This window comes from Pollicipes pollicipes, unplaced genomic scaffold, assembly GCF_011947565.3.
Source record: "Pollicipes pollicipes isolate AB1234 unplaced genomic scaffold, Ppol_2.1 Scaffold_3447;HRSCAF=4054_pilon_pilon_pilon, whole genome shotgun sequence".
In the NCBI taxonomy this organism is placed as follows: domain Eukaryota; kingdom Metazoa; phylum Arthropoda; class Thecostraca; order Pollicipedomorpha; family Pollicipedidae; genus Pollicipes; species Pollicipes pollicipes.
In genome coordinates, this window is record NW_023596297.1 from 22745827 (window position 1) to 22853825 (window position 107999).

General features: G+C 52.8%; 7 protein-coding genes and 1 long non-coding RNA gene across 10 annotated transcripts; 5 read left to right on the plus strand and 3 right to left on the minus strand.

The window, feature by feature from the left end:
• Positions 1-7347: 7347 nt before the first annotated feature.
• LOC119092302 (protein YIPF6-like) lies at positions 7348-11030 on the plus strand. The gene is made up of 5 exons (XM_037215270.1): positions 7348-7479; positions 7837-7915; positions 8309-8492; positions 9714-9871; positions 10580-11030. The coding sequence occupies exons 1-5, from the start codon at positions 7348-7350 to the stop codon at positions 10696-10698; spliced, it is 672 nt and encodes a 223-aa protein (XP_037071165.1). The 3' UTR covers positions 10699-11030.
• Positions 11031-11677: 647 nt separating this feature from the next.
• Positions 11678-13765, minus strand: LOC119091875 (uncharacterized). Of its 3 annotated transcripts, none has more exons than XR_005093453.1 (3): positions 13384-13416; positions 12939-13051; positions 11678-12736 (listed from the first exon to the last, which is right to left on the minus strand). It is a non-coding gene; the product is annotated as an uncharacterized LOC119091875 (long non-coding RNA). The 3 variants fall into 3 exon arrangements; XR_005093452.1 differs by lacking the exon at positions 13384-13416 and adding an exon at positions 13712-13765 and having other exon boundaries at positions 11679-12736; XR_005093451.1 differs by lacking the exon at positions 13384-13416 and adding an exon at positions 13612-13763 and having other exon boundaries at positions 11679-12736.
• Positions 13766-14174: 409 nt separating this feature from the next.
• LOC119092303 (fibroblast growth factor receptor substrate 2) lies at positions 14175-20151 on the plus strand. The gene is made up of 6 exons (XM_037215271.1): positions 14175-14255; positions 16580-16797; positions 17327-17481; positions 18041-18152; positions 19595-19923; positions 19993-20151. The coding sequence occupies exons 2-6, from the start codon at positions 16656-16658 to the stop codon at positions 20149-20151; spliced, it is 897 nt and encodes a 298-aa protein (XP_037071166.1). The 5' UTR covers positions 14175-14255; positions 16580-16655.
• Positions 20152-23382: 3231 nt separating this feature from the next.
• Positions 23383-38243, plus strand: LOC119092304 (palmitoyltransferase ZDHHC17-like). Its single transcript, XM_037215272.1, is given in 14 exon segments — positions 23383-23423; positions 26187-26364; positions 26806-27005; positions 27541-27756; positions 28204-28366; positions 30012-30137; positions 30436-30636; positions 32157-32318; positions 32802-32958; positions 33538-33672; positions 34342-34448; positions 36032-36178; positions 36180-36238; positions 38198-38243. Coding segments are annotated over 13 exon segments (1827 nt in total). The 5' UTR covers positions 23383-23423; positions 26187-26256.
• A 2111-nt stretch (positions 38244-40354) lies between these two features.
• LOC119091785 (membrane-associated progesterone receptor component 1) lies at positions 40355-62168 on the minus strand. Its single transcript, XM_037214655.1, has 4 exons — positions 62080-62168; positions 56450-56795; positions 52983-53129; positions 40355-41075 (listed from the first exon to the last, which is right to left on the minus strand). The coding sequence occupies exons 2-4, from the start codon at positions 56745-56747 to the stop codon at positions 40966-40968; spliced, it is 555 nt and encodes a 184-aa protein (XP_037070550.1). The 5' UTR covers positions 56748-56795; positions 62080-62168; the 3' UTR covers positions 40355-40965.
• Positions 62169-62795: 627 nt separating this feature from the next.
• On the plus strand, positions 62796-69665 carry LOC119092305 (alpha-ketoglutarate-dependent dioxygenase alkB homolog 6). The gene is made up of 5 exons (XM_037215273.1): positions 62796-63149; positions 64794-64842; positions 65239-65415; positions 65814-66080; positions 68756-69665. The coding sequence occupies exons 2-5, from the start codon at positions 64810-64812 to the stop codon at positions 69074-69076; spliced, it is 798 nt and encodes a 265-aa protein (XP_037071168.1). The 5' UTR covers positions 62796-63149; positions 64794-64809; the 3' UTR covers positions 69077-69665.
• A 1907-nt stretch (positions 69666-71572) lies between these two features.
• LOC119092306 (glycine-rich cell wall structural protein 1.8-like) lies at positions 71573-78557 on the minus strand. Its single transcript, XM_037215274.1, has 4 exons — positions 78553-78557; positions 72588-72921; positions 71894-72181; positions 71573-71605 (listed from the first exon to the last, which is right to left on the minus strand). The coding sequence occupies exons 1-4, from the start codon at positions 78555-78557 to the stop codon at positions 71573-71575; spliced, it is 660 nt and encodes a 219-aa protein (XP_037071169.1).
• Positions 78558-106602: 28045 nt separating this feature from the next.
• Positions 106603-107427, plus strand: LOC119092307 (nucleolar protein dao-5). Its single transcript, XM_037215275.1, has one exon. The coding sequence runs from the start codon at positions 106603-106605 to the stop codon at positions 107425-107427; it is 825 nt and encodes a 274-aa protein (XP_037071170.1).
• Positions 107428-107999: the final 572 nt, after the last annotated feature.

Below are 107999 nucleotides of genomic sequence, written 5' to 3' on the forward strand. Positions count from 1 at the left end.
GAGGAGAAGCAGCGCCGACTGCGCCAGCAGGAGGCGGCCCCGCCGGCTGGGCGACAGGGCCGCTGACGGCCGCCGGCGCTGGATCGGCGCCATCGCCGGCCCGCCGCCGCGCAGAACGGCCGGCCGCGCGATCTCACCGACTCGCTCATCAGCAGCAACCTGAACATGATGGCGCTGCCTCCGGCGGCCGCTGCACCGCAAGCCCGCCCGCAGGGCTCAGGCGCCGGCTTCCAGGGCTCAGGCGCCGGCTTCCAGGGCTCAGGCGCCGGCTTCCAGGGGCGCGGCTTCCAGGGTCAGGCGCCGGCTTCCAAGGCTCGGGCAGCGGGACTCCAGGGCCCGAGGACCGGATTCCAGGTGTCTGGTCCCGGCTTTCAGGGGTCTAACGGGTTCCAGAGCTCCCGTCCAAGCTTCCAGAGCGCGAACGGCGGTTTTCAGGGTTCGAATGCTGGCTTTCAGGGCCCCAGCGGCGGTTTTCAGGCTTCTGCTGGCGGCTTCCAGTCCTTCCAGGGCCCCGGTCCCGGGTACCGGCCGGGCGGCGGCCCGATGATCGGCGCGCCGGGGTTCGGCCGGCCGGCGTTGCCCGCGCCGCTCTCCCAGCCGGCCGGCTGGGCTCAGGGCGGCCCCCAGCCGGCGCTCGGTCTGGGCATGGGCGCTGTGCGGCCGCCGCTTGGCGCCATGGCGTCCATGCAGTACGGCGGCGCGCCCGCCCAGCAATCAAAACAGCTGTCAGCTAACGAGATCAGCGATCTGCTGAGTTAGTGACCGCTGATGACCGATAGACGCGGGCGGGCGCTGCGAAACCGGAGGTGGCCGGCGGCGGGCTGTCGAGCTGGATGTGACTTCGGGCGGCCGATGCCGACGCAGCTCGGCTCGGCTTAGCTAGCGGACGCCCGCTCAGCCGGAGACGGTCGGTGGGCCGCGTCAGCAGGGGCCAGTCGCAGGTCACCGCCGACCGCTGGATCTGTCGCACATCATGGCAGCTGTGGGGAAGGGCGCGGGGGGGGGGGTGCGGATGCCGCCAGCCGAGCGGACAGTGGCCAGTTGTGTGGTGGACTGCGCGGCTGGTGGCCGTCTGGGAGCTAATGCGCACCGCACGCTCCCCGGCCATCGTGAAGCCGAGCGCAATACCGGCAGTGATGAAGTCTCGTGTTGTGTGCGCTAAATGCGACGTGATCCGGAGGCAGCGAGCTTTAACGGTTACCGAGTCTGTGTTTTATGTGTCGAGATTGTGTGTATTGTGGTGGGGTGATGAGCCGGGCCTACCGACCGCATACATTCCGATGTTACGTGTCAGAGCTACTTTAAAAATGTGTGGGCGCACATCAATATCCATGTATGTTTTGCTGAGGTGCTCGTTGGCGGTGTAACAATTACTATTTATCGCCTGGTGACCTGTTCTTTTCAGTGTTTTTCGTCAACATTCCGTGCTTTGACCTGACGTTATCACTTGGGTTTATTTTATTGGTGTTGAAAAGTTGTTTAAAGCACGGAAGTCGGTGTCTGCGGGGAGTCTCCATCAAGGCATGTCCTCGAATAAACTATGTCTGACGATTTTCGACTCGCTCGCCTGCTCAATTCTTGCAGCCCATAGAACGGACAATGACAAAGGAAATCTCAGGAGGCATGCTCTGAACATCGTACCAAAGAAACGTTGACTCAGGATAGCGCATCGAAAGTGGGTGGTTGTTTTTAGACATAACCACTGGCGACGGGCATGTAGCGAAATGCAGATGCCGCGAATGTGCGTTGGATGTAGGTGGCGCTGATGGCGGCGGAGCGCTGCCCGGCGGCTCAGGCTTGCCCACGGAGAAGGCCACGAGGTCTTGACCGCTGCCGCCATCTTCGATGGCGTCGCGTGAGCAGCTTCACACTTCAGGTACGACAAAATCTGGCGCTCTTACCGTTGCGCGGCCGCTGGATGGACTCTCCGACCAATTGGACCACACTGACGGCATGATGCGTCAGCTCCACCACCATCATCACGTGTTCCACAGAAGAGCGGTGCTGCTGTGGCATCCCAAAAAGCCCAAGCTGTTCAAAAGGTAGCGTCCGAACCTCATCGACTGCAGTAGCAATTACGCTCAGGGTAGGAAGCACATGCTCATTGGTAAACAGTTATAGTTTGTACCGGCATGCAAATCGCCCCGTCTTTGAGTCTCGGTTTGGCGGGGGGGGGGGGGGGGCGGAGGGCAACACTTGATTAGAAGGGTCAACCTAACCTGAAACCCGCAGAGATGATTAACCGAAAATGTCATTGAATGATACAATGCAAAAAATTGCACTTACCGGGCAACATTTAGAATGCAAATGTTATTCTAAGGAAATTTGAAGAACACGCTCCTTCCGCCGTGCTCACATCAATGCGTATGGGTGGGTCTTCCAACCCCAACCCCACCGTCGTGCAGCATGCATCCCACATTCATATCCTTGTGCAGCGAGATCAGAACCCTCGGGCAAAGGGAGGGATTAAACGTCCGACCAGACCTGTTGGCTGCCCCATGCTTCGAGCCAATGACCCCGTTTGACATGCAACCTTCACCATTCGATGCTACTTGGTCGATAACCCACCCTTTACAGAACATGGTGACCCTGATTCAGGTCAAAGGTCACCAGAATCGGTCAGAACCACCAAAATTGGCTGCAGACAACGCAATGCTCCCAGCCTATGGCACCGATTGGCACGAAACCTTCACCGATTGATGCGCCATAGTCGGCATATTAGTTATCTTTACCAGAACATTTGCGTCAGGTCTAAGGCTACCAAAAACGGCTGACACGACCAAAATTGGCTGCATACGACGCCATGCTCCAAGCCTTTGGCACCTTCACCTTCACCAATCGGTGGCTTTAGTCGATGTCTATCCTTCACAGAACATGGTGACCTTTAAGCAGAACAAAGATCCCCCAAAATGGAAGCCGGCGACCATATTTTTCGTTTTTCTGTACTTGTGGCGACCTTTGACCTGACCTAAAGTAACCGTGTACTGGAAAGGATAGGGCATCGGCTGGCGAATCGATTGGTGAGGGTTTTATGCCAACCGGGGCCATATGCTCTGTGCATGCGGCTGTCTGCAGCCAATTTTGGTGCTCTTGGCCGGTTTTGGTGACCTTTGACCTAACTCGATTCTTCCCAGAACCGTGTTCCGAGAAGGAATGAATATCGACTATGGCGCATCCATTGGTGAATATTTCACCGTAATCGGTGACATAGGCTCGGAGCACGGATGTTGTCTGCGGCCAATTTTGGTGGTCCGGGTCGTTCTCGGTGACCTTTGGCCTGACCCAAAGTCGCCGTGTTCTGAACAGGACAGTATATCTACTACGTCGCGTCGAGTGGTGAAGGTTCCTTGCCGGACGGTGCCACATGCTCAGAGCATGGGGTCGTTCGCTTGATCAAGGTCATCATGTTCTGCGAAGAATAGGTTACCGACCAAGCGGTATCGAATAGTGAAGGTTTCACGTCAACAGTACCACAGGTTCGGAACATGGGGCTGTCAGCAGCCTTGGTCGGCCTTTCAGTCCCTCCCTCGGGTACAAATGTAAGGTACTCAAGAAAAGACAAAAATATTACACGGTAGACCATTTGTTCGTAATAACAAAAAAGCCGCCAACGTTTGGCGTGATATACAGTACTGACCAATGAAATGCTCGCTCAGACGACTGCCCAAATTCTGCAGCAGAAAACGGTAGAGTCCTCCCACCAATGAGTCTTTTCTAGCCCATGTTGGACAGACCTAATGATTGAGGCATAACATTGCGCACAAAAGTGTTCCTTTCGGATTTGCGATAAGCTTTCAATACACTGAAACCAATTACCAAGCTGTATCGTAGTTTGTCTGGGGTGGTTTTCGGCGGCCTTTGGAGTGGATTTTTGGTCGGCAAACGGTGGCACACGACAAGGGTGTTGTATTGCCGTGACGGCGAGGCGGTCTGCATCGCCGTGGTGAACAGGGTCGGTTGGCGCAAAGGTGAGAAATGTTGTAGGTACGTGGGTAAGCTTTGGCATAAACATGTCGGCATGAACGGTTTGTGTACCCGCGTGTTAAGTACCTACGTGCCAGTCGGACATATAATGCCTAGCATAAGTGGGATATGCCATGTAAAGCCATGCAGTGTGGCTCATTATTCCACATGTCTGTCATTCAGACTGACAAAAACTAACAATATGCTGTTGGCAGTAGGATTTTCTGCTCTACAAATGTCCCTGCAAATAGCTGACTTCGTTTCGACTTATGGGTGCATGGTGGCCAAAGCTGTCAGTGCACCCCTAAGTGCCAATATCATCATCATCATCAAGCATGGTTGCCACCAAGTTCTATGCACCAATGTTTGTGTGGCAATGATGTGTGCCAGTGTTTCAAGGAATTGTGGTGTTGCGTAACTTGTCTCAAGCAAAATACTTCCTACACTTCTTCAGCCAATGTTTTTTGGAAAATCTATAGCAATTTAGCCTGGTCTGAGTTTAACACAGTGGTGTTCCAGGGTTGGTTCATGCCTTTGACCTTTGATTATAATATTTCATTACAACCATGTAACCATCAATTGATTGACAAACATTGGTTATGACCAAGTGATGGTGGTGGTGGTTGAGGTACTTTTGATAGTGCCAGTTTTGAATGTAAGGGACTGATGATGTTTCTTCTTGCCTTAGGTTGCCATATTGGGCAGGCAAAACCTCCTGTGATGTGATGGGAACTTAAAATACTGCTGGTGTGTTGATCGTGGTCTCTAAGCTCCCATTCAGGTCCAGGTACTCAAACAATCTCATTTAAGAAACAATCTCATTTAAGAGAAGTCACCAATATAGGATCTCATGCATGCAGCCCAGTGTAAATCAAGTGAAGGCTTAAGCTGTTCATTCAGCTGATGTCGATAATACCAGTGCAGATGGGAAAGTGTTCCAGTCATTTACAACATTGGTGCTGAACAGGTACTGATGGACAAGAGTCTAAGCTTGAGGTTTTACAGCTTCCTTTGGCATCCTCTTGTCACTTAAGAGGTGTTTCTTGTCTGGGATTTATCCACCGCAGGGGCATATCACCCCTCTGAAACATTTGGAGCACTGCAACCATGTCTCTTCTGCAATGATAGTGGTACAGCCAGGGTGGTTGGGGGAGTCGAGGCCTTTTGACATATGACCAGCACCTCACTTTGCAGGCAAGATGCATAGGTTATTGATGAACCATCTCCAGCCCTTCTTCATGCAGCTTGTATTATATACCCCAGGTGATGTCATCATGCTAAGCAATTAACATCCCATTGTCATGTAGAGCATTGACAGTGTAAAATCATCAATGTTGGCAAGTGATCACTTCACCACCATCAGTATCTGGTTGGCCTCAGAAATTCTCAATGTAATTATTCTTCTTCTCTCTAAATTCTTCTCTCTCCATCCTTTGGAACATGATAGCACACCTTAATGTCATCCTCAACCAGGTTGACTGCTCTTCATGCTTCTTTATATGTGATGTGGTCTGTAATAGAAAACAGAATGAAAACCTTTTCTGAGGTCTGAGTACTCCACATCCACTGGCTCCTAGTCATACAGGAGCTCCTCAGGAATTCGTCTGGAGGAACACAGGTGGCATGAAGGAGTCCATTCTCCAGGAAGTATTTAGTTTGACTTTGTCTTACAAAATGGCTAGTCCCTTCATCTGTGAAAATGCTGGCAAAGAGTTTGCAGAGAACATTGGGCCTTCCTCATTGCTGGTGATTAACAACCCTGTTGCCTCACATACCCGTGTCAAAGGTTTCTGTCAGGCTTCTTGAAGTCATTGCAACACCACACAAACCAGAATGGCTCAGAACATCTTGTATCTGGGTGTTCTCTAGCCATAGTCCTATTTTTCTCCAGCCTCACAGCTCTCCAGTTTATAAATATTTTTTGGGAGTCTGTCTTGTCTTGATGGGGCAAAGCTCAGCAGCTGTGAGGCTTCCTCAAGATGGGTATTTTTTTTATCTGGGATCATAGTAATCTAAATCCATAAATCTAAGCATGCCTGCCAAACCTTCACAATTTGTGAGTATCAGCTGTCCTAGATGAGGGGTTTGCAGCCCACAATAGCATACCAATATGCACCTGATGATGAAATGTTCACCATTTTTTCTCCCAAAACACTTGAGATATCACCTACCTGAGTAGTGTATTGGCTGCCAAACATTGTTGAAATATAAATCAAAATTGTTTCTTGCTCGTGTTTTGTATCTTCCTTGTAGACACCCATTACCAAGTGCACGCAGTTTATCAGCAGCTCTTATTTGGTAATCTTTTTTTCTTTCACAGCCCATTTGCCAAGCCCAATTACAGAGAAGGGTACAAAGCAAGCTACAATCGTCCTACGATCTGCATTATGGCTGTTGATCCTGGAAAAGAGATGAGCGTGGACCTTCTGGTGAGTAATGTGAATCTGGTGCTGTCACATCCTATCAAAGCTCTCAAGCCTTGCTGTAGTATCATCATACTGACCAAAGATGTAATGAAGTGCTCCTTGCCCAAAACTAGACATTATGTGAGCCACCCATTGATGTGGCAGCATTATTTTGAATCCAATAGCTTTTACTGAGGCCCAGATTAAAAAATGATTGACTTGGCTCAGATTCAGAGTGAGTATCACATATAGCAATTTTCTCAAACAAATGTTTAATTCAAATGTCATTTTAGAAGCAACTTTGAATCAAATTCTGATTTTAATCTCAAATGTCCTCTGGTTGAGTCAATTATATTCATCCAGAGTTTAATCAGGTCCAAGATAGACCGCTCTCCAGTTCTTCGTGTTTCTCAAATATGTAGCATGACTCATAATTTTTTCCAGACGTCATCCATCGTTCTCTGTAGTAGCGAAAAGCCATACGGGACCACTAATTCGTGACGGGCACACATGCTCTGGGATGTTAGTAGTTTCTAGAACTAACGACTGAGCTCCTTATTGTAAGTATGAAAAACGCCCAAATTGGTCTCTGCTGCTCTAATTGACACGAAGATGCGGGTGAAAACAAGTACTGGCAGTTTACATTTCGACGAACAAATATGTACGGACATCAAACCGAGTGTTCATTTGCGCGTAGTGCGGTACCTACTACCAACCGATTTGAACATGGAAGCTGGGGCTGAAAATCGGTTAGCTGCCAATTTTACATTGAGACGGACAAAATATGTGAACATGGAACTGAGTGTTCATTTGCACGCACTTCGTTACCTACTGATTTGCGTGCGATATGACTGATCCTAAACCGATGCACCAGCCCGGTGCGTTCACATGTGGGCAGCAACAGTGACAAAAACATGTCTTTCTGTTTTGATCCGTACTACTCGTGATTTACGAGATGTGTCGCTGTTCTGGCCGGCAGATGTTACGAGCGAGTCCAGCATGGATCCGTCGGACGTCGGCGGCCAAGTTAAGCGTGCCGGGCCAGTCCCGTCACCGGGCCCGACGGCTCGGTGGAGTACAACACTTGGACGAGCCCATCCGACAGACGATCGTGCGTGGCGGGAAAGCCGCCGCAGCCCGCTGCCGCCACTGGCGTGCGCGGCGGTCGAGCGCGCTGCGGTCTGGCCAAACGTGCCTCGCGCAGTTTTAACGTGCTGACGTATTAGATATCGGGCGACGCAACACTGTTTTGTCTAGATGATTGGTTTTTTTTTGCTTGGTTTTCGCCAATGTCCTGCAACGTTTTTTGTGTGTCATGTTTGCATATGACTATTCACTGGTGGTCCTAAAACCCATTTATCCATCGGTCAGTATGCTTCTAATTGATGATCTGTCTTTGGCTACGGAGCATTTTTTTGTGCGTTTGAGTGCTTTTCAACTCTTAAACCACGTCACATTGACATTTCAGATGCGTGATTTGAAGGCGGGTCGGACGAAGTTTTGGCACGTTATTACCCTCGGGAGAAGAAGGAGCACTGCTAAGGAATGTAAGCCATCGTATAAACACTTGACATTATTCGACTGGCATTTCCTTCGAAGGAATTGCGCTGACTCCGTAGAATCAACCTGAAAATAAGTTGAATATTTATGTTGCATAGTAGAATGCCTCGTTTTGAGGGTATTCAGCTCGTCCCCTTTTCAAACTGCAATGTTTGATTGCTTTTCTGGCATTTGTCAGAGATCGTGTTTTCACTGCGTGAAGGTGGGTGCCATTGCGCTTTCTGGTCGTCTTTTTAAGAAATTGTGGCTTGCATCTTATTGAGCTGTGGGTGTTGTATGGGGTTCCGCTGCTTGTCAGCAGTTTTCGTGCCTGCCATGTGTTTGAGTGGGTCCCTGCGGCTTGTCGGCGTGTAACCGGCCGCCGTTCGCCCCGGCGTCAGGGGACCTCTGGGGCCCGCTGATCCTGTGCACGGTGCTGGCCGTGATGCTGCAAGGCGCGCCGGAGCCGGCCGCCGCCGGCGTGGCCGCCAACGACGGCGGCCCAGAGTTCGCCGAGGTGTTCGTTATCATCTGGATCGGCTCGGCCGTGGTCACGCTCAACACCAAGCTGCTGGGCGGATCCATGTGAGTTCCGCTCTGGCCGGCCAACAGGCTTCCATGGACCACGAGGGGAACCTGGTGATGCTGTAGCGACGTGCCTAAACCTCGTGTCATCCTCACGTTATAGCACTGCTTGGATCAGGCGGTGCTGGTTGTTGTGATGCTGTAGCGACGTGCCTAATCCTCTTGTCATCCTCACGTCATAAGCACTGCTTGGATCAGGCGGTGCTGGTTGCCACGTTATGGGTGTCTCAGTGCTTTTTGTTTGTTAAGTAATCGCCTCTTGAATGGCTGTTTTCTTCTTGGATCTGCTCATCACAAGCATACGTTGTGCGCGCCGGACTCCCGGTTGCCCCGGGCCGCGTGCTCCACGCGAGCCCGACGACCCGTGTTAGGTTCGGTTTATAACCCATGACGTCGCGTGGCCCGGCTGCACCGTGGTGACTCTGCTTTGTGGCAAAAAACACTGCGTTTTTCTAGAGCCACGTTAAGGTTTTAATTGGCTCACATTTGTTTTCATATTTGCCGTGGATGTTTCGCATCTAAAGCGCACCTGAGATGAATGCAATACTGTCTCCAACCATGCTCGTTTTGCATGATACACCAACCAACTGTTATCATAATTACTTGGAAAATTATGCGCTATGAAACCATGGTGCAATGTTATTTGGTTTCCTGGATTGGTTTTGCTGGCTGCACATAACCAGTAATTTGAAATCAAAGGGAGAATCGCGCAAGTGATGCATTTCCTATCCAAAGCATGTGATATATTCTATCAAGGTTTAAATCGTGCGACCCTGAAAGGATCAAATCTGGTCACATTTGCTTAGTTTGGCCTATTTGGACCTTAGATAACATGACCATTGGAAACCAGAACGACAGTAATACACTTCAGTGGGTATAAATCGGAAAGGTCTTGAAACCCGGCATATAGGACATTTTCTGTCAGAACACGGGTTGTCTTTTTAGAAATTTGTCACCTATGTCACCCTCGAGAAAGAGATCACAATTATTGATCCGTCGAATTCAGGAATTTCAAATTTCATCTGTGGAAAACATGCGCTAGCTCAGGTACCCAAACTTTTCATCGCTGCCCTCCAAACTGGTCAAAAATTGTTCCGAACACGTCTGGAAAAAAAGACTGGCCCCTTCCTTCTCTTTTGAACTCTTCGGTCTGGCTGCTATTACCTGCTGAACAGCGCCCAGCGTATTAATGCCGGTTGCCTGACTGTTCCTGGGCGGCAGTTCTTTCTTCCAGAGCGTGTGCGTGCTGGGCTACTGCCTGTTCCCCACCATCGTGGCACTGCTGCTGTGCTGGCTGGTGCTGCTGTTCCCGCAGACGACAGCGCTGTTCGTGCTCCGCCTGCTCTTCACGTGCGTCGGCTTTGGCTGGGCCACATATGGTGAGTCCTCACGACCTGTTGCAATCCCAGGCACGTTATGGCAGACGAAAGCAATTCATGCCACTCGAAAACTAAAAGTACCTTGCTATGATTTTGTTTTCATGGTGAATCTGTCGGGCTCAGGCTGCGTTGCCGTCGTCCGCGGCATAAAACGTTGCAAGCGGCACCATTCATGGTCGTCGCCGTGCAAGCCGTCGTGCATCTACCGACATTTCGAGCGTGTTGATCGCTTACTGATCGTAAGCGTTCTGGTCGGTCGTAGCGGCATGCGCGCAGTTCGGGCGAGATTCAGTATCGTTTAAGCATTCGTTTTAGGTGTATATATATGTATATATATATATATATATATATATATATATATATATATATATATATTAGAGGTCACTTAGTGCCGATGTATAGAAGCAGCCTGCGCGAGAGGCATTGTCATCATTGGTTGCAGGCATTGTCTTTCCACTTTGTCGTGAAACTGTTGACGTGTGTCCGTAATGTGAAACATTACGGACCTAAAGGTACGTAACGATAACAGATGCGAGGATAACAATATAACAATAAAGGTAAATGTAACCAAAAATAAAGATAAAGGCGAAGGTAACAAATGGTACCAGGGACTCGTAGACTCGCACTATCGGGGCGTAGAAGATTGATAATGAATGTAAACTCATTCGGTTTGAATGCGTGTCTGAACTTCGCGCGGCGTTGTTTCAGCGTCCGTCAAGTTCTTGGGAGACAGCCAGCCCGCGTCCCGCAAGGCTCTGGGAGTCTATCCCATCTTCCTCTTCTACTTCGTGATATCGTGGCTCGTGATCTCACACTCCGACACGTAGGGGTGCGGGGTGACGTGAGGGTGCAACTGTTTTATTGTTTGTGTTGCACGGTGTAACACTGGTTTTGGCGCCTGTGTGTATGCGTGAAAAGCTGCAAGCTCTTGACGTGCGCAGCCACAAGTTGCCTCTAAGCTGTGTGTTTCGCCGTCTCATGCTGACCAATTTGATTTCGTGCATTAGCTTGGAAATCAACTTACGAGAAACTTGGGCGTTGGCATGTTTGACGAGGAGTGGGGATTCAAATCTTGTGTGCTGTTCATTTTTTTAATGTCAAATTGCAATGCCACCAGTATCTTGAAAATACACATATGAATGCTCGCTTTCGGATTGTAGATCTGACGTGTGTCTACCAACGTGTAACAGTACGCTAGGCCACGCCGCAAGTGGCGGCGTGGGACTAGCGAGGTGACATGTGAAGCAGTATTCACGTGATGACACAAAGACCCCGTGCAAATACAACATTCTTACCGATACATGAGGCATACATTTAACCTTGCAACTAGTTAGCCGTAACTCTTTGCCCATCATACACAAGTTCCTGATGCAAGTACATTGACTCATAGGTAGAGTTCACGTCCAAAGTTAGATATGGGAGACATGGGTTGAAGACCGGTTGACTGGACCGGGCCATCTTAGCTGGCAAAATGGACGAATCGAAACCGTCCTCGTCTTTGGTTACCGGAATGCCGCAAAAAAGTCTTAGCTGGATGTTGGTCTGAGCTGGGCTGGGTGAGCTGGGTGTTACACGCCTGCATGCCGTTCACTGTCAAGACTCACACGGTTTGGGCCCAGCGTACCATATTCTAGGCCGGGGCCCAGGTCAGCGACACCAGGCCCGCCTCGGCGCCCGGCTTCCGGCGTTGGTGTGGGTCAGACTGGACTGACCAAGCGCAACGTTCGCAGACGTTACATTCACAGACACCACCTAGTTCATGGTCTTCCGTGGCTGCCGAGATTTACCATCAATCCTTGGAAACTTCCAGGAGCAGAGGATTCGAGCTCAGTGGCACATCGCCGGTCACACACACTGACCCCTTTTTCCGCACAATTTCCATCTCTCAGGTCAGTCAGGTGTTGGTCATGGGTAGCGATCCCTGTTGTCAAGTTTTCTTCCATTTCCTTCACCTTTCTTGCCATTGGTAAATTTCAGCCTTCAGCATTAGTCAAATGGAGACATGAAACTTCAGTAATGTTGCAATGTCTGCTCAACACATGACACAAGTGACTTGAAAATATCTCAACAAATTTGATAAGCTATCCAAATGCTTAAGTGAAAAGAGCAAGCTGAATTATAATTTCTATGTATTCTACTCCACAATGCCTTGTCACAATTCCATTACAGAATAGTGCTAGTGGAATATTAATTGCTGAGAACTGCACAGCAGCATAAGCCATGACTGCAAAGATCCAGGCCACCTGCAAACATTCTCACTCAATATAGGCAGGACTGGCCCTTATGGTCCGAAATATTTGCTGCTCAATGCTAAAACAGACTCACTGACCCATATTTTGTCCGCCCTTCTCTGCATTGTGTCTGAGATAATGTTCACTTACTGCTGCACCTGTGATCAGACTGATTTCAACAATAATTGATATTTCAACCTTTCATTGGCACAAACACCTACAGTTAATCACAGCAGTAGACACATGCAATATTGTAAAACTGTAGCATAGTCATGGACATGGTCCCAATGCTCCCACACTTTTTTGTGTATGTAATTACCATAACTATACCAGTATGCATTATATGCAGTCAAACCAGAAGCTAACATTAGTTGTATCTTAGCAAACACAGATAGCCAAAGAGTACTACTAACAATATCACACTGTGCACATGAATTGTAGATGCTGATCACAATGCTAAATGTCATCACTGCAGTTCAGAAGCAGCCTTGATTGCAGCATCCATAGCTTCAATCATCTCATCCAGTTGTTTCTTATTCAGCTCCAATGTAATGTCTTCACCCCCTGCTGTCTTGAAATTCACAGAGGTGAGAGGCTCATACATCATACCAGCTGAGCTGGAAGCCAGTATAACCTGGAATTATTTGCATGTATCAGCACCATTTCACAAATGAATGATGAGCCGATGATGCCATTAGAAAACGCACCCAAACTCTGGTTTCCTAAACATGGGAAAATATGAGCATCATACCATTATAACTAATTTTCAGGTTGGGAGGTAGGTAAACAGGTGTCAAGAGCTGATAACCACCACATAAATATGGTTAGCTGCCCACCTTTACTCTCCAGTCAAAGTCAGACACTTCATGAATGACTGCTGACTTGTCATTCTGTGACACACTATTGTTGTCTTCCCCACGCATGTTGACAATGTGCTGGTCACCAAGGTCTGCAAGAGAACACCAAGAACATTTCTTAAGCTTGTCAGTGCTATTGCCTCTCCTGGTAGTCATAAACCCTCAATGGGATGAAAATTTTCTATAAAAAGTAACTTCTACCAATAGTTTGTTTTTAACCTGCTTCCAGTATCAGGAGCAGTTCACATTTTTTGCATTTATTTGCAAGATAAGATTCAAAAGAAAAACATGTTTATACCAAGCAAATCACTGTCAGCAGCTCATCATGAGCAGCTGTGAGCTTGTGCTCACAATGCAGACAGTGAGGGTTCTTTTCATCATAGTGCCCTTGGGCATGACACTGAGTTGTACTTGTTGTACCCACCTGATTGGTCTCAAGGCTCCAGATTGCTCAGAATCCCTAGGAATGGGTGTCACAGATGTCACACCTCATAAAACATAACTGCATAACTCAAAATGATAAATCGTGCTGGAAAAATGTGCGCAAATGGTAATGAAACCTGGCACTTCAAAGGGCAATAAAACCAAGTACGCGTGACAATCTAAAAGCAACCGTTCCCAGACCCTCTCCCTGTTGCCATACGCTTCAAACCTTAGCTATCCTGCTCTCACTACCCCGCTTCGAATCTTCATCTGCCGGTTAACAGGGCACAGGTCCTCAAGATACAGGGCACCGCATCTCCAATTATTACCCCACTCCCAATCGTCGTCCACAGTGCCACCTCCTCATACTACCCGGCAGCCTGATACGGCTTTCAGAGGCCTCAAGTATGTCAGCTAGCAATTGAACCTGCGCCATGAATGTATTCCAAATATTCTGCTACCAAAACAAAAACCAAAATGCATCAAAAAACAAAAGCTCGATATTCTTTCCAATGGCATATTAAAGGGATAGTATTTTACACCGTAACATTGATGCTGGCTTTACATGAAATAGTACTTGTCCCAGTTTACTGCTGTATTTGAGCTAGCTTTGATATGTTGCAGAATGAAGGTCTTGTTAAACCGAAAAATGCGTTTTTGGTATTTGGAATGGCTTTAGGTCGTTGTCATTTTAAGACACACACCACCTTACAATATTTGTGCCACCTCCTTGTTACTACTGCGACTGCTGTCGCTTTCGGCTGCGGTTCGTCGCCGATTTCGTAATGCGCAGGCTGAGATCAAGTGAGATCAGGGTCATCTTTGTTGGGAGTGGGTTATTGTCACTTGTCAGCTGTCAGGTGAATGTAGTAGGTGCGTGTTGCTTCCCCCTCGGGATTTGATTTAAAATAAGCCTCCTTGTGCTGCTACCGTGCGTTAACAATTCTGTTTTGCAAAAACTTGGTCCGGTGGACGAAAACATTATGTGCACTGAAATACATACAACTTTTACGGGCGTCACACCCATTTAGTGATACCTTGCTTTGTCTTGTGTTGCCTTATGACATGTTTTAGTTAGGCATGTGCACTAGAAGCTTCAATCGCTGCCCTTTTTGCATCAATGTAAGATAATTATTGCTGATCAGTCTCAGTAGCCTAAAATGGAAAACATGCATGGTGTGTGAAAACATGCATGCATGCATGATATTTAGCCTAACTGCAACATTACTGGGACAATTTTAGCACATGTTTCCATAGATCTAGGTGCCCAGGGTTTGCCAAATGGTCACCATAAATTTGCAGAATCATTGCAATTTGACCTGGCACTGAGTTGGCTCATTGAAGTCAGGGGTTCAGGGTGCCAATGTCCTGTAGGTACATGGTGCAGCATATCAATTTTGTAAACTAGTGAGCTTTTTATAGGTTTCTGAGGCATGCAAGAGTTGTATGAAGTTTGGGTGTGAACTCTATGATTGGATAGTCTGTGGTAGCATTACCATCATTATGCATTACCATCATTATATACCTCTTTGAAGGCATATCATGTGTGATTTCTAAGTAAAAAATGACAATATTTACTTAAATTACTCAGGTTTTATTTTGGATCTGGAAAGCTGCAGTATGGAGTAAGAAGATTTTGCATTGCTGGCTTACTAATCTTACTGGTATTGGGATTTCTTTCTTATGCTAGGACTGGGTTAAAAGCAGTATAAAACCACTGCTACATAATAATATCCTGTACTTGCAGCATGGTCCCACACCCATGACCACTCCTAGCATGCATATCTACTTGCATACAGTATATATAAAGGTGTGCATTAAACTTTGAACATGAGTCACTGAAACTGATTTTTGTGAAATTGGGTCTCATAATTTCAGGAGTGGCCTTTTTGTGAATCATGTCAAATAGATGCAGGTGCACATGAATGGAATGTGGTGAATGTATTTTTTGAATCAGTTCTTGTGAAGCAGAATGAAACTCTATGCCTTGTGCTGCTACACTTAACTTAAATGTTTGAAAGTAACCTGACAAGATGCATGGAACAGCACTGCATTTATGAATACATCAAGTTACATCATACATGAAATGAGTATGCTACTACCAATGTCAACAGGCTACAGTGGTATGCATTCTAAAATTTGTTATTTTTGGTGGCATGCTGTGTTTTCTCCAAATCATTACCAGTGGCTCCTGGGCAGATGTGGGAGGATGGGCTGTGCAAGGTGCATAACAGGGGCTGGGTATTATATGACTCCCACTCAAAAGCAATGACTCACATGGCAGGTATAAGGATGCCAAAGTTGGCATTATCTACCATAAGGCTTTTTGTACACAAATAGTAGTAAGACCACATGGAAATAAACCATGTGCCATGACAATTAAGGTGAGGTTCACAGAGAGACTGGAACCTCTTCTGTAGTAGAGTGAGCTGTGAAAGGTTTTCCCTAGAAATCAAATGTGAGGACTGTCAGCACATTTATGACATGGGCTTCAGGTTGATAGAGGGACAGATCATTAATGATGGTTTGTAAGAGGAGCAGGCAGAGTGAAGCCATTAAAATGTCATGATTGATAGGTAGTTAACACCTTTCCATAGATGTACCCAATCCCATCCTAGCATTCCCATCCAATGTTACCAAGTCTGTTGGACATAAGCTGAACATGGCCACTATGGTAAAAAGGCAACAAGTTTGGTTAATAGAATGGTTCTGGAGCTGAGGACAACTTTGCATGGCTAATCACATCAAATCATTGGAATATATTAAGGCAGCATAACATAGTGAGCTCCCACCAGGCCATGGCAGGGGGAATGAGGTGAGACAGGGCAAGAATCTCAATGCTGTTGAACATGATGACAAATTTATTTTGATCCCTGGCTGTAGAGTGGAACTCATCCATTATAGGGATTAAGGTTTTTGGGATAGGAGGGCTGGGGAGTCATGCACATGCTGGAAGGCATGCATATGTGTCATCTGCATGCCAAATCAGAACTATGCAACACATGAAAAGTGCAATTATTTAGGGAGCAACATCCAAATATCAGTGACAAAATGAGAGAAAATTCCGTCGATAGCATGTGCGTATTATCCGGTCATTTTTTTAAAATGAAACAAGTAGATATCTGAAATATTTCACAAGTCCATGACGCCCCAGAAACATAGCTCAAGTCGTTAATCCTTGACCCTATGTTTTGCAGGGATGTGCAAGATGTGTGTCCTGAGCAATGGTTACCAATGACCTTGACACGCACCTCTTGACCACTGCTGGGGGACATGGGATGCATGTCCAGCAAGGCGGACATCAATGACCGTCACCCAAACATCTTCCAAGTGGTCAACATCGACGACCTTGGTCAGGAGCTGCGACCGGCCAAACTGGAGATCACAGATCGGGACATTATTCTCCACCAAAGAGGTAGGTGTCCGCTGTCTTTCGGGCGTGTGCCATAGAATGCCTGCCTGCTGGGGAGATGCATGCCCAGGTGTTAAATATGCGATCAGCCGTCCGCCGCTGGTGGGGGCGGAGCCATTTGGCGGTCTGTTTGTAACGCCGGCCGTGACGTGACACGTCATACTGCTGGCGCGTGACGCGGTTCCGTGAGCTGCCCGCACGTGAACGTGTCGTTTTCAGGTTCGTGACTAGTGATCTGAGGTCACGTCTGAGCCACGGTCGTTGCCCAGGCCTGCGTCTGGCACGCCATCTGACCCGAGCTGTCTGAGCCACGGTCGTTGCCCAGGCCTGCGTCTGGCACGCCATCTGACCCGAGCTGTCTGAGCCACGGTCGTTGCCCAGGCCTGCGTCTGGCACGCCATCTGACCCGAGCTGTCTGAGCCATGGCCGCTTCTGACCTATGGTCTTTGTCCGACCCGTGAGTCCTGGCCACTGCGCCGCCTGACCTGCGACCCTGGCTGACTTGCGGCCACCGCCCGGCCTGTGCGCGCAGGCCGCTCGGGCGTCCGATGGCCCATCCGCTGTCTGAAGCGGTACGGCTACTCGGAGGGCGTGTTCAGCTTCGAGCTGGGCCGACGCGCCCCCACCGGCGCCGGCGTGTACGCCTTCAAGTGTGAGCGCGCCGAGGCCCTGTTCCAGCTGCTGCAGGTCAGTGAGGCGCGGGAGTATATAGTCCACTTGGGGGTCAAGTGCTGAAAGGATTTTACACACACCGGCTGAATGATGAATGGATAATTGTGCCGTAGTCCGGTAGGGGACTAGTTCGGAGGATTCGTAACGGTATGCGGCACCATGACGTGTTGTACAGCGTTGAAGTTCCCAACTTCTGGGCTTGGATATACGGCGCGCTTGGTGGGAATTGAGCCATCGTCGATGTATTTCCCGAACCTACTGCGTCCGCTCTTGCCGTTCACGGTGCCCCCTATGCTGATATCCCGCCATTTAAGTTACGTGGAACTGGCGACAGTTATGAAGGAAACATTGAACGTTACAAATTGAAACATGAACTGCACATTTGTTCCGATACGCATGTTAGTGCTGATAAGTAAACGATGAACTTACAACTGAGTCGTGGGTGTAAGGTGTCGCGAGACAGCTGATCGCTGAGCTGTCTGTGTGTGTGTATGTGCGCGCCGGCATGTCCGTGCGCTTCTGTCGCCCTGCCGGGACTGGGGTGCGAGTGTGACACCACCCCCTGGGGCGGCAGACGTGCATCCAGAACCCGGCGGACGAGGGCCGCCAGACGCCCGCGCACGGGGACGTCACGGCGGCGGCCAACGGCGACGTGGCCGCCCTGGAGGCCTGGCACGGACCGGCAGGTGAGACGGGGCTGACCGCCGGCAGCGGTGGTGCGGACCGCCGGCAGCGGTGGGGCGAGCTGCTGACAGGGATGGTGCCGACCGCCGGCAGGGCTGGGACGGGCTGCCGGCAGGAGTGGTGCGGATTGCCGGCAGGGATAAGGCGGACCACTGGCGGGGGTGGTGCGGACCACCGGCAGGGGCGGACAGGCTGCCGACAGGGGTGGTGCGGACCGCCGGCAGGGATAGGGCGGACCACTGGCAGGGGTGGGGCGGACCGCCGGTAGGTCAGAGGGGCTTACTTCCGGCCACTTTGCACCGCCGGTGTGTGGACAAAGGAATGAAAGGGATGTCGACCGCTGACATCGTCTGTGAATCATAAGGCGTGCGCGCGGCGGTGTAGGAAGGAGTGTGTGCGGCGGTGTAGGAAGGAGTGTGTGCGGCGGTGTGGGAAGGAGTGTGTGCGGCGGTGTAGGGATGTTGTGCGCGACTGTGTGGGAAGGAGTGTGTGCGACGGTGTAGGGAGGAGGCTGTGCGGCTGTATAGGGGGTGGTCTGCGCGACTGTGTGGGCAGGAGTGTGTGCGGCGATGTAGGAAGGAGTGTGTGGGCGGTGTAAGAAGGAGTGTGTGCGGCGATGTAGGAAGGAGTGTGTGTGTTGGTGTAGGAGGAATTGTGTGCGGCTGTACAGGGGGTGGTGTGCGCGACTGTGTGGGAAGGAGTGTGCGCGACTGTGTAGGAAGGAGTGTGCGCGACTGTGTGGGAAGGAATGTGCGCGACTGTGTAAGGAGTGTGCGCGAATGTGTGGGAAGGAACGTGCGCGGCTGTGTCGGAAGGAGCGTGCGCGGTTGTCTCGGAAGGCATGTGCGTGCCTGTGTAGGAAGGAGTGTGCGCGACTGTGTCTTTGCGCATCATATGCTGTGCTGTCGAAGCTTTCTTTGTGAAGAACAGGTCTTTGTATTAGCGCAGTTTGGGAGCGCTCATGTGCCGCGGCTGGATTACATATAAACCAACGGATGGCTGACGGGGCCGGGAGGCACCCAACAAGGTCATGCAATACGAATACGCAGGGCTCAGAGCACGGATATGGAAGTAGTAGTATTATTAGCTGTAAAGGGTAGATGAATTCGACTGTGCGTGACAATTTCTGGATTCCGGTGACGAAATGAAGGAGCATGACAAAAACACAACCCGCAGGCTTTCCGCTCGCTTGGGTTTGCTGCGATCACTTAGGCCGGTTTATGGTCATAACTGATTTTTTTGTGGGGATGGGGGTGGCGCTTTTCGTGTTTGGTGCTTTCACGTGCTATTAACAGTGTGCGTTGTATTGATGTATTCCACGTATGTCATGCTAACGAAGATGCAACTCGTAATTTTTTAGCTGTGTACTTGTCATCTGTAAGCCATGCCACGGATCGCAACGCGTCCGGTCCCCGTTCTGACCCGTCTTGGTGTTTCTCGGCAGACGGCTCGGACCAGGCCGTGTACGTCAACGAGGAGGTGTGGTCGGAGGAGGCCGCCGCGCCGCCGCCAGACGCCGAGCCGGCCAAGCAGCCGCCGGTGCCGGCGCAGCGTAAGTCCAAGCCAGCGCACTCGTACCTGAACACGGTGCCGTGCGACATCAACACCAACTACCAGTCGGCGGAGGAGGCCGAGCGGCGCCACCTGTACGTGAACGTGCTGCCCGAGGCGGGCGTCGCCAGTGCCGAGGACGCCGAGCGGTGCTACGTGAACATTGCGGCCGGGAGTGGCGCCGCGCGCCTCGTGAACTACGCCGTGCTCGACCTGCAGGCGGCCGGGCGCGCCGAGCCGGCGACGGCGGCGGCGGCGGCGGCGGCTGCCGTCACCGCGCGGCCCGGCCAGGGGTACGCCACCATCGACTTCGACAAGACGGCCGCGCTCTCGATGGCCGTCAGCCGCGTCGATCCGGAGGAGGAGGCCGAGTGTCGGCGCAAGACGCGCCACAACTCGACCATCGTCGAGCCGGGCCTCTCCCGGCACAACTCGGTCATCAGCACCTAGCCGCGCCGCCGCCGCCGCCGCGGGCGGCCGCGGCTCGGCGCCGGTGCGATGCCGCGCCGGTCGTGCCGCCCGCGGTGGCCCCCACTGTACCTGGACCGTCGCGGCCGCGCCGCCCGGGGTGCCGCTTTGATCTCCTGCATGCGCACGAGCGGGGGCGTATTTATGGACAATTACGTAAGTGCTAGGCAGCGTTGACGGGGCAAAACGCTGGTCCGAAGCGGCTGGCCTCAAGAGGCTGCGCCGTCGCAGCTCGTGGAACCTTTATATCCGGGTGTTGAAGTGCTTTTCAGGTTACTTTGCTACATTTGACATACAGTCGGCTAGGCTGCGTGGAGAATCGAGCGGTAGTGGGACACAGTGTGCGGTCACTGGGTGACTTCAACATCCTAGTCATAGCTCTCATCAGCGCTCCGCGTCCCAAGCCGGGGTCCGGGGCAAGGCGTCCAAGTCCCGCTGGCTGCACCGAAACGGTTGATCAGTATTTTCCTTGCCGATTCGCTGGTCAGTAGGGGATAGTGTAGAGTGGGCGATCACTTATCTGCGATGATAGCGAGTGCTGGGAGTCATTGATAGTGTCAGGTGTTGTGGTCAGTTTTTTTATTAAGTTTCGGTATTAACGGTTTGACTTTTGACTGTACTTATCATGGTACACCTTAAAAGGCATTTGCTTTCCGCACATTGTAAGGAATCCTGTACAGCTCCCGCTGCGATACAAACACTTACCGCGGAAGGGCTGCACGCAAGGGATGTGCTGTCATCAGTGACTGTTGAGTTGGTCAGATGAGGAAGATCCCATGCCATGACTGTCTGGCTGATTTTTCGAAGTGGTTTCACCAAAGCTTCGCTGACAGCGCATATTTCGGTTTTATTTCGTTTGCTCCTTTGTACGGGTGGGCGACCACTTCGCAGGTTCGACCGCACATCAGTGACGTTCTTACTTACGAATAACTTGTCACGACTTTTTCGCTCGTTTTGTACATTAGTGTGCACGCATTTGTTTGATTCATTTTCGTGTTATTCGTTGTATGTTTGAAGATGGAAGACCTCGTCGAGATGGGAATTTCGTGTCCACTCGCATGGTGGCCGTTACCCCGTGCATTGATCACGTTCCCCCTGTACTCAATAATGGCGCGCTTTGGCTCAAGGAGTTTGCTACGATCTGGTGTTGAATGGGCGCTGGTTTTGTCCCAGCTTGCAGCGAGCTTCATTTGGGAAGCCTTATGGAAGGCTTACGCTATGTAGCGTAAAAGCAGGGCTGTGGCCTTGTGGACTTACGACCGAAAATGAACCTTTGTTTCGGACCGGGTCCGGCCCAGTTCTTGCGTAATTCCGTTCGGTCGTTGTGTGTGCTTCACCGCTGTGTCCGTGGGTGCCGTTGGGTGTGCGCCGCGTCTGTGTCGTGGTGTGCGGGGGTCCACGGACCGCGGCGGCGGGACGTCACAGCGCGTCTGCCTGCCGATCGCGACGGCCGGGGACCGCCTGCCCGCCGCCGGGCGTCGGCACCGGCTCTGGCGCCACAGGCCTCAAACTCGCCGTCTTCCGGAACTACTTGCTCGCTTAGCTGGTAGAGGAGCTTGGGTATGCACTGTCACGAGGGCCTGGCGTCCCGCCTCGACCGCAGCACGCACACGGGCCAGTTTTCAAGTGTAGCACGCACTGTTCTTGTGTTGAATCTGGGTGTCGCAGGCAGGCTGACGTGTGTTGCCAGGCGTGTGGCTCCATGTTGCGCCACCGAGTGGTTGCCAGACGTGAGCAATGTCCGAGATCTGTGGCGACGCGACACGAATGCCAAAGAGTCCATTAGGTCGTTTTGCCGGGCTGACGTGCCAGCATCGTTCTGCTCCTGTGCCGAATGCCGATGTTGTTACCGTGTTGTATGTCTTGTTGTTGTTTGGTGCTCTCGTCTTATGACGTTTTATTGCAACATACTGAAATCTGGGAAGGTCGTGATGCGTTTTGACGTTCTCGTGCTATACCTGCTGGCGAGGTAGTGTCTGCATTTTGCTAAACGGTGGAATGAGCACGCCGTGAAGCCATTTTTCGTTTGTGAAATTGCATAACTGCTGATGGCAGAGGTCTGCACAGGCCCTGTCCCGGGTAGAACGAACATACCTTGTCGGGCAGCTCATGTGTACCAGGAGCAGCTATAGTTGCGCCACGAACCCCTCCTCAGGCCTGCCCCAGTGGGGTGGTGCTTCCTGATCCAGCATCTGTAATATAATCGGGTCATTCCCGCACAAGCTCATGATCTGCCCGTTGTAAAGACAGGGGAAGTTCGCCAGAGTGGACGCAGCACGCGTTTATTCCATTGTTGGCCAACTTTTGCTTTAGCGCGTGGTGCTGCACGCTGCAAACAAATTCAGATTTGTCCCCCCATTTCTTGGTGGTTCCTCTGTGTCTGCGCTGCCAACCCGTTGTTCAGTCTAGTTCGTTTGGTTTCGTTTGTTCGCTCGTTCATTTGTGCTTTTGGGCCTCACGTCTTGTCTAAGGCTTCGGCGATAACGCCGCCGAAAGCACAGCATAAAGTACGCATCGCGCACAGTTCCACAGGTATGTAGACGTCCCAGAGGGGGGGGGGGGGGGGGCGTCAATTTTGAAGTCGATTATTCCCATGTACCCCCATGTATCCTCATAGGGGCACTCACGAGGCGGGGCGATGGCTTCCTGGTTGCTCTGCTGTTGGGGCTACGTACGTACGTCTCCGATAGTTGAAACATTCGCGTTATGCAGATGGATCGAGATGGAATAGCAAAATGATGAGGCACGGCATTACCCCAAACACTACATGACGGTATGCATCACACGCATGTGTGGGTACAAGAAGCGGTGGGTTGACGTACCACGGTTGAACAGGGTACCAACTGTAAGTCTTCAGCTGGGGCGGCTCGGGCATCGTCCCCGACTATAAAAAGGTGTGTCATCCGGGGAGAAATCCGTTGTGTATTTTAAAGCACGGTTTACCATGTCCGCTTCCTCTGAAAACATATTTGAAAACCATGGTTTTGAAAAGCTATGCCCCTGTGTCCTGCATTGATAACGCTCTGTAAGCCGCACTCCGGTGGCTGGCGCAAAGTTCGCTGGGTTTGCACCTCTGGAGTATTCACCCCCAGACCGGCATTCATGCCGCACTAATACCGATCTTAGCGCTGTTAGGTTTGTGTTTGTGTGTGTGTGCGTCTGCGCCTATGAGCCGCAGGGCCTGCGTTTGTATGCGTTATTGAGCGATAGGGGCCCGTGTCCGGGCGGCGGTGGGCGGAGTAGTGACCACTGCTGTATGACCGGGTGGGGATCCGATGTGCGTGTTTTTTGCCCAGGCGCAGTTTGGGTGCTCTATCTATCTAAATACGTGTGTTGGCTGGTGCCCCTCCCAGTTCTCTTACTTGTAGTCGAGACCCGCCGTTGGCGTACAATCCTTTTGAATATCTAAAAAAACTATGCGTATCAAGTGATGAAAATCGTAATACACCATGCTTGTGCCCAGGTCTTAAAAGTTGGCCCGTTGGTTCTTAGCATTGTTATTGAAAACAGTTAAGATTATGGATGCTGCCCCAAATGAGGATAAGGCTGCATAGAAGATATTAACTTCCCATTCTGCCAATCACAGCCCCTTAGTTTTGTCATGCTTTGCTGTGCTCATTCAAAGAAGGAAATAAAAGACTTGGCCATCTTCATCAGGGGGTCTGACTGAATCACTCACCCTGTTATTGGAACCTCTGTTTCCTAACTTTTACTTGTTATGGAGACATGCTGGCTCAATTTTTTTAGAACCCAGTTATTTGATAGCTCATCATTCATGTTGGCTGACATTTTCAGTGACTCCATCTGCATGAAATCATGCACAGCATAATTATCCATGTGATCCATGTAAGCATACATATGCTAACTGGAATGTATGGTGACTGCGCACCAACATGAGAAAAATAATCCACCTTACCAAATGCCTACATGATATTGGTACACATAACCTTGGCTTTGTGTGTGCAAAACCCAGATATAGTCAGATTGTGCTGGATTTCCAAGTTATTATTTATGTTGAAATATGTCCCAGGATATTTTAGTTTACCATGATAATTCCATGACAAAATATATCATGCTCACTTTTGATGAGTATATTTGTAATGCTGTGCACTTTGTTAAAAAAATATATTGCAGGCTTGGTTTCACCAAGCAGGATATTGGACATAACAGAATGTGCTGTGAAACAAGTTATTAGTTTTTGTTTTTCTTTTGAGCTCTGAGTTCAAATATACCAGTGCTGGTAGGGAATGGTGTTGGAAATGTACAATATGGTAGTAGTGATGTTGGAAAACCAGACAATCTATAAATTATGATGCAATTTTTGGCCTTTTTCAACATTCCTTCCCCCTTGTTGCACACTCATAATTCTTGGCACCTGCCTTTCCCCTGTGTGGACTGTTTTAGGTGCAACATCCCAAAAAGTGATGTCCATTTGACCTGAAATTGAGCCAGAGGTATGAAGCAAATAGAGGACCAAGGGCCTCTAGATGCTCCATTGAAACCATCTCCCCCTGCATGCATAATGTGCAGATGGGTAGTCTTTGTTGCATTGCAATGCAAATGGTTTATATATTGCATTATGTATGTATATACACCACTTGCAAACTGTGTCACCATCAACATCCACATCATTGACATGTGCTGATGTCAGTGAGGTTAAGCTAAATTTCTAAGCCCATTTTATGTATCCTTTAAGCACATTTTCTGAACTCATCTGTGTAAATTACCAGTAGGTATAAGACATACATAACTCCAGCCATGCACTCAAATGTTATGCTTGCAATGCTATTTGGGTCACTGACATTGAATGGGATAGAAACTTGCATCCCTCATCATCTGTCCCTCCATGGTCTTTTGTGGTCAGTTTGGGATCACAAATGCTATATTTGATCCTGAGAATATTATTTGAACTCCTCAGATAATTGGTAGGACCCAGCTCTGCCATGCAAAGGCAGAAGGCCCAAATGCTATGCTAATACACACCCCAGTGGGTGGTTGGATACCCTTAGGGTCAGATGCCCTTGCATGGGGGTCAGTGTGCCCTCCCCTCCCCTCTGAGATTTCAGAAACTAAGAGCTAGAGACACCAAATTCACAGGGTGTATTGGCCCATACATGAACTCACTAGTGCCAAGGTTTGAGCTTTATAGGCCATGATCTTCAGGTCAAATAGGGCCAAACTCCAGGTTGGTGTCTTTAATGCCCCCAGAACCTAAGTACCTGTTCTAAGCAAATGGTTGCATGCTCATTTAAGGTCAATGACCTTGTCAGATCTTTCAAAGGTCATGGTGACAAATCATACAATACTGCTTTGAGTGTTGTATTTGAATAAGTGACAGATATTATGCTAGGCAGCATATTCCTGAATAAAATGTTGATGTGGGTCATATTAGGTCAGTAACCTTGGCTGACCTCAAACAAGTCCATGGAGGATATATAATGCAATTCCTCTTATCGATGAATTCAAAATGAGCACCACAAACTACCTCAGACAGCAAGCTCTAGAGTAATAAAACAGATAGGCTTTGACCTTGGTCTGACCTGCATGCCTGACCCTAGGGCAATGGAATTTGTTCCTCCAATTGTTGGGTTTCCAAAGAAAGTATCTCAAAGATGTATGGCTCTGTCTAACTCTCTAGTGTTGCATTAGATTGAATGATTCCCTGGAAAATGCCTTCTGAATACATGACCTGACTTCGACCTGCCGTAGATCAGCGGCATTGCAAGGTAGACGTAAATTTTTGATCCCAAGCAACCTGCTATTAAATTGTCTACAGCTGTGCAAAATCTGGGGTAGCTAAGCCCTGCCGTTCCGAAACTGTTCCGGAAAAGCCCTTCGGGGGGGGGGGGGCAAATCAACCCCGCCGCACCCGAACGCATGCTAATTACTGGCTCTTGGGCCTTTTTGCCGTTGGACTTCAGGATTGCTTCCAGTTAATAGCTGAAAGTGAGCAATCTGGGTGATGTCCCATGCTGTAAGGTAGGCCCAGAGTGAAACTGTGTGTTATCTGCCTTCAGGTGATCTGCCTCCAATCTGGTATTTCAATGGTGTTGAGCAAGCTGATCTTTAAAAAGTCACTTTGACATCATGTCTCATGCTGGAGGTGACGTGCCAGATGGGCATGCCTCTGGAGCTACCACTGAGTCTGTGGGTGCCAGCAAGGAATCCCAATATGACATTGTCAAAGCCACTCAGGTATGTACCATTTGTCAGAAGTGCTGCACAGTGGGAGCATGCACTGTGCCTCACAAAACAAGTTGAAAGTTTGTGCAAAAGAGATGACTCATCCCCCCCTCACCCTCTTCATTTAGCACTTTCTGACATTATCCTATTCAGGTTTATCAACCAGGGTGTACTTTGCCTCATACTGCTGGTGTGTATTTCCTATACCCAAATGTAGCAGGGCCTGTTCTCATGCATCATTATATTCACACATTTCTGCTTTCAGCTAAATAGTAGCAGGCTATGTAAGGCTGTGTTTGAATTGCCTTAGATTTCCGGAGCTCCCAAAAACAGCTCTGCAACGAGCTCCCTGAACCACCTGCTGTCCGACTGAAACCAAGTATGTGGAATGCACGCCGATACCGACCACACGCCTGACGTCCGTGCGCGGCCGCTCTCGGCGCCCGTCTGCAGTACGGCGTGCTGGAGCGATGCCGTCAGCTGATCGACGACGGCTATGACGTCAATCGGAGGGACAACATCGACGTCACGCTGCTGCACTGGGCCGCCATCAACAACCGGATGCCGCTGGCGTCGTACTACATCGGCCTGGGCGCGGAGGTGGACGCGCGCGGCGGCGACCTTGCCTCCACGCCGCTCCACTGGGCTGTCAGGTGGGCGCCGGTGCCGTTCGCCGTGCGGGCCGCACGCTCCGCCGTGGCTGGCACCTGCAGGGAACTGCTCCACTGAGTACTGCTCCAAAACCGGATCGCCGGGGGTGGCTTTGTGAACATGCGTTGGGAACGTCTCTGGTAGGCACTAGTGATTGGAAATGGTCACCACATGTCCGGGTCAACAGCAAAATGCCATAGCACTAATGCGATATTATTTGTGTACCAGGTAACAGAGGTTGCGGTAAAAGCTGAGAGGACGCAGCAGGGCTTTCAATGATTTTCCTATCGCTTCTTGTGTTTGAAATGGATGTGCTCCACTGGAAGTTGCTTTTTAATATTTCAATGCAATTGCCAAAAATCTTCTGCATTATGCCTTCCTTGGAGTCCACAACTAGATTGAAAATGTCGGCGTGTTACCCACGGCCTCGTCGCAGTCGAACCAGCCATGTCAGATGGTTGGAAATTTCCGTTTTCCATCCGAGTGAGCCGTGCCAGCGGGGCGCCTCCGGTCACAACGCGCCCGCTGCCGCCGCAGGCAAGGCCACCTGAGCATGGTGGTGCTGCTGATCCGACACCGCGCCGACCCCACCATCCGTGATGTGGAGGGCTTCGCCTGCATCCACGTGGCGGCCCAGTGCGGCTACACCAACATCGTGGCCTACCTGCGGGCGGTGACGGGCGGCGCCGGCGCCACCGCGCCCGACGACAGCGGCATGCCGGCCCTCATGTGGAGCGCCTACAAGACCACCGGGTGGGTGCGCCGGCGGGCCGGCCGCACGGCCGCACGGCCGCGGCGGCGTGCGGGGCGAACTGCAGGCGCCCGGCCAGATCACACGACCACCTCTTGGGTGCGGGAGAGGATAAACCAGCATCTGCTTGGGATGTTCCGTGTTGCCCATGGTTTCCAGGGTCCTGTTTGTTTTGTTCGCGGCCATTGATGTTCATGAATTTATGTTTTGGGGGCCGCGCACTACCACCTTGATATATCATTTGTACGTATTTGTGCGTTTCATATTTTGGATGTATTGGTGCATCCGCCAACATGTGGCTATGCTTGTACCAATCACAATGAACGGCGTTTCCCAAAATTGCCATGAACCCTATTCTCTGGTAGAATGAGCCGTTTTGCCAGTGGCGCGGCCCTTGTGTCTGGTGATTCACCGGCCAGGCGTCTGACCTGACGGGTCTGCCGAGGCAGGATGGACCCGACGCGGCTGCTGCTGACGTTCGGCGCCAGCACCTGCCTGCAGGACCAGACATACGGGAACACGGCGCTCCACTGGGCCGTCACGGCGCGCAACGTCAGCGCGGTGCAGACGCTGCTGCGAGCCGGCGCCGACACCAGCGTCAGGAACAAACAGGTGAGCCGACACAGGCCAGCCGGCGCGGACACCAGCGTCAGGAATAAACAGGTGAGCCGACACAGGCCAGCCGGCGCCGGCACCAGCGTCAGGAACAAACATGTGAGCCGATGCAGGCCAGCCGGCGCCGACACCAGCGTCAGGGACAAACAGGTGAGCCGGCGCCGACACCAGCGTCAGGAACAAACAGGTGAGCCGACACAGGCCAGCCGGCGCCGACACCAGCGTCAGGAATAAACAGGTGAGCCGACACAGGCCAGCCGGCGTCCGGCACCAGCGTCAGGAACAAACATGTGAGCCGATACAGGCCAGCCGGCACCGACACCAGCGTCAGGAACAAACAGGTGAGCCGATACAGGCCAGCCGGCGCCGACACCAGCGTCAGGAACAAACATGTGAGCCGACACAAGGCCAGCCGGCACCCGACACCAGCGTCAGGAACAAACAGGTGAGCCGAAACAGGCCAGCCGGCACCGACACCAGCGTCAGGAACAAACATGTGAGCCGACACAGGCCAGCCGGTGCCGACACCAGGCGTCAGGAATATAACATGTGAGCCGACACAGGCCAGCCGTGCCCGACACCAGGCGTCAGGAACAAACAGGTGAGCCGATACAGGCCAGCCGGCAGCCGACACCAGCGTCAGGAACAAACAGGTGAGCCGACACAGGCCAGCCGCCGACACCAGCGTCAGGAACAAACAGGTGAGCCGGCGCCGACACCAGCGTCAGGAACAAACAGGTGAGCCGACACAGGCCAGCCGGCGCCGACACCAGCGTCAAGAACAAACAGGTCAGCCGGCGCTGACACCAGCGTCAGGAACAAACAGGTGAGCCGACACAGGTCAGCCAGTACCGACACCAGCGTCAGGAACAAACAGGTGAGCCGGCACAGGTCAGCCGGCGCCGACACCAGCGTCAGGAACAAACAGGTGGGCCGGCACAGGCCAGCCGGCACCGACACCAGCGTCAGGAATAAACAGGTGAGCCGACACAGGCCAGCCGGCGCCTGGCATCAGCATCAAGAACAAACAGGTGAGCCATCACAGAGACAGAAACGAGCAGATGGCCGGGAGTGTGGGGCAGTCAGCGTCGTCTAGCTTGTGGCTTGCTGGGAACAAAGAGGGGAGCGGCGAACAGTGGCACCGCTCGATGGCTAACTGCTGCACGAGTCTTTCTGTAGTGAGTGGTGATAGGAATGAATGAAAACTGGTCCTTCACGAACGTCACATGTGCGTGCCATTCGTGACACATTGGGGGCACACTGATACACTTGTGATGGAATGCCCGAAATCGTTTCACGTAAGAGGTTCTTGTCACTTTCACACTTACGTCTGCAAATAATGTTGTTAATTTACGTATGGGTGTAAACGCCGTGGCTGTCCCCAATGTCCAGCGCCACCTATACCCAGTCATGGACACCGTTCTTCACCCGTAAGTAGGACGCACCCGTTTTGGTGTGGTCGGAACGGGTCCCCACGTGTTTTTTTCCTTTTAGCCTAATCACTTACTTAGCTCCGAGCTTGAGATGAAGATTGACATAGGTAATGCATACTGATCCTGTATTGTCAGCGGACAGTGTCTCGTGCACTGCCGCATGGCGCGTTGGCCTCGGTTTGCGGCAGCCAGTGTGTCTATGCCGCCAGGGAGCCACGGCGCACGACATAGCGCAGCGACACCAGGTGCAGTGGATGGGCAGGGAGTGGCTCACCTCGCTCGAGCAGCCCGGCCAGTCGCGTCGCAACGTCTGCAAGCGGTTCACCAGCAATGCGGTGCGTTCTTGGACCCCAGAGTCGGCCGCAGCCACGGCCAACAGCGCTGCCACGGAGCGTTCTGCCTCTGCTAGCGGCAGGATTCAGCTGGAGCGTGCAGTCTAGGCGTCACGGGCAGAATACGGGTCCGGCGCATCGGCAGTGTTCATTGCATTTTGTGACCCTTACTTTGGAGCTTCTGAAGTTCTGAGGCGCTTGCTCTGGTAACCATTTGACATGTGAACTGTCCGCACGCACACCCATGGCACATGCAGGCGGGCCCACACTTGACCTCTGCCGCCATCGGCGCTGATTGCAGAAGGTGCAGTACTGGGCGGAGATGAGCTTACCTCTGCTGGTGTTCTACGCGGTCGGCCAGATCTTCGCCCTGGAGATGGACGTGCTGGTCAAGCTGGGCTGCCTGGTTGGCGTCTATATCGTGTGCCACTTCTACGGACAGGCCCTGTTCAACAAGGACTTCATGGAGACGCTGCCGATGGCCATATACCTGGCCACCAAGGTCAGTAGGCAGGGAGTGATGACCTGGATAACGGTCACTGATCACCGGCGGCGGTCTTCGGTCGGGCCGCGTGCCCTGCACAGGCTCCCGACTCTGGTTGGGAGCTGGCCACGCCCAATGCTAGGCTTTTATCCACATGAGGTACTGCACACAAGCTGGGTGGCGAAGAGACACACTTGAGTGATCGGTGAATACATAAAGTGCATCACCGTGCGTGACAACGAACAAAGTGGGTGAAGTAGCCATCATCTGCATGGTTAATAGAGCAATTCATAACTGTCAAGAATGCTTTAGTCGCTTTGTCTCCCTGGCTAAATGACGTCAACACGCGTGCGCAGCACGAGGGCTGAAGAGTACATTTGCCGGGCAGCTTGGTGATCCGTACCGGACGCGCCGCCTGGTGCGGACCGGCGCCCGGCGCCTTCAGAGCCATCGAGCCTCCCGGCCGGTATTGTTCTTTATGGGAGGAGGCGGACGCCGGATTCCTCTCGTGTTTCGTGGCGGTCCCCCTGCTCCCGTTTCTGCAAGCGGCGGACGTCCGGTGTTTGGTCAGCCACCATCCTCGTGCTTCTGACACTTCGCTGTTGTTTCTAAGATATAGCTCTTTACCAGTCGAGGCTTTTCGATGGAAGATGGCTCTACGCCACCGGCTTGTCGGCCAGCTGGCAGCGTTGTTACGCCATCCGGGTCTTGCGCTGCTCTCAACCCGGGCCCTAAGTGGTGTGCTGGTTTTTCTGCCGTAATGTTTGGCTCTACACCACCTAAGCGCTCCGTCCGCCAACGCCTCAGATCGCGTGGGCTATAGTTATCCTTCAGATCAGCCCCCGTCCCCCCCCCCCGGCGTTGTTTTGGGTATTCCGCGATCCGGCTTCCCCACAGATCCAGATCCCCAGATTCGGGCACACGTCGGCTGGACGTATGAGTATCATCTCGTAGATCTCTCCGCGTCCCGTTTCCTATCACCGCCGTGTTCTAGCATCACGTGTGGTCCCCCACGACCGCAGCTGTCTGCGCACACGACAGTCCCACTTGTCACAATCCGGTAACATCACCTGGTGCTTGTGTCTTACATCATGTGTGGTTATGTACGGCTTGGGCGTTGCAATCTGTCGTCAGATATGTCTGCGCATCTTTCCTGGACGTTTTTTTCCTCAGACTTAGGTCGATGTTATCTGAGCATTGCTCTTTGTTCAGATCCGATTCTACATCGCTTGGGTGCTGTTCTTTTCCCTCCGACCGGGTTTGCATCGCCTGGGTGTTTTTTTTTTGTCGTGGGATCTGGTTCTAAATCACCCGGGCGTTCTCCCTCCCTCAGATATGACTGTATCACTATGGTGTTTTTGTTCCGTACATTCCTGGTTGTCCGTACGTCCCATCAGATGTGGTACTTCATTGTCACCACAGTGTTGTCTCCGCTCAACTCTGGCTTTACATCACTGGGATGTGTTCCATTCATCACCCAGTTCTTCCCAGCTCCTTTAGACGTGCTCCTACATCACCTGGGGCTGTTCTGTCCTCAGATTTGGTTCTACATCACCTGGGTGGTGTGGCTGCAGCCGTACGTGGGTGCTAGCACCACGCTAGCCTTCCTCGCCTGCTCGTCCCTGCTGTGGTGGGCGTTCGTGCGCTGCTGGCGGGGAGACCCCGGCCACATGACCTCGTCGCTGACTGACAAGTGCAAGGTACGCCGCTCGGCCGGCTGGCCCACGGCTCGCTGCGGCCTGAGTATGGCGCAGGGCCGCGCCGGCTGGTCGCTGCGCGGACAGGCAGCAGCTGGCTGGTGTGGACTGGCTGGCTTTGGTCTCTCGTCTTCAGCCGTTTGGGCGGCGATGCTCCGGGCGAGGCGACCCCCGGCTCCCAGGCGCGTGCGCGGCTGGGCAGAGGTGACTTTTGATGCAGCTGTACCCTCATCACCAGTCGCAACGATGCTCACTCCGCAGCTGGCGCAGAACGGTGCCACGATATCTGACATAACGTTGCCGGCCTTTTCTGGTTATCGAAACGAAAATTGGACAGGGTAATCGCTTGGGAGCTATCGCGCCGCGTCCGGAAGCGCCCCCAGCGGCCGCAGTTGTCGCGTGGGACTGTTGCTGAGCTACGCTCGGCCGGTGCCCCACCGCCCCGACGGCACCGCCGCTGACCGGCGAGGCCTTGCACCTCTGCAGACAATCGTGTCACTGTCGGAGACGGAGGGCTTCAACATGGCGCAGTTCTGCAGCACGTGCCTCATCCGCCGGCCGGTCCGCTCCAAACACTGCTCCGTCTGCAACCGCTGCGTGGCCAAGTTCGACCACCACTGCCCCTGGGTCAACAACTGTGTCGGTGCGTGTCATGGATGCTGGAGGCGCACGCTATTGGCGGCCAGCAGGGGTGACGCGTGCGGGCGCTGGCGGGCTTCTGTTCTGTTGCTTCTTCTGTGTCGCTTCTGCTTGTTCGTCATCATGTTACGTACGCGAGTTGATTGTCCGAAATTAGCCATTCACGTCCACTTTCAGCTGTACGGGACTATCCTTAATAATGTTATAACGCCACAAATTGGCATTGGTTTGCTATTTGAACTGATACTTTTGGAGATTTATGTTGTTCTTGTTCTGACTCGGCTCTTTGTTTTTTTTCTCCCTCGTATAGCTTACTGTCGCATTTCATTTTTCGGGTACAATGAAGCACAGTTTTAATTCGCACGTGAGCCGTGAATTTGGAACATTGCCTGGGATGGACATTTATATTTTACCATCGATGGCATTCTCTGTCACTCACAATCTGTGTGCGTAAATGCCATGGTGGTTTCGAAACGAGATGCCGACACAGTATTAAATCAAAATTTCTCAATCAGTCATGTCTTCTGTTATAGATCACATGTTAACAACTAACGCGACGTTTGACGTGCGTGCCGTGCTCCAGGTGCCGGAAACCACAAATATTTTGTGTACTACCTGCTCTTCTTGGCCGGGATGTGCGTCTTCTTCCTGTACGGCTGCAGCGTGTTCTACCAACGCGCCTGCGCGGTCGCCATTTCGGAGCAGGGTTTTTGGAACGGTACGTCCTACGCCACTGCAGTAGCCGGGGCACGGAGAATCAGGTGACGCGTATCATTGGTGGTGCTCTACCAAGCAAGCACCTCCACATTAGCAGGTCCTGCCTTTTTGGTGGTGCTCCGTTCGCACCTGGCGGACTTGCTGTAAAATCCGCTGCGCACGCTGCAGCCAGTCAGCTGTCGCGAACTAGATATGTCAATTTTAAGCTTGCAGGCCCACAAGCCGTCGGCAGAAAGAGCTCGAAAGTGAGCAACAGTTACCACCTTTGAGCTCTTTTTAACGCCTTAGTGCGAGCGCGCGGGATGACTGGGGTACCCCTGACCCGCAAAAGCTAATAACTGCAGCAGGTTAGCCAATAAGGACAGCTAGTAACTGCAGTAAAGCTAACTAAGTACAGAATCTGCAGCGTTTCTGCAGCCAGTCCGCGAGATATGAACGGACCTTTAGCGTATTGAATAACCTGGCGACGTCGGAATTCTACCGTTGTGTGAACAAAAGCCTCCGGGTGGGAATGGTTTTGTTTGCGGGCATTTGAACGCTATTTGATTGCTAACCAGAGCTAGTGCGCCAGTGTCGCCAGGCAAGCTTGCATGCGCGTCACCCTAGGCGCGCGGCCTCCTCCCGGCTGGGCGTGTCCGTGTGCGGTGAACCTTCTGCCGTCTGCCGCCAGCCGTCTCCACCATGGCCACGTGCGAGACGTGGGTGTTCTGGAACGCCCTCAACGCGCTGGTGCACGCCGTCTGGGTGTCGGCCCTGTTCTGCTGCCAGATGTACCAGGTCAGTGGGCCGATCGGCCGGCGCTCGCGCTCGGGGCTCCGTCTGCCGGGCTTGTGGTGGAGCCGGACCGGGCACGGCTCCGTCCGACCGCACGTGCACGTCATCGCGGCGATGCCGTTTCGTAGTATCGCCGCCAAAAATTAGCGTGACCATAATCTGGTTGGTGATGAAATATAGCCCTTGACATTTATTTGGCGGTTCTTGCGCCCATAGTGAACGGCACAAGAGTCTGTTCCCGCTCTGGATGGACGAATGACCATCGTTAATCCGTCAAGATGCCTCTACACACGGGTCTCGAACTGCGTATGTGCACATATTTAACGGCTACGTGATAATGACACATTGTTGATGTGGGGCTTCTGTTGAGAAATTCTTGAATCCATCCCCATCTGATATTTTGAGGCAGCACCAGATGTGTGTGGTGTTTTGTCTCCATACTCCGCCGTGAAGAAAAGCATTGCTCTGCTGCATTGCATAAGCCTGATTCGTCTTGCAGGCACGGAAAAGATAAGATCTTATTCCGATCAGTCGAACCCTTGGCTTTCGGATGGCATATCCAGCCCTCTAATCTTTGAGCTATTTTCCTCTCATTGTTACGTTGCGTCGCACTACACACGGTTGCTGTCGCAGTGCATTTCGAAAAGCCGTAGCATCGGTTCAGGCAGGTACTTTCGAGTGTGCTCAACTACACGGCAAGATTGTCACAGCGGCAAGGGCAGCAGTGCAAAATCAGTACCAGCGGTACTGGATGGGTGTGTGGGTGCTACTGCTACCAGCGGTGTTATCGTGCACTGGAAATGTCAACCAGCATCGGGTGCATTAAAGGTCGATATTTGTGCTGGCGACAGCTGAAGGTTGCAGGCTCTGAGCCCATGCTCTCGTGCCTAGACGGTACTGACCCTGATACCAGAATATCTTCATCTACAGTCCCAACATACCACGCTTTGCGAGAATTTGTAAATGAAAGCGCGCAGCGCGGGCGTGAGTCACCGCCGTGAACATCTGGTGTCAGGTCGTCGGCGGCTGCTGGCGGGGCACACCTGAGCCCAGCGTTTTTATCGGGCGCACTGCACAGGCTGGCCGTGACCTGCGCGGCAGCTGACGGGTCGGGGCGGCTGTGATTCACCGCCCCGACGCCGGCTCGGACAGCGGCTGGTTGACGCAAGCCGGTGCAGTTGCCAGGAGAAGACGGGGACGGCAGCGTGCGGACACGTACCGCCGCTGCCACCATCGCTGCTTGTTTATGTTATGTGTACATGACGTGCTCTGTGCGTGGACCCGAACATTTAGATGTGTCACGTCCAGAGGTTACCCGGAGTTCATAGGTGTGATCCCAACCTCAATGTAGTCGTAGCGTGACCATAAACAACGGGACCTAGCCTCAACGTGCTCCTGACCCTGATCTTGACCCTGCTCCTTGCCTCTGATCCTGACCCTGCAAGACCCTGCTTCCTGCCTGATCTGTGTGTTCCTGCCCTCGATCTGGTCTGAGCTTGCGTTTCTCCTGTCTGACCTGAGTGTGACCCCGGACCCTCGACCTGGGCCTCAGTAGGACTCTGACCTGAGTGGCCGTGTCACGACAGGTGGCGTGGCTGGCGATGACCACCAACGAGCGCATCAACGCCGCCCGGTACAAGCACTTCGCGTCGGCGGAGGCGGCCGGCCGGCGCCGCTCGCCGTTCGACCGCGGCCCGCTGCAGAACGCCGTCGACTTCTTCGGCTGCCGCTGTGTGGGGCGTGTGCAAGCCGAGCCCGCCCGACTGGCGCGCCGTCTACCGGCTGGAGGAGGCGTGCGCGCCGCGCGGCGGCGTGCCGCAGCAAGCCTGAGCGCCGCCGCCGGAGGCGGGTGCGCGGCGGACGGCTCTGGCGCCCGCAGCGCCTGTCGGACCCCGTCGGACGGACAGCCCGCGGCCATGCCCCTCAACGGTCGGCGCAACCGCGGCCCGGAGCAGGCACTGGCGGGCTGTGACGCAGCTTTTTCCTCATTCGCGCCGCTCGTTGGTCTGTCCACGCACGATTCGTGGGGTCTGCTGGGGAACGGAGGATTGGGGAGGGGGTGGGTAGAGAGCGCGCGGCGTTGGGATCAAGTCATGGAGACAGGCGAGCTTTGGATGAGGATCGTGGCCACGTAGTGAGTCTCCCAGCATTCTGTGCCGCTGTCAGGAGGCATAGTTCTTGCTGTCATCTGTTCCCATTTGCTGATAGTACGCGTCGATTTCGAGACGATAACCCGAGGCGGAGTTGTTAATTGCCGCGCACTTGAGCTGCGTAAATCACTCAGTGTGATAAGAGATGCTGCGTAATCTTTGCGATCACGTGATATGTTGTCAGACGTCCTAGCGATTTCGTGTCATATGCACAGTTATTCGCATGCGTGTATTTTGTTTCATTCTCCGTAACGCACATGGACGTTAGTTAACTGGGTCGTCATGTCATCTTTACTGCAATCAACTGTGGGGACACGAGGGCCGGATCTCGACTTGTGGAGAAGCCGTCAAATGCATGGTGCGTTCTTTGTCAATCAGTTGTACTCCAGTTTGCCAGCAATGTCGTGGTGTAGCCCAATGTCTCCTAAGCTCATCGAATTACCGCCTCCGATACGCGACGCTCGCGCGCTGGGGTAAAGCCAGGCGTCGTCGGAGAGCAACGCTGGCGCGTGCGCCGCCGCTCTGGCGCCATGTGCGGGTGCGGGTCGGCCGGCTGGTGGACTCTGGGATGCAGCGAACGATCTGAGAGGCAGGCAATAGTTAGTACGGAGAGGCGTCTGTGGAGCTCTCCGCCGCGTGCCGGCCGGGTTCGCGCCGGACCGCCGGCAGGCATCACACCGTGCGTCGCGATGCCTGCCGGGGCACACGGCCTGGCGCGGTCGGACGCGCCAGGCCGTGTGCCCCGCCGCCGCCGCCGCCGCCGCCGCCGCGCCCGTCACCGCGTGGCTCGCCGGAGCGGGCCGATTTTTCGCGCTCCCCTCCGACGGCCGCCACGTCTCAGTCTAGTCCCGTGCAGTGTGTGGTATTACGCGGTGGGCCGGAGCGCTCATGTCTGGCCGGCCTTCCGTCTGGCGTCTGTGCGGGTCGCGCCGGCCGCAGACTCTGTGACACGGCTGAGTCCGGTCCGGCAGCCGTGCGTTTCATTCCTGCAAATAAACGTGCCCGTTCGCGTGCTCGGGAGCCGTTTTAGCTGTTGCCGAGGAGGCATCCATCGTGGCTGTCTGCGCACGGCGCGCTGGTGCGGGGCGCCTCAACCGCAGTCAGACGGCGCAGGTCGTGCTACCCGTCGTGCCATGGGGCCGCGCAAGTGGTGGCTGACGTGTACTAGCGGACATGCCTGGTTACAGCAGCTGGTTGTGGCATTCTCACGTATTTACATGGTGCTTCACTCTACAGGCGATCCGCGGACGTCGCCGCATCCAAGGGACGTCGATATAACGGCTCAGGGCAGGTTGCGTTGTGTGCACAAGTATACCATTCTTATGGTCGTGCAGTGCCGGAGCCATGCGGCAGCACATCGGACTTTGTTGCCGCGGCGATCGAACCGCCGGCCCGGAGCGGCGGCGTCGGCCGCGGCCCGGGCCCGACGCCCGTCCCGGTCACCCCACTCGACAAAAACCTGGCCGGGTGGCCAGCTGTCCGGGCGGACGCGGGGAAGCCCACCAAGCAGCGCCCCCTCGCCGACACGTCCTCCGGGAGTGGCAGTTAGAGACACGTGTGGGCGGACGCGTAAACGCTGGAGCAGCTGCCGCCCTGCACCAGGTCTCCCCCGGCGACGGGCCTGGTGGCCGCCGCTGCACAGGTGTGAGACCGTCTGCAGCGGCGTGCCGGCCGCGCCGGGCCCGCAGGCGGTCCGAGCGACCCCGCCGACCGCACCGGGCCCGGAGGCGGACCGGGCGGCCCCGCCGACCGCTGACCCCTACCGACTTTGGGCGGGGGACGCGGGGGGCCGACCGTTTTCAGGCGCAGGTCCCCGCCGCCGAGCGAACTTCAGCCAGAGTTCAATACACCGCTCATCAGACGCTGGGGCGGACTAACTCGCGAGCATAGATGCGATGGACCCGTGGGAAAAATCCAGCGCTTTCGAATTGGGCTCATCAAATATTGCCTGCTCGGCTGCTGGGTTGTGGTTATTGAGCCCTTCAGGCGCTCCACTGCATGGCCCGGTAGTGTCCCTGGAATGGTTGCTGATTTGGCAAACTGCATCTGGTCTGACAAGCCAAATGCGCAATACAACCAACTTGCCGGCTGACAGAACGTGGCGCGACGTTGTCGGGTCGCGGCATGCGGTCGGGAGGCATCAACCCTCCGGAATATGGCCGCGTGCGATTTGCTAGGTGAGGAAGGTTAGGGCCAGCCTATGAACTCCCATTCAGTTTCCTTCTAAACGAATACAAAAGCATGAGCTCAACAAGACAGCTTTTCAGCCGCCGGACAACTCCCAAACGCCCCAAATATTGCCTGGCGCTTTGAGCTCGGCCGTAACGCTACGGTCCTCAACGACTTTGTAACAAATGTAGCACCACACAGCATCCATCTCCCACTGCGCACACGTTCAGGCTAGCCTTCGCAAAACAACTTCTGTGTAACAAAAATACTCAATGTGCCTCTTCGAGCGGCACCAAATAGACAAGAGCATGCCAGCTTTTTATGCCTGTACTAGAGACGATGGGTTTCCAATGCGAGGAGTTCACGGGCCCCACACGAGGAGCGAATACTTGCACAGTTGCTCGTGAACGAAATGATTCCATCGCAAGAGACCTGTGATATGGTGCGAGGATCCTGTTAGAAGTAACAAGGCGGGCGATGTTTATACATACGACAGTTCTTGAAACCTTATTCCTTGGAGAAAAACCAGAATGGATATACTTTTTCCTGGTTTTTCTCCGAGGAATAGGGCTATCAATACCGTTCTTATCAATGTGCATAATGTTCCTCACAAACGCACTTGACAGCTACGGGCGATGTACAGGTCAAATACATCAATATTTCCATCTTGAGTTCCCTACTTTGTGTTATCTTGAAGTAGCCCAGCCTCGCAGTACGGCATAAAGATGGCTCTTCATGTCGCTGGCATCACAAAGTTGCAGCACCTGGACGTAGGTAATGCAAATCATAGCAACTGACCATTCCTAACCAGCCCACGTCGGATTCAACACTGACAATGGAGATTGAGCCAGTGATTATATCTACACCTACCTCCAACGGTGGAGCATGTCCAGTGGTCACGAAACAAGTAAACATTTTATGCTAATTTGCAATGCACCATATTGACAAACTGAAACATGAAGTGATAATCGAAGTCCGCGGTTCCGATCAAGAAAACTTAGTGGTAGGGATACAAATTTCACATTTTTGTCTTTCCTCTCGCTGCAGCTCCTTACCCGTCTTCATAGGCACTCCAGAGTACTTTTTGTGATATACTTGTTCGGCTTTCAACTTTGGGCCGAGTGGCGGTGATACTCCTATTTGCCTCACACGTACCCCGTAATCCCACGAGGAGCGAACAAGGGAGGGAATGGTCTTCGGACCACGGTCCTGTTGCGCACGCTGAGTAGTCAGCATTGGCATATGCAGCGGCCCGGACAGGTGGATGACGCACCCGGGGCTCGAGCGAAGACCAGCTTCGGTTACCTGCTATAGCCACATCGAAACGCATTCCAACCAGATGCTGCGAGCAAAACAATCATTAATCTGACTCGAGTCACGCACAACCACCAGCATTTGCCAGCGACGGAGTCCGCCAGGGTTTGCGGGCGAACGTGCCGGCGTGAAGTATCCATGGAGATAAATGCATACCTGCGTGCAGTGGCTTATTGCATTAACTGTATTACCCTACATCTTCGAGCAGATCCATGCTATCCAGCAGGCATCGTTTGTCCGCATTCTGTACGCTACCATGCGTCGACGTGTCACCCGGTTCGGTACATAATATATTTGCTGCAAAGTACGTGCACCGCGACTCCGGTGATTAATATCGACCGCCGGCGGCGGGCCCGGCCGGCGTGTCGGCCTACAGCCACCACAGAGCCGATTGTCCCGATGAGCCACACCAACCCCAAACGAACACGATAAAGAACGCAACGAACGATAACCGGAGCAGGCTGGGCCCGCACACAGAACGCACAAGCGGGGGCGGCGCGGCGGGCTGGCCTGGCCGCGTCCGCCGCGAACAGCGCGGGCCTCATAAAACGCAGTCGGCCGCAGCTGGCGCTGCCTTTAAACCAGCGGGCGCGGACGCCACGGCCCCGCTGGCCGCGAACACCACGGCGGTCGGACACGGACACGACCCAGCGAGCGCGGACACCAGGGCGGTCGGACAGCGCTCAGTGGACACGGCACGGGCACAGCAGAGCGCAGCCGTCATCCGGCCCGGACAGCGCTGGACAGGCCGGCACGGTGCACAACGCCAATGCCACATCAAGTCACAGCGTATTAGTGAAAATGCCGATGCATTAAAACCCCGCGTCGGCCATGGGGCGGGCGGCGCGGCGGCGGCGGCCGAGGGCGACTGGGTGACGGGCCGGGGCTCAGTCGTGCTTCTTGTCGGCGGGCGGCGGCGCTTCGTCGTGCTCGTCGTCCGTGTACTCGGTGGCTTTCTCGCCCGGCTTCAGCAGCTTGCCGACGTACACGTAGCGATCTGCGGCAGACGAACGGCTGAGTCAGTCGGGGCGCAACTAGAGGCGCAAGCGGACACCAGAGCCGGAGCCAGAGCGCCGGCGTAACAGAGCTGGAGCGCTGGAGTACCAGAACCTGAGCCAGAGAACCGGAGCACCGGAGCGGGCAAGGCCAGCGGGCGATCAATCGGACCATTCAGTCCTAGCCACGGCCGACCGGGGTCTTGCGGCCGACATCGACCCATCGACGCGCGCCGGTGCCCTCCGCCGCCCTCCTCCATCGGTGACCAGCCACGCCGTGCTGTACAGTCCCTCCGTCAGTGACCAGTCAGGTCGTGTTCAACGGTGTCCCGAAATTGATACGCGGTTGGTGCCGCCTATCATTTTCGCCCCTCCCGAACGCCGATCGAGTTTTATTGCGCTCGGCCCCAGGGCGTCCCGCTGTGACACGCGATCACATGGCCTTAGCGGCCGGCCTGACCTCGGCCGGTAGAGGCGGGAGAGGTCATTCTTTTCGAGGTAGCCGACGCGTCGAGTCTGTATATCGCCAATGGTGAAAGAGCACAAGTCATCGATCCGCTACCGCATCGGGTCCGCATATCGCCAATGGTGAAAGAGCACAAGCCATCGATCCGCTACCGCGCGGTTCGGATGGTCAGGGGCGGCATGACCCAGGTTCAGGTCAGCAGGGATCTGGGCGTCAACGCAGTGACGATTATGCGTTGGCTGGCCCGCGACCGCTCACGAGAGACGCTCGGAAACCGCACAGGTCGTGGGCGGAAGTCGGCCTTGGGCCGGGTGGTGAAGATTTTCATTGCAAAGTCGGCCTTCAAAAGGCACCACTCGACGACAACCCTGGCGAGAAAACTGACGGCGAAGAAGCACACAGCCTCCAAGTCGGCCGTTCACCGGTATCTGAAGATCAGCCTGCAACTGAAGCCGCCCAAGCTCAGGTTGCAGCCAAGGCTTACCGTGGACCAAAAGCGGGGCGGCTGGAATTCACCAAGACCCGTAAGAACTGGTCCGTTCAGGACTGGAGATGCGTCCTGTTCAGCGACGAGTCGCCCTTCGAGCTCTTCCAAGCCCCTAGCGGCCAGACCGACCGCGTCTGGGCCAACAACAGCTCGGAGGTGCCGATCGCCGAGACAGTGAAACAGTTAAAAAGGCTAAAGGAGGCTAAAGACTGTTGTCTGGAGCATGATGAGCTACAGAGGCCTCTCTGAGCCACACGAATTCCCGCGCAAGACTGCAGCCTCGGCGATGCAGCGGAGGAAGGCGAATGGCCCGCCAACCAAGGTCAAACTTCTGCCAGACATGTCGAGGGCGATTTTCCAGCAGGACGGCGCTCCAGTTCATCACGCCAGGAAGACCCAGGACTGGTGCCATGCGAACTTCCCGGGCTTCTGGGAGAGCGGTACGTGGCCAGGCAACAGCCCCGACATGTCGCCGATCGATAATCTATGGGCGATCGTCAAGAAGCTCAGCAAGATGTCGCCGGCCACTTCAGAGAAGACATTGTTTCAGAACGTGCAAGCGACGTGGCGAAGGGTCAGGACACAGACTATCGACAACCTGATGCGCGGCATGCCGGAGCGTATGCGACGGTGTATACGATTCCGTGGGGATTACATTGGCAAATAAATCATGGACCCATCTCAATTATTTCTCTGTTATTGAGGACAATACAACCGTGCATCAAATTCGAGACACCCTGTCCAGCTCGCTGCATGCTGCGCCGTCACCGAGCTCGAGCTCAGCCGCCTGCAGTGCCAATGGGTCGTCGGAGCACGTGATCCCCGGCGTGGTAACCCCGGCGAACAGAGCGTGCAGGAAGTCGATCTACGGCGACAACGAGAGAACTTAATGCATAGGGTCAGCTGACGATGCAGCTTTAATCATATGAGCTCCGGAAAAACGCACACTTAGGTATGGAATACGCGCTCTACTTTAAAAGGCCAAACTATAACTAGGCCGACCCCAACAGCCAGGACGACATCGGACTTTCCCGCGCCCTTTGAACCCCACGAGACCGCAGAGGGGCTGTAGAGCGCCGGACCACACGACACGGCAGCGGCTGGCCACTCGGACGGTACATACACGGCCGTCGCGCTCCCGGGCAGGGCCTCCTGCCCGCTGGCGGCGGCCTTTCGCACCGTGTTGAGGCTCGCAGCCACACGGGTTCCCGCAGTTCAATTATATCGACCGCCACACGCCGTGCCCTGAATCATGCGCTCAGTCAGCTCGACTAACGGGACGGCGCGGTGTTCAGCTCCACCACAGGGCATTGAGCTATGAGCACTTCTGTAATCTGTCTAGACACCTAGCCCATCTCTGATATGTGATCACTCTGCCCAGTCGCAGAGTGATCACATATCTGCTCCGGACGAGCTTCTGCCGACGTCGGTTAAGTTCGTGGCGGGTCTACTGGCACAGTCAGGCGCACGGCGGACGCGATGGCCTGCCCGAATAATTCAGTGCAAACCATGCACGGTCATACATCCTGTTTAAAAACCACATTGGGCGTCAGTCCGGTCGCAGGCAAAACAACGAAACGGAGATGGTACCAACGAAAGGACACGCGGCCTAACACACAATGGCAAACAGTGGTGTGACGGTCAGTCTGCATTCAGACGGAAGGGCAAAGTTTCCGGGCTTCCCTTCATACCGATCGGTACGCGGTAATCATTACAAAACAAGTATATGGGTCACGCAACGGGAAATAGCAGTAACGATAAGGCATCATTCCTATCCTAGAAAAAATGTTGATGGCAACAGACGTATTTTCGATCTAGCTGACATAGTCAGCACAATTTTCGACCGGGAGTGACTTGGGGTTACGAGCCAAATCCGAAGCCAAGACAATGCCATGAATCCCACTTAGATGCCGGAGCTGGTTTGAAGTTTGGAACTGCGAAGCCAAAACTAGTAGCTTCCGTTTTTTTTTTCCAACGCGAAGCTAGTGGCTTCGAATTTTGTACACACGGAGCCGAAGCCGAAGCCAGCAGCCTCAACAATCACGAGGCCGAAGCAGGAGCCAAACATATTGTGCAACCTTGTTTTGTGATGAGAACATATTTTCGCCCAACTAGGGCTGTATGGAATAAAAAAGTATCAGGATTTTGACGCGTAATTGGGACGAGGTGTTAACATGACGGAGGGAATATTTTTCTACCCGTTGTTCTCGTCTTGTATGCTACTATAGAGCGTGTTAACGTGGAATGTCCATTTTAAACGTGCAAGCAAGGATGCTAAAATCAGCCGGGCACGTGCTATCTGGCAGCGATTACTAACAATTGCCGAGAATTTTGATTGGTTTCTTTCACGCGATCAGTGTGGCCTGGACACTAGAGGTGCAGGCCTTGGTCCTCGCGCTGAGCGGCTGAAAACGATATCCATTTGCAAGACCTTGATAGGTGTGGGCCATTCTAGAACTTGGAGAAGTGCGTTCGCATTCGGAGGGCTGCCATGGAGACGTTTTGCTTGGCAGATGAGCACTGACACATGTCAAAATCTTCAAATATCATAACAAACTTTTTAAAACTGAATTTCCCATGAAACGCCCTGTATGCGTACAACGTCTCGGACATTTAGTTCTCTGCCTGTCGTCCAGTGCTAAACGTCCCTGAAAACGATCGGCTAGTTTCTGGCTTTCAGCCACGTCTGTACCACTGCCTTAAAAACGACGTGGTGCTCTGGGGTGTGACAGGAGGAACAACATTGTTTTTAAAAGGCAACGGCGCAATTGCAGTGGAAAAATCGCCATGGCGATATTCAAACCCGTAACTCAAGATCCCATGCAGCAAAAGTCGGAGCTATCATTCAAAAATGTTCGAAGGCGAAGCCGATCTCAACACCAGCTGTTAAGAATGATACAAAACTGGAGCCGTAGTCAACTGTTGTACATGGCACAAAGCCGAAGCCGAACTCGAACCCAGCGCACAAACACTGGCTAGGCGAAGCCAAAGCCCAACCCGGCTTCGTCCTCATCCCTGATACACGCACAATTCACGATCCCCATGTTAAAGCATTTTTCACATGCATCCCGCAGGCGTTGAAAACCCTAAAGGTACTTCTGCACTTTGTTGGGGCCTGAACTTCACAAGAGATGACGGAACTTCAAACCTCACCAACAGCGGACCGATACGACGGCAGCTTCCCCTTAGTAACGTAGCGCAGGGCGCGGGACGGACTTTAGGGCATCTCACACCGCACAACTTGAGTGCCTTTGAGTGCGGCGGAGCGCGCGCCCCGCCGACCTTCCCTGAGCCCGGCGACCCCGTGCCGCGCGCGGGCTCGGCGACGGCCGCCGGCGCGCCACACTGAGCGGATCCCAGGAACCGGAGCCGGCGGCGGCCCAGCGGCGGCGGCCGCGCCGACTCAGCGCCACTCTTCAGACCGCGTACCGCCACCTTGTCAGTAAACAGTGACACACTGCGAGGAGGGCTAACGAGAGCTGCCGCCACCGACATCGACGTCATTTGGAAGGGCGCCGCTGGCTGACCATGTGTGCACTAACACAAAAAAGGGGTGCGTGAAGTCTCCCAGACGTCGGGGAAGGAAAAACAAGCTGCTGACGTAGTTTTTATCACGCACCACAACAGCAATCTTTTTATGTCACGAACACTACGAGACAGCTGGTTCTCTGAGCCCCGACCCCATCCACACAATGGTGACGACGCGCAGAGCCCGAGAAAACCGTCTAAGCACCCCACACTGGATAATTGGAACAAACCCCGGGTGTGGTTCATCACACGCAGCAGAACGTACACACAGCGCTGTATAGACCGACACCGTAAGCCAATGCCACATCAAGCCCCAGGGTGTTTACAACGGCCGAGCGGCGATGTCAGTCAGCGTGACGGAGGTGCATACATCATCCTTCACAAAAGCGGCAGTGTGCGTGCCTTCGGTCAAGGCGTCCTTGGAGCTTGACCGGCTTGGCGAAGTATCTCGCCGTCTTGAGTCCTGTTTAGTGTGTGTGGTCTTTTAGTCCTTCACACTTTTCAGCGTGAAGAGGTTTGACGACCCAGTAGATCACGATCACGATCAGTAGAAACCGACGCATGAACGAGGGGAGGCCGGTACATGGAGCAGCGAACGGTAGCCACAGTAATCCCTGATAGGGATCGAAGCGCAAGTCCCTGCGGTGGAGGATAACACCGCTGATCACATGGCGCGGGAGCCGAAGTGAGCCGAAAACGACATCCGGGCCACACCCATATCGAAGCTCATAGTCATACAGGCTGCGAGATACTTGGTCGCCGCTGTGAAGTCCAAGGACGATCCTAACGACCGCACCCTTATCAGCTCGTGGGCACAAAGATTATCTGTACTTGAACTCTTGATCGGACTATCGGCGCATCGCTCTCAGTAACACAAACATCATGCTGAAACGGCCAAAGAAGCGACCTTAGTTCCCTTCTTCAACTGACGGCACCGAAATGGCTTCCGCCAGTATAGAAACAACAGACACAGAAAGGGAGCGGACACTGGTTCCTTTTCAAGGGCGTCCGTGCGTGACAAAAACAAAAACACCAAACGCCGCGTTCCAACGCCGGGCACGTCGCCCGCCTGGCCGCTGCACCCACATCGCATGTAATAACATGCAGCATGCACCCAGACCGCATGTAATAACATGTAACATGCACCCACACCGCATGTGACACGGCGCGCTCCCGACTCCCGACCACAGCCTGTTCGCTCGGCGCCCCCCGGTACGTGACACGGCGGGCCGTGCCGGCGACACGGCTCCGGCCGCTCTGGCGTCTCGGGCCGGCGGGGGCGGTCCCAAGGCCGGGCTCGGCTGGCCGGCCGCGCGCCGCTGGCCGCAGGCCAGAGCGATCCGGCCCGGCCCGGCGTCTCGGGCTCCGTGGGCCGAGCGACCCGGCCCGGCGCGGCACGGCGCGGCGCGGCGCGCTGCCTCGCAACACTGCAGCAGCGCGGCGGCCGCTGACGGCGCACGGTCGCCGCCAGCGCGACGCCGCTCGGCCGGCCGACACCACGGCGGTGACCGCTCTCAGCGACGACTCGTGTCGCCGGCCGAGCTAGACGCGCCGTCTCCCACACCCGGCTCGGCCAGGCGCGGAGCACGCTGCAGAGAGCACACTGACGCTTCGTCCGACAGAATCGGCCGCAGGAGTGGTCAGCGGCGGCGGTGCGCTGCCGTCTTTTCGATGGATGCACTGTGTAGATGCCTTAGGACACATGCTCGCACCAGGCATGATGATGAAGGCAGGCTTTTGGCTTCGAAGCTTCGAAACCAAGGCAATGACTTAAAGCCGCAGTGGAAGTCGAAGCCCGTGGCTTCGTCACTTCGATTCAACGTCTTTGACTTTGTTACCTCGATCTTGACTCGTCTTCAAGTTCTTCGTCGAAGCCACGACTTCAAACTCAGGAAGTGGGATGCCACAGCCGATCTGATCAGTTTACAATCACGAGGCAAAAGCCGAAGCCAAAATGTTGTGCATAACGTTACGTGGCGAAACGTTATGACGCATTCATTTAGAATTCAAAGCTTCCGCCGTTAAATGCTACTTAAAATTCTAACCTTGCCGGCGGAAGATTTTTGACGATCGTGCATGCATGCGCGTTGGAATATACCGAGCAACTGGCCCTGGGGATGACCGTCTGATTTTTTACCTTTGGACATGCGTACGTTGCGTCGCAGGTTCGAAAGGTTGTGTGGTATAATGAGGTGACAGGAGGCGCAGGACTTCTTGCGCAAATGCGCAACCGTAGTGAAAAAAATCACCATGACGAAGCCGAAGTCAGCGGTTCCAGATCAAATATGCCGAAGGACGGCACCATTCCCGAAATTCCTCGAACTGAAGCCGGATTCGAACCAGCTGTTAACAATAACACAAAGCCAAAGCCGATGTTTCAACTGGCACGACGCCGAGACCGAAATCAGCCGCTGAAAATGGCGCAAATCCGAAGCCGTAACAGCTAGCGGAAAACTGCGGCTTCGCAAAGCCGGAACCGAAGCCGAGGTCCGCTTCATCTCGCTATCTGGCTGGGAGGCCAGAAGGAAATATCAGGCGCCGCAGACGTAGCACCTCAATGTACTTCTCGCGATTTCAGCACTGCACCGTGTTTGCATGCCCTGTTAGTGGCATGTTCGACGGGGGGGGGGGGGGGAGACCGGGTGTAAGCGCCCATTCTTTGTTGTGTATGGTTACAAACGTTTTGCACTCCCACCGTGATATCTTGCGTACGCCCCTGAGTGCTGTATCACATATGGCGTAAGGCATGACAATATCCTAACCATCACTAAGTTGAAAAATAATGCTTAAATAGCCTAAACCAAAAGAAAACCGCAAGTTCACTTATTCTGTTGAAACGTTACCGGGACCACGTGAGGTCGCGACATAAATATTCATCTGCGATACATCACTTATTGAAAACGCTTGTACGTTATACTGAAACGGCAAGGCAAGCGCATGTCCGACATTTGTACGCCACGGCACGGCACAGCACGGCATCACGGCAGGGCAAATTGATTCGTGATTGCCTGGCATTCCAACAGCCAAGCATACCATTTTAATGTGGATGCTTGAAATACGCTTTGAATAGCTGTCTTCAGCTCGAAATACATGTTTCAGTGTATTAGCAGGGACCTAACACACAAGCTGCAATGCTTTCGACACATGTCCTAACATAGCGGATTCACGGCACGTAATCCTCCATGTGGCCACCATTCTGAACAGAACTTCAAGCGAAAACACGAACAATGCATTCATGAGCCACACGTAATAAAACCCAAGCGCAAAGAAACTGTCAACACCAGCTGGGACCTCCGCCAAGTGGTGCCGAAATGTCCGAACTAGATGTCATATCTCGTGCGACGAAGCTTCCAGAGGTTTCTGGGTTCGGAGCCATGACAAAAGGATCCGGAGCGCTGTATGGATGCCACCATCGGTGATGAAACAGGCCTTGATGGCCAGTTGACTCAATGAGCGTCGTGTCATTGGCGCTGTCTCCGGGCGGGTGCTGGGGCTGGCGGCCCCAGCCCCAGCCCGTCCCGCACTGTCATGGACAGAAGCATACCACACACCGCCTTACAAGGCCCGACCATGGGCCCACCGCCGTACAAGGCGTGGGGTCGCAGAAGAGCATGGTGACAGGAGACTACCGACTCGCCCGACGGACTAGGGACCAGGCCTGGCCGAGGGTGGTAGAACGCGTTGCGAGACTCTCGCACACGGCACGGCGTGCAGCGCGAATCGGTATTTTAACCGGCTGAAAATAGTTTCCGCCACGTCATGGCTTTGCCGGTTTAACACGCGGCCGGGTGGCCGGCTAGATATCCTTCGATCGGGTGGGGGTCAATTTGACCCCCATCAGATCTCGGAACCTAAGAAAGCTGAAGACACCAAATTTGCAGGGTGTGTTGACCTGTACATGAACTCACTTAGGTCAACGTTTGAGGTCACTAAGTCATGACTTTCGAGCCAAATAAGGTCAAACAAGGTCAAATTTCAGGTTGGTCTCCAGTGTCCCCATAACCTAGATAACTGTTTCTAAGAAAAAGTTCACAAGCTCATTTAAGGTCAGTGACCTTGCTTGACCTTTTGAAGGTCACGGTGACCAAAATCATACAAGACTGCCCTGAATTTTGCATTTGGGACATAAGCGATAGGGACAAAGGACAAAGCATAAGGGACAAAGATTACGCTTGGCAGTATATTCTTTTTAAAAATGTCGACCTGGGTCACCTTAGGTCCATGACGTCTTATAAACTCTAAGAAGTCAACTGAAGATGCATGATGCGGTTCCTGCTATCAATAAATTCAAAATGAGCACCGGAAAATACCCCATACAGCAAGCCCTAGAGCAATAAAACAGGTTGGGTTCGACCTTGGTATGACCTTCATACGTGACCTTAGGTCAACTTAATTTGCTCGTTCAATGCTTGTGTTGCCTAATAAGGCATCTCAAAGATGTATGGCTTCGTCAAACACTCCGTTGTTGCATCAGATTGAACGATTCCCTAGAAATTGACTTTGCCCCAACCATCGCCTGACTGGCCTGCCATAGGTCAGTGACCTTACAAGGTACAGCTGAATGTCTTACACCAGTCGATCCGCTATTCAATTATGAACGGCTAGGAAACGTTTGACGCGGCTACGCCGCGCCGTTCGGAAACCATTCTGGAAAAACCTTCGGGGGGCAATTTGACCCCGCACCAGAGCGCGTGTTAAACCAGCTTTAACTGGCAGAAACTCAACTTTGGCCATTTAAATATTGTGACGCGATACCGTAGCCACAATGTTTTCTTTTAAGGCCAAGTATCGAAAAACAAAACAAAACAAAAACAGGTAACTGATACGACGAAATGATCCAGTGTGGTGATGCTGCTATGTTTTGAACGCCGATCAGTATCTAAGCGTGTGTTCTGGAGCTCATCAAGGCTTGTGGTATACATAAATGCTCCTCCTATAACCCGCTGTAGTGCGCTGCCACTCAGAGGCATGGGTGCATTATCGATACTTTATATATATATATATATATATATATATGGTGCGTCATTTCACGCCGTAGCCATGTCAGATTAATTCGTACCTCCGTCAAGAGATGACCGACGTCATTTATAATGAAATAAAGCCTTAATTAAAAAGCAGATGCAGTTCGTGTTTCCTTAAGGAAACATCCGTTTCAGTTCATATTTACCTAATGTGGGCTACGCGAGAGGCAAACCATATATATTTTCAGCAGGCATATCAATGAAAAACTCCACATCTTGGGACACACAGGTGTCTTTACCTCCAGTTTTTGGTCGGCAGTGCCCGCTGGCATGCTCCCGCCTGACAGCCCAATCATGGCAACAAAAGGGTGTCTGTGACAGTGGCCTGTGGTCCGGGTACCAGCCCGCAGTGGGAATTCAGCATTAACATGACGTGACCTTCACATTTCGATTGGTTCCCTAACGGAATGACTGATGCACTGTACCCTGGCTCTAACATATGATATGTACTTGTCAATCTTTTGAAAGAAATCCTGAACAGTTGGATTACTATGGGCTGAACAGTACGAGTACTGTGGTAAGGTCTGCTTGTTTACACGTGCTGACAATGTTTTCATTAAAAACGCCGTGACAACGCCACAGATGACATGTGGCACATCCATCCACAAGAAACTCAACGCACTGAATGGATGTAGCACACAGCTTCTAAGCTTGGGCACATGATATAGCACGTCGGTTATGCTTTGTGTGAGTGATACCTTACAAGTTCCTAAACCTGATGTCAAACTACTCAGAAATTTCTGGTGTTCATTTCCCGAAAAAGTTCCTGACGAGTGGGTCAGCCATTAATTCTAACTTACGCAATCATAAGCATTGAAAACTCATTGCCATGCATTGCCAAACATTAACCTCTAATGCACTTTGGCGGACCCCTTACAAAATACTTAGCCCAAGACATTCTTTTTGCAACTACCCTATCAACTCCACCGTGGAGAACCTTTCAACGTGATGAATCATGCTAATGAAGTTCACGAAGATACAGCCCCGCCAACATTAACATCGTTATAGTTTGCCCCAGTGCTTTGAAACACATTCTACTATATTTGAATTCTGCCAATTTCTGTCCGTATTCGCCACAAGTAAGCTGTGCCAGCCGGTTCTAACCGCTTAAGATCGGTCGGCAGACTCTGCTTCAGCCGGGCGTCGCCAGCCGTGCTGCAGTGTGACCGATGGTGACCGGAGGACGGAAGCCTGGGGCGGTGCTGGGTCGGGGTGGGCGGCCTCCCACACGCGCACTCTCATCAGCCGCCGTCCGACGCTACACCTGAGCTGCACGTGACAGCGTGCTCAGGTAACGGACATGGGTGGAAGAGGAGGGGGAGGGGCAGAGACCTGCTGTGTCACCGTGTGTGACACGGCAGTGTGCGGAGAGACTGATCCCGTCTCAGCTGACTACGAACAACACGTCACCGGCGGGGGCGCCATTGATAAACACGGACAATGGAGAGCCGTGACAAACAGAACGCCAACGTCAATGCTACAAGGCGACGCCAAGGAAAAGCATACAAGTCCTCTTATGACTGCGTGAGCCACCACCAAACGCGACTTCAGACCGCGCTCGTGACGAACTATGCCGCCGTGGAGTTGGCCATACCTTACCAGCATCGCCAACTCGAACTGGCTACCAAAACGCATGATGTAATGGCTAGTATGGCACGGGAAGGGGCCTGGACATGGATGCCGACAGGTCGGGTCGCAGCACACCGTTGCGGAAAACGCATTTCGGCCTCTCGGACATGCTCTCAGTCCCTCCCTCTCCGCGCTTGTCATAGTGACAGTTTGTTGGTTCCCGAAACTCAGTGGACGCCTCACTGGATCGCGAGTTCGCGGAATAGGAAGAGTCCGGAGTGACTAGCCTCGCGTGTTTACACTGGCAGACGGCGTTGTGAAGTCACGCCAAATGATAACATATTCCAGCCATGGTACCGACTACGCAGGAACCTACCTACTGAAACAGTTCGAGAGAAGCCAGCGGCTAGCCTAGCCTGGTTAGCCCCTGAGTGTGCAGCGCAGGGCTCAGAACAGTATGAGTGTCGACGCCACATAGATTTATCGAGCTGCTTACGACACTCCACCATCACGATATCGGCATTGCCGGCATAGAAATGTCGATAATCTCCAGCAGTTCCCAGCTGGACACACCCATCACGTATTCTCGCCATTCCCACGAGATTGCAGACCTATTTCACGGAATAAATTTCTGCATTTTTTTAGGCTACGATGCCTCAGATGGGGAAAGGGCACGTTGGAGCGATATCACATCAATCCCTGATTCGCTAAGTGGCTGCCTTCATTACTTCATGACGCGTATGACCGCACGCCTAGAAGCGTATAGAGAGCCACTATGAGTGGGCGAGGACGGCACTTCTACGCAGCCGGCGGGCGGCCGCCCGCGAACGGAACTGACCTGTGAACTGCGCCTCCCACTCCCTGACCGACTCCATCTGCATGGGCGTCAGGTCGCTGAGATCGTCGTGGTTATCGCCGCCCTCCACCGAGAATGTGGCCAGGCCACGCGAGGCGTCCTTGCCGGCGAACGCCGCGTACGGCCCGCCTGGCGACGAGGCAGGTGTCAGACACGGCAGGTGTCAGACACGGCAGGTGTCAGACACGGCAGGTGTCGGACACGACAGGTGTCAGACACCGCAGGTATCACACAAGGCAGGTGTCATACACGGCAGGTGTCATACACGGCAGGTGTCAGACACGACAGGTGTCGGACACTGCATGTGTCAGACACGGCCGGTGTCAGACACCGCAGGTGTCGGACGCGGCAGGCGTTAGACACGGCCGGTGTCAGACACTGCATGTGTCAGACACGGCCGGTGTCAGACACCGCAGGTGTCGGACACGGCAGGCGTTAGACACGGCCGGTGTCAGACACCGCAGGTATCAGACACGGCAGGTGTCAGACACGGCAGGTGTCGGACGCGGCAGGTGTCATACACGGCAGGTGTCAGACACGGCAGGTGTCGGACGCGGCAGGTGTCATACACGGCAGGTGTCAGACACGGCAGGTGTCGGACACGGCAGGCGTTAGACACGGCCGGTGTCAGACACCGCAGGTATCAGACACGGCAGGTGTCAGACACGGCAGGTGTCGGACGCGGCAGGTGTCATACACGGCAGGTGTCAGACACGGCAGGTGTCGGACGCGGCAGGTGTCATACACGGCAGGTGTCAGACACGGCAGGTATCAGTCCCGGCCGGTGCCAGGCACGGCAGGCGTCAGACACGGTTACAGTCCGGGCTTCGGTCGGTCCACGTGGTGACACGGCTACAGTCAGGGCTACCGGTCGGTCCATACGGTGACAAGGCTAGCCAAGGCTACCGGTGGGTCCACACGGTGACACGGCTTAAGTCAGGACTACCGGTCGGTCCACACGGTGACACGGCCAAAGACAGGACTATCGGTCGGTCCACACGGTGACAAGGCTAGCCAAGGCTACCGGCGGGTCTACACGGTGGCACGGCTAAATTCAGGGCTGCCGGTCGGTCCACACGGTGACACAGCTAAAGTCAGGACTACCGGCCGGTCCATGCGGTCAAACGGCTAAAGACAGGACTACCGGTCGATCCACACAGTGACACGGCTTAATACAGGACTACCGGTCGGTCCACACGGTGACACGGTTAAAGCCACTACCGATCGGTCCACACGGTGACACGGCTAAAGTCAGGACTACCGGCCGGTCCACGCGGTGACATGGCTAAAGACAGGACTACCGGTCGGTCCACGCGGTGACACGGCTAAAGATAGGACTACCGGTCGGTCCACACGGTGACACGGCTAAACTCAGGGTTACCGGTCCACCGGTCGGTCCACACGGTGGCACTGAGAGCCATGATTAAAATACAGCCAGTCACGCTGGTCTGGCGGTATGGCGGCGTGGTCCGCGTCAACTATAGCTACGGAATCACGACACGACGACGCACCTCACAACACGGCGGCTTCTGACTACACTCGCTCTCCTTGCGAACAGGCCACGGCCAGAGCAAGTCTGGGCTTGGCGAAACAAGGGAACGTGGGCTGACACCTGAGGGCAATACGCATCAAACTACCCATGGTTTTAACTGAAATGACAACAACATATCACGCGCACAATGGTAACACAAACATGCTCAGACACAACCAACGACACGGTCAAAATAAATAAGTATGCCCCCCCCCCCCCCCACACTACTTTTCACCGCTGACTGTCGAGGTGCCTGAGAGGGGTTGGGAGAAGCGGAACAGGAGCGTCATCGACAACTCGTCGCTGGGGCCTGACGGCGCATGCTCGCCAACACCTGTCACCACTCAAGCCCACTGCAGGCCGAGGGCCCAGTCCCGCACGGTACCACCGCGGCTATCCCGCACGGTACCATCGCGACTATCCCGCACTCACGCCCCGCACGGTACCCCGCGGCTATCCCGCACTCACGCCCCGCACGGTACCCCGCGGCTATCCCGCACTCACCCCCTGCACAGTACCCCCGCGGCTATCCCGCACTCACGCCCCGCACGGTACCACCGCGGCTACAACGCACTCGCACATTGCACGGTACCACCACGGCAATCCCGCACTTGCGCCCAGCACGGTACCACCACGGCTATTCCGCACTTGCGCCCAGCACGGTACCACCACGGCCATCCCGCACTTGCGCCCAGCACGGTACCACCGCGGCTACCCCGCGCTGACGCCCCGCACGGTACCACCACGGCTACTCCGCACTCACGCTCCGCACATTACCCCCGCGGCTATCCCACACCGTGCCCAACAATGCCAGATTACACACGACACATCCGTACCTAAAGCTCTGCCACCAGAGCCATGGAGGCGGAACAGACATCGCACGCACCACTACACCAAAGCAGCAGCTTACTTCCGATCAATCACTGACGGGTCTTTTTTGCCCAGCGAACAGAGGACCCCGCGGCAGGACTCAAATACTTTGGCCGTGTTCCGGCCAGCCATTTCCAATGTTATCTCACATAGCAGGGCTGAACCCACCGATACGTGTGCGGTCGGAACAGTGCTCCCAGCTCCACTGCTTCATTGTGCGCTCGGCTCCAACAGCGGAAACAGTCCGCAATCAAATGCCACCTGTGCCTGTCGAGTTCCACTGATTCAAAGCTCCGACTTCGATAAAACGCGGCGCAAGCCACTGATTTCCTCTGCATTCAAGCCAAGGTCAGAAACAACAGCGCAGTTAGCCGGATCGGTTCACACTGCCGCGCGGCGCTCGGCGGTACCCCCCCCCCCCCCCCCCCCGTGGCGCGGCCTCTCGCTGTAGATGAATCAGCAGGGCTGCGATTTGCCACGTTTGCTGCCTCAGGTATCCCACGCGCGCCGGCCGGGCCGCCCACCCCGTCACCCCACTCGCACTGGCCGGACCGGCCATATCCGAACCCCACACATCCCGACAGAACCGGGCCCCCCACGCCGTCACCCCACGCACCCCGACCGAACCGGGCGGCCCAGCCCGCCATCCCGCGCGCGCTGGCCGAACCGGGCCGCCCAGCCCGCCACCCCGCGCGCCGGCCGGCCGCTCGCCCGGGTCGCCTGCCCCCCAGGCTCGGACCGAGCGCGTCAACAGGCCGGATTGACAGCCCGACACGCCATGCTGACGAGAGGACAGCCGCGCCGACTCGGTGCCTGGCGGAGCGGGCCGGGCACGACACGGAAATGCAACATCGGGCCGCGCCATGCCTCCCCGCCAGGTCAGACGCCCGTCAGCACACCCGGGCTCCTGCAAACGACCCATGCGCTTATCCTGTGACAGACTGGGTATGTGCCGTGTCACCTGGCACGACGCCACACGCGGTCCATAAGCCAGTCAGGGGCCTGGCCGCCTAACTGGAATCTTATTCACGACGTAATCAAGCCTCACCGGGTCCGTAGAACCTCTTTCCCTTGGTGACGTCGAAGACTTTGTAATTGACGGCCACCAGGACCCTGCCGTCACAGCGCTCGTCGCCGCAGTAGAATTTGAGCTGCTCCAGCGTGAAGTCCTGCTTCTTCAGAGGAGGGAGCTCGGGCTCCCGGGGCGGCGGCGGCGCGTTCTCCTCTTTGTGCCTCACCCACATTTTGTACATGATGTAAAGGCACGCGGAGATGAGCAGGAGGTTTACGGGACTCTTGAACTCATCCAACAACGCGTTCCACATTCCACCGCCTTCCGACGACATTTTGAGTTGCCTGGGCTGTACTAATCCAGATCACTTGTCACGAGGTCTCTGAAATGGAGGAAAAGATGGTAGCGGCGAAGGTGACAATGATCAATAACGGGTTAATGCACAAACATCTCACCATGCGCGCAGTTCGCACCATAAAAGGCGTACCATTCAGCTATGTCCCCCGACCGGCAAAACATAGGGTGTCTGTTTGTAAAGCGCGAATCAACATCCTGACTCTTTCCATGGTAAGCCATCCTGGTTCCTCTGCCGATCCAGCGTTGACTCTCGAATAAGGGCGTCCCGCAATATCAAGACTCTCGACTGCGTCCCGCACCGGAGCCTGCTGTGATGAACCCCGACTATGATGGCCAGAGTTTATCATGGAGCATATCGCTCACGGAGCTACACCAGCTTATGTCCGTCCCGTCCACGGCACTACACCAGCTAATGCTTGTCCTTCCAAGGCGCAGCAGCAGCTACAGCACGTCCCGCCCACGGAGCTACACCAGCTGTCCCGTTCGCAGCGCTACAGCAGCTAACGCGCGTCCTGTCCACGGCTCTACACCAATTACTGTACGTCCCGTCCGCGGCGCTACAGCAGCTGCTGCCCGTCCCGTTCGCAGCGCTACAGCAGCTGCTGCCCATCCCGTCCACGGCTCTACACCAGTTACTGTACGTCCCGTTCGCAGCGCTCCAGCAGCTGCCGCCCGTCCCGTCCACGGCTCTACACCAGTTACTGTACGTCCCATCCGCGGCGCTACAGCAGCTGCTGCCCGTCCCGTTCGCAGCGCTACAGCAGCTGCTGCCTGTCCCGTCCACGGCTCTACACCAGTTACTGTACGTCCCGTTCGCAGCGCTACAGCAGCTGCTGCCCGTCCCGTCCACGGCTCTACACTAGTTACTGTACGTCCCGTTCGCAGCGCTCCAGCAGCTGCTGCCCGTCCCGTCCACGGCTCTACACCAGTTACTGTACGTCCCGTCCGCGGCGCTACAGCGGACTAAGCCCGTCCCGTCCACGGCGTCACAGCAGGCAACGCCCGTTCTGTCCTCCATTGGGTAGAGCGCCTGCATTCCAATCCGCCCACCCGTGGCGGAATGGGGTTCGAGTCGCTTTAATTGCGTTCACTTTTTGCCCCTGAAAATATGGTCAGCAGCCGGTGGCAGCGGCTGCGCTAAAGGTCAAACGACGTCCGAGTGCAGGGCGGACTAAGCCGGAAAGTGCAGCACGTTAAACTTTCGTCGCCGAATCTGGCATTGACTCGGTATTACCCGATCGGATGGTACGGGTCAGGGCTCGGACAACAAGCCAGGCTTAGCGTGAGCTCTGATCCTCGAAATCCATTCACTCAAAAGGCTTGGAGTAGATCGCTAAAAAATGCCATGGCATGTTTCGTTTGGCGTCATCCTGAACATACGACAAAGCCGTTATTTGCATTATGCGCAGGACAAACGGTCCAGAATCCGGGCATTTGGGCCAGGTCATCTGCTGCGGCCGGGTCACATGTTGCACGCGCTTAGGGCATTGGGCAGAACGACTGCTGGCAGGTGTCCAGCGCGATCCATTACGGAAACGTTCTGGGTCCAACTCTGTCAACTTGTTTACCCACAACATTTCAAAGCGTGTTTTCTATGTAGTCTTGTATTTGGCTATGACAGATGGAGATACAAGACGTCTCGATGTCAGGCGCCGAAAGGCGGGCTTTTGGAACCAATTGTTGGTGTCACCAACGGGGCATAATGGAAAGCAGCAATTCGGATGGAGCAATAATTTGAGTTATTAGTTAGGGTTTCTCTGCACGGAGAGGAAAAGGGGCGGAGAGGGAGGGTGAATTCCAGGCCCATTACTCACAATTCACCACACAAGCAGATAGTTCACGTCAAACAGCATTTTTTCATCAGCCGTCGAGCCATAACGGGTCACATGGTGTGCTTGGATCACATGTGCAATATCCTCCACCGGTACAACGGCATCGCGCTAACACCAGCACAATAACCATTTGCTGGCAGAACGCGCAAAAGAAGGGCTCGTACCGGGCCTGATACTGGAGTTGTAGGCAGTCAACACCGGTCTATATTTCCCAGTACTGCCGCAGCCTCGGCACCACCATCCAAAGCAGACCTCCAATATGGCCGGCGCTGCATCAGCACCAGGGACAGTACCACGGCACCCCAATCTTGCAGCTCCGGTGGACGTGTTTTCTGGCACTACGACCACCCACGTCACGCGGACCGTCAGGTCGGCTGCCAGCTGGCCTCTCTCTCCATTGGTCGGGTCAAACAAGGCGCAGCTTCCGGGATTCGGGCCCAGTGCCGCGGGAATACCAGGTCAGCGTCTCGTCCCCGTAGCGGTCAAGTTCGCCCCAATACTGGTCCGCGCGGTACCAGGAACTCCATTCCGGGATCACGTGCCGGCGGTGATAGGCATTTTGCACGCCGTTTGTTTGTTCCAATCAATTGCCTTGTCTTGATGTGACGCCTCAACGCCGGAATGCACCACATAATAGGAAGGCCGTTTTACACCGTACGCCAAAATATCGTTAACATTGGACCAATACGGAGTCAAAACATGCTGCAAATAAGATCAACACTGGGCCAGACACTGTGCATGCAAACTGTGGCAGGCAACTGGAGAGGAAATGGTTGGAGCAGGATCAATTATATTCCGAATGGGTCGGCACCTCGTCTATTTTCGGGTAGCTTTACTGAACCTCTCCCACCAGTGTGCATGGAATGTCTCCAAATGAAATGAGCCCATGCGACCTTGAGATATTTTTCAAACTTTTGTCAGCTTCCAAGCAGCCCAAAAATGTGACCCTAACCCCACTTGCCCTTTGTGAGGTGTTGCATGAGGCCAGCATGAACAATGTGCCCAGTGAACATCACATTTTTGACCTGGTTGAATGTGACTGAGGTATGCCACAATGCTGAAATAGGCATTCAGATATGGTCATCATCCCTCTTGTCCCTTTATCATTTAGCTGGTATTGCTGGCCCTAGCTTTGCTGGCATCTTCCATGAGGGCATCATAAGGTCATGCTGCCATTCCATCCTCATTTGGCATGCAACAATCCAGGTCGTCTGACAGCTGCCAGTTCCCATGCCTGATGCAATCATGAAAATGCATGTATTTCTAACCCTTGTTCAATCAGACAATGTTATAATCTGATGAACCATTTTTACCACACTTAATTGTCTGGTTCCAGGCATTTTTGGTCCACTTTAATGGTACATCCCTGCATGATCTTCCCACATCCTGGAATGGCTGGAACATTTGTTTAACATACACAGCATAATCAAATTGTTTATTTGTTGCCTCTTGGATACAGTGGTTAGCTGGTGCCTAGCAAGGACACTGATCATAACACAGGTTGGGGAAGTAATATGTGCAACTTTGATGTGGGGAAATGATCATGGTGGAAATGGTGAATGGTGGTCAGTGGTGATGGCACGATATATCACCATGATCTGGCAAATGGTTCTCAATATAATTTTCTTAGAAGTAGGCATGGTAGTCTCAGAATCATCTGGCCAACACTTGTTTGATGCTGGCATCAATCATGTAGTGGATGACATACTTAGGCAATCTGAAGGGTTTCAAAGTTAAAAGTCCCTGACTGCAGGGACCAATCAACCAGTCAATCAACTCCATATCTCCCAATGACATTTCACCACATATTCAGAGCATCTCTGGTAACTTTCCTTATTGCTTATCTATAAGTGTAAGCTTGCCTACAAAGCAATTTGTCGATTGTTGCCTTCCCCTAGTTGCTGCATTCACAGATGTCCTCAGTGATTAAATGTTATGTAATATTTCTTATCTAAATCAAAACCCATTCAAATTCTACTACAGCTGTTGTGCAACCTGGTTTGCATGTATTCAGCACGGCCTAAGTCTGTTTTTATTACTAAATAATACAAGCTCATGTTGAAAGTATATTTTACAGCTTGTGGTGAGCTGTCCTGCTCCTTCATGTGTAAGGGCAGCCTGACCTGGCCCAGGCTGTCAAAAAAAGAAGGGGTACATATTGCAAAACAGTCCATTTTCTTAAATACAATATCTTCTGAGCATGACATTCCTTACTCTTGAGAGCTGAAAGGTTGAGCACATCACTCAGCAAGTCCTTAAATTTTGATCTAGAAGCAAAAGTGGCTGCTTCTCTCAAGTGTTGTAGGCAAGGCTATCTAACATTGCATCATCTAGGTTGTAGGTACCCTTTTTCCCAGTCTAGGGACACCAGCACATTGCCAAGTAGCTCATAATTTATGTGGGTTAGTCACCACAGACCACAAATCTTTGGTGCTGAGTACTAGGCCAGAATATACCAGATGGAATGGGGGGGGGGGGGGGGAGCATTTGGGTGCCTCAACTGCAAAGTCATATGGACAAAGCATACCAATGTTGCAGTTGCAAATCATGTGGTTGCTGATGATGCCTTAGATAATGTGGTTGAAGATGCAGTTGGCTGAGACAACACCCAAAATATTGAGAATTTCTCCTTTTCATTATCTAGTAGGCATAGATATGTGTTAGAATAGCAAACATTCACACAGTATTAATAAACAAGTGTGAGAGGGGATTAGATGCAGCACAGAGTTTATTATACCTGGTTGATTCATTGGATGCCAAGGTCTCCCATGGGCTTTAATAACTATTAAGGAAAAGTACAAGTAACATCTGTTTTCTTTAAGGCAGATGCTCCATTTCTATGGAAGATTTTTTCTCTACAGGGATAGTCATTCTTTTTCACAGAACATCTTTCTTGGCTCTTAAATGCTGCCTTAAAGATCACTAGGCATGTCACAGTACATGAAACCTACCAATATACTTATGTGGTCCTGATAAAAGTAAACTAGAGTCCAGATGGTAAAAAAATGCACCTTAGGCTGTATATGCTTGGTATGCCATACCATATCAGGTATGGTGGCAGGATCACAGCAGCGATTTTAACTCATGCATCCCATAAATCTGGGCACTCAGAGTTCAGAGCATGGCCAATGCTGATTTTGGCACATGATGAGCCCATGTGACAAAGAGTTAACACGTTGGAAAGGCAATTTTATGCAAATAAACTTCAAAAATATTTTTGATGCTAAAATTAAGGAATGCAGGGCAAGTTGGAGTGGTGTGAGTCCAACACATGCAAGCATGGGCTTCAGCACGCAGTTAAATAGGCATTTAGGTCAATGGATGAGACCATATTTGATGTGCCGGGATTAAAGTTTGTATACACACAATGGCCAACTAAATTCCATATGAAAGAAGGTAGGCTGAGGTTAAAGCAGTACGGTCCTTGCACTTAGGGAAATAACGCCAATCACTACTATAAGATCAGCAAATCCGCACCTTTTCTCACCGCGAACAGCCTCTCTCACACAATATCTCGACGCCAGAGCGCGGACGGCGGCTCGCACCCAACTCACAGCCAACCTCGCAACAATTTGGTTAAATTTGCTCGGTTTGGTACATATTTTGATCAACACTGTTCGTCCAAGGATATGTCGAATGCCTAAAACTGCCGACCGTGCAGCTCGTGAACCGTTGTAAATATGTAATGTGGTACAGCATTTTTTTATATTTTAGTAATATATCATTTTAATTTGTTGTTTTGTAGTTAAAGCCCTTGTAAAATTCTTTGAACTATATTTATATGCATAAGATTGGTATATTACGTCACCATAAGGATTCCATTGCTCCTAAGTCATGAGATATCGGCTATGCATGCACGGGTAACCTAGCAGCACTAATACCAACTAATGCTTTATCCTATGACCGGTAGATGAGGTCCTTTAAAACAGAATCGTGAAAAGGCAAGGCAAAAACATGCAAAAGTGTGATCATCAATTACGTGATATACGCATATAGGTGACTTTTAATTTTCTCTCGCAATGTTAAGAGTTGAAGATGGATAATAGCTACTAATTGCAAGTTTCAAAACCGATTTGTATGAGTCCCTTCCAGTTTTACCAACTCTAATAACAATACGTCAATCTAGCGCTATAGCTACAAACACTGCGCATCGCTGGTGCTATCACAGGGTGCTAACATTTAACACCGAGTTTTCTAGAAACTAACACCGTTTACTGCACCTCCTTGCTACACCACTATCCTGCACGAAAATTCCTGACCAGTGCGACACATTCCTTCTATCCTCTGTCGCGCTTAGTTACCACCTGTGCTACCAAACTTGTAAGACAACACTTCAACGATGGACGCCTGAGCCCAAGAGGCTATGCGCCCTTAACCAACAACAACAACAACACAGGGTGCTATATGCTATGCGCCCTGAACCTACAACAACAAGGGGTGCTATCGCCCTAAACCAACAACAACAAGGGGTGCTATCGTCGCTGCCGTGCTACCCTGCGCTAAAACAATCGCGTTTGCGGCCGGTGTGCAAACTATTCCGAAGACAGGTGAGTGTATTTGAGATCCGATCATCGATCTGCACGCGACATTCAAATAGATCGTTTTGTCCAGAAGACATGCCCTGACTATTGCTGGCCTATAGGCCTACCCAATAAATAGCTGCATGATGACCATTGTCTGCGTAGGTAACCTTTGTGCGAGCCTGCGAAAGATCCATCTACTGATCTTGAGGCATTCAAGAGTTTCATGCATTGAACCTCACACCTGCATGTGTTAAATTCAGGCCAGCCCAAATGATGCTGAGTTTTGTGGATATTTTGGTGTGAAAAATGTCATGGCTGGCAGAAGTGGGTGACCCCTAGATGGGGCTGCATAAGGAATGAGTAAAATTGACAGATGTTAGCCAGTGAACTTGGGCATAAGTATTTGGAATGCAGATTGGGATCATATCTTTCCCATGCATTCCATGATGCAGTGAGTGAGGCCTTAGCTACATGATAGTTGTTGTTATCATGGAGTGGCAAACTCATCTGGGACTATTTTTCACTTCTGATGTGATAATCTGGCACCATGCTCATACAGCACAGTTTAGCTGTGCACAACCCAGGCTGAGATGGCTCCTCACCACAGGTGTGTGGGCTCACATTAGGGGGGGGGTGGGGCTATAGAGCTCTCGAGCCCATCTACATATGTGAAAAGGTAGCCCAAGACTTATGCATTACATGGAACAATGTGAATAAATTCCAAATCCTGGTCAGCTGAGCAATCTTTAGAGCTAAATGAAAATTAGGTTATGAGCAAATTAAAACAAATTAGAGAGTTGGATACATTCTTATGCAGTTAAGCCCAAGTCTGTATACCTGGTCAAGCCACAAAGTTTTGAGATTGACAACCCACAGTGGAGTCTCTCACATTTATTTTTTTACTTAGTATGTTAGTGTAAAGTTTTCTGGCCTGTTGTTTCTGGGGGTGCTGTTTGGATCTAATTCCTGAGGTTGTTTGATGTTGTGGCTATTTGGGTTCATCCTACAATATGTTGGTAGACCAGGGCCCCAACCATGGTCCTTTTTGTTGTAAGCTTACAAGTGTCAAATCAAAATGACCTACATATATGACCAATAAGTCTAAATAGCTGTCCCATGCTACAAACTGATAACTTGCTCAAGCTATGCTATTGCCTTGGGTTATGTGACATAAAATGGCAGAAATGTGTTATGGAGAACCTACCCTTGACCTGACATGGTCATCTCACCCAGTGTCTATGAATGATTTTATATGTTTCTGAGGCAAAAAAATATGATATTTACTTTCATTTCAGAAGCAGGGCTCCACGACCATTACTGGGCGCATGAGAGGTCCCAAAGTCTGTATAGAGATTTTGAGAGAAACAATCATTCATGTGAAATAGGGTGTCAGCAGCATATAACTGTCAAGGTCATATGCTGTAAGTTGCTATGGCTAGAGCCATCAACTACCAGCAAAATATTTTCAAGATGTTGGCTAGGTGTTGGTGCAATTAGTGCAAAAAAGCAATTATCAACCCTCTAGTTAGTCATGGTAGACATGTGTCCTAGGCAATACCAGGTTATGATGATTGTCAACATCAAACAACCAACATTATTAGCCACCCAACACAGATGACCCCTGGGATGTATTCTACAGGGGATAAGTCTTTCGTCTTGTTTTTTCAGACAAGCCAATACCAGGATGGAGGGTCTTGAGAAGTACAGGATCAAAGAAGTAAGTCGTGTCACTGTCACAGAGCATGCACAGGGCAACCTGTGATATAAGATGCAACCTTTTCATCAGTGCAAGTCACGGAGGTTTGTCGTATCATAATTAGAATTCATCAGTTTTCATTGTTGTCACATTCGCAACTTATATCAGACTGAAAGGAATCTTTGACCATACTCCTACGAAAATACAGTGACTACGCATCGTCTCCTTCTTGTGGAGCACACTTAAAGCGAGGGCATTTATGGTAGTTGACGGTTGAAAAATCTGCGATTTATTGACTTACACTTTGTGTTTACGGACATTGTCATGTGATGCTGTTCCACAAGGCCCTGCCGCCGCCAGCGAGTCCGCCCGGCAGTGCTGCAGCGCCGCCGCCCGACGCATGCGATGTGTCCCCAGGCGCCCGACGTGGTGCACTACGTGCCCGAGTTCGTGTCGCCGGCCGAGGAGAGCCGCCTGCTGGAGCACGTGTACGCGGCGCCGCGGCCGCGCTGGACCCAGCTGGCGCACCGGCGCCTCCAGAACTGGGGCGGCCTGCCGCACCCTCGCGGCATGCTGCCAGAGCCCATCCCCCAGGTGGGCGCCGCGTCTTGGAGCGGTGCCCCCTCCTTCCCCCGGTGGCGGCCGCTCACTGCCGGTGTTCACCACCAGCTGTCGTCTCACCACCTCAGCTCTGTTTTGATGCAACAACTGAGAACCGTGAAATGATCGCTTCATGATAAGACATTTGTGGGCGTGCCTATTGGAATTGTGTCATTTTTCCGTTCGGCACAGTTTTCGGGAAGTGGGTAGTGAGTTGTGCGGTACGTCCTGGGCCCAAAATAGTTCGTTGTCAAATATGCTCAGTACAGATGTTGTTTACCTGACGCCACATGGCAACTTTACGGTGGCGTAGCCGTTTCCCCCCCTCCTACCACCGCCTCCCTCCCCCCCCCCCCCCTCGTGAGGGTAAGGCCGGGCCATGCCGTCGGCAGTGGCTGCGGCTAACCATGGAGCGGATCGGCGCTCTGGGCTGCTTCGGCGAGCACCGTCCGAACCACGTGCTGGTGAACGAGTACACGGCCGGCCAGGGCATCATGCCGCACACGGACGGCCCGCTCTTCACGCCCGTCATCACCACCGTATCGCTCGGCTCGCACGCGCTGCTCGACTTGTACCGGCCGCGTCGTGACGCACAGGTACGCTGCCCGACCTGTACCGGCCGCGGCGCGACGCACAGGTATGCTGCTCGACCTGTACCGGCCGCGGCGTGACGCACAGGTACGCTGCTCGACCTGTACCGGCCGCGGCGCGACGCACAGGTATGCTGCTCGACCTGTACCGGCCGCGGCACGACATACAAGTACGCCGCTCGACCTGTACCGGCCGCGGCGCGACGCACAGGTACGCCGCTCGACCTGTACCGGCCGTGGCGCTACGCACAGGACGCCGCGCTCCCAGCCCCGGCCAGGCGAGCGTCGCTCCCGCCGCGGCAGGGCATGTTGTCGCTCCTGGCCACACTTTCACGCGGTCGGCCAGATACGTGCTAAATTTGAAGCGTGTTATGTATTTGCACCATTACGTGTTTGCACTATTTGCACAGGTGCGCTAGGTGCGCTATTCGCATAGTCAATCTCCAATCAATTTAAGTCTTATACATGAAGTGTCACGGGGGTGCCACCTTTTGAAGCCATCACTGAAATATCGCACGTGATTTGAAATCACTGCGGCAGCAAAGGCCAGGTTTGGCACAGGATGCATGGAACTTATCGCGTACGACAGAACACCGGCTGATTCGCAAACTTACGTCAGTGCAAGATAGACGCACATAATTTCAAACGATGTTTTTGTCCCGAGCTGCACCAGTGGCCCTGTTGTAGTAGCGGCCAACAGGGCTGGAACGGCAGGACGGTGGGTCCGGTGCAGTGCAATAGGGCTGGAACAGCAGGGCGCTTGGCCCGGGCGCAGCGGCAGCAGGTGGCGGGCTGGAACAGCAGGGTGGTGGGTCCGGGTGCAGCAGCAGTAAGTAGCGGGCTGGAGCGGCAGGACGGTGGGCCGGCGGTGGCCGGTCGGCGGTCGGCGGTGGCCGGCGCGGTCGGCGGTGGCCGGCCGTTGCGCTCGGCCGGCGGCCGGCGCCGCTCCGCGCCCCAGTGGCCGCCGATGACGCGGGGTGGGTGGCGTCACCGGCGCGTCACACGCCGCCCAGTGAATGCGACAGCCAAATCAGCGGGTAAGGACCCGCTGGGCCGGTCGGCCGGTACCGTGACCACGACGGGCGGTGGCAGGCGACGCTCTGAAACAAGACGTAACATGAAGCGCTCTATTGGCTTGGCTCTCGGGGGTTCACGGTGCTGGCAAAGCCGACGAGGCCAGACCATCATTATGTGTAGCTATGTCAACAGCAATAACGTTTTAAACTGGAGGTTTGCAAGGGGAATCGGCAGGCCTTCATTTACCAGTTGCGAGGTTATAAGCCGTGATTCGGGAAATGCGCCAATTGTTCACACGCACGTAACGTTTGGTACGGGAAGCAGGACCGCGGCCAGATTTCAACTCGTTCCGTATCCACGTACTGAGACAGACAGCATCAAAAGCGAGAGTTCGTTGGTGTACTGAACTGGTAGGCTAACTCACTTACGGACTCCAGTAACAAAAAAATGACAAACCACAAACATAAATCACATCGTTGATTTACGTTGGTCATCCAAGCCTAATGACTTGGGCGGCCCGTTGCTGGGTGTAACGTCGCCACGCCGCGGCCACTTACGTCACAGACCGCCGCGGCCGAGCCTCCACGCTGTCGCGCTGCCGGTCCGGCCACGAGCGCGGCCGCCCGGCCCGGCCAGACCACGGACCTGGCCTGCCTCACAGGCTTGTGCTGTGGCTGCCGGCTGGTGGACGTAGAGCGGAAGAGTGCTGTGCGCGCGCAGGCGGGTCACAAGTTGAGTCACAGTTAATCCTGTGCGTCCGACCTTTTTAATTGCCGGCCGAACTTGATGCCATTGTTATATCCGCAAAGCGGCCGCCCAAAATGACGGTGACTCGATCATGACATTTGAATATTGTCGACGATTCCGAACTGCGCGTTTGGAGGTGGCCTAATACTGCTATAATCTTGATGTTATTTTCGTTCGCCTGTTATTGTGTTCGCTGGAGAGTTAACGTTGGCATAAATCAGGCGTTTTTTTTAATTTAGGGGCTAGTTATGTGGGCTTTTCCAATTTGGGGAGAAACGCGTTTATTTTGCCGCACGACGTCCGCAGATCGTTCGCTGTTTGAGAACCCCTGCATTATTTGCGTCGGAACATCGTTCTATCCCACTCGCTCGATCCTGGATTCTTCCAGTCTGTGTATTTTGGACTTCAGTCTGTGGGTTCGTGGGGGGACCTCAATGAAAAATATTTCGAATAGATCTTCCGCCTTGTAGAACTTACAGAAGCTAAACCTGTTCATGCATCTGCATACGTCACATCGTATACTTTTCCAAAGTGACGTCAGCACGAGTGCGGGCGCACGACCCGATACGTTGTTGCGCTGCCGCTCCCGGGCACTTTGTGATGCTGTGGTCCGACGGAGCAGACGGATCGGAGGCTGATGACCAACGCCACGACACGGGACATGTGGATACTTCATCCATCTGAGACGTCTCATTGTCCCTTTGACGCTGCACGGTACCGTTGACTTAACACCAGCACTGTGCCTGCTCCGTCTCATTCGGCGTGTTCCTTTCCCCCTGACTGCTTGGGGGGGGGGGGGGGGCTGGATGGGCACCAAAGTGGCGTTGACAGCAGCCGACCACGACATGCGCGCACGTGTCCCGGGCATCTGACGAAGCGACCGCTGGTAAGTGAATGCGGCATTCACTGTTGGCGACCTTCACTACTGTTGGCGACCTTCTACCAGCTATCGTCAGCCTGTTTGCAATCCCGTGTTGCAGGAGTCTTCACAAGAGGGCGGTCTTCAGGAGGATTCGCCCCAAAAGGCCGGCCTGCAGGAGGAGGAGGAGGAGGAGTGTGAGGACGGCCGGCCGGTTCTGCTCGGCTCGCTGCTGCTGGAGCCGCGCAGTCTCCTGGTGGTGCGACAGGACGCCTACCACAGTGTGCTGCACGGCATCGAGCCCGTTCGCGAGGACACCATCACCCCGACCGTGTACAACGCGGCCGGCCGGCCGACTGGCCAGCGGCTGGTGCGCTCCACGCGGGTCTCCCTCACCATCCGGCACGTGCCCAAGGTGCTGAAGGTCCGGCTGAGACTGTGACGACAGCAGGTCACCGGCGCCCGACGCCGGGCACCTGGTGACGTCCCGTGTACCAGACTTCAAGGTCCGGCTGAGACTGTGACGACAGCAGGTCACCGGCGCCCGACGCCGGGCAGCTGGTGACGTCCCGTGTACCAGACTTCAAGGTCCGGCTGAGACTGTGACGACAGCAGGTCACTGGCGTCCGACGCCGGGCAGCTGATGAAGTCCCCTGTACCAGACTACAAGGCCTGCCTGCGGCTGTGACTCGGCGGGTTCCGCACCGCATCTGTTGCGTTGTGAAGTCGCTCCGTCGGCGGACAGGTGGAGAAGACAGAATGGGAGGTGGCCCGAGACATGTCCCTACCTGGCGCGTGCCGATTTGTTCATAGTCACGCGCTGTCCTGAACTCATGGTATTTGAGTTAACCGTGAGTATTGTATTAGCTCTGTTGGTTGTTGCGTGCCGTATATGACATGCGGATGTATTTTTTAGACAATGCGCACCATTCCTGGATTCCATGTGTAATGCGCGCCCCGGCTTGTGGCTGGCTGGTTTCGGATTTGCATTGAATTGTGTCCGTTGCATTTGCAATAAATGGCGAACGATATTGTGGATTAGCTGCAGAGGACAGCTGAGCACCGCGCACCGAACCCTTCCCAGCCGAACTGAAGTGTGCCGCGCGGGCCGTAACGGCTGCAGAGGGCAGCTGAGCACCGCGCACCGAGTCCCTCCCAGCCGAACTAAAGCATGCCGTGCGGGCCGTAACAGCTGAAGAAGGCAGCTGAGCACCGCGCACCGAGCCTCTCCCAGCCGAGCTGAAGTGAGCCGTGCGGGCCGTAACAGCTGCAGGGGGCAGCTGAGCACCGCGCACCGAATCCTTCCCAGCCGAGCTGAAGTGAGCCGTGCGGGCCGTAACAGCTGCAGAGGGCAGCTGAGCACCGCGCACCGAGCCCCTCCCAGCCGAACTGAAGCGTGCCGCGCGGGCCGTAACAGCTGAAGAAGGCAGCTGAGCACCGCGCACCGAGCCTCTCCCAGCCGAACTGAAGCGTGCCGCGCGGGCCGTAACAGCTGCAGAGGGCAGCTGAGCACCGCGCACCGAGCCTCTCCCAGCCGAACTGAAGCGTGCCGTGCGGGCCGTAACAGCTGCAGGGGGCAGCTGAGCACCGCGCACCGAACCCTTCCCAGCCGAGCTGAAGCGTGCCGTGCGGGCCGTAACAGCTGCAGAGGGCAGCTGAGCACCGCGCACCGAATCCTTCCCAGCCGAGCTGAAGTGAGCCGTGCGGGCCGTAACAGCTGCAGAGGGCAGCTGAGTGCCGCGCACCGAACCCTTCCCAGCCGAGCTGAAGCGTGCCGTGCGGGCCGTAAGCGCTTCGCCAGACTGATACCATTGTGGACTGCTAATGCTTTGTATACACTTGCAGATATAGCAATGCTCTGGCCGTTAACAAGGTACAAACGCGGGATTCAAGGTCTATGCAAAGTCTCCTCCGGTGTGGCAAATTAATAGTGTATGGCTGTAATTTTTGCAAGTCTTGGGTGAAGCCATTGCAGTTGAGTTGCGATGCAGAGGTATTGCTTACTTTATCTTACGGGTTACAAAAGAAGACACGTTCTCTTTGTGGAGTTTATGAAATTGCCGCCGGAGGAACACGAGTCCAGCCTGATCCCCGTAATTCTAAACGCCTCCATCGGTGTGCGCAACTTACGTGTTGCGCATTGTTCTTCGTGACGTGGTCCTCATAGCGGTTTAGGGCCATCAGTTTTGTAATGGTGTTTCCTCCGGCCAGGTGTACCTTTCTTTCCCCGCACGAAACGAAGTCATACACCGACGTGAAGCTGTATTGAAAAGACCATGGACATGGCGGACATACTATTTGTTGCAACTCTCACATTGACGGCTAACGGTGCGCCTTGACTACGTCTGCCACTCCCTCGAAGATCGTGCAGCCTCTTCCTATCAACTGCACACATGGCAATTCGACGGAGAGATGGTGACAAGTGACTTCACGGTTATTGGTGTAACGGGATCTGCTGATCTCTATAACAACATGTGATGGACACACAGAGAGAAAGAGGGAGAGAGAGAGAGAGAGAGAGAGAGAGAGAGAGAGAGAGAGAGAGAGGGCGGCAGTACGGCTGGCCGAGGGTGGTGGCGGTGGACGCCGCTGTGGCCGGCGGCTGGGACGCCCTGGCCGATCAGGTCCCCCCTGCCCCGCCCCCACCGGAGGCGACGGTTCGGCGTGGGCGTCCCAGGCCCGTCAGCCTCGGCAGACGAGGGGTGGACCGCGGCAGCTCTGCGTTAGCGTCGCCTCGGTGTGGTGACCGGCCGCCGCGGCACCGACCCGACGCCCCGCGCCACCAACCCCTCACGCGGCCAGCCGCCAGCGGCGTGCAATAAATTAAAGAAATACAATAGTGTATACGACGACGCGGCGCTGCTACCGACTACCGGTCGCGTCCGCCGCGCGCGCGATGCGATGGCACTGGGGCGGGCGAGCGCGCGAGCGCGGCCGCCTAGAAGCCCGGCGTGCCGTACAGGCCGGACGGCTGGCCGGCCGCCGGGAATGCACCGGCGCCGCCGGCGGCGGCCTGGGAGCCGAAGCTGGACGCCTGCGAGCTGGTGACGCCGCTGTTGCCGCCGGCGAAGCTGGACACCTGGTTGAAGCCCTGCTGCTGGACGCCGGCGCCCTGCTGGCGCCCTCCGCCCGCGGACGGCGCTCCGTAGCCGCCGCTCACGCTGCCGCCGCCCCTACCGCCGCTCGCGCTGCCGCCGCCCCTGCCGCCGCCCCGGCCGCCGCCGCCGCCGCTCGTGGGCGCTCCGTAGCCGCTGTTCACGCTGCCACCGCTGCCGCCGTTTCCGAAGCCGTTGCCTCCGCTGCCGCCAGCACCGGACGGCGCGCCGTAACCATTGTTGACGCCCCCGCCGTTGCTGCCGCCGCCGCTGCCGCTTCCGCTGCCCGAGGCGTCTGTCTTGCCGATCTCTTCGTTGAGCTGGAAGAAAGACTCGGAGGCGGCGCAGTCGACGTTGTACCACCAGTCGCAGACGAAGTACTTCTGGTTGAAGAGTGTGCCGTTCGGGCACAGGAACGAGTCCATGCGGTTGTCGTAGCAGATGTGGAAGACCTGGACGGTGGAATGCCATGACTCATTAGCAAATGCGGACATATGTTTATATTTGATAATCAATATTGGTGAAAATTTTATCTTTCAATGATGTATATTAATGCCAGGCCAGATAACTAGTGCGGATATGTTGGCCCCGGTTATCGGGGCTTCTTAAATTAGTACTGCTTTTGGAGAAAGACATCTGTATGTCATATCCAAGAGATAAGGTCGAGAAATGCCCGCTGGATCTGGGTCCGATCCTCACAGAGAGATAAATGTCTGGCCTGACGGTCCGCTGACGCAGGGCGGCCGTATCACAGGCAAGCAAGGCTAGAAACACATTCCTCCGTGATCCCGCCCCGCACAGCAGAGTCCCATCTCCCAGCGGCGTGTCAGCGGCCGTCTCCCAGGGCAGCTGCCTCACCTGGCACAGAGCCGGGTCGTTGATGTCGGCGTAGTAGCCGCCGGTCGAATAGTCCTCGCAAGAGAAGGATGTCTCTGGCACGACGGCCAGGGTCGGGTAGTCCACTCCCGGCTCCCCGCCGCCCGGGATCGTATCCTTCAGGCTATGCTGGCCGCCGCCGCCCTGACCTCCGCCGCCCTGACCGCCGCCGCCGTTACCTCCGCCGTTGCCTCCGCCGTTTCCGCCGTAACCACCTCGGCCGCCGCCGCCGTTGCCTCCGAAACTGCCCCGGCCGCCGCCGCCGGTGCCTCCAAACCCGCCGTTGCCCCCGCCGCCGTTTCCTCCATATCCCCCGCTGCCGCCGTTGCCTCCGCCGCTGTTGCCTCCATATCCGCCGCTGCCGCCGCTGCCTCCGCCGTTGTTGCCTCCGAAGCCGCCGTTGTTTCCGCCGCCGTTTCCTCCGTAACCGCCGTTGCCTGCGCCGCCGCTGCCTCCGTATCCGCCCTGTCCGGCGCCTCCGCCGCCGCCGGTGGTGCCCGTCTGCGGTGCACCGTAGCCGGCCTGGGGCTGCAGCTGGGGGCTGAGGGCCGCGCCCGACTGGGGCGCGCCGTAACTGTAGCCGGCGGTCTGGCGGCCGCGGCGCGCACCGCCCCGCCGCCGGCCTGCGCCCGAGTCGGCCGCGGCCAGCGCCACTGCAACGGTCAGGTTATGTGTGAGCGTCGCTGGTTTACTCTGCCCCTGGTGGGGGCGCTACGGGGCGAGTTACCCGCTTCCTTTATATCATGCTTTAACCACAACCACAGAGGGCTGGAAGCGTCGAGGACGAAATAAGCATGAAATGTGAACGAAGTAACTGGAGACATAAATGTGTTCACCATGTTTATGACATTGTGAATTGTTTGAAACATTTTGCACGGCGAGTCTCGGAGGGCACAGCTGGCGGCTCAATGGGGTGTAAACGACATGTCAGATAACAGTGACCGAAACTCGAAAGTACGTACATAAATTACGGGCAAGACACGACAAAGCTGGACACAGCCTCTGTTTTAACCCCACTGCGCGACGCACTACGATGCTGTTGGCTACTGTCCATCCGTCTATCGTGAACTCAGTCAGACTTTTGTGCTCAATGCAGTGAAGAGCACAGGCAAAAGGCGGACGTATTCGGGTACATCGCGGCGGCCGGGCTGACGGTCAGTCGCCGAGCCGCGCGCTGACATCTCCACAGGCCGGGCCAAGCCGCGCTCCGTGAGTCGAGGCCCCAGGGACGACACTGCATCACTGCAGTCATATGGCGCCTCTTCTGAACCCGCACCAGGCAGTGTCGTCAGGTGTGTTGGGGCTCCAGGGACGACACTGCATCACTGCGGTCGCATGGCGCCTCTCCTGAACCCGCACCAGGCTGTGGCGTCAGGTGTGTTGGGGCTCTAGGGACAGCACTGCACTACTGCGGTCACATGGCGCCTCTCCTAAGCCAGGCAGTGGCGTCAGGTGCGTCGAGGCTCTAGGGACAGCACTGCATCGCTGCGGTCACATGGCGCCTCTCCTGAGCCCGCACCAGGCAGTGGCGTCAGGTGTGTCGAGGCTCCAGGGACGATACTGCATCACTGCGGTCACATGGCGCCTCTCCTGAGCCCACACCAGGCAGTAGCGTCAGGCGTCGTGTCGGTCGGTGGTCATGGTATCTCGGCCTTGGTCAATTGTTTCACTGGACTTCGAGACTCCGCCACCATCCAGGTTGAGCCGGCAGCACAATACCGCTCTGGCCAGCGTCGGTCTCCGCCAATGGGAGCGGCGGGGGCGCTGCTGGGCTGGGATGCCCTCACCGACTCACATTCATCCACTGGGGGGGGGGGGGGGGGGGGGGTTGGCGGCCCGGCTGCCGCTGCTGACGTAATTGTCACGGGAGCGGCCAGCCGGAGAGGGATGTGTGAGCGTCGCAGCCCGCGAACAGCCAGCCAGAAAGTGAGGGATCTCATCCATATAAGCTATTGCGCGTAATTAAAACGTCCCCCTTCTCTTCCCATTTGCAGTGCACCAGGTGTAGCACCGACCCCGTTACGCAATTGTGCAACGTCCGTGTTCATAGCACTGAAGCAACTTCGAGAACATTGTTTACACCTGGCCGATAGCACGGCGTTTTTTTACGATACCGATCGTGCTATACGTGGCGCGTAACAGCCGTGGTCGCATTAGACACGGCCGTCGGATTTACATCATGATTGCGGTCGGCTCATCCAGCGCCATCCGCTGCCACACACCGGCGGTCCACAGCGCGCGGCCACTGGCCCGCGGCGAGACTTCGGCCGTTCGTAACGCGGCAAAGAGAGCCGAGGTTGCCGCATTGCTCGTAAATCTAAACAGTCGCCACCGCCAGTTCACGCAATGTGACTTACGGCGCGCTGGTGCGCCGGGCAGCACACCGCAGGCCGATATCCAGCCACGTGACTGCGAGCGGCAACTGCTAATGAGATACACAGCGCTGTTTGTTGTGCGGCCAGTGCCGAAGAGTGTCCCTCAAGGTCTCGGGGGTGGCGGGCGGCGCGTGGACGATCCTGGTCCCCCGGCGCTGTCCGTGACGGAGCCGCCCGACCGGAGCGGTGCCGTGCGGCGGGCGGCGCGCCCGGCCCGGTGGCGTCACCAGCTCTGTCCGGATCGCCCGGCCCGGAGCCCAGATGGAGCGGATCCGGCGATACGGGGCACGCACGCCGACACGGCCGGGTCGCCGGGGCCAGCGGCGACCTGACCCGGCGATGACCCCGCGGCGCGGCGCGCACGAGCCGGCCCCACACAAAGCCGCGCTCGGCCGGCCGTGGCGGCGGGGGGCGACGGGACGCGTGGCATGTGAGAGCACCGACCGCCCCGATCGCTCACAGACCGACGCCAGGCTCGGCGATCGGGCACAGGCTGACTTATTGGCCTGCGGTTTGGCGTTATCCATCGGAATGACCTAAAGTGCAGACATTAAAGTTGGTTCATAGGCTGGATCGTCAAGTTTCTCTTCCCCAAAATAGCAAAACACCATAGCCTACTAAAAGGCTTGATAAGAAACCAATTTCCGATCACTAAGCCAAAGGAACAGATGGCGAGAGCATGCTTCATAATCACAAACGCATAGGCACAAGTGACGCGGCGTTCATCGGTTTTGCAACTAGACAGCCAAAATGTGCAGCAGCAGAAGCAGCATTTGTTTGCAACAGAAGCACAATACAACACAGTTTGTTTGGTTGCTACAAACATGTTATTTGGGGCCAAAGGGAATGTTGGATGTCATAACGAGAGGCCAAAATAGGAGAAATAATACGATTTCATTAAATGGAGTCATTTAAATTAATTCAATTTTAAATACCATGTGCGTGAGTTCGTCATGTGCGCAGTTATTCCTCATTCTGTAAAGAGTTTGGTACGAAATAAATTGTGTCTCAGATACCATAAGATATATTTTCTTTACTTTCTATTGAAAGGATTTGAATTGATTGTTCATGCGCAACACAGCGCAACTTTATCAGCGTTACTTCAATTTAGTCCGTCAGCGCGAATCATGTAAAAACTGCTCGCATGTCATATGTTATGCCGAACCAGCTTGATTTGGTGGCAAGATGAGCGCAGACCTAAGTAGCAAAATAACATTTATGCTTTCGGTGTAGTCATTTCCTCTTTTGGAAGTAAGTGATTAGCAAAGGCCCAGGGCAAAATAGCCTGCAATAAAAAAGAAAAATACTGCATACGAACACCACACTGAACGATGAGAAAAGGAGAAATTTACCAACTCCTTACGGCTGGGAACCATTCACGAAAGACGCAGCGTGAGGGCAAATGTCAGTGACGTGATGCAAATGTCTTGGTCAAATGAGCAGACTCCAATGTCACAGCGCCAAGTTATTGATATCGAGGCCAAAGCTTTCTCACGGATCGAAGCAAATCCTCACCCCCGACGGACCTGCATTCTTCAGGTTGTCAATCACGGGCATCGAAAGGGAACTCTATCCGTTCATTTGGGCGCATCGCTTGCTTCACACGGACGCGATACCCGCCGTACACAATGCACAATTTCGCTTCAAATCGATACGTCCTCCGATGGCGTTCGCTTTTCCAGCATTGTGAGCGCCGGGCACAATGAATCAATTACGCGTGAACAATCCGGCCGCGGGGTGGCCGGGTGACCGGAGGTCAAGGTGAGGGCGGCCAGGGTCGGCCGGCCGGGCGGCCGCTCCCCATCTATCAGCGCGCGGCGCTGGTGATCCGGCTGATTAGGGCCGGCCGGCGCGTGCCGGCCCGGAGCGCGCCGCGAGAGGCTCGTCTCGCCTCGCCTCGGGGTCAGATCGAGCCGCGGCCAGGCGGCTCGGCCCTCGGTCACGTGACCGGCACGCCCAAGCGGCCCGCTCGAACCCCGCCAGCCGGACCATCAGAGCTAAAACGCGTATCCGCCCACTGCGAGAGCGCTTCATAAAGAGCATCATGCGGCGGGGTTCCCCGGCAGGTGTGATGTTATTCCGATTGCGATAGGGCGTGGGAACTGCATTTAAGAATTGGACTTCGAGAGGTGGGAGCTGTGTAAGTATCGTGACACCGAAACCTCACAGATAAACAGGTTTTCGAGACGGGTGTATGCACCAGTGAATTGGATCTCGGGCCATCAACCCCCCCTCCCCCCAACTTGAACCTCAGACCCCCCCCCCCAACTTAAGGAAGAAAGTGCGCAAAATCCGGGTAGAAACCTGTTTGTTAGCATATTTTGGGAGTGGGTTGAATCATTGATCACTGTTCAGCCCTCCATTCGTTTTGCGAAACTACGCCCCTGTTTTGACCGATCTCCGGCGTTATACTTTCTTGCAATAATTTTTTCCTGATAATTGCAAGAACATTGTGGCCATCAGAGTGCAGTTTCTAATTCAGTGGTGTAGTGTGTGTGTGTGGAGGGGGGGGGGGAGTCTTTGGTTCTCTCCGGAAACTTTGGGAAGAAAGTGGCCACATTTAGAAAGAAAACTTTCTGGCTATTTTAAAGGCAACTTTAACCAATTCACTCTGTTCAGCATCCAACTTATGCGGATCTACGCCCCTGGTAACCATTGATTGAGATTGGGTGCGGCAGAAACTCTTCGTAACGGGGTTTCCCTTTTCTTATATGCACAAGCTGATTCGATAGCATTAATTTTTGCGCAGACATTCTGAGTAAAATATGGAGGAGCATTTAGGAAGTTCCAAAACGGACGAAGCAAAATGAATTCTAAATAGGTCCACGCAATTATTTTGTTACCAACATCAACCTTTCAACCATCAAAAGATGACTGAAACAGCAAATCACGAGTTGACACCCCCTGGAATATGCATCTGGACGTAGCAATTTTCTAAGTCATTTTACATTTTACGTATCAGGTCTTCAAGGAAGGACTAGCATCGTGACGATGCTTTCCAGCATCGCTTCGCTATTGAGATAAGTTTACGACCACGATGCAGGTATCTATACGGAATAACAGAAAGGAGGCTAAACGCCGTTTTATGCCAAATGCGTTACGTGCACAGGCTATTTTCGTGACGTCAGATTTTCACATTCCCTGCTGAGGTCCTGACCCTGGCCTCGGGAGTCCCCACCCTCGAGCCGATTGGTCGGGAGTTGGCACCACACCATCCCAACTACCAACCCCTGCGGAAGTCGGAGCATTCCAAGCCATTCCGCCCCACGGAGGGAGCGAATCAACCGCAGATCATCACCTGGAGACCCAGTGATTGACTTTGGATTGCGGATCGGCTCGGGGGTCCGCCCAGTGGGGGACGCCACCGCCCGCCGATCCGCTGTGGCAATAATGGAGCATTGTCGTCCGTTCGGCGCCCGTTTAACGCTGCTTAGGCAACCGGGCTCGTCTCGCCGCAGACAATGGTGCGTCTCCATTAGTGCGCGACTCGGCCTCCAACGGGCTGTTGAACCAGCGCACGCCGCACCTAGCACAGCGGTAACAGCGGCCTGTTGAGCCAGCGCGCGCCGCACCGCATAGCGGTAGCAGCGGCGTGTTGAACCAGCGCGTGCCGCACCTAGCATAGCGGTAACAGCGGCGTGTTGAACCAGCGCGTGCCGCACCGAGGATAGCGGTAACAGCGGCCAGACACAGCAGCGACGCACCTGGCACCAGCGGCCAGACAGAGTCACGGTACACCTGACACATAGTGATTGCATTATTCCTCGGAGAAAAAACAGGAGGATGGGAGTATAGTTGGGTTAACCCAACTATATTCCAACCTAATAAGGCTATCACTGCTGCCTTATCTATGTGAATATGTTCCTCGCTAACGCACTGAATAACTTAGGGGAGGAACATGTTTGCACATTAAAGGCATATATAAATGCCGAGCTAAACTACATACACACATACATGCATACAACGCACGGCGTAAGTGATCACAAGATCCTGCTGCACGTGGCGCCTCCAAGCCCGTCCGAAAGGCAGGGAACGGAAGCTGCCTTAGTTGCTGGGAGATCATCAGATAACATATGGTAATCACATACCACAGTGACTTCAAAAGGCTCGTTAAATTGAAAGCGAACTGTTAACATGGACAACAGCAAGGCAGTGTAAACAGAGCCCGCGACCCTCATTAACCTCACCAACTTGCAATCTAGGGTAAATCGAATTTAACCTGAGCACGTCAAGGCTAAAAAGATATGTCCGTAGTTTCAGAATTACGGCCGAAAACTCCCAAGGACGTCGGCCCCTGAACCCTGCTTCTAGATCGTGTCCATTCGTGCCAGTAAAAGCGTTCGACGGCGCCTCGGAATGTTCGGGTCAGCCGATTGGTTGTTTGTGTTGTGCGAGACGAACGCGTGACCAGGGCAGCGGGCTCGTAACCGACCATGACGTCACACGGACCATCCACGTGGGTGGCACGGCAGGAGATGGTCCGAGGCAGCGGCCCGGCCGCCGGTGCCGGTCCTGAGTCACCGCGCGGACGCATGTGACGAGCCCGAGTCACCGCGCGGACGCGTCTGAGCTTGGGCGGATCGGAAATCCCTGTAACCGTCTTCTTCCATGATTCAGGGGCATACAGAGTCGCCTTACAACGTGTTTCAAGTTTCAAAACACGTCACTTTTGAAACATTCCAGCAGCTGAGACACAAAGCTACTAAATTCAGACTAGGCATGCGGCGAAGCAGACTGGCTGCTGCGACATGTCACCATGTTCCAAATGCATGGCGTAATGTGATCCGACCTTGCGTCGGAAAGTCTACAGCTTGGGGTCGAGCAGGCCCATCTCCAGCGGGCCCAAATCGAAGCACCAGCCATGTCGACTTGTTCATCAATCCTGCCGCGCGACATAGACTGTTGTCTGCGCGCCGCACCACTCACCGGCGTCAGGCAGCGGGCGGACGGCAGCCGCCCGACGACTGTCAAACAAAACCGAAAGGATCGCTGTCGGACAATCGACGGCGCTGGATGCCGAGCGTGCCGACTCGGCGGGAGCCGCGGGAGAGCCGGCCGGCGGCGCGGACGGCGCCCATCCTCCCATGACGGCCGTGGTGTAACCGCCGCTAACCGCTTCCGCCGCGGCGCCCGCCCTGTGGCGATGCCGCGGCGGCCGGCACGCGACGCGCCGCCGCCGAGCGTCGTCAGCGGCGGCCGGTCCGGTGCGGCGCGCGCCGGACATCCCCCGCGCGGGCGGCGCCGCAGCGTGGCACGCACGCGGAGAGCGCGCGTAGAAAGCACCGCCGTAACTTAGCTCTGCTGCCACGTGCGTGCAGCTGGACAGGAAATGTAAAGCCGTGATTGTCGTGGGCTAAAGCCTACGCCACGCTGTTATCGTCGCTGTGATTGATGGCGGTGAATGTGTTTATTGATGAACCCCTCTAGTCAAACTTCACACCGTCACTTTTACAATTCCAGGGGCGCGAAGATGGCTGGGAGCGACCGAGCCGTGCCTGATGATCCGTGCTGTGAACACGAATGGGGCAAAGCACATCATTATCGGTTGCACCAGTCACCTGTCCCATGACAGTATTTCTACTTTCCGAGTGGTGAGCCTACTCACCCAGAAGTCCCATCAAGATGATCTTCATTGTCGCGATCTGGAAGCGAGAAATGCATACATCAAGGTCATGTATGCACAACCACAATGCACAAGTCCTATAACAACGGTGCAGCAGCACCCAAATGCATGGGAAACGATATGTTGAATGACAGCGGAATAGCCATGCATGCAACAAAAAAGAAACTGAATTCACTAGTTTTCTTGACTTTCAGCTTCTAGCTGTAGGACCCGGGCAAAAACCAGATTTCTGAGCTGTCATTTACGTACGCGGTGCATTGATTACGTGCACGGATGAAGTGGCGTGCTGTGCGTCAGAACTGACAATGCTAGATGTCACCTATCTGCCAAGAGTGTCGAGGCAGCAGCCAGTGATACATTCTAGGCTAAAATTCAACTGTGTGCGCACGCACTGCTATATGAATAGGCGTGTCCGACTCAGGCTATAAAGTCTGCAATCAAGTATAAAGTTTGTTAAAGTATGTTGGTTAAAGTTTGATAAAAACCGTTAAAGTCTGTTCCAAATAACTCAGATTTTCCACCTGTGATGCCAGTTCTTACAACGCTCTTTCATCAAATGCCTCTTAGTCACTATCAGAAAAAAACACACTGTCCTCAAAAGATTTGTGCCGGTTTACCCGCCTGAGGGCACAGTTAAGTAAAGTTTTTGGCCAAGCCGTTTCCGCGAGATAACCCGTATCTGACAATGCACATTATTCAAAACCTTTTAATCCAGCAAAAGCCCAAAGATCTTGCTGCTTGTGTCGCACGCCAGACAAACACCGACGACGGTCAACCACGCCACAGCCTGGCCGCAAGGCTCGCAGCGAATTCATTGGGCGTTTCAACTAACTGACTTGCCGCCAGCAGATTTGCGAGCGGGTCACACTTGAGTGATTATGTCACGATGAAACATTCGGAACATACAGTTTGTAAGGTGCCCTGTGACTTCAATGTGCTTCACCAGGGCTTGAGATGCTATCCGAAAGTTTGACCCCCGGCGTAAGGTGGCACGGGGCTGTCGACGTTATTTTTATCACTTGATCTGAAATGGGCGAGCATTGCCCATTCGACTGCCCTGGACGTATGTGCCTGTGCGCGTAACTGCCGTAACGACGCGTTAAGTGCTGGGAGTGATGGCCTTTTGTTGGGGTCAGCTGGATCCTGCAATTAGGGTGGTACGAATCGGAGCTGACGATCTGCGGCTTTTTGGGACTCGAATCCAAGGTTGTGTGACTCTAGGTTCGGTTTTGTATTCGAAATTCGAGTGCATTCGAACGCATCTGAATCTTTGCATCGAAATCTCGAACTAATGCTCTGTATCAAAAGGAGAACGGGCTTTTCAGTCCAATGCAGAACTACAGAATTCGCGTTACATTTGGTTGTGTGCACGAGATGCGAGCAGAGATAATGATTCAAACAGCGCAATGCCTATTTTTCCAATGTGTTGTGGTACCCCTCTGCCCCCCCCCCTTTTCACCCCCAACCTTGAGCTTCCGTCGTTCCTGCCATCGGGGCTCGTTCATATGCCAAGCCCAGGGCCAGAGAAGCTTGGTGGTACCTGTCAGCCAGCCAATAGTAAACGTGACGTAGGTTTGATCGGTACCATCAACAAGGTAAGAATATTAAGATGCACTCGAAGCTGTGGCTGCCGGGAAAAAGCCTTTTCTTCAAAAAGGAAAAGTGACCTTGGAGTGACCCGGCCTGGTCTTGTCATTACACTTTTGACAACATTCTCTTTTTTCAGCCAATAGTTGCAGCTCTGTTTTTCAATTTTCGGGAGCAGCGTCCCAATATTCCAAAGCCAGCAAAACAAACAACAAAGCTGCGGAGTAACACCGCAGGGCGGGCTGGGACTGAGTCTAGGTCAGGAGGCCAGAGCTCGGGTCGACACAGAAAAAACAACGCTGCGGAGTGGCCCCACAGGAGGGGGGGGGGGGGGGGGGGTGTGGGACTGAGCCTAGGTCAGGACGATCACGGATCGGAACGACACAGAACCAGCTAGGGAGGGACGGGCATGCTTTTGGCAGAAATGGCCGTCACTGCACACAACAGGTAATGCACACTCGAATGCGAACTCAAGATGCGGTGCTCTCAGGGTCACGTAGGACTAACTTTGCATCTCGACACCCAGGACAGGAAAACCCTGGAGCCGTGGGCGCAAAGTATTGATGAGCGTGCCGCATATAAATTGTGCACGTAGTTCGATGCCATTTTATCTATAGGGACGCTTATAGGCGAACGATGAGCGACTAAAGTTTCCCCAAAACGACCTCAAACACTTCTGTCTCGGGCTCATTTTAAATGTTGCAGCCCCAACGCCCAGCTCTGGTCCGACCAGTCACGCCTTTGACAAGCACATATTTCTGCACCCGCGTGTCACAGCTCTACGCGGTTTGCAACAGCAAAGGGATCCTTAGCAACAAGAGATGCAGCTGTTTAAACAGTTATACGGCATAAATTTAAAAGCACCAGCAGTCTGATCTGGCTGGTCAGCTGAGGAACTGCTTGATTAGTGCGGTGTTCCTGCAGTATTGCAATGTGAACAAAAGACAACCTTCTCCGTTCAGTCGCCTCTGGAGCACACAATTGGTTAATGTTGAAAAAGCTGCGGGCCACGGATCAAAAGCGTGCTAAGCCCTCAACAGACCCCGGTGGCAGTGATACGAAACCAAGACATCTAGCCAGAGGGAAGAGCTGACCAGCGGTGCAGACGGGATCGTGGATCGATGTATGCAGTCAGTCACGCGCACTCGATCACGAGTCATGGAGGCAATGGCGTCGGGGTGTAGGGCGTCATACCTTGCTGGCGAAAATTGTGGGCCTTGCCAGGCCCAAAGCAAATAATTTTTTTGAATATACATTTTACCAAATTTGCATCTGAATCGTATACAAGTGCCTGTTCGTTATTTTGTCACTGCTCGAGGACGATTGGTTCAGTTCGCTTACGTTTTGGCATTATATATTTGGTGATAATACGATTGCTGCTACCTCACCCGTTCCATGCCGCAAAATGTGAGAAAGACATGTGGCAGCTTTAAGCGCGTTGCAAGTGACTTGCTATGAATATCGATCCATTAGGTTTAATCAAAGCATCATGGTTTTTCTCCACAGGTTATCGGAATATACTTCTGATCTCACAACGCGCTGTCAGATGTTTATTTTTTATCTCTGTGATCCACGACTAATGTTTAACATACATGAAAATTTACGTCATCTGCTGTGCCGAAGTATTCAATTAACTTCATTGCTGAGTAATGAACGCTAGTACAGAGCGAGAGTACAGCACTAAGTCTCAGCTACGGGTACTGTATCAATCATGGCGTCGCACAATTCCTCAGCCCAATATCGATGCTTTCGAAGTGATGGTTATGTCTCGGAAGTCTATTGGGTTGCATGCTATCTTAATCTCATCAAATAAACGGGTGTAACGAAAAGCTGGAATCGAATACAAAACAAAACATTGCCGAGGCAAAGGGACTGCAGCACTGTGTGCGTAGATCGTAAGTGTAGCTTTGCTCCTGCGTCTGCACCATGTCGTAGGTCTGCATGCGCTCGCGCTGAACTGTACCAAATCGTTTGCTCCTAACCACACATAACAAAACTGGCCGCTGGGCAGCCCGCTCTCCGAGCCGTACCCATCCGCAGGCTCGCCAACTCACCTTGGACGTCTACCCTGCAGTTCCAGACACCGGTACTGAGCACAGAGCCCCAAGCCCGGTGTACTTTTATACCACCTTTCCCCAGGCGTTAGTTTTGGATCCGCCCGCCGGTACGGCACGGATTCCATCAAGTCCGCGCTCCAGTACACTCTCTGCGGCAGGCTCGGCACGGCGCCTGCTCGCGTTCATCGAGTGCGGCGCCCGGCGGATCGCTGCCAGAGGGTGGACTGTCTCGTCGATGTCGCGTTGCCTTGCGGGTGAAGGTTGTACGAGGACCACCCCATGTGCGGCACGCCGACGAAGAACGGATAGCCCAGATCGGCACGGCGAACGACCGATCCCGCCTCACGCGCGGCCGTGTCGCAACGTTCGTAGATGTCGGATCCTCCTATCATGCAAATGTCTCATAATTTCAGCACCAAGCAGACGTCGACTGTAGCGCCGCGAAAATCGGTTCCAGCTTCGAGTTGGAAGGGTACTCACGGCAGGCAAAGCACTCGGTATTGCGGGAGCGAATGAGAGGTAATGTCATTATTTAGTGCTTGATAAAGCAACAGAAATTTGGTATCAACAGAACAGAAAGTTGCCGGGAGGCCGCATATTAAAAGTGTCACCCAGACATAGACGCGATACCCGGCCAAGGTGCGTGCCCGCTGCATAGTGCCTGCATGACGGCACACCTAAAACGCGCTTTACGATGTTCATGTCCGCTGACTTATGCCTTATGTCTATGATTAACGACGTAGTGCTTGCCGCCAACTCGTTACGGTATTGTGCATGTCAGAGCACTGTTAACATTCTAGTGCGTTATTCGATACCATTACCATGCACTTAACTGCATATTCAGCAGGTACAGCAGTGGCATGGAAACGGGTCGGGAAGAATAGTGGAGGTTTCCAAACTTTGGTAGAACCTAGTGCAGGTCCCGCCGACTCTTGATACAAATTTAGCGTGTGTGACGGCGAGACAAAATAAATTACAAAAACGCCTTGATTCCTTGCCCTTTTTGTCAATTTACACATCCTTGACAGGCCGATCGTGAATGTTTCAAGCCTTGCATGCAATATTCTATACACATATCTACGGAAATGTGATTACGCCACATGTCTGCTCTGAGAATGTCTGGGCTGTGCCCACATCACTCCTCCAGCTTTAGGGCTTAAGGATACATCTAAATGAATGACATCAATGTGCATTGCGTCCAAGCAGCCCTCCGGGACAGGATCATTTTAGCATGTTAAGTATGGCGAAGAGGCCCACGCACTCGGCCAAATACCACTCTCCCTTCCCACTGACGAAATATGTCCCCCACTTACAGCTGTCCTTGCCCCGTTCCGACCATGTTATAGCCCAAGATATGCAACCATTATCACAGCGAATCTGTCACATCTGTTTTGTCATTTTTCACCAGAACTCGAAGATAAAGTGGTCTAGATCCGAGCAAAAATCGAAATCTAGGGTAAGGTAGGTGAAACATATTTGAGAACCGGCCGTATCGATGATATGTCCGTCTGCTGAAAATTCCTTATAAAGGTCCTGTTCGGAGGACATAACTCGTCCTCATGGTGAAGGCCCGGGCAACTTTCTACTAACGAATACCCTTGTTTGCGCGCTCGTGTTAATTGATCGGAGGATCTTTTCTCAGCGACCAACCCGTCCGACCCGTCCCGGGCAGTCCTGTTTTTAGCAGCCTTTTGCGTCGTCGCATCAACTGATCGTAGCTCCCTGTAGTCAATTTTCAGCAAAGTAGAGCACTTCTTCAACAGTTGTGCTAAAATATCTTCAAGGTGCTTTTCCTCAATGTGTCTGATAGGCACACGGTCGCTGCATTGTTACAAGACGACTTAAACTGTGATTGCTTTTAACGAATAAGAACGAATTAGAATGTTAATTGCGAAATCAACAAATTACTTTAACGCACATCAGCAAACGTCTTCGATTGCTGATATCTCCTAAAAGACGGTCATAACTACGTGATGAGGTCGGCGTCTGGTCTTCTGCACTTAGTTTTAGGTATAATTCACGTGATAATAGTGAGCATAAGTGTGTCCTAACGCATGTTCCGTCCATCGCCAAGTACTGGTTCTTGAGATATGCAGCATGCAAATTTGCACTATCACGGTACTGTGTGTGCAGAAGCGTCGTATGAACGACATTAGACTGTACTGTAATTGATGTTTTTATATCAGCCTTTGGGCCACTAAAACTGCGAATATTTGTTTAAATTGGCAGGCAGTTCAGGCCAAGGGCGGTTTCATTGACTTCATGTCAGAAGTTAACTACAAGGACATAAATTAGCACGTTTAAATGACTGTGTCCAGTGGACGAGCTAATTCTAATGCTTAGTAATCAGTGGCTTAATACGTGTATGCCGCAGTGCTTTTGTGTGTGCGCATTTGATGTCGTGAATCATGCGGGTCCCAAATAAACACATTTCAATGAGATAAGTTTTGCCAACTCCGAGCCATTCTTTTCAAATAACCGTTGAAAAAGTCCCATAACGACGGGAATATTTTGTGTTGACCGTTCAAATCTAACTTCAGAATTCAGATTTACAACACCGTTTTCATGCACGTTATAATTGCAACGCGATTAATTGCAACAGAGTCCCTTATATATAATTGCAACAGAGTCCCTTGAAGCGGAAGCGGCACAACTGTTTTGACATGCAATTTCCATATATTTAGCACCAATGGGCGTATTTGCAAAATGTGGTCCACGTTCATCTTTGAAAAGTAAAAACCCGCATTAATCAACATGCTAGATTACGATTAAACTAGGATGACACCGCAAAAATTAGCTGCGCGTGGCCAGCCAGTTCACTGCATTAAACTTAACGGCTTCACCGCGAAAAATGAATCGACGATATTTGACTGGGCGCCTGGAAGTCCATCTAGGAAACGCTCAGCGACGACGGTAGTGAAAGATTTGTCAATTTCCTCACTCGTCTGTGTGCCGGTTAGGAAATACCGACAGAAGGCACGGGCGAACGGAGTTGCGAGGCGTGACTCAACAAACCGAGTCAGTCTTCTTAATGATGTGTTCGTAGCTTCGTCGCCCAGTCGTCATTGTTCAGGGAGAATGCGGAGCTTACGTACCACATCAACTTCACTCGTGTGATTTGAATGCCTCGATTGTGTGCGTGAAGCAGTGGTTTGCCAGAACTTCGCGAAATACTACAGCGTCAAAATCAGACATCTGGCGAAAAACAAAGACATCCCATTAATCGCGAGGAGATGACACAACTTCGTGCGCACTTCACTACAAAGCACTTACTTTCCTGAGCCCAATTTTAATCAAATCCCAAAGCGTTATGCATTATCTTGCCTTCTGCATTGCTGGGGAACTCGTCTCTACAGCCGCGGCCTATTTATTACACGGGAACTTACTTCCCAGCCTATGCAAGAATATGTGGCTATAGACATCACGGCATGCTTCTGCCGGGTAACAAGTAAGTCATGTGTCCTAAGAGTCAGCATTCTACACTTTCAGCGCGGCCATGTGATCTCACGGAGAGCCATATTGAAAGCAACGCAACCTGTTCGATGACTAAAACCTACGATTGTGCGGGTGACTCGGCCGGGTATGGCATAACAGGTCACCCCGCGACATTGCTATGTAGAGGTGGAGCTTGCGCAGCTCTTCTCGCATGGAACCAGTGTTTGGCAGTCAATTGGCTTCAATTACGCGTTCCGTTTCGTTCTGGTGTGGCTCCGACTCGGCGAGTATCTTTGTTTCGCGTTCTAATTACCCTTTGTTGCGTTTGTTTCAGCGGCCTACAGTGATGACCCCCTCGACCTAGATGACGTTCGGGTGAGCAGTGAAGACCTGCCCCTGTCCGCCGCACACTAATGGCGCCGCCCGGTCGTGGAGAGCACACCTGCACGTGTCGTCAGCCCCTCCAGGCCAGCTGCGGTCGGTCAACACGCGACGACCGGCCCGTCCGATTTAGACGCGCGCGGCAATCTCGGTCAATTAGTTCTGGTTTATTTAACGCCATCTCATGTGCTTGTGGGCAAGGCCGGCGGCCGCGGAGACAGTGGAGGTGGGACCGAGCAGAGCGGCAACCGTCGCGCGCGCGGCAGGCGTGGGAGCGACAATGACCCGGGCGGACAGCTCCAGCGCGATGCGGCGTGCGCCACCGGGCCCGCCGTGACCCTGATAGGCTCCTCCACCCACCGACACACCCGTCAACCAGGCCCGCAGACTGACGCCCAGGACTAGTGGCAGCTAGCCTCACTGGCTGGGAAGGAATCATGGGCGACGGATTTATTGACGCCGCTGCAGGTGCGTCTGCTGGCGAAGTGTGGCCCGCGTGCATACGTCACGTGTCCGTGAGCAGCGGTCTGCTGGCGATGTGCGGCCCGCGTATGTACGTCACGTGTCAGTGAGCAGCGGTCTGCTGGCGATGTGCGGCCCGCGTATGTACGTCACGTGTCAGTGAGCAGCGGTCTGCTGGCGATGTGTGACCCGCGTATGTACGCCACGCGTCAGTGAGCAGCGGGCGATTAATCCTGGGCCGTTCTCACCATCAGAGTCTTGAATGATCAGTTACGCTCCGACTAATGGCGATAGATGCGGAGGGCACGGTGCATCCCGCTTCTTCTGTTGACGGTGCATCACACATTACATGACTGGCAAAGGAACTTTCGAGTGACATCGGTTAATTGTCTTCGGATGCGATATTGCCACATAACTACATGTTGAGTGCTCCTTTACCCGAGCTGGAAACGCTGACGAACCCTGAGGTGAGTGTGCTGGTTTTGGTGATGGCGTTTGTGTGCATGTGTGTGTATTTCGGGGGGGGGGTAATAAAGTTATGGTCTCCCAAACCTGACGCGCACCTGAGAATCTTCAATAACATATTAAACTCCCTGCAAGAATCCCCATCAGCAACATTGTCCGGTTGGCTACGCAATGGACTGCTCTCCGCCTGGCTACCTACCGTGATGTCCATGAAATCGTCCAAGGAAATCATACTTGGCTCAGTTTGCGGACTCAGTATCATTTGTAATCACTGGATTGGACACCGTAATATCCATTTAGTGTACTCGATCATACCCGAACCTGTTTGGAAATTTTCACCGATAATGCAACAATTAAGTATTAATCAGGGCGGTGAGAAATTGCGTACAGATTTTGGGACGCCATACAAAAGGACCCTTGGATCTGAACGTGCTCAATGGAGGACCAGCATTCTAGCCTCCTCACTTATGTTAAAGTGAAGAGCCTACCAAACGACATGCATTTCTTTCGTTACAGAAACGTATTATCCAATCTGATGCCCTGCAAACGCATTGGACATAACAGCTATCTAATTGTTCTTCATCCTATGCTCATCTGCACGCAGACCATATTCTTATGGGATAGTTGACGTGTCCTCACTGAGACATTCAAAACGTGTTATTGGACGATGTGAATCTGTTGAAAAAACAGGTGCCTTTTGAAAAGATACCCACACCTATTACGCATACCCAGACGCCGTTGTCACATCCAGCTTCCTTGTGTAACCCGTGCTTTTTTATCAATAGCTCGGCTCGGACAGTCATTTAGGACCTAACGCGGGGCTCACATGCTGGAAGTTACGCTTCAAAGCCTCCTAATTCTAGAACGCCCATTGCTGGCCCACTCATGCTTGATAATTGAAGCAATTTCATTATGAAACCCGGGCGATAGGCCAGGTAGGATGCCTCCAAACTCCGTAGGAACTAGGATGCTCCGTATTTTGGAATGGTCCTCCGATGCTTCCGTGGTTAAACGTGCGGACAACTTCAGCGACGACCCCCCAGGACCACGCGCCCAATAGGATCTGCAAGAGTGGCCTGTCCTGGAGGGGGGGGGGGGGACTAAGCCACCCCGCAATCTGTGCTCCCAGTGAAATTAGGGCCAATAAATTCCCAGGGAATAATGTCTTGCTGATGGTGGCATCCATGTATCAAGGAATTAGGGTGAAATTAAGTAAATAGTACAAAATTTGTGTCAGTTGGCATCACCAACAAAAATGTGCAACGCCGAAGACACCAAAAAATGTACGGAAGCAAACGATGAGCAATTCACGAGGCAACATGCGAAAAATGTAATGTACAAAACGTACTTTTAAAGTACGTTTTGTAGACTCAGCAAGTACGTTGCGACGTACTTGCTGAGATCTGAGGCCAAAAAGGCAAAATTGAACCCAGGTTATTGCCAAATCAGGGACGTCGCCAAGGAGCGGGAGAAGAGCTGTGGCCCCATCCAAGGTCAAGTGGCTTGCATTTGACACCGGGTGATTTCGCAGGAGTTCGGAAAAATGTTGCTCCTACCACTCGAAAAATAAGTCTGACTGCGTGCCTGGGTTAAATATAAGTGACTCGGCCAACCCATGGCATAACTTCCTGACACAGCCCCCTCCAATATAGCAAAATTTGTCAAACTTCCGCCTCACACGTTTGAAGCTAGGTGGATAGAATGTTTGATGCTTCCGATCCGTGTTTTTCTGTTTTCGTTCCTGGTGTCTTGCGAACGGCGGCAGGCACTGAGGATGGATAATTGCGTAGCGTGACGGGCCTCAAACGAGCCAGTGTGAGGTCCGCTCGATAACGAACCCTTTTCCAAAATGTCGGAAATAGACAATGCTCCGCGAAAGCGTGCCTCCATTCAACGGTCGCTGCGCCCCACCGCGGAGCTCGTTTGCTGATGCGGTCGGTCGGCAGACGCAGTGAACACGCATTCTCACTAGGTCAGGGTGCTACTAAAACACGCTTTCTGACTGGTTTGGGCTGTAACTGAAACATTCACAAGCCGCTTGAAATACTTTTGGCCAGTGTACTTTTCCCTTGTTGGAAGACGCCCCAACAATCTCAATGTTGGCAACTTGTCTTTTTAACGTTATTTGAGAAAAACGGGAGGAGCAGGGTCGCAAACAAGGGGAGGAGAGGTGCCCTCTCTCTTAGGCCCGGATTTCGTTCCCACTTCTCACCAGGGATGGGTCCCGTCCGAGTTAAAAACCGACGTGATGCTTACCCACCGAGCTCCGCCCCCTCCCTTGAAACCTGCTTAAGAAAATCCTGTTTGCGCCTGGAGATGATTGTTGCAAATCCTCAGTGCGCGTATTGTGGTATTTGTTCTCACGTAGCGGATAGGTGTGTATGTATGCATATCAAATGTATGCTTGTCAACACCACCAACAGTATTTGCCAAATCAATGAGTCATCCAACTTATTCTTTTTTCCCTTTAAGCAAAAAATTTTGGCTTACAATAAGCTGGCATGGGGGTCTCGACTCCGAACGTCGCTCTCTGGAAAAAATGCATCTCGACACCCCCTGTGCGAGATTGGCCAAAGACTCCCCTGCACAATGTTTCTGTGGGGAGAGACATTATACACCTGTTCAGTAGTATGAAGGAATCTTTTGAAAGATGCAAATATGTGCCCAAAATCCGTTGCCCGGACCTGGCCAAATCGCCGCTCTGCACGGTGGGAACGGCATCGTACCCCTTCAAGAACGTATCAAATAGTCTTTTGGCACCATGATCTTTGTCAATTCGACCTCCTAACGATACCTTGGAGGTCACTAAAACCGTCTGTCAATGCGGTTATATGTTTCACCTGTGTCTTAATAGCTCAAGTTTATCTGTATTTATCTTAACCTGTACTCGGCGGAAGAGCTGGGAAGAATACCCCACGAGCGTAAAACAATGTGACGTGTGTTGCTCAAAGCACGTCGGCTCTCTCCAACGTGAGCTAAACCATGTGCTATGACAAAAGACCGGGGTATACCGCGCGCTTATATACTGAGCAGTGCCATTTTGGAGCTAGGCTCTCTTAACACAATCCTGTTTTCCACCAGCCCATGGTAATGTTCTAAGTGCGCCGCTGGACTCCCTTGTCCGAGTTGTTTTTTTTGTGCCATGAGGCAATTTGATTGGTGTCTTTTCAGCGGCAACAGATGAATCTACCGGAACTCCAAGATCAAAGGGATGGCACAAATCCCAAGTGAAATAAACACCCATTAAAGGCAGTGTTTCACATTTGAAGATATCGCGCCAACCATCAGATATGATAAAATAAGTTTGCTTATAACTATTGCATACTCTTAAATAGAAAAGTCCGCTTAAAACAACACAATTTTCTCTACTTACAATATGCTCTATTTATAATATTTATAATATGTTGTTGACTACGTCATTATTCGATTGCGCCATAGAACATTTGCATGACAGCACTCACTTGCAGCTATTCAATCTCCCGAGAGATCGCAGCACGGGCTGGAAGTGTTCGCTGAGCCAAATATGTTATATTTGGCTCAGTTATAATATTATTTGGTTATAAATAAGTTATTTGTTATAAATAAAAACTGGTTTGAACAGTTAAAAAAACAGTTATTTGGTTATAAATAAAAAGAGGCGCTCGTGTTTTACGCCTCTCGTGGTGTTCTTGCATATCTATACGTGAGCTTAAGATGCTTTATTTTATTCGCTCGCTCGGCTATAACGCTATTCTTAAGTTATTTGTTAACAAGTCTTACTACCGAAATAACAGGGAAGAATGTAACACTTCTTTCATCATGTAGACGAAAACATGATTTACAATCTTGCACAGCCTGCACAACACTGGTTGAGGGCCAATAAACGGCCATTTTATTCGGAAATCGTCCTCGCGAACCCCAGATAGCAGCGACTCGATATTCTACCTGGAACGCCGCATGGTCAGTGGAATGACAGAGTTTGGATGACGTCATTATAGCGTCATGGGTGCCTGCGTAATTTTCAAATAGTCTGCACATCTTCGCGGGCGCGCAGCTAAGAAAGTACAGGGTTTAAGGTCTTAAGAAGGGTGGGGCTGTGAACTGCACCGAATGATCTTCAAAACGGCTTTTTCAGTTCAAAGCTCCATACAAATGTGGAACACTTCCTTTAAGGCGACAAAATGGTGAGACCATTGAAATATTCTGCTTCAGGAGTCACTGTGGCACGTGGCAAAGGTGAGACAGTTGACTCTCTCAGTAACTCTATGGGGAATAATGCTTTCCCAGTTCAACATAGCTTTTAGTCAACTTTGATTCTGATTCAAGAAAAGATGCTTCGAAATTGATTCGAATGTCAGGAATCAATTCGGAAACGACTTTTCATGTGACAGCAGGTGCCGAGATGAGCCAGTCTATATCGTTCATGATGTCTTCATCATTCCACCAGTTAGATAACAAAACATGCATATTTTACATAATTTCACTTAGTGTTCTGGCAAACTGTCATGCCAATGACATGTATTGTTACTTTATTTGTATTTCAGTTGACAGAGCAATGATTCGTTTGGCTTAACTCCGGTCGTGGCTCACAAATAAATTTAGAAGGAATAGATTACACCTTGACTTGGAGAAATCTTGGATGATTCCAAAATTAACTCCGATTTCATCCCACGTCAAGCATAGCTCCGGTCTCAGCCATGGCATGCACATATGTGGGTGGGGAAGTACACCATGTTGAGAGCCCTGTACTTAACAGGCCTGCATTTTACAGACTTGAAGGTTTGCGCGTAACGGGCATAGCAGCAAAACATTTCAAGCCAGGTGCGGCAGTCAGATATAACAGACGGCTGTTTTCTACTTCCAAGCTTTCAACTTATAGTTTCAAGCTCCAAAAAGTGGTGAGTTTTATTTCTGAGCGTAAAATCCGCCTTCTTGCACCTCACCTGCCTTCTTTTTGGTATGCACTTGTGCTCGTTACCGTCAAATGGTTATAATTGGATGCTGCTGTTTCACGTCAGCAGGTTGGTGGAACTCTCGGGGACGACGACTTCGTATATGTTCCTATGCTTTCACGTACGTACGATGGTTGTAGTGTTGATTGTCATGAGCTTGCAAAGCTCGTTATCAATTTACTGAGGCCTCAAATACCACTCCATAGTACGAAGCTAAAATCCATGCATACCAGAGCCATACTGAAGCCAAAGCAACGTACATAAAATATTGCGGCAGAGAGCAAAAATATGGCAAAAGGCTACCATATTAATTAAGAACGCGTAGATCTCTGCACGATTCTATGCAACCAAAACTTATTTGGCAAGGGATCGTCATTTCCGGCGCACCGGCTCGTGCGCATATCATCACTACGCCTTTTTTATCCAACCATTTGTTTCGCAACAGGTTCGTTACGCTATCTATTTCATGTTACACCTCCGCATCAGCACATCGGTGAGGCCAGCTGGGAACGGATCGTACGTCATGGGAGGCGAAACGCATCAGATGGCCCGTCTGAGTCACCGCTGGACAGCCCGGTCCGCTCTCAAAGACCGTCAGGTAGCTGCCAGGTCGGGACAGCCTGACATATGGAGGCGGGTGTAGGCCTGCGGGTGGATTGGAGCTCGTCTCCAACCAATCGTCGCGCGGCTTTATTCGGCCACACGGGACCGGGAACGCCCAGGCCCTGTGGTCAGGTCGGGCACCATACGCAACTGTCTGCCGCCGCCGCCACAGCTGGGGAGCCCCCGGTCAGCTGGCGCCGGCGCATGCCGAGGACGTGCGGTGCAGCACGGTCTCTGGCCAGCCCGCGGAGCGGGGCATGTCAGCCGGGAGGCCACTGGGGCAGCTGGCGCCGGCGCGTGCCAAAGGCTGGCTGTACGGCACGGTCACTGGTCAGCCCGCGGAGCGGGGCATGTCAGCCGGGAGACCACTGGGGCAGCTGGGGCCGGCGCGTGCCAAAGGCTGGCTGTACAGCGCAGTCATTGGCCAGCCCGCGGAGCGGGGCATGTCAGCCGGGGTGTCGCTGGGGCAGCTGGGGCCGGCGCGTGCCGAAGGCTGGCGGCACAGCGCGGTCGTTGGCCAGCCCGCTGAGCGAGGCGTTTCAGCGGGAGGGCCACCGAGCGGAGCGTGTCAGCCGGAGTGGACAAAGGCTGGCTGTACAGTGGACAAAGTGGACCGGGTGGGGCATGTCAACGGGAGGGCCACCGAGTGGGGCATGTAAGCCGGGAGCTACCGGGCGGGGCGTGTCAACCACCCCCAGCAGCTCCTCACGTCGCGCCGGCTCCGCTAGCGCAGCGCAGATGTACGACGCATTGGACGACTAGGTGCTAACCCCGGGGAGAATTCCCACCACAAGACGACGCCGAGGACCTGGTGCCCACACCAGCTCCAGGCGTGTATTGAAGCTCGGGGCTGCCGCCGATGCGGGTGCAGGACAGATCGCCTTGACATCGCGGCGGCCGCAACGGCGCGTGGTGCGCCGAACGTCGACGGCGTTTCGCAGGGCGATTGGCGCCGACACGGCCGGCCGATCCCGGGATCAGCCGCCGAGGGACGCCGGCGGCCGCAAGGGCACCACCGCGCCGCCGCTCGGCCGACACAATCGACTAAAAAGCCGACCCGACCGGCGCCGCGTGACCTGTACCGGCCGGCCGGCCCTCCCCCGCGGCCGGCCGGCGCACAGAAGGGGGTGGTTAGCCGACGCTGATGGCGCGCCGCCTGACCCGGCCCCGCCGAGCTCGGAGGTCAGCTAACACGATCGGCCCGCCGGTCGTTAGAGAGCATTACGGCTGAAGCGGCCGCTGACGGCCACGTCAATGTCATCTGGATTGAGGGCAAGGCGGCGCCGCTCTACGGTCTTTGCTCAGCACTTCAGATCAAAACACCCACGCGCATGCGGCCTTGACCATATGTGCGGCGCGGCACCCTCCAGCCATGGACATGCTAACACGCTACACGTAGCAAGCGTGTGTGCGCAATATTACATATTGTGTAGCTTTCGGTGCATATATGTTGTTCACGAATGAGTGAGTGATAAGGGTCAAATGTCTTAACACGCGGCCGGCTGGCCGGTTGAATACCTTTTGCTCATGTGGGAGGTAGATTTAACCCCTCTGATATCTCAGGAACTGAAGGAGCTAGATATATCAAATTCACAGGGTGTATCAACCAGTACCTGGACTCACTTTAACCAAAGTTTGAGGAGCCTATATCATGCCCGTCGGGTCAAATACGGCCTTGGTCTTGTTGGTCTCCAAAGTGTTCCCAGGACCGAGATACCCGGTCTAAGCAGAAGATCACACGCTCATTTAGGGTCAGTGACCTTTTTGACCTTTTGAAGGTCACGGTGACCAAAATCATACAAGAAGGCTCTGAGTGTTGTATCTGAATAAGCAACAAAGTTTACGCTAGGCAGTGCGTTGCTAAAAACAAAACGTTGACCTGATTTATTTCCGGTCAGTGACCCATTTTGACCTTTGAGAAGTCCATGGCGGATGTATAATGCGGCTCCCGTTATCAGTAAATTTGATAAGAGCACCAGAAACTATCCCACACAGCAAACCCTAAAGTAATAAAGCAAGTTGGTTTTAAACTTTGTCTGACCTTTATACCTGAAGCTAGGTCAAATGATGTGTTTATTTAATTGTTGTGCTGCCTAAGAAAGTACCTTAGATCTATATGGCTTCGTCAAGCACACCATTGTTGGATCAGATTGAGATATTCCCTGGAAACTGCCTTCGCGGATTCTATGATCTGACTTTGACCTGCCGCAGGTCAGGGGCCTTACGAGGTGCATCTAAAATTGTAATACCAGACGGTCCGTCATTTCATTGTCTACAGTTAATCTAAATTTGGTGCGCCTACATCGCACCGTTCGGAAACCATTCTGGAAAAACCTTCGACAGGGTCAATTTGACCCACACCCGACCGCGTGTTGAGCATGCGAAACGAGTGCATTTACACACCAGTATTTTACGCACCGAAACGTGCGTGAATACCATTTATGCTCTCGAAACATACCTTAAAAGATGAATGCCTGGTTTGGGGTGATTTTTAACGTCATTCTCGCTCGCGACTCATCACTAACAGATATCTTCTTCTGGGGTTGTAAACTGAAAAAGGGGCTCGGTGCACTTTTGGCCTGTGCTGCCAAGCGCACGGTGCCCTAAGCATTTTTGAAGCATTCGTTCGCGCTGGTTGTCTTGTTCGTTTGTTCGCGCTGTTTGTTTTGTTTGGTCGTTCGCTCTTTGTTATCAAACTTGTGTGCCAGTGAGCGATTGGCATACAAGTTTGATGCTTGTACTGTACTGTTTGAAGGCGATAACGAACCAATCGGTTTGGTTGACGCGGCGGCGTCGGTCGTGTTTGTTTCACGTCCCGAGTAGCCCGCACTTTCGGCACGTCACCCCGGCGGTGTCTTCCTTCGGCTTCAGCTTCGGGCTTCCTTCACGCATAGCTTGCACTTCGCTGTAAAAGAGTGGTTCACTTTGGCGGATATTTCAGCCTGTCACCCTTCACAGTTAAGTCTGAGCTGTGATTGCGGAGGTTTCGAATATCGCAGGTACCGTAAGCTTTGCTACCTCAGGCGGTCTTCATAAACTGCCTGTACGCGTGCCAGAAGCTGACCATATGCGTAGTTTTGAAACATATTTTCTCAAAGACTGTTCACAGATGTCGAAAAATTAATCGTCGGCAGCTGAGTCCCGCCCAGACTGATCGATGCGCTACCTTGGAACTAGTCCGATCAGCTTCGAGAACGTTCTTTCATCTCACCTCATTACATCCCTTTCAAATGTATGACACCGTGGACGATGAAACTCTTGGCCAGGTGCCAGGCTCGAGCCCTGGTCACAAAGTTTATCTCAACATCCTCATCATTTAGCCCAAATGTCCAGAATACGCATGCACGGCGAACAGGAGCGAAACCCTTCGCCTGAGGGGACCGTGGCCGCCGGCCGACTCATGATACTGTCGGCGCTGCGCTGTGCATGCTCGTAAACTCAATTTGACTCTGTCAGCAATTCCGTTACACTTTGCAATGCTGTAAATACATCATCTGACGAACATATTACATAGAACATTGCTTCATCTTACTGTATACATCAAGGCGCCTTCATTTAGCTTTGTCACCTGCTTGCGCTTAGCGCCGTAAACTACCAAGATACATGCAATTTAGAGGGTACCCAGGAACGTGAGTTAAATGTATAATACCATTGTGAGCGGCACGCATTAATGTCAACATCCGATCAAATGCTGCCATGGCCATTATGTCATTCAATTCCGTCATGGGCGTAACCACTGGAGGGACATGTCTTTTCAAATAAAAAAACGGAGGTAATGTCCCCTTATTTTGCAAATAGAATGCTCGCTTCCTCGTCTTTTCTTCACCAGGAATGTTATTTCGGCTCAGGTTGTCCCCTCCATATTCCAGTTTGACCCCTCCAATCCTGATCTGTGCCCCCCAATCTCGAAGACGTGATCACATCCCTGCATTCAATCATACACTGTTCAGACGTCATGTTTGCTGACAGTCTGCCAGGCATGCCCAACTAGCTGATACGTGCGCTGAACCTTGATACTTGTGTCGAACTGCACGCTATTGATATTTAATGAGCAAATAAGGAGCTTTTTAAATTCCACCTACAAAGGCTTACGTGCGTTTCACTGTGCGAAATATGGCTGGTACTCCACAAAATATTTGTGCTTGCAGCCCATCCAGAGGGCAGAGAGGTTAAGAAACAAAATACCTTGATGGAAACGAAAGGTCGGATTGGCGTGCATCAGGGCATCTTTAAATTTCAGAGGGTGCATCATATCTGTGCCATGAGCAGCGCCAGCGCTGCTTTTGGGATCCTAATCGATGGAGGTTAAATACCACTGGATGGGTGAATCTGAATTCATTCGGCTCCCTGGCGTCATGAAAGATTGTTCCATTAACGTCGATTGAGCATTGCAAATGTTCAGTGCAGATGCAGAACTACACTGCCGGTAACATGTCCGCATATCGGAGTCGGACGGGTTGCAGAAGAGCCGAACACCGGGCATCCAGCTCTACTCTGCGACCTTCCCGCCGGTTAATCGAGCGCCGTGTTCGGCTCCACACTCCCTCCTGTCATGACCTCAGGCCGGCCCGCTGACCTCGAGCGGTCCGTCCTGGGACGACCTCAGGCCGGCCCGCCGACCGCGAGCGGTCAGTCCTGTCACGACCTCAGGCCGCCCGCCGACCGCGAGCGGTCCGTCCTGGGACGACCTCAGGCCGGCCCGCCGACCGCGAGCTGTCCGTCCTGTCACGACCTCAGGATGGCTCGCCGACCGCGAGCGGTCCGTCCTAGGACACCCCCCAGCTACAACCCCTCCGCGAGAAAAGCAAGTGTGTGTTACGATCGTAACGTCGAAATGCTAGATCAACATGTACTCAAAGTTGACTGAAGCTGCTGCAGCAGTCCAACATGCACATTTTGTGAGATAATTCGGTCCCTTACAGATAGTCTCCATGCCACAGGACCGCTGAAGTATAGCCAGAGCGGAATGGTCAGAACTCAGCGCTTATAGCGTAGGCAACAGTGCTGCTGTCGGTGCTTGACACCTGCCCAGGTGTTTGCAGACATCACTTTGTGGTCTTTGCTCACATCTGTGCGACAGTCATGAACAGTACAGCTGCTAAGAACAATAAGCCGCAAGCTCCGGCGGCTGCATCAACGTTTGCCAGCTATGGCAGTCTTCCCGCTTTTCGCAGCACGAGAAGGGGGGGGGGGGGGGGGGCACACAGCGCTCTCGCCAATTTCACACTCCATTTGGTGCGGGAAAAGACGCTATAACGCTCATGCTCACAGCCTGCACTTCTCCAAGGCCATTTTCATTCATCTCAGTCAGCTGGAACATCAGGTCAGCAGAGGTTATTTTCATATGACCGCAGACAAAAGCTGGTTCGAGTCAAGAAATGCAACCATTTACTCTCAGGACGTGACGTAAAAGTACTTGAAGACATTTTATGATGTTTTGTCATCTTGAACTTGGATGACGTTGCGTTTAGAATATTAGCGCATAGCTTGATGGATTTTTAAGACTTGAGCTCGAGACCTTTGATGACACTTGCAGCAACAGGGACAAGCGTCGGTCATTTTGGTGCATTGCATAACAGGTGTTTTGATGGCTGACACCAATCAAAGATGCGATCTGAGGTCATAATGACCTTGAATGACATTCCCAAAGATCATGATAACTGAAATAGCCATCAGAACGAAAAGATATGGAACACAGTAGGTCAAGAAAGCCCTGTTGAACGTCAATCCGCATCATTTTCGCAGTGCAGTGTTGAGACCTAAGCCGTAGGTCAGCGGCCATCATGGACAGAACCGAAAGTTTGGAAGTGACGTGTAAAAATGTCTTTACCCCAGCCAACCAAAACTGTATTGTGATGTAACGGTGGATTAATTGGATACTTTCGGACAGGATAAGATCAAGCGAAGGATAAAATACAAAGCAACATGGTAAATTTTCGGTCTTGTACTGAGGGCAGCCTTAAATAATCTAAAAAAATGTGGTAGGGAAGAGAAGGACAAATTTAAGAGTCTTTCAGCAACCTATGCTCACCGTATTTCTTGTATCGCCGCTCTCGCACAAGTCTTAAGTACTCTGTCGCTGGTTCACGACACTAAGCTTTTCCAGCCTTTTTAAAAATAATTTCAGACGGTGCTTCACCTTTAAGGGCAGTGATAAAACCAATGTTGTTTATTAACTTAAATATCAGTAGGCAGAACTTTCACTTGCTAGTGTGGTCAGTGAATGAAACCAAGTTTTCATTAAGTCAATATGAACATTATATGAGCTCAGTTTCAGTTCACTTGTAAGAAATCCTAGCTGTTAAAACATGCTTGCAACTCATGCTTGCAACTATTATATACAGGTACTCACTCTCCTCGAAAAAATGCGGACCCTTGGAGTTTAAGAATTGCAGTGGGTGGAAGGAAATAAATCGGAAATAAATCGGAGAGTATTAAGCAAATTGAGTTCGGCATATCTGCTTCTGAAAATTGTATTCGTATAAGCAAACGTTAATGCACAAAATAAAAAAAATGCTCGAGGCGCCCGCGGTCGTGCGGATGACCCAAACACTGTCACCAAGCCGTGACCGTAGTCATTCTCGGTATATCTTGTGTATATATATATATATATATATATATATATATATATAATGTTTTGCTGGGTAAGTCAAGATTTTATGGAAATGTTTAAGTGAAACAGAACCGCGTCATAGGCAATGGCCACGTGAAGCCAGCATAACACGTGCGGTCTGCCACATCAGGAGTCTGTGCTGGACTCGCTCCAGACGCTGAACACCAGTGGCCGTTACACCTGGTCAAATAACATTGTCGTATTCTAGGACAGGTCTAACGTGTACACTGTTGGCGCAGCCGATGGCTTTGTGATTTAAGTGTATTCTACGTCAGCATGGAGACAGCTGCCTGTTACGTACAAAGAGCCCTAGCGTACGGCTGACCTCGGAAACTGCGAAGTATTCGTACGTGAACAGTGATATGTGAATGGCAAGTGTCTGTTTCGAGTCAAGCAGTATGCCTTGGCCACCATTCTCACCGCAGCGCTTAAAGGCAGCTTCGACCAATGAGTGCGCAGCCATGATGGGCGATTGGCGTAGCGTGAACGGTACGCATTTGCACTTGTTGGGGTTTGACCTGATACGCCAGCTTGGCGACCTCTCCGCTAAACGGTCCAGATCAGTCGTCGCCAGTGTCTTCGGCACTCTGAGACGATGACAAAGCTGGAGGTCATCAGCGTACGTGGTGCAGTTAGTTTGAATAAGAATCGGCCAGCTGGGCGTAAAACGCGAAACGCATCAACAAAGGGCCCACAGCCTTCAGCACGTCAGAGATATGAACAAAGGGCCTTCAGGCTCCAGGGACGTCGGGCTCACCGGTGCACAGTCAGCTGATTTGTCAAGCAGAAAGGCGGCTGACGTGCGGTCAGTGAGATAAGGTTCAATCCAGCTGTGCGAGACGCGTCTTACAATAAATAATGCTACGTTTATGAAAGCCGAAAAATAATCCAGCATATAGAACAAATAAAACAATAAAATGGGAATAAACGCCATACATGATAAGTATAATCCACGTAAAAAGCGCCGGTCTGAGCGCGCTTCCCGCTTGAGTCCGATCCGTGTTTGGGCATGCGAAGTTTAGAAATGCAGGATCGCTAAGCAAGATCTATGGTGACATGATAGGACGGGTTAGCGGTGAGGTAAAAGAACCCCTCCCAAGAACTTTTGAGCAGAGGGAAAGCACTGAAATCTCTTAAATTGTCATTATATTTTCTGTTAACCACTTTGTGCACCGCAATGATCCTGTCGTCTTTCCAAGCTCTAGGATGAACGCCTTGGATCAGGAAAAGCCTGCACGACCTCAAAGTGGGGATAGAAAGCTCACAAGCACGCTATGTTCAAGGATCCATACACTGCACCAGCCTAAGCCATACGCTCTCTGCTTTACGATGCTCAGCAAAGCTGTTTGGCTTTGCCAGGTTGCATCGTAAATGACACTTGTTGATAGATAGATATCAAATAGACGCCTGCAAGAAGGAGCCGCAGAGAGTACGTCAACGTCTTGTTCTGAGGAATTCGAACCGGTGACCTGTAAAGCAGTAATTCGCGCACTCTAGTCACCGTAAGTGCAACCTTCGTGCCTAAGTGTGGTCACCGAAGGTTGCAAAGATTTGAAGGACTTTAAAATCGACCATGTTCTTTGGATTGTTCTGAAAATCGTGGACGAAGCTTGACAAACGCGTATGTATTTGGTGTTAGCGGAGGGTTTGCACTTTGACCTGGCTTGGCACAATACCAGATCGTTTCAGACAAAGTGGGCCTCTTCAAGCGAAGAGCGCTGCTTTTCTTAGATGGAAAGTCAAAAAAGTGGAAAGTCGAAAGTTGACACTCCAGAGTGAGCCGGCTCTGGCGTGGCAGAATACCGCGCGCAAATCTATGTCTCCAGTCATGATGAGTGAGCTGCTGAGGACGAGCCCGTCGCATTCCCTTTCGGCCAGCTTAGCTCCAACATTAGCCAGTTATTTTCTATTCATATCCATTTTGCGATCTGGCGGGCGACAGCAGTCAGCCACAATTACAGGAGCAGTCATACCCAGTGAGTCACTGGAATGCTGTAATGTTCGGCCCAGGCCCTGGACGCGGGATGGGGCGCAAGTGGAACTTTATAGCAGAAGCCACACCACCTCCTTCCTTGAACCAGATGTGATCCGACTAATCGATCCGAAGCTTAGAATCCTTTGGAATATTATTAATCAGAATGCAACAGAGGCTGAAACAGGATTCTCTTCATAGGTGGTGGGCTTGGTCAGTACGCATCACTACAATTTTTAATGTCTGTCGGGAGTCATTTATAGTGAAAAACAAAGGAATCCTGACTTTAAAGGGGGAGGGGGTGCCCCCCCCCCGCCTTGGCTACCCCCTGGAGTCCGCTGGCATTGGTCCTGCTAATTAAAAAACCGAAAGGGAGACTATTATCTTTACATGAATGTCATCTCAAAGTTATAAAATTTATTATCAAATGAAACAGAATGAAAATATTATTATATCAAACTCAAATCCGCAAATCAAATTCAATACAAATAATCTCCCATTACGTTATCCTGCACATTATGTCACCCACCAAGCCAGGCGTCGGTCTGCCTGCCAATCACGGCCCGTCGCTGGGATATTCCGACCATCATCCATCCGACCGGTGCCGGTAGTCCATCGGCCAGTGGCTTGGTATGCTGCACTGGATTATGAGTGCTGCTTTTAATAATAAATGGCGTATCATTGTCTTTGTGTTTTGTCGCAGCCAATGTCATGCTAGAATAAAGCCCAGAACGACTAGCTGAACAAGTGAACAATGGGAACATACCTCCGACTATCGCATTCTGGCTTAAGAGGCAAGGCATTTTAGGCCTTAATAGTCCCAGCATCGTGTTACATCTGTTCCATAATCTAACCATGTATGTTTAAAACCCTATGCACAGATAAAAAACTCCCTTTAAAGATCAAATCTTATTGCAAGTGAAATTGTTAAGTTTATGTACTGCATTGCGAAACGAAATCGTGCAAACATGATCAATGCACATGATGCATCCTTGCGTAATCTGTGTTTTACTTTTGCTCTTTTTTGTGAGAACGTCAAGCGGATATCAGAAATCATAACCCATAATCATCATTACTTACAGCATATAAAACCTTGCGTCATGGCCCACAGTTACGACCGCCCCCCAACATATTTAACCTCGCACCATGAACCATAACTAACTTAATCACACCATTATCAATACTGCACCACCACAATGAGACCCTAATCAATGACGCTGGCTCCGGGAACGTCGTGGAGCAGCGAGTATTGCTCAGCTAGATGGACTCCATGGAGGTCTGCACGGGACTCTGCAGGCCACTCTGCACTGCCAATCTGACCAGCATGCATCCTTAAAGCTGCGTGATTGATGCGGTTGAAAATAGGTCCTAAATAGGAGTCAGCAGACAGACATTTTCTGGCTCAAGTTGTTTTTACTTTCGGTCTTCTCTTAGATCATTTGATGAACATCCGTTACTCTTCCAACCCTGCATACTTCTTCGATTTCTTTAACTTTGCTTCTGATTTTTAGGGGGAGCCATACGTTGACGCGACTTCCTCTTTTACGTTTTCCGGTGGGAATGTGTGATTCTTCGAGTCGCTAGGAGAGAAAAAGGAGCACGCCTAGCTTCCTGATCATGCACTATCGCCTAAAAGATCTAAAAGGGGTAGGTGGGTCCACCAAAGTTGCATTAGGCTAAGTATGTAGAAAGCTAACGTATGCTATCCTGACTGCTTTTGCATCTTTCCTGTTGCTGGAAGATGTTTTTCACTCCGCGATAATTCTGCACGATTTGGGGCAGGCTATGGGTGGCAAGCACTCACGACTTCTATTTATATTATCAGCGTACTACTCAATGGCGTTGCAGTCAAAGGCAAACCACAAGACCACCAATGTTTCACTGTTAGAATTCATTGCCAGCTGAAAAGCTTGTTTTGAAGTCACAAGCTCCTGTTCGCTCAGCTTAAATACAGGAAAAAATGGTTTCAGCAAAAAAAATCACAAACGACATTCTAGAGATTATTACTTTACTGTCACGCCAACAAGAAAGTTTTGCATTTCAAAAATGTTTCCAATCTCTTCCACTCCACACGCGACAGGTGATCATTCCATAAAACTATTGAAAATGTTGTGGACCATGCGCATGCACATTCAGCACATGAATATCTCCGTTCATAATGTATCACATATATGTCTACATTGTATGGACACGTGCATGTGCGTGTTCACATACACCATAAACGTCTACAACGGATTACAGTTCTTGCGAGTGTGTGTATAAACGTATAGAAATATGCCTAGTACATCATGCTCACAAATATTCATTGGTTAAATACGCATATGCATGCACCGCAATTTGTGTTTTTTTCGGGGTGCCCATTGGTGTTTTAGTCTGCTCGTGCAGACTGGAAGATTGGCTGCAAACATTTTGATATATATATATATATATATATATATTTATATATATATGCTCATGTAAATATACATATATATATATATATACATAAATATAATAGCGCTTATCCTGAATGCCCGAAACGCCACACCAGCCTTGAGTGGGCTTAAGTACGTCTTGGTGGTAGCTCTGCCAGACCATGCATCAGTCATGAGTGGGCTTAAATACCGCACTGGTGGGAGCTCTGCCAGAGCGTCCGCACATAATCTGAACAGGGGTTTCCTCACGGGACAGTCTCGGCAGCGGGGAAGCCCGAGATGGACGTAGTCCTGCCTCACCACTATCCACTCTCCTCCATCCCACAACGCTGAAAGGATAACGACTGACCGAAGTACTCTTATCCAAGCGAAAATCAAACCTAAAAATTCCGACAAACTATGGAATGCTGAAAAGGCCTTTTGAAAAAGACTCTATGCTAAATTTGTAGGAGTATTGCCCTATCGCCCTATGAGGGGCCCAGAGGGTTTTTAACGCAAGACATGCCAAGGCACAATGCTCATCGAAAAAATACCCGAAGAATGCCAACATATTCGTTAAAAACTCTTGTTCCATGCATGGTATAGAAGTCCGATTGACCTCTAAGTGCAAATCCCGACCTCAGGATGACCTCCTGCCTTTCAAAAGCACACAAAGCACACACCTGGCCAGCTACTCGCTTAAGCAAAATGGGTCATATCTGTCGTCCAAAAATAATGTATCTGTCCACGTGAAAGGATGAAAGCATCAGCGGTTATACCAAATAACCATCTCGTATACTATATTTAGTATGTCAAGTATACCAATGAAAGAACGTGGGCCTAGTCAATCATAGGTCTCAGTAGTGCTAAAAAGCAAAACGAATGCCGAATCCCGGGGCATTTCTGGTGTTACATAGCGGCATGTGACAAGTATCGCGCAACATATGCCTGATTACTTCCAGTGGCCTCCATTGTCACATAAGCTGCACCTCTACCACGAGACCTGCCTGAGGCGTTGCACGTGACCTAAGGTCTCGGGCCGGCCGGCGAGGCGGCCGCGGTCAGTCTGTATTCACGTGCCTCCCGCTCCGGCCGCCGCCATGGCTGCCGCGCCGATCCGCCCGTCCACCAGGGACATGCTGCTGGAGGCGATGCGGGCGGCCGAGAACCCGCGCGGCGTGTCTGTGCAGGCGATCAAACGAAACATCTTGCGGCAGCACCCGCAGCTGCAGGAGGCACGGCTCAAGACGAGCCTGAAGAAGGCGCTGGAGACGGCCCTGGCGGACGGCACCCTTGTCCGCGTCAAGGGGCAGGCTGACGCTGGCGCTGCACTCACCGGCAGCTTTAGCATCGCCGCGGCCAAGAAGTCGACGGCCAAGAGTGAGAAGGAGGTCGCCAAGGCCAAGCCGCCCGACATCAAGCTCAACGGCAAGCCGAAGAAGCCTGTCGCCGCCGGCAGCACCGCCAAGCTGGCCAAGACTAGCTCCAAATCGTCGCTGAAGAAGTCTGCCTCTGCACCGGATGAGGAGGCGTCGGCGTCGGCAGGGGACGAGCTCAACCCATCACGCTCCCTGCCTGCGTCCCCAGGCGGCGCGCCGGCTCCGGCCGCAGGTCGTTCCGCGCTGTCTCCTCGAAACGCCCGCGCGTTCTCCTCCAGCCCGACCGGCCCGGCGCCCCCAGCGCCGCGGCGAACTGCCAACAAGAAGCTGCCGGCCTCGGCGGCGGCGCACAAGGAAAACGTGGTCCTAGGCGGCGGCGCGGCCCGCAGCGTGGGTGGCGGTGTCGCCAAGCCGGTCAAGAAGCCTCGCCCGGCGGCGACGGCGGCCCCGGCACCGGCCTCGGCCAAAACGCAGTCGACTGAAGTCGGCACAAAGCCGGCTAAGCGCCCGCGGGCACCGGCCACCAAAAAGGTGACCGACCTCTGACTGGTGATCGTGCCACGGGGATTCGCCGTGTTTCCTGATCGTGCCACGGGGATCCACCGTGTTTTCCAGTCGTGCCACGGGAAGTTGCTGCGTTTCCCGGTCGCCTCTGGTTTTAAATGTTGCCCGCTGGCTATGTTGATTTTTATATATTTTTGCAATACATTAGTGCTAGTCTTGATCGCGTTTCTGCCGAGCTGCAGCTGGCACCGGGAGCGTTTCTGCCGAGCAGCAGCTGGCACAGAGAGCGTTTTTGCCGAGCAGCAGCTGGCACCGGGAGCGTTTTTGCCGAGCTACAGCTGACACCGAGAGCGCTTCTGGCGAGCTGCAGCTGGCACCGGGAGCCGTGACCGCCTGGGCTGCAGGGTAATGAATCCTCTGTGCGGCCTAACAGAGAAGGGGCATAATAAAACAGCATGAGTCACATTTCACGTATTTTGTTCCTGCAGCTGGACTGCTGGATAATTTATTGGCGCGTGTAACTATGGGGTCGGGAAAGTTTCCTGGAGTAAATGTGAGCTTAGTGGCTATTGGTCTGAAGTAGATGACCTGTCAACTTTAACAGCCAATGTCTA

Excerpts from the sequence above, each read along its gene's own strand:
- LOC119092302 (XM_037215270.1), top strand. The coding sequence starts at position 7,348 with ATGTTACGAGCGAGTCCAGCATGGATCCGTCGGACGTCGGCGGCCAAG. Across the intron at positions 7,480-7,836 it reads AGCCCATCCGACAGACGATC|ATGCGTGATTTGAAGGCGGG; the intron begins GTGCGTGGCGGG and ends TTGACATTTCAG. Across the intron at positions 8,493-9,713 it reads AAGCTGCTGGGCGGATCCAT|TTCTTTCTTCCAGAGCGTGT; the intron begins GTGAGTTCCGCT and ends CCTGGGCGGCAG.
- LOC119092303 (XM_037215271.1), top strand. The coding sequence starts at position 16,656 with ATGGGATGCATGTCCAGCAAGGCGGACATCAATGACCGTCACCCAAAC. Across the intron at positions 16,798-17,326 it reads CATTATTCTCCACCAAAGAG|GCCGCTCGGGCGTCCGATGG; the intron begins GTAGGTGTCCGC and ends CTGTGCGCGCAG. Across the intron at positions 17,482-18,040 it reads CCCTGTTCCAGCTGCTGCAG|ACGTGCATCCAGAACCCGGC; the intron begins GTCAGTGAGGCG and ends CTGGGGCGGCAG.
- LOC119091785 (XM_037214655.1), bottom strand. The coding sequence starts at position 56,747 with ATGTCGTCGGAAGGCGGTGGAATGTGGAACGCGTTGTTGGATGAGTTC. Across the intron at positions 53,130-56,449 it reads AAAGAGGTTCTACGGACCCG|GCGGGCCGTACGCGGCGTTC; the intron begins GTGAGGCTTGAT and ends CCTCGTCGCCAG. Across the intron at positions 41,076-52,982 it reads GTGGGAGGCGCAGTTCACAG|ATCGCTACGTGTACGTCGGC; the intron begins GTCAGTTCCGTT and ends CGTCTGCCGCAG.
- LOC119092305 (XM_037215273.1), top strand. The coding sequence starts at position 64,810 with ATGGAGGGTCTTGAGAAGTACAGGATCAAAGAA. Across the intron at positions 64,843-65,238 it reads AGAAGTACAGGATCAAAGAA|GCGCCCGACGTGGTGCACTA; the intron begins GTAAGTCGTGTC and ends ATGTGTCCCCAG. Across the intron at positions 65,416-65,813 it reads TGCCAGAGCCCATCCCCCAG|TGGCTGCGGCTAACCATGGA; the intron begins GTGGGCGCCGCG and ends TGCCGTCGGCAG.
- LOC119092306 (XM_037215274.1), bottom strand. Across the intron at positions 72,182-72,587 it reads ACGACCCGGCTCTGTGCCAG|GTCTTCCACATCTGCTACGA; the intron begins GTGAGGCAGCTG and ends TCCACCGTCCAG. Across the intron at positions 71,606-71,893 it reads ACGGCGGCAGCGGTGGCAGC|CCGTCCGGCCTGTACGGCAC; the intron begins GTGAACAGCGGC and ends GCGGCCGGCCAG.
- LOC119092307 (XM_037215275.1), top strand. The coding sequence starts at position 106,603 with ATGGCTGCCGCGCCGATCCGCCCGTCCACCAGGGACATGCTGCTGGAG.